Source organism: Panthera tigris, chromosome B3 (genome assembly GCF_018350195.1).
Source record: "Panthera tigris isolate Pti1 chromosome B3, P.tigris_Pti1_mat1.1, whole genome shotgun sequence".
NCBI classification, from domain to species: domain Eukaryota; kingdom Metazoa; phylum Chordata; class Mammalia; order Carnivora; family Felidae; genus Panthera; species Panthera tigris.
Window position 1 is genome coordinate 37,016,558 of NC_056665.1, and position 121,896 is coordinate 37,138,453.

General features: G+C 52.4%; 1 protein-coding gene across 1 annotated transcript; it reads left to right on the plus strand.

The window, feature by feature from the left end:
- The first annotated feature begins 30,913 nt into the window (after positions 1-30,913).
- ITGA11 (integrin subunit alpha 11) lies at positions 30,914-120,449 on the plus strand. Its single transcript, XM_042988522.1, is given in 30 exon segments — positions 30,914-31,461; positions 59,619-59,719; positions 63,837-63,928; positions 66,815-66,929; positions 69,623-69,750; positions 70,771-70,919; positions 75,369-75,513; positions 75,986-76,151; positions 77,549-77,619; positions 86,250-86,394; positions 89,083-89,231; positions 93,125-93,265; positions 93,508-93,711; positions 94,448-94,578; positions 98,037-98,203; positions 99,425-99,567; positions 100,950-101,060; positions 104,551-104,636; positions 106,455-106,662; positions 108,813-108,911; positions 109,745-109,821; positions 110,739-110,828; positions 111,731-111,821; positions 113,259-113,372; positions 113,582-113,668; positions 115,066-115,176; positions 115,517-115,612; positions 119,446-119,509; positions 119,512-119,558; positions 120,298-120,449. Coding segments are annotated over 30 exon segments (3,816 nt in total). The 5' UTR covers positions 30,914-31,045; the 3' UTR covers positions 120,370-120,449.
- The last annotated feature ends 1,447 nt before the right edge of the window (positions 120,450-121,896 follow it).

Here is a 121,896-nt window from a genome sequence, read left to right on the forward strand (position 1 = left end):
GGTTGGGGGGGGTCAGTAGCTCCATCCCCCTGGCTCCAGAGCAAGATTGATGTCAGTCTCCCAGTGGTGCATCACATGGGTTCAATGTGAGGATTACCAGGAAGCTTGCCGGATGGTGACGGCACAGCTTGGCTGTGCCGGGAACCTGTCACAGGCCAAGTTGGGAGTGAATGCACGTGGGAGCCATTATGAGTTTGGAGCTTCTATCTTGCCAGAGCTTCTGCTGTAAGTTGGGCAGGGTGATGGGTGGGCAAAACTAGAAAGGAAGAAAAAAGGAATAGAGAGAGAGAAGGAGGGAAAGAGGAAGGAAGGAAGGGAGGAAGGAAATAAAAGAAGGAGGGAAGAAGGGAAGAGGAAGGGAGGATGGAGGGAAGGAAGGATGGAAGGAAGGAATAGGAAATAGACAAACCCAAAGACTTTTGTAGCTGACATCCAGGTAAAACAGATCCATTGATCAGAAGTTTCTATCATAACACATCTGTAATAAGGGTTCATGAGTAATGATTCTTTAAAACTCAATCTTTACTGAGCACCTATTGTCTGCGGCGCTCCATAAAGGCACACAGGGAGATCAGACACAGCGTGGGGGTGAAAGCCTGGAGGTCTCACTCCCTGGACTGGGTCTGGCCTCTGCCAGTTAGGACTCTGTGCTCTTTGCAAATTACCAAATGGTTCTGTGCCTCAGCTTTCTCATCTGCAAAATGGGGATGATAATAAGAGAATTTACAGAATTATCCAAAGATTAAATGAGTAAGTGTAAATACAGTGCTTGGAAAGTTCCAGCACATATTAAGCATTCAGGGAGGTTGTCTTTCTTCTCCAGCAGCAGCAGCTTAGGACTGAAGGTACCGACCGTACAGTAAGGGATGGAAGGATGCACCGAGTTGTAGCTGTCAAACTCAAGTCCATAGGAGAGGTCTAAAGGAAGTGCTACGTGCGAGGGTGCAGGAGAAGACATACATGTCAAGGCCCCAAATAGACCCAAACTTTCCCAGCCCCTCTCCTAAAGACCTGGCCCGAAGTCTTGATCATGATGGGAATTGAGGGATTTGATTTATTTATTTATTTATTTATTTATTTATTTATTTATTTATCTATTTATTTATTTATTTATTTATTTCGGTTGAGGCTGTCATGAAGTCAATGCGATCTTAGTGTGAGTGTCTTGTGGTATTTTGTGGCGTGGAGAAGAACCATACCATGCGGCATGGCCCTTGTGTGTCCCTGTGGGAGCCGGGGGTGGGGGGCGGTTCTTATTCAGCAGAAAATCCTGGTCTGGAAAAAAAAAAACAACAACACAGTACTAGGCACCATGGGTGTGCAAAGACTAAAAAGATCCAAGCCCGGCTCTCCAGCCGTGGGGCTTGTCAGCCAAGCCTCTCAGCTGAGGAGCTTCTGGACCCTTCCACACGTGGGTCTCGGGGCCCCTGAAAAGAGCAGTGGAGTATCACCTTCTTTCTCGTTATTCACTGTGGCCAGTGTCTATCCCACCGTGGCCCCCCAGAGATGGGATGTCTATCTCCTTGCTGTTCTCCTTGTCCCCGCCCACCCACACAGGGCTGTGGGCCCCTACAGAACTCAGACAGCGACTCACCTTGATTTTGACCTCCCCGAAGCTCTTTCTCTCCCCTCCTGTAGGGGAAGCTTCCTTCAGCAGCAGGCAACTTCCCTTCCATCCTTGCTCCTCCTTGCTTAGGACAAAACTGTGGTCTGAGCTGGCTTGCCTCTTTAGTTCTTTGTGTTTTTTTTAATAGTAGGTTTTTGTTTTTTTTTTTTAAATAGAAGTACAACCGATATCCAGTATTGTATTCATTTCAGGTTACAACACAGTGATTCAACATTTATACGTCTTATGAAATGCACACCGTGATGAGTGGTTGCAACCTGCCACCACAGAAAGCGATTACAGTATTACTGACTAGATTCCCCAGGCTGTGCTTTTCATCTCCAGGACTTTTTTATTTAATAACTGGAAGTTTGTGCCTCTTAATCCCTTTCACCTCTGGCAGCCCAGTTTATTCCCTGTATTGATGAGTCTATTTGTCTTGTTCTGTTTGTTCATTTGCTTTGTTTTTTAGATTCCGCGTGTAAATGAAATCACATGGTATATGTCTCTTTCTGACTTATTTCACTTAGTGCCGTACCCTCTGGGTGTTACCCATGTTGTTGTGATTGGCAAGATTTCGTTATCTTTTGTGATTGAGTAATGTCCCATTGTGTACACAAAGTACATCTTCTTTATCCATTCGTCTATCAATGGACACTTAGGTTGCTCCCATATCTTAGCTATTGTAAATAGTGCTGCAATGAACAACAGAGGGCATATATCTTTTTGAATTAGTGTTTTCATTTTGGGGGAGTAAATACCCAATAGTGGAATTACTGGGTTGTTCAGAACTATTAAAATAGTTCTATTTTTAATTTTTTGAGGAATTGCCATACTGTTTTCCACAGTGGCTGCACCAATTTACATTCCCACCAATAGCACATGGGTTCTCTTTTCTCCACATCCTCACCAACATTTGTTTTTTCTTGTCTTTGTGATGATAGCCATTCTGACAGGTGCGAGATGATACTTCGTTGTGGTATTGATTTGCATTTCACTAATAATGAGTGATATTGAGCATATTTTCATGTGCCCATCGGCCATCTGTATGTCTTCTTTGGAAAAGGTGTCTATTCAGTTTCTCTACCCGTTTTAAAATCAGATTGCTTTTTTTGGGGAGCACCTGGGTGGCTCAGTCAGTTAAGCATCCGACTTCGGCTCAGGTCACGATCTCGCGGTCTGTGAGTTCGAGCCCCGCGTCGGGCTCTGGGCTGACAGCTCGGAGCCTGGAGCCTGTTTCCGATTCTGTGTCTCCCTCTCTCTGACCCTCCCCCGTTCATGCTCTGTCTCTCTCTGTCTCAAAAATAAATAAACATTAAAAAAAATTAAAAAATAAAATAAAATCAGATTGCTTTTTTTTAAATGACTTCTTATATTTTGGGGGGTATTAACTACTTATCAGATACATCATTTGCAAATATTTTCTCCCATTTAGTAGATGTGGATTTTTTCATTTTGGTGATGGTTTACTTTGCTGTGCAAAAGCTTTTAGTCTGATGTAGTCCCAATTGTTTATTTTTGCTTTTGTTGTCCTTGCCTCGGGAGACAGACCCTCCCAAATATTGCTAAGACCCATGTCTAGGAGTTTACTGCCTATGTTTTCTTTTAGGGGTTTTATGACTTCAGGTATCACATTTAGGGCTTTAATCCATTTTGAGTTTATTTTTTTATATGGTGTAAGAAAGGGGTGCACTTCCTTCCTTCCTTCCTTCCTCCCTTCTTTCTTCCTTCCTCCCCTCCCCTCTCCTGTTCCTTCCTTCCTTCTTTCCTTCTCTTTTCCTCCCTTCCTCCCTCCCTCCCTTTCTTTCCTTCCTTCCTTCCTCCGTCCCTTCCTTCCTCCCTTCCTCCCTCCCTTCTATTCTTCTTTCCTCCCTCCCTTCCTCCCTCCCTTCTATTCTTCCTTCCTCCCCTCCCCTTCCCATTCCTTCCTTCCTTCTTTCCTTCTCTTTTCCTCCCTTCCTTTCTCCCTCCCTTTCCTTCTTTCCTTCCTTCCTTCCTTCCTTCCTTCCTCCCCTCCTTCCTCCCTTCCTCCCTCCCTCCCTTCCTTCCTCCCTTCCTCCCTCCGTTCTTTCTTCCTTCTTCCTCTCTCCTTCCCATTCCTTCCTTCCTTCTTTCCTTCCTTTTTTCCTCCCTTCCTCCTCCCCTTTCCTTCCTTCCTTCCTTCCTTCCTTCCTTCCTTCCTTCCTTCCCTCCCTCCCTACCATGTAGCTGTCTAGTTTTCCCAACACCACTTATTGAAGAAACGGTCTTTTCCCATTGTATGTTCTTCTGTCCTTTGTTATAGATTAATTGACCATATACATGTGGGTTTATTTCTGGGCTCTCTGCTTGGTCCCGCTGACCTATGTGTCTATCTTTGTGCCAGTGCCATACTGTTTTGATTACTACAGCTTGTAGTATAGTTTGAAATCCAGGATTGTGATACCTCCAGCTTCGTTCTTCTCTCTCAAGATTGCTTTGGCTATTCGGATCTTTTGTGGCTCCATACAAATTTGGGGATTATTCTAGTTTTGTGAAAAATGCTGTTGGTATTTTGATGGAGATTACATTGAATCTCTACGTTGCTTTGGGTAGTGTGGACATTTTAATACTTAATTCTTCCAGTCCATGAATATGCTGTATCCTTCCACTTATTGGTTCATCGTCAATCTCTTTCATCAATACCTTACAGTTTTCAGAGTACAGGTCTTTTACCTCCTTGGTTTAATTTATTCCCAGGTATTTTCTTCTTTTTGATACAATTGCAAATAGGATTTTCTTGATTTCTCTTTCTGCTAGCTCATTATTAGTGTATAAAAATGCAACAGATTTCTGTCTAATAATTTTATATCCTGCAATTTTAATGAATTCATTTATTAATTCTAATAGCTTTTTGGTGGAGCCTTCCTTTAGGATTTTCTATATATATCATGTTATTTGCAAATAGTGGCAGTGTTCCTTCTTTATCAGTTGAGATGTCTTTTATTTCTTTTCTTGTCTGGTGACTGTAACTAGGATTTTGGATACTATGCAGCAAGGTTGGGCAGCCTTGTGTTGTTCCTAATTTCAGAGGAAAAGCTTTTCACTATTGAGTGTGATGTTGGCTGTGGATTTGTCATATGTGGCCTTTATTATGTTGAGGTATACGATGGCCTCCAGCTGACTCCGAACCCACATGCCCTCAGTGTGGAGTGCTTGCTAGAGGGAGCTGTGGTCCAGGTGGGGGTCCAACCCCCATCATGTAAATCCCAGCTGGACAAATTCTTAGCTGAAAGCCCAGAAGTTTGTTACCAGTGTGGGGAGAAGGGGAGGCAAGAGGCTGGAGTTGGTCATCTTGTAAACCCCAATTAAATAAGCTTTCCAAAACATTCCATTCCATGGAATGGCTTTCATACCCTTCATGTTTTTATGACCTGAGTCCCAACGTAAATAAAATCCCACCTGGAGGGAAAAGCCAGGGTGGTCACATTGCCTCCCTGCCTCTGTCCCTCATTTCGTTGTTCACCCACGTGCTTCCTGAACAGCAGCAGTGATCACCATGTGCGTGGCCTGGGAGCCCAACTGCCTGGGTTCAAATCTTTTCTTCTCGGCTGACCCTGGAGAAGCCCCTCTGGGCCTCATTTTTCCTCGTCTGTGTAATGGGGAGAAAAACAACATCACAGGCTGGTGCGTGCTAAACGTCTGATGATCTGTACGTGACTCACTCATATCAAGTGCTTCGAGCAGCATCTGGCACCCAGTCAGCCGTCGGTTAACAGCAGCAGGTATCCCCTTCCCACCGTGCGTCATTTGATTGATGCCGTCCGCTATGTTGAGCACGTTCTCACATCTCACTTAGGCCCTGCTGCTGCCTCACGAAGTCACGACTGCAGTCACCAGAATACACGCGAGGAGCGTGTTGGTTCATCCAAGGTCATGCTGATAGAGTAAGAGATCGCATCAGGATTGTTTGACGCCCAAGCCATGGCTCCTCCTTAATCCATTCATGATATTTCTTTGGGAACTGGGCCCGGAGAGCATAGATAGATGAGTAAGGTGCTCCTGCTGAAGGAGCTGTCTTCAGGGAAAATAAGATCAGCGCTCAAATGGCCATCCGCACAAGGGCACCAGCCCAGGAGTGGCCACTCCCTTCTTCAGACTCAGCCAGACACCGGCTTCTCAGTCAAGGTGCCGGCCTGATGAGAAGCGACGCTCACATGGTGCCTCAGAATGTAAGCACGGCTCTCCCTCCCTTGCCTCACAGCTCAGGGCCGAGAGAGGCTCTCTACCCGCTGCCCCCAAGTTCCCAGTGCTCTGGACCATGCCACCTGCCCCCAAACTCCCTCTCTAGTCCCTTCTCGGGGTCCGGGCTGAGCAGTTCTCTTCTCCTATTCCCCTAATCAAAACCTGCTCTGAGCCCCAGACCTAATGATTTAATTCAGGCTGAAGGGCACTAATGAGTGATGACAATTTCATGTGTCCTACCTGAAGGGGTTTGCATTTCAACCGGACTGTACCTTGAGCTCAAGGGACAAGGGGCTGATGGTAAAATGTCAGGTGCAGAGGCCAAACAGCAGACTAAATATTTGAGGCTGGGGACCTGCCTTCACGTGGTCCAGCCACTTGGCCCACTCTTCCGGCCCTTGTGGATGACGGAGGCCCCATCCTGTAAGTTAGAAGAATCCCGTCTGTGGCTTGGGTGATGCACTAGAGCAGACAGAGGCTTTTCCACGTGGCATGTGGGGTGAGTTAGGCAAGTTGCTATAGCAACATACTCCAGGATTCCAAACAGGATGACACAGAGAAGGGGTTCCTGCCTCTGCAGCTGGGGTTGATAGTTTTCTTCCTCCAGAGCATCACCCAGCTGGGCCGGGCTATCAGAAATCCTGACCCTGCAGATTTCCTAGGCCTATGTCTTTGCAGATTGGGAGGGCTGTGCCTCAGGAAGGCCATGGGGAAAAAAAGCCAAAATGAGCGAGTGGGTGCAGATCGGATGAGCATTCCCATATGTTCATTCTATCAATGAGGAGGGGCCAAGTGAGGCTTAGAGGCCCTGCCATGGCTAGTATGTCCATTAGGTAGATGGAGAAACTGAGGCTCTTAATGGTTTTCCCAAGATCACATGGGAACTCAGAGGCAGGTTCTCTGGCCAAAGATGAGGTTAGGAATCTAATTTGCTACACCTAATTTAAGGAGCAAGCAATGCTTCGGTCAAAGGAATGAAGTTCTAATGGTAGAAATTCTACATCTGTGGCAGGCAGGTGGGATAAGATCACTGAAATCGTTCTCTATAGACCTCCGGTATTCCCCGGCCCCCACAGTTCTCTCTCTCAGCCTGGCCATCCCCAGACCACTGCCCCAGACCACTGCCCCCTCCTCCTACCCAGAAAGGTCACAAAGCAGCACCCATTTCTTCTTCCTCTACCAGAACTTGTCTTTCCCTGGAGTTAATAGCCTCTCAGATCCAGTAACTGGTGGCAATCATAAAGTTCCACAAATAATTTGTAGGCAGGGCTCTTCTCTGGGTTTATTCACACTGTTTTCCACACGTGCAAGGCCAGCCACATCATCTGCAAAACCCAGTACAAAATGAAAACACAGGGCTCCTCGTTTAAAAAGATTAAGAATTCCAGGATGGCCACCACAGAGCATTAAATCAAGTGTGGGCCCTTCTGAGTGTAGAGCCCTGAGCAGCTGCTCAGGTCGCACACCCATGAAGCCAGCCTGCTCACGTGGTTCTCCCCACAGGCCTGTACTTCGGCAGGGAGGCACCATGATCCCACTTTACACATGAAGAAACTGAGTGGCTTGTCCGTTTGACGCACGTGTACTGAGCACCCACTACACCTCCAGATTCTGGGGATTTCAAATTAGATAAGGCACAGCCTCTTCTCGAGGGACATGGTGGGAGCAGGAAGGCGCAGATCACATACAGACTGTAGGGTGCCGGTGCCCACGATGCTGGGGTATCCCATGGAGCAGTTCTAAAGGCGGAGTGAGGCCTGCGGGATGCATTTGAAGCCGTGGAAATCAAAAGATGCTTCCCTCTCCAGCTACTACTGGCCCAAGACCACTTTGAGAACCTTTGGCGGGGGGGGGGGGGGGGGGGGGGGGGGAACCTTCCAAGCACTTGGCGCTAGGCTCTGGAGTAGCCACCTTGCTGAATGCATGAGGCCAAAACTTGAATCTTCTGGCCTTTCTGCAGCTGCAGGTACTTGTACTGCTGTGGTCCTGCGGGCCGATACTTTACGAGGGGACACTCCTCGGGCTTTTTGCCCACTCTGCCCCACCCATCTTGGTCTGTCATGGAATATTGCAGACGATCAGCAAATCCAGCGTCCTTCATCCTGGATGAGCAAGGGGATGGCGGCCTGCATAAAACAGAACCTTTGCCCAGGCCCCACCCCAGAACACATCATCACTCTCTGTTAGAGCCCAGCATCACGTTTTTTAAAACTCCCCCGTCATTCCAACAGACAGCCATGGCTGAGCATCACTGATGAACTCTAAGCCCGGTCCCCAGTGAAGCAGAAGAGAAAGCACCGTCCGGGAAGGGAATGACTTACCCAGGGTCACACAACAGCCAGTGGTGAAGCCAAGATTTCACCAGTTCTCCTGAGCCCCAGTTCCTCCGGTCCACACCCACGCCCACCCCCACCCCAGCCTGAGCTGGCGCAGGATTCATAGCCAGGCCGGGCTGGAAACCCAGCTTGGAGTCAAAGTTTGAGAGGCTGAGCACAAGGTGGAATTTGGGGGTGGGAGTTGGCACGTGGGGAGTTGATCGTTGGAGACCCTCTCTGTGTCTCCTACAAAGCCATGAGCTATTGGGCACTGGGCCCCAAGCAGGAAACCCAGAAAAGCCAAAGAGGGGCTTTGGAGGACACTGATCTGCTGAGGATCCTGGTCAGAACTGCCAACAGACAGATGGAGAGGCACAGGGGTTGGGGGCGGGATGGGAGGTGTCCAGCAGGGGTTAGACGAAGCCCCCTAGCATCATTCCAACCCTCTGATTCTGGGGCCTGCTGAAACTGTTGTCAGTGTTCGAGTGAAGGAAGCGCCCAACTCAGGATGGGGCACAGGCCAAGCAAAGCCTTGTGGGGTGGGAAAGGGATGCTCCGTCAGGAAGAGAGATCTGGGGACAGAGCAGGAGGGCTCTGGGACCTCCCTGAGGCCCCAGCCCAACTCAGGTGTCATTGTCTCCCTGACCCCCATTCCATCAGACCGTTTTCAATAGCAGCCAAGGTAAAGCTAAAATACAAAGTAGTGTCGCCACTCCCCTGCTTAAAACCTTCAGTGGCTCCCTATTGCCATCAGGTTGGCAGAGCTAACCAGACCCTGAATAGCTGGCCCTGGCCTGTGCTCAGGACCCACCCAGAGCAGCACCACGTGCACCAGCACCCACACCCTCCCAGAGGGCCCCCACCAGACCGAGCTTAGTTTTCCAGGCACACCAGCTCACTCTGGCCTTCACTCATGTTGTTCCTTAGATCCCATTCTGCCTCCTCCTTTTTCCTGGCTGCCTCCTACTTATTCTTCAGGTCTCCACTTGGGCTCCAGTTCCTCCTGGAAGCCTCACCTTAGCCCCTCAACGAGACCTTGGAGACCTGTATGATCTCAAGACACCCTGCACTTTACCGACCACACAGTATTGTAATTGGTTGCACATCTTCCTCCACCGAACTAAGAGCAGAGACCACATCTCCTACCACTCCCGGTGTCCCTAGCTCTCACCAAGCGCCACAGTAGATGCTTGATTAATATGTATTAAATATGTAAGAACTGTCCGAGTAAACAGAAAAAAAATTTTTTTTAACGTTTATTTATTACTGAGAGACAGAGAGAGACAGAGCATGAGCAGGGGAGGGGCGGAGAGAGGGGGAGACACAGAATCTGAATCGGGCTCCACACTCTGAGCTGTCAACACAGAGCCCGATGCGGGGCTCCAACTCACAGACCGTGAGATCCTGACCGGAGCCGAAGTCGGATGCTAACCAACTGAGCCACCCAGGTGCCCCTAAATAGAAAGGCATTTAAGAGCAAGATAATGTCTTCCATTTCTCTGCACGTGTACCCCCAAGGGGGCCCTAACACAGGGACCTGTGTGAGCCGGGCCCTGTGCTCGGTGCTCTAGTGGGTAAAAGATAAGAGATACATCCTGTCCTCCGATGAGTTTATGGTTTAGTGGGAGAGACAGGACCTTTGTATAAATAACTGTAATATAAGGGAGGAAGTCACACAGAGAAAAGACTCTGGGATTTGAGAGTTGGGAAAGAGATCGCAAATGCAGGAGGGATAGAGAGTGTATCTGGGCAAAGGGCGTGATGTTGGTCAGCGGGATATTGGAGGGTGTGCCACGGGGAACTGAGAGAAGGGAACACCTTCAGGGCCGAGGCACTGAGAGGGGATCTGAATGCCAGCTAAGACATTGGATTTAGCAGATGGGGAGCCATTGGAGGTTTCTGAGGGAGGGTGGCGGCGTGTTTGAATCTGTGTTTTGAGAAGTTCTGGGGGACGGAGGAGGGTGAATGCGACAGGACAACTGAGACCAGGTGGAATGAGGTAAGACAGACGTGGAGTGACCCAGGGGCCACCAGAGCCTGGTGGAGAGGTGGCAAGATGAAAGGAGAAGAACGAGGCTGGAGGGACAGAATGGAGCGGGGCCTGGTCATCTGGGGAGGAGAGGTGTCAGGGAGGCCAAGCGGCAACACCACTGGCTTGTGCGGAGGAGGAGGTCGGAGGAGGGGAGGTCGAGTCCGTTCTAGACATGCCGACTTTGCGGGGCTCCCGGGGCTGGTGGAGGGGGCCCTCAGGCAATTGGAAATGTTGGCCGGGAGCTTGGAGGCGAGTCCGACTCCGAGTGCTTTGACTGGGAGCCTGTCACACAAACGCGCTTAGTGACACAACGCACGCAGGCCTAAGTGAGAGGAAGCACCCGCGGATGGGGCCTCCCGGCCTCCAGCCCCTGCCCAGGCCCAGAAGCAGTGATTCATGCCCCAAACTTAAAGAGAACCCAGATTTTTATTTTAAAAGCCTTTCAGAGCAGAAGAAGCCAAGGAGAGGGCCAGGCCAGACCACAAGCCAAACATCAGCTGTGGAATGTGCTTGCTGCTGACGGTGAGGCCAGCCAGGGGCAGAGACACTGGCAGCCTCAGTGAGAGGCCCTGCCGATTGTCCCGAATGTGTCCGAAGTGTCGCCAAGATGGTCCCTGCTCTTTTCTCTCTCTTCCGTGTGGCTCTGCCTGCCTTCTGCTCATCTTAAAACTAGCTCTCCCCACCACACCCCAGCCTGCCCACTGGGCCCACGTCATCGGTGCTCTGAAAGCCCCCGTGCCCTCGGCCTTCCCATCTCCACTCACTCAGCCTGGAGGACCAGGGCCAGGAGGCAGGCAGTTGTCTGGGGGCCACTTTGGGGGGGACCCAGAAAGGCTCCCGTGGCTGGCGGTAAGAGCCACCTAACTGGTCCCCCTGCCTCTGCCCTGGCCCCTTGAGGCTCAACCCCCCTCGTAGCCAGAGGGATGCTGCTGGAATGTAGGTCAGATCATGTCATGTCCCTCCCGTTTGATCTAGCTTCCCCTGCCTTTCTGACCTCATCCTGACTCCTCCCCGACTTGCTCCTTCTGCTCCACCCTCGCAGTTTCTGGAAGGTTCTTCCCCACAACGAGCATCTCGGGCTTCGAACTTGCGGTTCCTTCTGCCTGGGGGGCTCCTCACCAAAGAGTTTCTCTCACTTACTTCAGGCCTTTCCTCCAACATCACCCTCTCACGGAGGCATTTGATGGCTCCCCCGACGAAAATGTCAACCTCCCCCTGCGTACACGCACGGACATAAACACCCTCCCCTGCTTCCGTCTCTCTGAGGCATCTCTCGTTATTTAGCATCGTTGCTTGTTTATTTTTTCACCTTGTCTATTGTCTCCTCCAACAGAATGTGATCAGGAGAGCAAGGATTCGTGTATGTTGTGTTTACTTCTGTCTCCCAGGGTCCAGAGCAGTGCCTGGCGGGGGGAGACAAGCAGTAAATGGTTGTGGAATGAATGAATCGATCAATGAAAACTCACTCAAGCCTGCAACCTCCTGAAATCCCATTAACTAATCCCCACTGAGGTTAGTATCGCCCTGGTTCCAGTCACCTTTCTCAACAGGTCAGGCCCCTGGGTGGGCATGTGCTCAGCCCTGACACTCCCAAGGCCATTTGTTTTTAGATTAAAGGCTTTCTTTCCAGACGAGGAGAGGCAACAGGCAGCTGCAGGTGGGCAGGACAAGGAGGGCTGCTGAGGCGGAAGAGGGGCTCTTGAGGGGAGGAGGGCCTTGAAAGGGGCACATCAGTTCACAGCAGACAGCCCAGGCCGGCCCAGCTGGCCCCGTGCTGTTCGGTGTTATGACTATGACTCAGAACGTGAGGAGACGTGAGAAAGGCCTTGTTTTTACACAGTGCCAACTGATGTATATAATGGGACTTCCCAGGAAACAAGGCGGGGAGAGCACAAGTTTAAAATGCTCGGTTTCCCACAAAAGGGTGGTGATTCGGACATCACCCATGTACCGCAGGATGTGACCATGTCATTTAGTACGGAGGAAGGAGCTGGCGGTGCCCGGAGAAGATGGCAGGGACCAAACGGTAGATCCCAGGTTACGGTCCAATCCCTGGGTGCCACTGGACCAGAACCGGCCCTGGGGACTTGGGAGATGACGTGAAACCCGTCATACAGGTGGAGAGGCTGAGTCTGAGCCCAGCGAGGTTCATATGAGCGGCATGTTGCTGTGACTTGAGCTTTGAATACCGGCGCTGACACTTACTAAGTGTGTGATTTTGGACAAGTCACTTCCTCTCTCTCTAGGATATATAATGGAAATGATGATGCCCACCATGTGGGATTAGTAGGAAAAATTAGAGATGATGCTGATCACTGCAAAATGTCCGGTGGGGACAGGGAGCCGAATAAATGTTAATTTATTACATTTAGCAATAGTATAGTAATGCTTGATAACATTCATAGAGGGCTTCCAGGAATCGGGCTTTGTTCTAATTGCTTGTCTTCTCAATAATCCTGTAAGAGGGGTGCTAGTCCCCCATTTTAGAGACGAGACACTGAGGCATGTAGATGTGGAGGAACTTACCCAAGATCACCCAGGTGATAAAGTCAACCTGGGATTTGAACCCAGGCAGTCTGACTCCAGTGACTGTAGTCCCTAGAGACTATGGGACTTGCCCAAGGTCACACAACCGCCACCGAACAAGAGAACCAGAGTCCAAATCCAGGTTTGATCACCTGAAAACCCACTTCCTCCCTGCTTTTTTTAAAAAAAAATTTTGAAGTGTTTATGTATTTTTGAGAGAGAGACAGAGACAGAGTGCAAGCAGAGGAGGAACAGAGAGAGAGGGAGACCCGGAATCTGAAGCAGGCTCCAGGCTGTGAGCTGTCAGCACAGAGCCAAATGTGGGGCTTAAACACACAAACCGCGGGTTTGACCTGAGCTAAAGTCGAACGCTCAACTGACTGAGCCACCCAGGCGCCCCGTCCTTGCTTTTTATGTACTGCTCATAGGACTTTGGCCATAGCTGTGTAATACACTATTTTCACTTAATAATTTTCCTTAAATTGACTTTAAATCAATTTAATTTTTTAAATTTACCCTAATCCTAAGCCATAATTGCTATGAAACTTAAGTTTTTATTTGCTTGTAATTTTTTAATACCCATTAAATAAACACATGAGTAGTCAAGTTTTAATGTTCCCTCCTGACCCACCTAAACTTTTTTCGCCCACAATGCCATGGGGGACCCTGGATTATACTATGCAGCTCTCAGGAAGGACAGTTACCCCCGTCCCTACTCATCCAGAACTGAAGTGGGTCAGGTATGAGACTGACCCAGACTCCATTCATCTGGGATGTGATTTGCCCTGGCTCTCTCTCCTTGGAGGTTTGGTCAAGGCCTCTTCAAGGGCCAGCACCCCGTGGCAGTCTCGAGGAGGAGTCTAGAAAAGCTGGCAGGTGTCCAGGCACAGGAGTGGCCGTTTTCTCTTGTGCTCAGCCCAGCCCAGGGTTCCTGCAGGGCTGCTTGACTTGGCAGTGGCCCCGCTGGACTGGCCCCCACTGCTGATGGGGGTGGGCCAAGGAAGAGGGGTCTGCCCAGGGTGCCCTGCTTAGGCAGGTGAACAGAGTTTTATGGGGAACCGGAGCCCGGATCAAAGCTTTGCTGAGCATGGGGCTGGTCTGGAGTTGGTGGGGGCAGGGGAGGGACATGGTGGGGGAGCAAGGAACCACAGGGAGGACAGCCCAAATAAACCTTTGGCTCCCCATGAAAGGAGAAGAAACCCCAATCCTTTCCATAATCAGTGTCCTTAATGGATGTAGGTGAAAATGGAGAGGAACTTGCTTCCCCAGGCTCTAGCAGCCCCAGAAAGACCTCCTCTTCCAGGAAGCCCTCCTGGACCACTGCTGAAGTGATGGTGATATTTCTGTGGGCTTCTCTGTCTTATCAGCAGCACTTCTACTCTCCACAAGGCTGCCTGGCCCCTTGGACAGTGGGCACTAGGCACTGTCTGTTTGCTTCTCTCTTACTCTTCCCTCCTCCACGGAGCACCACACCATCCTGCCCAGTGCCAACATACACCTTGCTTAAGGTTTCAACACTGCCCCAGGCAGTTCACACCAGCCAGCACCCCCTCTTCTTCCAACCCTGGCTCTGCTCAGCCTGCTGGGCAGTAAATCAACTGCAACCTAATTCACACAGAGGAGTTCACGGCTGATAGACTATTAGACCTACGCCACTCCTTATTGATTTTTTAGGAGCGGCTGCTTGAAACCAGCCATGACTTGGCCCAAATGGACCAACCTGAACCGACCCTGAGTGTTCTAGATGTGGAAACCAAAGCCTGGGGTTGGATTACATCTCTCACTACTCCTCTGAGTCTGCGGTAATGAAAAAGCCTGGGCTGCAGATGATGACCTCTGGGTCAAGTTCAGGCTTCAATACTGAACTTGAGTGACCCTTGTATCCTCTTAAGACTTCCATTCAGTCACTTCTAAAGTAAGTGTTTGGCCTCCGTGATCCTAAAAGCTCTTTGAGGGCGATGCTCCCATGCATCTGTGAATAGGTCCGGAATTAGAAGCCAACTTTGACTATAAAGGCCACACGTACCATGAGAAAGTTGACAACAGAGACTCTACTTTAGAACAACTTCATCTAGAGGATGGTTGGCCCTTCCTCATCCACAGGTCCGTGAGCAGTTCTAAGCCTCAGGGGCCTCTTAAAAGGCCTTAGTGCCAGACATCTGCCTGATAGGAAACGTGAAGCCCGAATATCCCAGATGAGTGGCTATCCTCGGCTTGCATCCCTCCAGTGACAGAGAGCTCACCACCTCACAAGGCAGGCCTTTGTTTTCCAGCAAAGGCAGGCGGAGTCATGAGCCCTTGACTCTTCTAAAGACCTAAACGTGACAATAGACATTTGTGATAGTTTTGAAACCATGAGGAAGTGATATATACGAAAACCCAAAGGGCTTCTGCATAACCTTCAGGGAACCAACTCACTTCCACTCCCTAATGTCCTCCACCCCTATCAAGCCCAGCCAATAGCATCCAGCTTCGCTTGGGTTCTATTGGGTCTATGTTAAGCTCTATGCAGCCAGAGAACTTTTCAGATGGGTTGCGGGTGTATCCACTGTAGGGCGGGCCCTGCAGGCTTGGAAGGGAAGGGCCCCCCACAATTCCTTTTTTTAGTTTGTATTCAAAGACCAGGGGCAGACAGGCACAGCAATTCTCCGGGTCCTCACTGCGCTGCTTCCTGTCCTCCGAGGGAAAGCTCTGCCACAAATTGCATATCCTAAGCCTTGTCTTGCTCTTACTTTACCCAAACACTCCCCGGACTGGGGCTTAGCCTGGATGCACAGGGCTCTTGCTCCACACGCCCATGACAGGCGGGAAATAATCTTAGGAACTCGAAAACCAAAACCAAACTGTCTGAGCTCTTTGAGCTGGTTAGTATGTCAGGAAAGGGAGGAACTCACTGTCCAATTCAGCTTCCTTTGAAAGGGACCGTGGCCGGGATCTGGGTGGGCAGGGCTGCCACGTACAGCTGTAAAGACTGTGGACTGCATAAGTCAAACGACTACGGTGTAAACAGCACTCTTTGCAGTTGTGCAGTGTAGTGCAGTGACTGGGGGGCTCGAGGGAGTAAGATGGGAACAGTGCACGTCGATGGGCTTCATGAAATCCTACACAGGGACTCAGAACATCCAGTCCAGCGTGTGCCTTTTACCGATAAGAAAACAGAGTCAGGAAGAGCAAGAAACCCATCCAAGTTGTAAAACATGTTAAAAAGCTATGCTGGGGTTAGAACCAGGGCTTCTGAAGCCAAATTCAGGACTCTGAAGTTCTCTCCCCCTCTGAGGCTCCGAGTGTAACTTTCCCCTTCTACTCTTTGTCGGCAGGTTAGTGTATGAGACTCTTGGGGGCCTGGTGCTTGTTATTCTTTTTTTTTCTCCAATCTCTTTTAACAAATGCGTATTGAGTACTTATTGTGTGCGAGGCATTGTTCCAGATGCTAAGGATAAGGTAGGGAGACAGACAGATACAGTCCCTTCCAGTGGAGTGCTGGTAAATGTTTAACAACCCGTTCTGGCTCTTGGGATGAGGTGGGTAGAGTCGCTGTTTGTAGCATTTGCCAAATACCGTGGTGTAAATCCTCCCACTGTGGTCAATTAAAAGCAAGCCACCACCATGACATCACAGAAAGGGAAGATTGTACACATTCCGGTCTGGTCCCCTTCCTTGTGGAACTTAAACTCCAGGGGGGAGAGGAGACAGTGTCCAAGTGAGCAAATAGCTCTTATAACCAACTGTAATTATCTTTATTTGTCAAAGACATAAGGAAGATGCTTTGAGGGAGGATAATGGTTCTCCGGAGCGTGCTCAGGGAAGAGTTCTCTGAGGCCAGGACATTAAAACTGGAGGTTAAGAAGGAGCCGGCTGAGCAAAGATCTTGGAGAATAATGTTCTAGACAAAAGGAACAGCTAGTCCAAAGGCCCTGAGGTGGGAAGAACTCTGTGGGTTTGAAGATCAGGGAGGGAGTCAGAGTGGTTGAAAGTAGAAAGTGGTAAAGATTGTGACACAGGAACAGAGAGATCCTGCAAGGTCTGGTGAGCCCTGGGGAAGGGTCTAGAATCTACCCTAAATGCGATGGCAGGACCCCAGAAGTTTTCAGCAGGAAGGTACCAGGATCATAGGATCTGGCTGCTATGAAGAGCATAGTTTGGAGTTGAGCAAAAGTAGGATTAAGGGACCAATGAGAAGCCTCTTGCAAAGGGGTGCCTGCGTGGCTAATTCGGTTAAGCATCCGACTTCAGCTCAGGTCATGATTTCATGGCTTGTGATTGCAAGCCCCACGTTGGGCTCTGTGCTGACAGCTCAGAGCCTGGAGACTGTTTCAGATTCTGTGTCTCCCTCGCTCTCTGCTCCTCCACCATTCATGCTCTGTCTCTCTCTCTCCTTCAAAAATAAATAAAAATTAAAAATTGTTGTAATCTTAAAAAAAAACAACAAAGAAGCGTCTTGCAGAGGTCCAGGTATAAAAGGATGAAAATGACTTGGCCTGGGTGGTGTCAGAGGAAATAGAGAAGAGGGGACACATTCGAGAGGAATCGAGGGGGTGGAGCTGGCAGGATTTGCCGATGGGAAGTGAAGGAAAATCCTGAGGACTGATGTGCAAGCTTGTGACTCAAGCCATCGGATGGTAGGTGACTCCAGGTCCTGAAATGGGGAATTCTGGGAGAAAGCCTGTTGGGAAGGGAAAACCTAAGGCATCTTTTTGGTCGCATGAAGTGAGATGCCATGAGACATTCAAGTGAAAATGTCTGTGGGCATCTGGGCATTGACCATGGGGCTCAGAGGGCAGGGCTGGGCTGGGCTGAGTGTGATCTGGGGCTCGCAGGAGCCTGGGCCAGTTTGGGGTGAGTGGAGAAAGGCCTCAGCCCAAGTCCCACATGCTCAGCCAGGTCCTACAGGTGCATATTTGGGGTCACATCTCTGCCTCCAGTCTTCTAGGCAGCTTGAGGTCAGGGAGAAGGTTAGTTGCTCCAAACTTTGTTGTACTTTAAATGAACTTGCGACACAGAGATTCACAATATTGACACTGGTGTGTTTTTATATCCTTCACGGCAGCCTTTGAGAACTTAAGGAAAGAGGTCCATTTTGATCACTTTCCCTAGCTAGAAAAAGGAAAAAATGATGTCAGGCAGGAAAATACACTGGCTCTCATAAAAACGCGAATCTTATTCCTGAAGGAGGTGATCCCTGTGTTCCCTGAAGGCATGAGATGGCTGTCCAAGGCTGGGAGCAAAAAAAAGCAATGTTAATTACAGCAAATTTCAGTTTGCTGTTTGCTCTTTTCAGTTTTTAGGCCTGTTTTCCATGAGCCTGACATCTGCCTAACCAGCACATTGGCAAACTCCCGGTTTCTCAAAAAAATAAATAAAAAGGATAGCCCTCGCTCTTGCCAGCACTGGCTCCTTCTTTCCATCTCTCCTCTCTGGATGCTTATGCAAGTGTCTCTATTTCACCCCGCAGCTCACCCGCCCCAGTAAGTGTTTGATCTTCCCTGTAGCCTCCCCACAGCGGGGCCCTCACTACCCGATATGGCTGCCCGGCCCATGTCTGATTGCTTCTGATGTAGAGATTTCTTTGTGATAAGTCATAGGTCAGCAAGCTTTAGGACACTGTGGGAACAGGACAGAGAACAACTGAGCTTTTGGATGAGACAAGGAAGCTGAAGCAGGGGAGAGAGGTAGGCAGGCCGGCGCAGGAGGGCTCCCTGGCCTTTCGCACCCTGCGTGTAGCATGGGGGCAGGGGGGAGCCCGGCTGGGGAGAGCAGAGGGTGAACTGACAGAGGGCAGTGGGCAGAAGTGAGACTGCCCTGAGCCCCGTCAGCATAGGTCCTTCTTAGATGATTATCGAGTTAACTTGATAAGCTCATCCATGCTCGTTCATTCATGAGTTTGTTCAGTCAACTTTGTTGAGAGGCTGTTGTGTTCTGGATACTGAGCAGGGCCCAGGGCCGAAGAGGGACAGAAGCCCCCTCGCCTTGGTTATGGTGGCCTCTCTTTTTGGCACCAAATATCGGGTTGGCCTAGGGTCTGCAATGCTCCAACGCAAGTGAAAGCTTCAAAGACAGAGCTATCTCTGGTCCGGGAAGGGGAAGGGCATCCTCTTTGGACACGAGTAGAGGGTCTTATCCAACCCCACCATGGAGAGCTCTCAGCTGCCCTGCCTGCTCTCTCGCAGACACAGCTGACCTGGAGGGGCACTCTAGAGGGGTAAAGGGTGTGTCACCTGGGAAGCAGGCAAGATGAGGCCTCAGCGTGAGCACCTAGGCCATGGGCAAGTCAGTCTCGGAGCCTCCATTTCTTCGCCTGTCTAGTGGGGATCAAATCCCTAATCACGTGTTAGGATTCAATGAAATACTAGGGTACCTGGCCTGTTCCTGGCACTTGATAGGTGTTCCAAGAATTACAGTTGAATCCCGTTGGGAGATTCAGGGAAGGAATGGACCAAGAGCACTGCCTTTGGATTCCTGCTCTAACTAAACATGCCCCACCAGCTAGAAGACCTTGGTCACAGCAGGCAACTTCCCGAGCCTCTGTTTCCCCATTGGTGAGACAGGCCCAAGCCCAGCCTTTTGTGTGCATGTGTCTACTTCATGTTTGTTGAGTGCCTGCTGTCTGAAATAGTAGGCACCAAGGACATGCAGGTGCAGGACATGGCCCGCTCCCTGTCCCCTGGCCTCTCCACCCCAGGTGTGGAAGGGAGGGTCAGGAGGCGGGACAGCTGGGAAGGGACATTGGACGAGGTGGGGACCACAGGAGCAAAATGACAGGGCGAGTGGGGCACACACTGGGCCCTGCTCATGGGTGGGTGCAGAAGAGAGGGCAGATGGGAAGAGAAGACACACAGGTGGAGGAGACAGAGAGCAAAGGCAGGTAGGCAGGCGCAGCAGTGTTCCTTCTGTGTAGACAGACGGTGTGTTAGAAGCTGCCTGGGCCTGATGGGATCATGAATATGAAAGCCTCTGTCCAGTTAAGACCTCTGTACACATACGAAGGCTTTCCAAGATGCGGGGCTCAAGTGGAACCCAGCACTCAGCCAGTGACAGTGTCTAGGCCCCCTCACTGTACGCACGAGGAAGCTGTCTGATTCTGACGTGCGCTTTTTCACACATGGAACATCCAGGAGGACATAAAAGAACTTATGGACCTGGGGCTCCTCCTCCCGGGGAAGGTGGACTTGTGGCCACAGCCACCCAGGAGACAGCCACTGGCTCGCCCAGAGTGGCTCACTGCCAGAAGCAGCAGTGAATGTGGGCTGGGGACGCGCTGGTTCCCAGATGAGATCATTTCCCTGAGAGATTCCTCCAAGAAACGAGGGGTGTGCTCGTTCCGTGGGCAGGGATGAAGCCTTTCCATGGAAGCCTCCCCACTATGGCCTTGCCCTCCCCTTCTCTACCAGTCTGAGGATAGGGATGGTCCTTCGGATGGATGGGATCCTCTCCTCTTCCTGGACTCCATCAGGAGAAATCACTCCTGCCTGCCATTACCACTCCCTAGCCCGTCCTCTCTTGCTAATCCCTTAGCTACTCGTGCACATGTGTGTGCCAGGCTCCCTCAGCGGGCCTGTCCTGACCTGCACCAGACCAGGGGAGCCAAGGATTGGAGACTCCATCCAGAGCCAGGGTTCCCTCTCGCTTCTTCAACAGAAGGTAGAACAAGGAAGGACGGCTGTTGGTTGGTGATAATAATGTTGGACGAATATGAAGCAGGATGGACTCCATAGCACTTCTTTCCAAGAAAAAGGCAGGGGGATGAGGACCAGTTAGCAGAGAGACATGAAGTCCATCCAGAAGGGCAGTCATTTGGCAAAGAAGCAAGACACCGAGGAGATAATAAAGTGGAGAACAGGGTGGTCTTTCACAAGAGTAAAGACCTGAGTTTGGGGCACCTGGTGGCCCAGTCAGTTAAGCGTCCATCTCTTGATTTTGGCTCAGGTCACGATCTCACGATTCGTGGGATCGAGCCCTGCCTCGGACTCGGTGCTGACAGTGTAGAACCTGCTTCTCTCTCTCTCTGTCTCTCTCTGCCCCTCCCCAACTCGCTCTTTTTCTCTCTCAAAGTAAATAAATAAACATATAAAGAAAAGAGAGAGAGAGAGACCAAGTTTGGGCAGGTTTGCTCTAAAGCACCAGAGACCTGGTGGTAAGAAGTGGCTTGGAATCCCCAGACCCGTGCCCACCTGATCATGGCCCCCAGTGCTAGGAGCGGGCCGGTACAGCTGAGCGCTAAGTCATGGAGGGCAGGCAGGAGGGTGTTCAGTTCACTTTCAGAAGTGGCTTGATGCTGAGCGGCATTTGTGTTGGATCCAAGTGCTGGAGGGGAAGGGGGGATGGCCTCAGTCCTGGAAGCCAGTCTGGCAGGGACTTACAGGGGCAGTGGCCAGCTGCATGCCCTCTTGGGGTGTCCAGTGCTCATCTGCCTGCTTTCCCCTCCTAAAGGAGGTAGATTTAGAAATGAATCCAGAGGTGAAGGGTCACACAGACTCAGAATGTCCCAACTGTAAAGGTTTTTAGACCACCTGGTCCAGCTTCCTCATTATCTATAAGGGGAAACTGAGGCCCAGAGAAAAGTACCTTGTTCAAGGTTCAGCCAGTCGGTGGCAGAAGCCAGGGGAGGACGCAGGTCTCCTGACACCCACGCAATCCCAGCTCTCAGGAGGTGGGCATTACAGTCCCACATTCCCTTTTCTGAGTTCTGGTTCTTGGGAGTCCATCCTCTAGCCTTTGACCTTGTCAATGGTCCTCCAGCCATTTCTCCCCACTGAAGGGGTCATTGCTCCCACTGCGAGAAGATCCTAGGGACAGAGAAGCCTCTGTCCTTCCAAGGCCACGTAGCCGTGTACTCAAGGTGTTAGGGCACAAAGCCTGGCAGCCACGATTTTGAAGAGAGCTATGAAGGCAGCCATGGGGTCCCCTGCCCGCTTGCTCCAGATCTCCTTGCTGAGGTTTTAGTAGCACAGTCCAGCAACGGGACAGGACTGGGATTTCTTGGAGAGGTGACCACATTGCTTGGACCCCCACCAAGGCCACCCGTCTGACAGCTGGGCGTGCCCGGCAGCCACAGCCAGGGAAGCAAGGCCCCGGGGCCTGGTCTCCGGGGTTCAGGCAAGGGGAGGGAACAAGGCCTGCCTACTGCCGAGCACTAAATGACAGTTTCCCTAGTCCTTCCCTTTGGCTCGGGAATGCAAACGATGATCATTTTTGCCTGGAGAGTTCCCTTTCTAAATGTGTTTGGCCCCAGCCAACATTAAGATGAGTTTGCATTCCTCCACACTGCCTGGCCTCCAAGTCCAAATTGTTTGCAAAGACTCAAGACAGATGCTCGCGTGCTGACAGCTGGAAGCCGGCTGTGTGTTTGCCCGGCGAACCTCACTGATGTGTGAGGGGACTGGGCCTTAGATGGCAGAGTGCAGAACACTGTCACTTTACAGATGGGGAAACTGAGGCCCAGAGAGGCGTGGCGACTCTCCACGAACACACAGCCAAGTTAGTGACGGAGCTGAGATTAGAACCCACATCACACCGCCCTGGTCCAACTTCCTCTCAGCTTTGCTTCGGGCTCTGCTAACTTGCTTACGTGTCTGTTGGCCCACCCACATGGTTGCAGACTCTGACCACCACAAGTCTTAGCTTATCGCCTTGGTGTCCCCGCTACCCAGCATGGGACCCAAAGCATCACAGACCCAAGTAGATTTTTACTGAATCAAAGGACTCAAGAGAAAGGTCATGCAGAAGGACCAGCGGTGCAGCGCCCGGTGGGCTCAGCCAGTAGAGCGTGCGACTCTTGATGTCAGGGTGGTGAGTTCGAGCACCATCTCGGGTGTAGAGGTGACTTAAAAACAAAATCTTTAAAAATAGAAGGGAAGGAAGGAAGGAAGGAAGGAAGAAAAAAAGAGAGAGAGAGAGGAAGAAAGAAAGAAAGAAAGAAAGAGAAAGAAAGAAAGAAAGAACTGGTGGTGAATAAAGATGGGTGTGAAGAAAAGTTGGTGACCTTGCGTGAATCCCCACCCCTCTCCTAGCCTTAGTTCGCTCTCTTGTGACAATAAGCATCTTAAACCTGAGCCAGTGCTTCTCAAACTATGTTCCAGGACATGCTAGGGTTCAAAAGAATTGTCTTAGGACTCTCACTGGGGGTGAGGAGGTACTCCTTATCCCTGCCCCTAACCTAACCTCAACGTCTTGTGTCTGCATTTCCTGTGTAGATTGTGTTAAAAAAAAAAAAAAAAAAAAAAAGTTGGGATTCTCTCCAGAAAAATAAAGTTTGGAGACTGATAGACTACTTGATCTCTAAGGTCCTTCATAAAAATAAAACCCAAAGAAGTTACCTTTCCCTGATAACAAAATTGCTACTCCTTTGACCCAAGTGTTCAATTGTCTGGGAGGGAGAGGGTAGTAGTCATAAGCCCGGGCAATTAGGAGGAAAGAAAATGAGGTACAGGAGGGCCCTTGTGCTGTGGAGGCTTTGTGGCCGCACAGATCCTATGTGGAGCCCAGAATTGATGCTCAGGGTCTGTCTGTAGGTCTGCTGCCCCTGTCTGCCATTCTGTGTCCTGACGAGGCATGACAGCACAGCTCTAAGGCTTGATGCATGGCTCAGGTCATGACCTGCTGGCTGGGCCGCCCTGTTCCCTGACAGGTAAGGCACAGGTCTCGCCCTGCGTCACCCTGGGGCTTCCTCGTGAGCCCTTGAGAAGGCAGCGATCAGGTTCCTACCCCAGAAACCACGAGTCCCCACTGATCCCCAGCCTCTCTCTCCTTGTGTCTTTGTCTAATCACCCTGTGAAACTGTTCCTAATCCTCCCTGACTGTCCGTCCTTTAAGAGCTAGACCAAGTCGGTGATAAATTGCTATAATAATGCCGTGTAACAAATACCCCCTCCCCAAATCTGAGTGACACCCAATAATTATGTAGCTCCCGTGTCTGGCATCAGCTGACCTAAACTAAGCCCGACCGAGTGGCTCTGCTGGTCTCCCTGGGCTTGCTCCTGCATCCCGGGGATCGCTGATCTCAGCTGGGTTTGGCTAGGCCAGCTTCGCGCCAAATGCCCTGCACCCTTTTCCTGGAATCGCTGGGCTAGCCTGAGTGAGATACTTCTCACAGGGATGGCAGAGGTGCAAATGAACAAGCAGGAATGAACCGAGTAGCCTAAGACCTCGGCTGGGAACTGACTCACTTTAATTTCTGCCTCCCGTGGCCCAGCCCAAAGTCAAGTGGGAATGCTTGACAGTGTTTGTTATTTGTTGTTGTTAGGCAGAGCTAAGCTTTCTTTCTTTCTTTGTTTCTTTGTTTCTTTGTTTCTTTGTTTCTTTCTTTCTTTCTTTCTTTCTTTCTTTCTGTGATATTTATTTATTTATTTATTTATTTATTTATTTATATCCAAGTTAGTTAACATACAGTGTTGTATTGGTTTCAGGAACAGAACCCAGTGATTCACCACTTACACATGACACATATAACACTCATCCCAGCAAGTCCCCTGCTTTTATTATTATTATTATTATTATTATTATTATTATTATTTTCATATAATTTATTATCAAGCTGGCTAACACACCGTGTATACAGTGTGCTCTTGGTTTCGGGGACAGGTTCCCATGATTCATCGCTTACATACGACACCCAGTGCTCATCCCAACAAGGGCCCTCCTCAATGCCCATCACCCATTTAGCCCGTCCCCCCCCCACCTCCCCTCCAGCAACCCTCAGTTTGTTCCCTGTATTTAAGAGTCCCCTGTGGTTTGTCTCAGAGCTAAATTTTCTGCTGTAGTTCAGCATATTTTACTGAGCACCTACTGTGTGCCAAAGGGACAGCAACGCAGACGGTGCAAAACAGCCAGGCACTGACATCTCATTTCTGTCTCACTTTGGAATGTGTCATTCTGTCCTCCACAGTGGCAAGAGATCTACTTTACCGTTTCTTTTTGCTTAAGCTAGTTTCAGGGTCTTTTCCTCCCACCCTCTCTATCTGCGATTTGCTTTTAGATGGGAAGATTCTTGGGGCCCAAGGAGAACTGGGAAGAGGGAGATGATAGGAGAGAGTCTGGGTACCATTTCTGCCTCCCTCGCCCCCATCCCAGCATACATTGTCCAAGGAAAATGAAGGCGTTTGCTTACACAAGTGCATCTGTAACGCAGCGTGGGGCCCAGGGAGTGACCTGAGGCCTGGGTCCCTGCAGACAGAGGGCTGCTGAGCAGAGCTATGTGCAGACCTTCAAGGACTCTGGCTGCTTCCTTCTGGCCCACCTGGTCCCTGTGGTCAGGGATTCACCAATCGGTTCTCTAGCGAGCAGGGCCTAAGGGTGTGGGACCTGGGACTCGTGAGTTTTTAAGGAGCAGGGAGTGGGAGGAGGTCAAACCTGGGTGAGGAATTCAGGTGATGGAAGGGGATGGGGCTGACAGAGAGAGAAGGCTGGATGGAGGCAGGAGGCATGGGGCAGGACTGATGAGGCCTTGGGGTGCATCCCTGCTGTTCCTGGCTGTGTCTCAGTTTCTTCACCTGTAAAATGAGAATGATAATATGCTCACTTCAAAAGGTTATTGTGTGGGGTGCCTGGGTGGCTCAGTTGGTTAAGCATTGGACTTTGGCTGAGGTCACAATCTCGTGGTTCATGAGAACCTGCACTGGGCTCTGTGCTGACAACTCAGAGCCTGGAGCCTGCTTCAGATTCTGTGTCTCCCTCTCTTTATGCCCCTCCCCTGCTTATGCTGTCTGTCTCTCTAAAAATAAATAAACTTAGAAAAATTAAAAATTAAAAAAAAAGGGTTATTGTGATGATTAAATAAATCTGGAACAGTGTTTGGTATGTAGTGAATGCTATGCTTGTGCCCTGAATATTGTATACACAGGGAAGAGGGCAAGGTAGATGTGGAAACTACTATCATCCAAGAGGAAGGGCCACAATGTAGCAGAGGAGTCATCAGAGCTGGGCCTTGATGTTTGAGAAAGAAAGAAAGAAAGAAAGAAAGAAAGAAAGAAAAGAAAGAAAGAAAGAAAGGAGGGAAGGAGGGAAGGAGGGAGGGAGGGAGGGAAGGAAGAAAAGGAGAGAGAGGAAGGAAGGAAGGAAGGAAGGAAGGAAGGAAGGAAGGAAGGAAGGAATAAAGAAAGAAAGGAAAGAAGAAGGAAATGCCTCTTAGGACAGATGAACAGCGTGGGCAGAGGCACCGAGGCAGCCCAGAGAACAGGGAATCTTGACTCAATTTAATTCAACCAAGATGTATTGAGTGCTTTCCACCTACCAGGCACTGCCACAGTTTGGGTACTGCATTCAGTCTCGTCACCCACCCTTCGAGGTGGGCATTATTAGTCCCATTTTATAGATGAGTAAACTAACAGCCAGAAAGAAGAAGGAACTGACCCCGGGTCGCCCATTAGTGAATGAATGCTGGAGCCAGGCTTCTAACCAGCCCTCCCTCATCTCAAAAGCCATGCTGTCTCCTTGCCTGGACTCACCCTCAAGGAGTCTGGCAGGAGGGCAGGAGGAGCTAGACAGTCCTGACACCTGTGCCAGGCAGGCTCTTCTCTTCTTCCCTTCACACCAGAAATTCCTGCCTACCGCCTTTGGGCTGCCTCACCAATTTGTATGCATCAACCTTCCAGGCTGAGATCACAGCCCCAGAAGCTTCCTGACTGCCCTAGCCCACCATGGTCCCTGCCTTCTCTAAGCATCATGGCAGACTGGTCACAGCCTTGCACTTACTCTCCACGCAGCTCTCCCTAGCTGGTAGGCTCCCCACTCTCTTCCTGTCTTGCTCACCCCTCAGTGCTGTTCGGGGCTAGCCCCGGGCTGGGTGCTGAAGCCAGCAGTGAGTAAACAGACCCTATCTGGCGTTCGTGGAGCCGCCATCAACCAAATGATCACACCAGTTCCAATTACTAACTGTGATAATAAAGAAGTCACTTGTACTGGTGAGTACAAGAGGTGATGAGATCATCAGGCAAGACCTGGTATAATCGGGGGTCAGGGAGGCTTCTGGGGATGTGAGGGGATGTGACATTTGTGCTGAGATTTGATGAGGATGAGACGTTCATCAGAGAGGCAGCAAGTGCAAAGGCCCCAGGGCGGGAGGAAGGGGCATCTTAGGGAGCAGAAGGGGGCCCTTGGTAACTGCACACAGGCAGCCAGAGGAAAACTAGCACAAGTGAGTCTGCAGACATGTGGAGGATTTGGGACCGGGCTGGGCAGTGGGGGGTGAGCCATGAAAAGGGACCAGTGCAGCATGGAAGCCCAGTGGCCGACCTTGAGCTAGAGTGAGGGCTCCCGGTGGAGCTGTTGGCTGACAGGAGCTCTGGATGCGTGCTGGCCAGCGTGCCTCAGCACTTGGGACTGGGACTGCCCCACCTGGTAACGGGGCCATGGTGTTCACCTTAGCCTGCAGTGGTACTCGAGCTCAGGGCTGTGATTTCCATCCCTTCTTGGGACTGACTGGTGCTTTTTAAAAATACAGATAAGCTTCTGAAAAAGCTGATGTAACTTTGGCCACAGTCCACAGGAGAGCAGCCCAAGAATTGTGGGTTTCCACCCTCTGTCATCAATAGCAAGGGCAGAAAAGCAGCCAGTCTCCCAGCATCTCTGCGACTGGCCTGCCGATTCCTGTCAAAAACAACTTTGTTTTGTTTTATTGGTATTTGGAGATCATAAATCTCTGAGAAGAGTACATTCCCCACGCGTGAAAGCTATCTGCCATCAGAGGAGCGGGCCAGAGATCTCGTTGGGAGCTGAGGTCAGAGCATCCGACTTGCCATCACTTTTAGGAAACCCATTCTCTGGCTTGGTTTGATCAGAAGCAAATGCCCACGCCAGTGAGGACACCACCACTTTGTAACTTAATACCCTGGCCCTGAGGGCTTTTGTCCTCTAGCCTGTAGCTGGCTTCACTAATCCTATCCCCAGGAGGTTGGGAGTGGGGGTGCAGAGGAGACTAGACTGGTCCTAGACAGACCCCCAGGTGAGGGAAGGAGAACAGGGATCTGCCTTCTCTCCATTTCCTTCTCCCAGCAGAATTCCAAAGCAGAGGAGGTGGCCCCGGAGAGCAGAGGGCAGGGAAGACCCCCTTCTCTGAAAAAAATATTCCCTCCTCCCTATTGGGTCCTTGTTATAAAAGGCTGGTCTCCCAGGGGTAATGCATCACCCCAGTGCCCTGAGCTATTTGATCATGGACTTGCTCTGATCTCCTCCCAGCTGAGTGATTTAGGGCAAATTATTTAACCTCCTAGAGGTAGGATAATACCTATCTCACAGGGCTGGTGTGAGATCTAACTAATTAATGTAAAATCGATGGTTAGATACCTAGAATCATGCCCGGAACATCTCAGTGCTCAGGAAATATCCTTTTCTTTCCCCTTTTCCTCATGGAGGGGAGAGGGCATCCCAGCCCAACGTGGCGCCTGGTTCCCAGCCATCCAGTCAGTCGATACCTACGACCAGGCACCAAGGGCTAAGGAGAAGCTGAGGGTACAGCAGTGTTTCGTGCCACTTAGAGAACATAGGAATATTATGGTCTATCAGCCGCATGACGAGAAACAGATAAATATGTAATATGTTTGTGATAAGTGCTGTCAGGAAAAATGGAGAAGGAGGAGGGGGACGGAAAGTGACGGGGTGGCCCGGTGGTGGGTAAGATGGCACTGAGACAGACACCTGGATGACTTGAGGGGTGAGCTGTGCAGCTGACCGGGGAGGAGTGTTCCAGGCAGAGGGAACAGCCAGGGCAAAGGCGCTGAGCAGAGGGCGGTCTGAGGCATCATTAGGACCGACCAGTGGGGAAAGCGTGGCTGGAGCAGATGGATGGAGGAGGGAGGACAGGAAAAGAGCAGAAAGAACAGCATGAGGGGCGGCTGGGTGGTTCAGTCGGTTGGGCATCTGACTTCCGCTCAGGTCATGTTCTCGCCATTCGTGAGTTCAAGCCCCCAATCAGGCTCTGTGCTGACAGCCCGGAGCCTGGAGCTGCTTCAGATTCTGTGTCTCCCTCTCTCTCTGCCCCTCCCCTCTTCATGCTCTGTCTCTGTCTCAAAAATAAGTAAACATTAAAAAAAAATTATAAAAAGAAAGAACAGCACGGGGGCGGGGAGGGCGTGGTCACACAGGGCCTTGCAGGTAAGGAGTCTGGCTGTGACTGAGTGGGGTGGGAACCCAGTGGAGGGTATGGGGCTGAGGAGTAACAGGATCTGACAGATCTTGGAGGGACCCCTGGCCATGTTCACACAAGAAGCACTGGTAGTGGGAGGACCTCAAAGACACAATTTATGGCCTCATCTTCCCCGGCCCTCACCCTCCTGTAGGCCTGGAAATGGTGGGAGGGTCCTGACGGCCAGAATGTGCCTTCCCCTTCTTCAGGGTCACCTCCTCCTGCTGAGGTCAGATACAGCAAGAGGACCAGGGACACCATGGGGTGTCTCCAGGGGGCGCCAGGGAGCCAGACAAAGTGTTGCACACCATTAGGGATGTGGCCTGTGCCTGTAAATGTGCGTGTGTGTGCACACAGGCCTGTGTGTGTGTGCACACAAGCATGTGTGTGCGCGTGTATTGCGTGTGCACATGTGTATGTGTGTGCATGTGTGTGTGCGTGTGTGTATGTGTGTTCACTCCTGGAACGGATTTGGAGAGAGAGCGAGTTCCTTGTCTGCAAACCCCGCTTCTTCGACCCCTCGCTGCCCACCTCCCAGCCCTGCATAGGTGACACTATCGTCCCTTTCTCTTCCAGGACATGCCCTTACTGGCCAAGAACCAGGGTCCTTGGTTCCTCCCCCTGGGCTCACCTGACCAGGGTCCCCTTTCCTGAGGCTGCCTGCTGCTAGCCAGGCTGATAAGTCTGTTCAGAGTCTGGGCCTGGTAAATAAGGCGCTAATGAGTTAAGTACGTCTCCCAGCCCCACTCTGGGCCATGACACTAAATTCCTGTGGCAGAGTAGGAATATGAGGACAGCTACATAGCAGCTTGCTGCCACTGTCCTCTCCTGTTTCCATGGCAGGATCCATCCCGCTCATTGATCACACTAGTCTTGCCCACCGAGCACAGACTTGACCTCAGAATCTCTCTTAACACAGTGCTCCAGGCAGCACTAATAACCAATTGACATAGACAAGGGAGATAACATATATCTAATATCCCGACTCCAAGGAGTTCCAGTTTTCCCTCCGGGACTCTAATTCAATGACTCTAATGATGAAACTTTCGGCCACTGCATCCATTCGCACAGCAAAAAAGAAAGTGTGGAAGAAACCACTTGTCCTTTTACAACAGGTCTTGTTCAAGTAGGTGCCCCTGGGCATCCCCCTCAAATACTCAGCCCAGGGATTCAGTGTCCATGGGCAGGACAGTGGGACACTCAAGGTACTAGCCTCACATTCAGAGGCCCTGTCCCGCAGGCTACCCTTTGCTACCCACGTCACAGGGCTGTCATAGAGGTCAAATGGGTAACATATATGTAAAAGTTCTTTGAAATACATAAACGTGTGTTTCACGCCCTACACATACGTGAAAGGGGGGGGAAGTGATATTCTATTCTAATCTATTCTATTCTACTCTACTCTATTCTACTGATTGTATTTCACTAATCTGAAAATTTGGGCTGATGGTAGGATCCCACCCCTCAAGGCCCATGGGTCCCAAGTTTGGAGTTCCTACTACTAATGATGGGTAAGGAGGCCAGACCTGCCCTGAAAATGCCTCGTGGAGGGAAGGAGTCAAAGAGCAGGCATCTCAGGTCCTAGTTCTTGCTGCTACCACTGACCCCCTGTGCACCCTTGGACAAGCCTCGTAACCACTTTGGCACTGGATCCCCCTTTGCCAAATGTGGATGATGCTTCTTCATTCTCCCAAGGTCCTGTGAGGGAAAATGGCGGCAGATGTGAAGAGACTCAGGAACCAAGCTGCCATGCAGATGTGAGTTGTTGTTTCTTGTGATTTGGCACAAGAATGCCAAAGGCTCAACACCAAGGCTGTCTGGCAGGTGGAATTGGTTCATTGACACGTGACCTCACGAAACAAGGAAAACCTTGGAGGCCAGGGTGAAAGGGTTACGAGACTGTTTCTCTGCTTTGCGTCAACTGCCCCGGCCGAGCAGTGACCCCCAACTGAAGTCAGGCAGAGCTTTGCAAATCAGTTCAGAAGGTGGTGGTGAGCCAGTAGAGCTGGAGTCATGGCCACTAGGAACCAAGGCTTGGCGGGGGGACAGGTGGGAAGGCAGTTCCTTGACTCTTTAGCAGGCAGAGATGAGAGGGAGGAAGAGAGGGAGGAGCAGGAGGGACAGGAGGAGGAGAAAGGAGAGAAAAGAGAGAACGAAATGGAAGAGGAAACCAGCAGAAGCTAGAAGGAGTGGAGTTGGAGGTAGGGATAGTGGAGGAGGAAAGGAGCTATCTTCTCCCCACCCCTACCATGAGACTGGCATTCTCAGAAGGAGGGACCAGGTCTTCCCAGTCAGACCTGGTGTACTTGAGAGTAGGTTTTATGCCTCCCCTATCAGATTATGGCTCTTGTAGGGCAGGGGGTGCGCCTCTCCTACCTCTCCTATCAGACTGTGGGCTCCCCAAAGCAGGGACTACATTAACCACCTCATATGGCGGCTCCCCAAGGACAGGGGACCATACTCCTCCCACACCCAAGACCTGCCAGTGGGGACCATCAACCAACTGGGGCCCAGACCTCTTCTTGCCTGACTATCCTCTTCTCCCCACCCCAGGGTTCACGGACACCTTCAACATGGACACCAGGAAGCCTCGAATCATCGCTGGCTCCAGGGCCGCCTTCTTCGGTTACACAGTGCAGCAGCATGACATCAGTGGCAATAAGTGGTGAGTGAGGGGCGCCTGGGTGGCTCAGTTGGTTAAGCGTCCAACTCTTGATTTTTGCTCAGGTCATGATCTCACACTTCGTGAGACTGAGCCCCGCATCAGGCTCTGCATTCAGCGGAGATGCTCTCCCTCCCTCTGTCTCTGCCCCTCCTCCATTTGTGCATGCTCTCTCTTTCTTTCTGTCAAAAAGAAAAGAAAAGAAGTGGTGAGTGAGAGCTGTCACCCCACCCAGCCCTGGACCCCCCCACACCCAGCCCCTCCATTGGCTGCCCACAGTGGCCCTCATGTGTAGACACCTTCACGTCCAGTGACTTGACTTCTTGTCCTGGCTTCATATCATCTGCCCTTGACTATGAAACCTCGAGCATTCCACATCAGGCCCTCCATCTTCTCATCTGAGAAATGGGAAAGAAAATAGTAGGTGGCACGTTATATGACAGCATAGGTAGCAGGCATCCAGAACCAATAGTTACCCCTTCCCGTCTGCTCTCAGGGCCTCAGTGTCTCATCAGTGGGGTAGTGCCTCTGATCCTGGCTGCTTGGAGAGGTGTTGGGGAGTGTCTCTGAGGATGGGTGTGTGTGCTCACAAGCTAAACCACAGGCGAAGGTGGGGCAGAGGAAAGCGAGAGCGAGGCAGGGTCGGGGGAGAGGGCCAGGAACCTCCCAAGGACGCCTCTGGGGGCAGGGACAATCAAGAGGGGGGAAGGGTCTGCCTCTGACTTTTAAAAATAACTTTATTGGCTTATATTTTACGTATCATAAAGCACTCTTTTCAAGTGTACAGGTCAATTTTTTTTTCCCAAGTCAATGATTTTTTTTTAAAACAAATTTACTAAGTTATGCAGCCATCGCTATAAATCAGTCTTGGAACGTTTTCAGCACCCCAGTAAGATCTGCCCCGCACATGTACTATTAATCGCCATTCTTCTCCCTCTGCTTGGGTTTTAGCTGCCAGAAGGCAAGGCCCTCCTTCCCGAAATAGAAGAGGCTGGGCCTCTCTCGGCCCTCTTAGATACCCTTGACGAGTCAAGGGACCACACAAACAGTGGCGATAAACGTTCTACCCTGCTCTCTTCCCAGTGTTGCCTCTGCCTACCCTCCCCAACCTCTTCTCCTTCCACTTTCTCCCCTCCTTTCTTGTAGTCAACACTCTAGCCAAACTGAATTTTTTCTGTTTTTCCAGTTCTCCCTCTAGACCTTCTTTTGCACATGCTATGCCCTCCCTCAGTGATGTCGTCTCCTACCTCCCCCCCTCACCTTACCCCACCATGCTGATCTGGCTAATCCTCTCATATTTTTTTAAAGGAGTATCTTATTGTCTTTCTTTTGAGGTATAACTAGACACAATAAAATGTAGGCATCTCCACTGTACAGCTCAGTGAAATTTTACATATGTATAGGCCCATGTCATCACCTTCCAGAACATGATCCAGAACATTTCCAGCCCCTCAGAAAGTTCCCGTGTGACCCCTGTCACACGGGAGGGGCAGTCAGTGCCCCTCCAAGTAATCCCTATTTTGACCACTGTCACCAGATTTGTTTTGCCTGGTTTTGCACTTCATATAGATGGTATCATACTGTAAGTACTCATTTATACCTGACCTGTTTTACTCAACATTATGTCTTTGGGGTTTAATATATCGCGGAATGTATTATACTTCGTGCTCCTTCACTGGTGTAATATTCCACTGCAGAATGTATTTATTCACTTAATTATTGATGGATATTTGGGTTGTTTCCATTTTTTGGCTAATTTGAGTGGAGATGCTATTAACATTCTCATATATGTCTTTTGGTGGATGTCTGCTCTCATTTTTATTGGGTGTATACTCAGGAGGAGAATCGCTGAGTTAAAGGGTAGGTAATGTAGCTTTAGTATGATCTGCCAAGCACTTTTTTCCAAAATGATTTGCCAATTTCAACTTTTCTTTAGTAATGTAATGGAGTTTCCATCGCTCCATATTTTCACTAACACTTGGTATTATCAGTCTTTTTGATTTTAGCTATTCCGGTGGTATCTTCTTGTGAGTTAAACTTGGGTTACTATAGCGACTAATGACGTTGAGTAATTTTGTGTAAATGTACTGGCCTTTTGGTATCCCGTTTTGTGAAGTGTCTGATTTGTGACTTTCGCCCATTTGAAAAATTGTGTTGTGTTTCTTTTCCTTACCGTCTTATAGAATTTTAAAAAACATATTCCGCATACAAATCCTTTGTCAGAGAAAAGCATTGCAAAGAACTCCTAGTCTGTGATATGCTTTTTCATTCTCTTAACGGTATCTTTCAAGGAACAGAAGTTCTTAACTTTAATAAAGTTTAACTTGTAAAACTTTCTTATGGTTAGTGTTTCTTGTACATCCTGTTTAAGAAAACTAATAATGCTTCTCTCAATAGTGCTTTCAAGTTTTCAGTGTAAAATTCTTGTGTCTTTTACGACATTAACTCCTAGGTATTTGCTATTTTATGCTAATTAAAGTGGAATGTTATTTCATTTTCTAATCTTTTTTTTTGGTAGTATAGGAAAAGACAGTCAGGGTGCCTGGATGGCTCAGTTGGTTGGGTGTCTGACTCTTGATTTTGGCTCATGTTGTGGTCCTGGGATTGTGGGATTGAGCCCCACATCAGCCTCTGCATTGAGTGTGGAGCCTGCTTGGGATTTTCTCTCTCTCTCTCTCTCTCTCTCTCTCTCTCTCTCTCTCTCTCTCTCTCTCCCTCTGCCCCTTTCCCCTGCTCGCACACACTCTCTCTCTAAAACAAAATGTAAAAAAATAAAAATATGGTTGGTTTTGTATCCTTACATTATATCCAGCAATATTACGAAATTAACTTATTATTTCTAATAGTTTGATACTATTCTTCTGAATTTCCTGGGTATACAATCAGATCATTTGAAATAATTACAGTTTTATTTCTTGTTTTCCAGTCTTTGTAGCTTTTATTTATTTAAATTGCCTAATTGCAACGGTCAGGACATTCAGTACAAAGTTGAATAGAAATTGTGACATTGAACACACTTTTCTTATTTCCTTTATAAGAGGGAAAACTTAAAAGTATTTCACAATTAAATAAGATTTTGACTATAGCTTATTCATTTGTTATAGATACCTTCAGATTAAGGAAGTTTTTTTTCCTATTCCTAGTTTTCTGGGGTTGTGTGTGTATATGTGTGTGTGTGAGTAAGTGTTGAATTTTATCAGGTGCTTTTTCTGCAAAGACTGCAGTGTTATATGGTTCTTCTCCTTTATTTTGTTAATATGGTTAACTATACTCATTGATTTTTCTAAAAAATTTTTTCCATTGATATATTCTCAGGAATTCTGTTTCTATGTACATGAGGTATACTGTGTAGCTAAATGCATCTGATATATTCTTAATTACAGATATTTTATTTTGCAGCTCCTGAATTTCAATTTGATTCTTTTTTATAGATTCTAATTCTATTAAAATAATCTTTCTCCCATTTGTTGATTTTTTTAGTCTTTTTTTTTTTTTTAACATACTAATCATAGTTATTTTGAAGTCCTTGGCTAACTCCAATATCTGTATCATCTCTGGGTCTGCTTCTAATGACGATTTATCTTATGATTATCAGTTGATTATCCTGATTCTTTGCCTGTTTAGTAATTTTTTATTTTAGTCTTTTGGACGTTGTGAATGTTACACAGTAGAGGCTATAGATCATGTTACCTTCTTTAAAAGAATTATACATTTTCAGGGCACCTAGGTGGCTCAGTTTGTTAAGCATCCAACTCTTGGTTTTGGCTCAGGTCATGATCTCACAGTTCATGGGTTCAAGCTCTGTATCAGGCTCTGCATTGGCAGCATGGAGCCTGCTTGGGATTCTCTCTCCCTCTCTCTCTGCCCCTTCCATGCTTGTTCTCTCTCTCTCTTTCTTTCTTTCTCTCTCAAAATAAATAAATAAACATTGTAAAATAAAATAGGATAAAATAAATTAAATAAAGAATTTTATATTTTGTTTGAGAGGCAATTAAAATACTGATGAAATCACCTAGATCTTACCATTGGCTTTGTTTGGGCCTTGGTTAGGGCAGCTATCATCTAGTTTTGTCCTTCCTCTTAGGGTGTGGCCTTAATTCCTAAGGCATGGATTTTCTGGGATCTCCCCTGAAAGCCCACAATAGTCATCAGAGTTTCTCCATTCAGATCAGGCATGAACCCCAACATCTGCCAGGCATCGGACAGCCTCTACAAACTCTTCCCCACCAGCAGATTTTCTAGAGTCTCACAAGATGCATACACAGCTTAGGAGTCAGCCAAGGATCCTGAGGGAAAACGTTAGCAGAGTTTTGGAGGCTCTTTTTCTGTGGCTGTCTCCCTTCTGCCTGCCCCTACCAAATCCTAGTTTCAGCCCCAGCCTCAGTCACTGTTTCCTCCACTCAGCACGGCTGCTGCTCTCTGGATTTTATTCCCCTGTGCCCAAATAAAGAAAGTTCTCTCATGTAGAGAGCCGGGGTGAATGTGGATTTAGCTCCTCTGCTTGCCTTTTCTGAGTACCGAGCTCTGCATTGATTGCTGCCCAGTGCCTGAAAATAGTTGTTCCGTGTGTTTTATCTAGCTTTCATAATTTGTTTATGGCTAGAATTGAAAGTCCACATTCTTTTATCAAATGAGATTTCACTTCCTCTGAGAAACCTTCTCTGACCATCCCTTCCCATCACCAGAGTAGTTGCCCCATAGAATTCTGTATTTTGTTTTTCATAACTTTCATCAAACTGGATACTGATTGCCTGTTTCATTGTCTTTCTTTCTGAAATGAGGGGTATAATCCCTGGCAATTAGTAGATGCTCAAAAGAACATATTTTGAAAGACCAAAATAATGATTTAAAACATTTTTTAATGTTTATTCATTTTTGAGAGACAGAGAGAGACAGAGCATGAGCAGAGGAGGGGTAGAGAGAAAGGGAGACACAGAATCTGAAGCAGGCTCCAGGCTCTGAGCTGTCAGCACAGAACCCGACGCGGGGCTCGAACCCACAGACCGCGAGATGGTGACCTGAGCCGAAGTCAGACACTTAACCAACTGAGCCACCCAGGTGCCCCAAAAGACTAAATTAATGATTTAAATCTCTCTCAACCAGCCCCCAAATAAGGTACATATTTCGTATGTGCTATGAAGGGTTAAAGATTGAATGGAACTGGGGGTGCCTGGGTGACTCAATTGGTTAAGCACCTGAGTCTTGATTTCAGCTCAGGTCATGATCTCATGGTTTGTGAGTTTGAGCCCCGTGTGGGGCTCTGCGCTGACAGTGTAGATCCTGCTTGGGATTCTCTCTCTCCTCTCTCTCCGCCCCTACCCCTGCTGGTGTTCTCTCTCTCTCTCCCTCTCTCTCTCAAAACAAATAACCATTTAAAAAAAAAAAAAAGATTAAATGGAACTGGCTTTGGCAAGATTGAATTTGTTTTGACTACTATTTGTTTAGTAAGCTTCTGTTAATAAACGTTACTAGTTTCTGCAAAATATTAGTGCGAGTAAGGCATGGTTTCACTCACAAATAACTCACAGACCATTTGAGGAGGCGGCACTAATATCCTTGAAATAATTAAAAAACAATACAAGACAAAATATGAGCTGCTGTTAATTATGTTCATCTTTGTAAGGCCACTTTCTCCATGTGGCTTTCTGGATCCTTCTCCTGGCCTAAAATGGCCTTACCTTTCCTAAACCCTCTCTCCGATGGCATATATCACTTCCTACCTTGTGTTGGAGTCACTTAGGCCCACGGTGCATCCCCCCCTACTGGACACCGTCTTCGTTTCCCTGTGTCTGAAAGCAGCCCACACAGCATCTTCCTCATAGAAGAAACTCAGCCCGAGTTTGAAAGGAGAAATCCCTGTGCCTGGGGTCTCTGGGAGGCCTTCATAGAAGAGGGGCGTCTGAGTGGAGTCTTGGAGGTTGAGCCTAGAGGAGAAGAAAGGTCTGATAGAATCAACTCCTGGTCACTTTTGCTGATCTGAGCACATCGTGAGAGAGGGCTGGTACTACACTGTAGCCATGTGTCCTGGGTTTGTTTTCTGTCACAGCTGGGTTGGGAGAGACAGAGAGGCCCTGGAACCCCAGGGAGCTGCACCTCATGCAGAACGGACAGGAGCACACAGGGCCTTTCAGGAACCTGTCCCCACTGCAGGGACACCCGTTTATCCAACTTGGATGCTTGCCTTTCGCCCCCCCCCCCCCGGCCCCCATTTTTCCTGCCCTGTAGGGCAGCATCCCAAGAGCTGTGCTCAGACACAAGACCCTGTGGATGTTGATCATAGGAAAAGAGGTTGATGCCAGTGTCATTTGGGGGACACTGGCTGGAAATTATGCACGGGGACGGCTCCAGTGGTGCGTGTTGATTCAACTCCATGCCAGCAGGCGGCTCAGAGGGAGGGCAGATGCAACGGCTTGCTGTCCAAAGACCGTCTCTCGGAGGAAGACCTTGGGAGAAGCTCTCTCGGCCTCCCTGCGCCTCTGTTTGCTTGTGTCTAGAATGGATATGAACTTACCGATCTCAGGGTGTTAGGCAAGATCAGAAAATACCCCAAACGTGAATGTGTACAGCAGGCAGTGGGGACTGAGCGACTTGCAGTGAGCAAGCAGCCAACCCTGAAATGGGGCCTCTGGACGCTTGGTCGAGAGTCTTCCTCTGACAGTCTGCCTCCTGGGTATGGACCTAGCTCCCAGCCCTTAAGGCAGGGCTGGCACACCTGGGTCGGCATCTCCTGGGCCTGCAGTGAGGCCAGGGAGTGTGTGTTTTAAAGAGCTCCCCAGGAGACTCTCGCAGGGGGACCCGTGAGGATCACCATCTCCCCTGAGGGTGGGGAGATGCGAGTAGGGGACCACATCACTCCCCAGTGACTGCCCAGAAATCCAGGTCCCAGCACCGCTGCAGAGAAGGACCCACCAGCTATCTTCCACCACAGGCGCCAAGGAGGCCTGGCCCCCATTTACCAGGCTGTGGGCCTCCTCGAACGTCAAGGGCACCAGGGCCTGGTGTAATCAGCTGCAGGATGAAGGGGGACAGACCTGGTGGGGATGTCACTTGATTTCCTTAACCCTTCCCCTTCTGCCCATTGCGCCCCAACTCCAGACTCACAGACACACAAAAAGGAAAAGAGCAAACAAATTCCTCTTGTGCTAAGTATTCTCTGCCCCTGCTTTTAAAGCCCTTGTGTATTTTCAGAGAAATTTAATCCATGTGACTCTAATGCGTGTACATTGAAATCATTAAGTCAGTTAATTTTTTTCAGACCATTTGATGTCCCAGAAGCTCCGGTGTAGGGTTTGCAGAGGGCCTCTCCGTGCCTTTGGTCCCCCCGGAGCAGGAAGCCTCCTGGTGCTAGGAAAAAAAGCAGAGCTGGGCCCCACAAGTTTCCAATTTGTCATTGAAGCTGTCACCCCTGGAGAGAGAAGCGCCAGCTCTCAGCAAGGCAGAGCATGTTGCTCTCTCCCCTTGAGGGCACTGGGGAGCAGGAGCCAGACAGCCCTGGTGGGCTCCACAAAGAGAGCCCTTTGGAACTCAGTGGGATTCAAGAACAAGAGGGCATGGTGAGGTCCCTGGGGTGCAGGTTCAGGGATGTGAGCCACATGTAAGAGAAGTAGGCTTTGTCCTCATTTTCCAGGGGAGGCAACTGAGACTGAAGAGAGAGGACATGGTAAATGCCCGAGCCAGGTCTGGGGCCCAGGTCTCATTAGCCCCAGAGGAGCCCAGAACAGAAGCAGCCCCACTAGCTGGAAACCCACAGTCTCCGTCGGCGCTGTCTCTCCCCACTGGCCATGCTGCTGGCCCCATGGGAACTGAGGCAGTGGTGTCCCCCAGGACCCAACTCTAGCAGAGTCACATAAATGTGCTGTGCCCAGCCAGGAAGAGAGGGTGTATGCTCATAGAACCCCAACCAATACCCAATGATCAATAAATACCAAGAGAGGGCACACAGAAAAGATCAGGGGAATTCATGTGAGGGAGAAATTTCTAATTCAGGAGGCGGAAGGAGTCGGGGGAGGCTATGGAGGAGGGGGCTTCCAGATGGGTAGGATTTCCATGGGCAGAATGGATGTGGGTGAGAAAAATATAACAGATGGATGGAACAGCATGGGTGATTGTGCAGAGGAGAAAAAAAAAGAGGCCATGTTTAGAGAAAGGATGCCATCCCATGTGGCTGGAGGAGAAGGTGCAGAAAGCAGAGAGTGAGGCCAAAGACTGGGAGGGCGAGGACCATACCCTAGAGACTCCTAGACACCAGAGCAAGGCGACTGTATCTGCGAGGCAATGGGGAGCCATTGGAGGTTTCAGAGCAGGAGAGCGGTTCACCCGAGGTATAATTTTCAGGGTGCTCAGTTTGGCTACTATGTGAGGATGGAACCAAGGGAGGAGAGCCTAGAGGTGAGGAGGCTGGTGGGAAGGCTATGGAAGTCTAGGTTAAGGGGAAGGTCTAAGGGCCGGGGCTTGAGGAAGGGGCGGACCTTATGAGTGTCAGTAGTTCATTCATTCATCCTTGAGAACCTGGTGCTAGATCCTGGGAATTCAATGGTGAACAAAACTACAGAGTCCCAACCCTGATGGAGCCCTTCTTCTAGCGGGGGAAGACACATTGTCAGTTTCCCCATCATCTGTCAGATGGTGATCCGTGCAATGGAGAAGCATTAGGCAGGGTAAGGGGGCTTACGAGTTGGGGGAAGTGCTGCCGCCTTATGCTGGCCACCAAGAAAGGCCTCAATGCTAGGGTGACAGCAGTCAGAGACCGGAAGGAAAGGGAGAATCTGAGACAATCATGGATACTTGAAAAAAAAAAAAAAAAAAAAAAGAGTGTTCCAGGCAGAGAGGATGGCAAGTGTAAAGGCCCTGAGGTAGGAAGATGCTCAGCATGTTCAAGGAACCATGAGTGTGGCTGGAGTAGAGCGAGCTAAGGCAAGAAGAGAAGGAGGCAGATGAAACAGGTTGAAGGATGGCTGGGGGCATATCTGGCTGACTGGCAAGACAATGAAAAAACAGAAAAGCAAAACCCAGCAATAGGAGACAGACTTTGGGGGAACGTGTGAGCTAAGCTTTGGCCCCATCGGTCTGAGGTATCCAAGGGTCATCGGGGACAGGTGGCCGGCTGGCAGCAGGGGACAGAGACCTTCACCTTGGCGGGGAGATCAGGGCCCAGACTCAGATGTGCATTGGGAGAACTAGGTTCACAGAGGAGCATTCAGAGAGAAGGAGGGGGCTGAGGAAAGAACCCTAGGATGCCCGTGGGTGGGAGTGGGGAGGAGGGAGAACCATCAGAGGCAAGGGGGATAAGGGGGCTCAGTGTCGCAGAGGAGGGGAGAATTGCAAGACAGAGGGGGTGGTGCTCACACTCTGTAGCTTGTCCCCGAGAGCCTCTCCGAGAAGCCGCCGGGGGCCCAGCCGGGGAGTTTGCAGCGCTGGGCAAACCTCTACGGGGCCGGAGCCCTTGCGATGGACGGACAGAAACACTCAGGATGCACACTTACGCACACAGAGTACATCTAGAGGCTCTCAAGAGGACTCACTGCAACTTGTGTGAACCTCTAGAGCAAGTGGTCCTCACACGTCAGCGGGGGCACCAGAGTCCCCCGAGGGCCCCACATCCAGAGTTTCTGGGTCCGCAGGTCTGGGGTGGGACCTGAGAACTCACTTGTCTGGCAAGCTCCCAGGGGCTGCTAGGGCTGCTGGTCTGGGGACCACACTCTGAGAACCACAGACCTAGAGATCTCTGTCCCCGGAATCTTAAGTTCATGGCAACAGGCAGAAGCAAAATGACCTGAACCGTGTGCGGGGAACCTGTGGGGAAACGGGGACTTTGAGAGCCCAGAGCCAGCTGGGGATGGGGCTGCAGGGGGAGCGGGGGCGGTTTGCGAAAACCTGCTCGCACTTCACTATTGTCATCCCCCTAAGACTCCTCCTGTCTCCCTTAGCCCTTCTTCTGCCTTCTCCTACCTTTCCATTTTCTTTTTTCTTCTCTTTGCCCATTTCCTCTGCCTGGTTTCTGGATTTCCCATCCTGCTCCTTACTTTTCAGTGTTTCTTCCCCTCCGCCCCTTCAGCCCCTCCTCCACCGCATCCCTTGTCTCCCCACGCCCCACTTCCTCCTTGGCCCCTGCACTGGAGTCTCAGGTGGGGCCAAAGCCAGGGGAGACTGTCCTGTACCCCCCCTTCCCAGCCCTCGCTCCTGTGCACAGCCACCAGTGTATTAATCTCATCAGCCTGACTGTACCCTTAAGGGGAGGGACCCCGGCCCAACTCCCCGGCATCTGCCCACCTGGCCGGCTCCGATGCCTTCCAGTGCTACCTGGCCAGTGGTGCACACCCATGGCTGGGGACGGAGGGGAGCTTCTGTGCAGACAGAGGAGCGAGGGGGAAGGGCCCTGGAGGCAGAGAGGAAACAGAGAGGGAATCCAGTAGATTAGGGGGACCCCCACAGAACCATGCTGGCGCCTCAGTCTCCAGGCAATTCTGGGGTGTCCTGGTGGGAAACAGCAACTTCCGTTTGGGGAAAAGAAGCATCTTGAGTATAACTGTCATCACCCTCAGCAACAGAAGGACAGATTTGGCGGCTTGGTTCATCCAAAGTCCTAGACAGCCTCCCATCTCTTTGAGGGGGTCCCTGTGAATTCTTCTGCGATGACTGAACTCAGGGACTGTGTGGTCAGATGCTGAAAGGGCTGTGCCATTGTCCTGCATGTGGACACTGAGGTATTGGGGAGCGAGATGGAGGGCTGCGTGCACACCTGCGAGGACCACCACTTCCCCCCAAAAGCTTGGCATCACGTGGGAGTCAGACACCCTCAGCCCCTAAGACAAAGTTGGAACGGACCTGCCCCGTATAGGATAGTAGATACCCCATCTCTCCCCAGAGACCTCTCCTCTGGCAGAGACCCCAGGCAGGGGGCATCTCTCCCCCCCTCCCGCCTGGGAAGGGTCTTAGAAATTCTTCACCCCAATCCCCTTATTTTATAGACAAGGAAACTGAGTGCCAGAGACAGAGACTACACCAAGGTCACACAGCAAGTGAGTGGGAGAGGCAGGATTGAAACCAGGTCTCCCAACTCCTCTTCCTGCGACAGGAGCCAGCCTCCTCCTCCTGTGATATCCCCACCTGGCGCCCAGGTGAAAACTGCCCAAGGCTTAGTCTACCCACCATCCTGGGTCTCTTGTCTCAAGATCACTAGGTGGTAGCTACTTACACTAAGTTGGAATGTGGGTAAGGTGTTCATTCTTTCCAATGCCTTTCTGTATAGACCTTCTCAGGTAACAGGAGGCCCGCTGGTGATAGAATTTGGGGTTGACTGGAAAGCTAATCCATGAGGAATAAGTCCACAAAAACTGGGTGTCAAGCCTAAGCCCCGGGGTGCCCTCAGGCCCTGCCCTTCTCTCCCCTCCCAACCCCGGCGGTTTCCAGCCTCTCATTCGTGGCCCCCTCCCTCAGGGTTATGGCAGGTCTCAAGATTGGTGCAGATCTTCTGCCTGGGCAGATACACAAAGGCACGAGGGGGTGGCTTTTTACTGCAGGAAACATCTAGGCGTCCAGATCCACACAAACCTGCATTCCCTTCTCTGCTCAGCCACTTTCCAAGCCGCCGGAACTGAAGCATGTCACAGCCACTTACTGGACCAGGGTTTCTTCATCTGCGAAATGGGCATAGTGATGCGAGCCCAAGTGTGTTTTCATGAGGGAGCAATAGGAGATGGTGAGTGGGCAGATTTTGCTGGATAAGTTAGTGCCTTATGCTGGCCTGTCCCCCACAAAAGGATATGGTGTCTGGGGAGAGGTGTCAAGAAAAAGGGCCCTAAGGACTGTTGTTTGGGGCAGAATGACGGGTCTTATCCAAGCCCATCCCTCCTCCTTGGTGCCCATGCCGGTTGTCAGGCCTGGGGCGGCCTCAGCCTTTGTTGCTGGAGAAATCTCACCCAGGAACGTCCTAAGCCCTTTTCCTGGCTCAGGCCCTGGAGCAGGCTCCCAATACCGCAGCGCATAAATACCCTCTGCTATTTTCTCTTGGAACAAATAAAATCCGGTGCCATGACTCATTCTGGTTAAAGGATAAATCACTACAGCACAGGATAGGATGAAACCACCCAATGCACCAGAGAGAGGAAGAGAGAGAGAAAAACTGCTCGCGGAAGGGAGGTGGGGGGATGTTGGCTCAGGGCCCCAGGCCAAGATACCCAGCAGACCCTGGCAGGCAGCACATGCACAAGAAGAGAGTGCTCCCCGCCCCTCCCCCAGAGGGCCGGAGCAGTGGATATCCAGACAGTGGTCCTCCTGGGGAAGGAGCTGGGGGCCCTTCAGGGTCCTTCAGGGCCTGGAAGACGTACCAGAGGCCCACAGCTTAAGACGCAGCCAGCAAACGTTTTCCAGGCTCCTCCAAGCTCCAGATACTTTGATCTCTTCTTGCCTTGTTGTCTCTTCCTCTCCTCCTTTCTTTCTTGTCCTCTCCCTCTCCTCCTCCTCCTCCTTCTTCTTCTTCTTCTTCTTTTTTCTTCTTCTTCTTCCTCCTCCCCCTCCCCCTCTCTTCTTCCCTCTTCTCCTCCTCCCCCTCTTCCTCCCTCTTCTCTTCCTTCCCTTCCCCTGCCCCCCCCCCTCCTCCTCCTCCTCCTTTCTTTAATGCCAGAACCACACAGGGAAACCCAGGACTTGAAGAGTATGTAGGCGACGGCCCAGGGAACCTGAGCCACAGAGACGACTGACCAACCTGACGGGGAGCTTGAGCGGGTCCTCTGGGTGGCGAACGACTTTAGTGCTGAGCTCGGAGAGGCAAGGGGCCAACCACTGCATGCTTTGGGGGTAAGACGCACAATCTTGGTAGTGGAAACGCTGAAAGGAAAGTCTCCTGGTTACTAACCTCCATGAAAGAAAATAAATTTAATTTGGGCAGTTCAGGGAAGCCAGAGGGATTTGCCAACTCAGCATTGTCTCCACCCACCACCACCTCGCTCCCCTCGCCCCCCTCGCCCCCGGGGCCTATGGACTCTAACGCCTGGCTCCCCCATCTCTGCCAGCAGGGCTCTTTTTGGGACCCCAACGTCCTTTCTAGGTCCAGTGCCGGACAGGGAAGGAGGGTTCCTTACGTGGAGAACAAAGTAATACTGAAACTCACTCCATGTTGAGAATGTCTTAACTATAATTGCATAAGTTTGAATTTTCAAGACTGGTTATTAATTGCTCATTGGCACTTTATCTGCAGTTCTCATAACTGACACCAGGGGGAGCGAGGCAGCCGGGTAACAGCTCCTCACGCCAATCCTCTAGGCGCCCTGTAGATGTTACCGTTCAGGGTAGCCCGTGCTTCCGCTGGGTCAGGCTATAAAATGTGAAACACAGAACTCTTTGTTGAAAACCACAATCGGGGCGCCTGGGTGGTTCAGTTGGTTGAGCGTCCGACTCTTGATTTTGGCTCAGGTCGTGATCCCAGGATCGTAGCATCGAGCACCGCCTCTAGCTCCCCGCCGAGCTCCAAGCGTGGAGCCTGTTAAGATTCTCTCTCTCTCCCTCTTCCCCTCTCTCCTGCTCTCTGTAAAAGAAAAAAATAAAAATAAAAAAAGAAAGAAAACCACAATAATCATGTTTTAAGGTTGTATTCAATTATGAAAACAAATCCATGTGCTTGCTATATCCATGCTTTTTCTCACTAATCTTACCAGTGATGGGCCACTGCTTAACCTGAAACTCGTTTCCTCCAGGCTTGGATAGAATAGCTCCTTCTAGCTTTCCCTGACTTCTTCCTGAAGAAGGCTTCCTCAGGATCCCAGACTCGTTCAAATGGCTCTTCTTCTCTTCCACACGGCTCCAACCCTCAGGCACACACGGCCGATGGCAAAGGCTTGTCATTGACCAGAGACCATCTTGACAAGGTTGCTGTTGCTTTCTGTGGAATCCCTAAATCCTTCCACTGTCCCTCTTGAATCATTTCTTCCTGGTGTAGCTGTGATGAGTCACCCTGAGCCAATAAGACAGACGTGGAAAGTTGTAGAAAAAACCAATGAAGAGAAATAGCAAAGGAGGGGCGCCTGGGGGGCTCGGTCGGTTAAGCGTCCAACTTCAGCTCAGGTCATGATCTCGCAGTTCATGGGTTCGAGCCCCATGTTGGGCTGTGCTGACAGCTCAGAGCCTGGAGCCTGCTTCCTATTCTGTGTCTCCCCCTCTCTCTCCTCCCCTGCTCATGTGCTGTCTCTCTCTCACTCAAACATGAATAAATGTTTAAAAAGAATTTTTTTTAAAGAGAAATAGTAAAGGAGAGGGGGACATGAAATAAATAGAGAGGGAAAATGAGTAATGAGGGAAAGGGAGCCGTGGGCCCCCAAGGATAGGGCTCGCCTTTGATTCATCATTGCTTGGCACAGACCCACAGAAGGAGAAAGGGAAGAATGGTTCTAGAAGTCAGGCTGTGATCCAGGCTAAATCTCAGGGCAGCCCTAAGCTGGATATTCTGGTGGTAAAGGGCCTGGGGACAGTGGCCCCCCATGGGAGAGGCCGATGAAAGGCTGAGGTATGGGAGAGGTGCCCCCTGCAGGGGAGGCAGCAGGTGGACGGTGGATGGCGGTCTGGCCCAACGCCAAATGCCTCACTTGGCAACGCCTCTTCTCTGCACTGTCCTCTCTGCTTCTCCCCAACCACTGAGCCAAGGATGTTGTAACCCAGGGGGGAGGATGGTTCCAAAAATGTAATGTCAGACTCTACCCTCCAGTGGTTCAAGTGAGTCTACAGACTCTTTGCTTCTTTCCGGCCTCTCAAATAATAGTGTTGTTAGAAGAGTCATTACTCACGATCCAGAGGGGAGAGGAGGGAAATAAATCTGAGCTTCGAACCAGAAAGAAAGTACTTCGAAGGATTCTGCCTAGCCAATAATTCGCTGATGCAACTCAGGGCTCCCTGCCCTCTTCTGCCCAGAGACGGGGAGAATGAGGCCAAGGAGTTGCCCCTCAGCCAGCTGAGTGACTTGGATGAGTCACCTGGCTTCTGTGTATCAGTTTCCTCAGCTTTAAAACGGGACTGCTGTCTCTCTCACAGGGCTGCTGTGAGGACTGACGTCAGAGGATTAATGTTAACGTCAGAGGAAGTGCCTGGCACGTAATAAAGTGCCCCCCCAAACATTCATTTATGCGTTCGTTAGTTTGCTTGCTTGTTCATACGAAGTGCTCTGAAAGTCGATGTTTGTTAAGTAGTGCTTGTTAACTGTTTCTTTCTTGGGCTCGAACTCACGAACCATGAGATCGTGACCTGAGCCGAAGTCGGCCACCTCCTGGACTGAGCCACCCAGGTGCCCTGTTTGTTAACTGTTTCTTGACTGGGCATCCTGCCCCCAATTCCTATGTGGCCGCTTTCCGTTATTGCAAAACCTGGTGATCACCTGATAATACAATCTAGAGGTTCCTAAAGCTGGCAGGATGGAATTGCCTGTGAAAGATGTAAAAAGTATACAGATTCCTTAGCCCAGTCCAAGACTTGCAAAATCAGAATCTCTGGGGGTACTTCTAAACATCCCCAGATAAGCCTGATTCCCAGCCAGGTTCTGGAGCCACTGATTTAAGGGCTTTGTGAGTTCTCATGGATTCGTAGGTTAGTTCCTTTCCAGGCTTACTTTTAGAGTGACCTTCAGTGCCTAAACCCAAGGGGGTGGCCAGTGGCAGGAATTTAGAGACCCTGGAAAGTGGGGCAGGGGTGCAGGGGAGTTAATCTGATTGGGGGGGGGGATATGCGATGGCCGTCAAGCATGTAGACATCTAACCATCTGTCTACACTTCGGGCTACTTTAGGTAGAGTTCTCCGCACAAGCCGAGGGGACAAGGTGGGGATTTGGAGTGTTGGGGAGACGTAAGTGGGGAGGAAGAAGGGGGATGAATGGAGTGAGCCCAGGTGAGGATGACCCCCACCCCCAGCTCTGTGAAGGGAGAGACTTGTCTGTCTCTCTGGGTCCATCCCTGGCCCATGGAAGCCTTTGCCACGGCACGTGCGTTAGAATCACGCATGTAAGCCTGGCACCTTCAGGACCATCGTTCCTCCCTGTGGGCCCCAGTCCCTCTTCACCTGGGTGACACCTATCCACCATGCAGGTCTCCATCTAGGAGTTGCCTGCTTCAGGAAGGCTTCCCAGCTGGCTGAGCAGGTGCCCTCTGTGCCTCCCCCACACACCTGGGGCCCCGCTCGTAGCACTGTCCTCCACACTGAAACCAAATGAACGGTGTGGACTCCACACAGGGTGTGGACTGTGCTTCCTTCGTTCAGTTTTCAGTCCTCAGTGTCCCACTCATAGTAAGTCTGACTCTCTGAACTGAATTTGCCCAAGCTCTCATTTCACACGGGTGCAGAGAGGGCAGGGGGCACGCCGCAGGTCGCTCAGCCCATCTGGGAGTAGATGGGAATGAGCCATAAACATGTCAACAGGCCCCAAACTGATAAGCAGCCTCTGTTGTTCTGCCTCTGCCCCCGTCTTCTCCCTTACCTGGGTGCACAGGGCTGCTGGAGCGAGCGGCGCACACAGTAGGAACAACGAACATTCCAGCTGCGCCTCAAACTCCGCCCAGAGAGTCTGACGTTCTCTGGGCCTTGCTGTCTCCTTCAGCCAAATGGGGATAACCGCTCTTGTCCGCTTGCCTCCCGGGGCCCTGGGAACAGCGCAGTGAGCTGCTGGGTGCGTGTGCTAGTCACATTTTGAACATCACCATCCTGACCGTGAACCTGAGGGGCCGGGCCAGCCCAGGGGAGAGAGCAGGCATTTCCTTCCAAGGCCGCTTTCGTTGCTACCAAGTAATCACCGAGGAACTGTCAGACTAGCACCTGCCAGGACATTGAAACTATACATTCCCCTGAGGGACATCTGCCCAGACCATTGGTGTGTTTGTGTTTCATTTTCAGAGGAAAGAGCTGTTAGAAACCTGGGGACAGGGAGGAACTCCGAGCATGACTTGGAAAAACAAGCAAGTTCGTGGGACATTTTGAAAAGAGAAGGGCGGGGAGGGGGGGCGGTTCTTTACACTGTGCTCTGAGACCAGACCACACCTTCCCGGGGAGCGCCAAGCCAAGGGTATTCCAAAGTTGGTGGCCCATCTGCAGACGGGGCGCCGAAGAACTCAGCTCCTAGCTACACCCTGAGAAGCAGAGTGAAGATGTCTTTGCAAAATGAGCAGGGGCCTCCAGCTGCCCATTGCATATTCACTCAACAAACAGTCATTAAGCCTAGACCATATTCAAGGTACTTTGACCAGCACTGAAGGGGGAGATTTAAAGATGATCAGGAGTCTCTCTCTCTCTCTCTCTCTCTCTCTCTCTCTCTCTCTCTCTCTCTCTGCTATCTAGAGACAAATTATCTAAAGGAGAGAAAAAAAAGTCCAACAAGATGGGTACAAACAAAACTTCATGGGAATTCAGAGAGAGCTTTCAGCTGAGAGATCAAGGAGGGCATCCTGGAAGAAGAGGCACCGAAGAGTGGATGGAATGGGGAAGGCTCAAGAGTTTGGACTTAGGGGACTGCACACAGAGAGGCAGGAAGGAAACTTCCAGGTCTGGTGAAAAATAGGGCAAGTGACCCCATGAGACCGGGATCCGGGTGTATGAAGGGGAGGGGCACTGAGCTGACTGGCACACGCCAGCCACCCTGCCCTTCACCGTCAGTGGGTCAGGTTCTCATTTTCCCTTCCGGTGGGTTGAGATTGTCCTTTGCGGTGACCTTCCCTCAGTCTTCCCTCTTCTGCAACGTAGGAAAAAAATGCTGATTGGATGTAAGCTGAGGTGGACCCAGAAGTTTCCAGGAACAAAGCAGAAAGCCAAGCTTGTGGAGTCAACGTCTGTGACGATGCTTGTCAGCAGGCTCTGTGCCCAAGGCGACGAGGGCCAGCTCCAGGGCCTGCCTGCCTCGTAACAGGCACGGGCTTTGTACCTACTGCTTGTATTGCTACGTGTGACTACTTGTGCACAGAGGCCTATTCATTAGTATTGATGAAAAGCTGTTCAGGGGGAACATTTTGTTAAAGCACCTGAACATCTTTTTTTTTAATGTTTATTTATTTTTGAGAGAGAGAGCGTGAGCGGGGGAGAGGCAGAGAGAGGCGGGGACAGAGGATCCGAAGTGGGTTCTGCACTGGCAGCAGAGAGCCCGATGCGGGGTTCGAACTCATGAACTGTGAGATCCTGACCTGAGCCAAGGTCGGATGCTCAACCAACGGAGCCACCTCGGTGCCCCTAAAGCACCTGAACGTCTATCACTAGGAAGAGGGATCTGTCAGTACAAGAAATGACTGAAAAGAAGAGTGGAACACTGTATAAAGATGTAGACCGTGGAACCAGTATAAAGATGAGGCAGAGCTTTATTGTCCAGACCCACCCTTAACATCTGAGGAACCTGGGTCCAGAAAGCACATGGAGGCTCTGGTCCATGGCCCACCATCTTTTCTTCCCGCCTCCAGCTCTCTCTTGGTAATTGAGAGACCTGGCACATGTGAACACCCCCGGCTACACATCCAAGCTCTCTGCACACCCCCAGTGAGCGGCCACTCCTTGGCTAGCCCCACTGGTGGTGGGGTCCACCATCAGAAAGACAGATCCAGGCACGACTGGATGGCTCCGTCCGTTAAGTATCAGACCCTCGATCTCCGCTCGGGTCATGATCTCACGGTTCATGAATTCGAGCCCCGAGTGGGATTCTGTCTCTCCCCCTCTCTGCCCTTCCCCATCCTGCGCTCTCTCTCACCCTCTCTATCAAAAAATATTAAATAAATAAACTTTAAAAAGGAAAGAAAGAAAGATCCATAGAAGAGGTCTGTCCTGAGCTGTTTGGGCAAGAGATTTCAGAGTCCCAGTACCCAGACTGGGTAGGACGTGGTCTGTCCCTTTGACCCCTGGGACTCCTCACCCCATAGGAGGGGTTGTAGTCAGAGAAGGGTCACAGCGGGAGCCAGGGCAGGGGCCGAGGGACCAGGTCTAAGTGTGGCAGTGAACATACTGACGTGGAAATTTGTTCGAGTCTAAAACAATTAAGTGAAAAAAACCCCACTACAGAATCATGTATGTAGAATGTTCCATTTTTCAAATTCACTACATAAATGCCTGGAAGGTTTTCTGCACCCCTGTTGCTACTGATAGTTATCTGCAGGGGGCTGGGTGAGGAAGAAGGGGGAGGCCTTGCCTGTTCGACTTTGCACAGTTCTGTACTGTGAACATTAGACAACAAGCATGAATTACTGGTGTGTTGAAGTAGGTATCTCTTACGCGTTTTCTTGCAACCAAAAGAAAGAAAGCAAATTAAAAACAAACAAACAAACAAACAAACAAACAAACAAACAAAAAACCATTCTTGGACCATTCCCGGACAGCCAGGAAGATTGCTGTGGTCATGATCCCAAGACGTAATAAAAATTCCTGGGACATGTGTGCTTTTTCACATATCCATGGGGCCTCCTCTCTGGCTTCCTTGACAGATCTTTTACACAAGTGCTCCCAATCCTTCCTGCATATCTGGGGGCTTCTAAAAATAGATTCCCGGGCCCTGTCCCCAACTGGTTGAGTTAGAACCTTCTGGAGGTGAGGCCCGGGAACCTGCACCAGCAACCCACCAATTACTCTGATGACCAGCAAGGTCTGGGACCCACCACCCTTGAAACACTAGTAGCCCAGGTATGGTCCATCCCATTTGGTAGATGAGAACACTGAGGCCCAGCACAGTTAATAGCCTTGTCTCAGGTGTTGGCTCTCCTAATAGAGCTTGTTCCAGTCTCCCTGCTGGATTAACAGGTGTCCAAAGAGGGCCTGTAGTCAGTGGCCCCAAATGGCAGGCTACGGGATTACAGTCATCCCACTGAGCCATCTGACTGGCTGATTCATCTGACAACTGTATTTGGGGGCGTTACTCCATGCCAGGCACTCTTGTGGATGCTGGTGTATTAAGAGATGCAAGCCTGACCAATGAGGTCCTCAACCCCTTTCAGCTCATGTGCTACTGGGAGGTAAGGCTGATGACCAGGAAAAAAAGAAGGCACCTTCAGGGAGGAGGAAGTGCTATGAGAAGCTAAGGCAGGGTGGTGACACAGGAGTGGCCAGGAAAGGCCCGTTGAGGGCGATGACATTGGAGAGGAGCCCTAAGTGACAGACCTGGCCGTGCAGCTTTCAGAGCCACCCTGGTAAAAGTGGGGACAGGCAGGTGAGGGGCAGTGAACTAATACAGAGCATCGGCAGGAACAGTGAAGTGGGTGGATTTTACTGGAATGGATTTGGGGTGTGAGCCCAGTTAGGGCTGCAGATCACCCTATGCATTATGATGCTTCTCAAACTTAAGCATGCATCAGTAGCCCCTGGAAGGCTTGTTAATACACGGATGCTGGGCCCCCTTTAGTGTCTGATTCTGTAGGTCTGGGGTGAGGCCCAAGATGTTGCGTTTCTAACCCGCTCCAGCGGAGGCTGATGCTGTGGTCTGGGAACCACTTTGAAACTACTACTGTGTTGTAATGGCCTGTTAGCCTGCCTGTCTCATCCGGCAGGCTCCTCTGGAGACCTCCTGAAGGCAGGATGACATCACGTTCATCATGGTGGCCCTAGTGCTTGGCCATTAGCAGGAACTCAAGAAATGCTTATGACTCAGTGAATGAATGAGGGCATGGATCATTATTTTACACAAATAATATGTGTAAAACCCTTAGAACATACCAAGCACTATGTAAATGTATTAGGAGAAATCCATTTCTCCGGAGAAACAGAACCAATAGGATGTGTATGCATATGCGTGTGTGTATATATATATATATATATATATATATATACACACATACATGTACACAGAGACACACATATACACACATACACACATGCACACACATATACGCACATGCATATATACATATATGTATACATGCATATATCATATACATGTACACATATACACATATACACGCACATATACACATATACATATATGCACACATGCGTATATGCATACACATACATATACATGCATACATGTACATATATACACACACGCATATATACACACATGCATATACATATACACACATGCATATGCATGCACATACATATACATATATATATGTATATATAAAGAGATTTATTATAAGGAGTTGGTTCACATGATTATGGAGCCTGGCAAGTCCTGTGATCTGCACATCAGATTGGTACATCAGCAAACTGGAGACTCAGAGGTGCTGATATTGTAGCTCCAGTACGAAGGCCCGCTGGCTAAAGACCTAGGAGAGCTGCTGTTTTAATTAGAGTCCAAAAGTAAGAAAAAGCCAGTGTCCCAGTTCTAAGGCAGTCAGGAAGGAGTCTCTGTTATTCGGGCTAGGGTCTGCCCTTCTGTTGTATTCAGGCCTTCAACTGCTTTAACGAGGCCCGCCTGCATTAGGGAGGACAGTCTACTCAGTCTTCAGATTTAAGTGTTCATCTCCTCTCCAAACACCCTCACAGATATACCTGGAATAACATCCGACCGAATATCGGGACACCCCATAGCTCAGTCAAGTTGACACATAAAATCGATCGTCACAGTACAAGTGTTTGTTTTTAATACACGCCTCTGACGAGGCTTGTACAGAGGCAGGGAGAGTAAGGGATGTGCTGGCCAATAGAGGGGGCTTCATTTTCCTGGCCCCCGGGAGTCCAGGCCTTGCCAGGCGTCCGAGCCACAGGGAACCACGAGCCCCTCCAAACAAACCAGGAAGCCCTGTGGTGCCAACACCTCCCCTCCAGCAGGTCCCAGATGGGCTCCTCCTCCACACCCTGCCCCCCGCCAGTGCAGCCCCAGGGCCCCCACCCCCAGCACTCGGCCCTTCCCCAGCCCCATCTTGAACACATTAGCCACCATATTCACGCTGGCTGGAGAAGATTACATTTTCCATGCAGAGCGAGGGAGAGGAAAAACCTCACTAAAGGAATAGTCTCTCCTTTGTTCCCTCGAGCTCTCTGCTGCTCAAGTGGACCCCCCTCTCTGATGCCCCTATCTGATTTCAGGAAAGGAAAATGTAGCCAGGAAAGAAACGGAACAAAGGGCCTGGGTGGGTTTGAGCGGAGGAGGGGGGCCAGGAGAGAGGAACAGGTGAGGGAGGGACTAGGACGGGTGGGAGAGGAGGAGAGGAGGCCCCTGGGGGACAGGCCCAGCTGGCTCCAGGAGGGCAGCCCCTCTCCGTGCTGGGCCATCTGAACTGGCCCCTCTCTCACAATGGTGGAAAGAGCACTGGACTTGGAGTCCCAACGTCTCTCCACAGGCTTCTCACATCACCTTCTGAGCCTCAGATAGTAACTGCCCTTCCAGACTCAAAGCTGTCCCGGTGATCAAAATCAAGTGCAACTTAATTGCATCAAAAGCCACCCATTAGGGGCTCCTGGGTGGCTCAGTCGGTTGAGCGTCCGACTTCGGCTCAGGTCACGATCTCACATATGCGAGTTCGAGCCCCACATCGGACTCTGTGCTGACAGCTCAGAGCCTGGAGCCTGCTTCAGATTCTGTGTCTCCTTCTCTCTCTGCCCCTCCCCCCCTCATGCTCTGTCTCTCTCTCTCTCTCTCTCTCTCTCTCAAAAATATGAATAAACATTTAAACAAATTTTTTTAAAAAGGAACTCATTAAAATGAAAAAAACCATCAGTCATGATAGGATTTCTTAGGACTCGAGGGCCAGATCTTGCAGAGAGGGGCAGAAGGCTTCCCAGGAAGGGGTTGAAACCCACTTCTTGCCTTTCCTCAGCAGTCTGTGCTGGCCTCTGGGCTCAGGACCGCCTCCAAGGGCAGGCCCATCCATAGGAAGTTTCCTCTTTTCTTCCCCAAGCATCTGGCCCGTTTGTGCCCATGGCCTTTGCTTACCCTATCTGCCGCTGGAGGGCTAAGCTGTTCACATCTGCCTTCCCAGACCCCCTAGAGCCCTGCCCCCCACCCCATGCTTTGGGGGACCATTGCCCTGAGAATCAGGATGCCGTGCACCAGTCCGGTGCTGTCACTGTCTGCTCTGAGGCCTCAGACATAGCATTGCCCTGCTCTGGCTTCCGGTGACTCACTGGTCCATCATGAGACTGACCCAAGCCCGGTTTCCTCCCAGCTCTGACGGCCTGCGAGGCCTGTTACCAGGCAACCAGAAACACCTGGAGTGCAGAGCTCCCTGTCCAAGTAGCTGTTGTAAGTGCGATGCACATAGAACAAAAGGATTTCTGTTCCCACAAGGCTGGGCCAGGGGACGGTTTTATGCATTTGGTTAAACAACGAGAGAGAATAATATACATGGTGTCTGAGGGTCCACCTGCCATGCACGACAAAGTAAATATATGCCCCAGATGGAGCATGAGCTCAGGGATATGAATCTGCTCCTGTCTTCTTGGTCTTGGATGTCAGGTTCCTCTTATAGCGTGGTAATATATGGAATTTCTAAGGGTAATTTTAACTATGTGGGTGTTTTTTGGCCTTACTCACTCTAGTTACATGTCTGTGGTTACAAATACCTGAAACCTCACCCCAAAGAGGCTTATACAGTAAAAAGTAGGTACTGCTTATATATCTGAAAAGCCCAGCAGCAGTTCTGGCTTCAGGTAGAGTTTGATCCAGGGTTTCACAGTATCATCAGGACTTGGGCTCTTTCTCTTTTTCCTTCTGTCAGGCCTCCCCCTCTCCATGCATCAGCTCACACCTCTCATTGCCACTCGGTGACTGCCAGGAATTCCAGGGCTTGTCCTTACATACTATGGCATCCAGAGAAAAGGAACCCTTTGGTCCAAAAGGAAGTCCTGAAACTCACTCTGACTGGGGTGACCCTGACTCAATCACTGCAGCCAGAGGCTAAAACTGGCCCAGCCTGAGGTATGTGCTCAGTCCCTAGAACCTCACAAGAGTGAGGACTGTGGGAAGAGAGACATGGGAACCAGGGAAGCAAGCAACGTTGAGTCAACCTGGAAGCTGGGTCACTCCTTTGAACTTCTGTGCGCAGACACTACTCTATTTCTCAGTAACCCTTTTTCCAGGCACTGAATTTGGGACTCCTCTTAGGTATGAGGCAAAGCCGAAAGCCCCCAGAGCTGCTCCTGCTGCCATGGACTGTCAACCAGAAGGTCAGGTCAGGTGATAGGTACCTCTTTACCGAGGGCCTTCCAGACCACCCAATGCTAGTGTAGCAAGGCAGATGAGGACGTCTCAGGCCTCAAGGAGTTATGACACTAAAACACCAACCACGGCAGGCAGCAGGGATTACATGCTAGGTCATGTGGGAAAGCCTGGGGGTGGGGGGTAATCAGGGAGGGCTTCTTGGAGTAGGTGGGAATTTTGCTGTATCTTAAAGGGATGGTCTCCAGGGTGGGATGTGTAGGACAGTATACTTGGGCACAGAAACAAAATGATTCAAGTTCTGTTTAAGTTTATATTTTATCTGAAAAAACAAAAAGGTTACTGGTATTTCACATACAGACTGACAGTTTCACTCTGGTATAATTTACATATAAATTTATACACATTGGAGGTATGTGTTACCTTTCTTCTGATAGGAGCATGCGTTTTACTTATTTATTTTTTAAAGTGTATTTATTTATTTTGAAAGAGAGAGAGAGCAGGGGAGGAGCAGAGAGAGAGAGGGAGAGAGAGAATCACAATCCCCACGCTGTTGGCACAGAGCCCCATGCAGGGCTCAATCTCACGAACTGCGAAGCCGAAATCAAGAGTCGGACTCTTAACCGACTGAGCCACCCAGGCGCCCCAGAAGCGTACGTTTTAAAAGGTTCAGAGACTTGGGGCACCTGGGTGGCTCAGTCGGTTGAGCGTCCGACTTCGGCTCAGGTCATGAACTCGCGGATCGTGAGTTCTAGCCCCGCATCGGGCTCTGTGCTGACAGCTCAGAGCCTGGAGCCTGTTTCAGATTCTGTGTCTCCCTCTCTCTCTGCTCCTCCCCCGCTCATGCTCGCTCGCTCTCTCTCTCTCTCTCTCTCTCTCTCAAAAATAAATAAAGATTAAAAGAAATAAAAGGTTCAGAGACTAAAATTGCCCTGAAGGATGAAACCAAGGATAACAGAGGTCAGGATGAGTTCCCATGGGACCCTGTTGGTGAGCCAAGGTCCCTTCTCTTAGCCTGTGACCTGCTGGGAGCCAAGGAGCCCCGCACTCAGTGGGGCCACACCTTTCTTCCTTAGGTGGCCATCTCCCGGGTGGGCCTCCTCCCTTGGCAAGGCCCTGCTTCTATAGAGGGCAGCCTCCAGGGAGGGGTCCCACAGGGCTATGGCTGAAGCCTGCTGCCAGTTCCCCCATCCACAGCAGCCCTGCTCCCAGAAGAATGCCGGGTGCCCACAGCCAGTGAGTCACAGCACATGGCCCATGGAAGGGGCCCGATGCTCGCCATGACCTTTGGGGTTTGCTTTGCCGTCTGGTGCCCACACCGGAGAGATTGGTGTCCTGTGTCCTGCCCCCGGAGGCACGACAGGCCCTGAGGCCGCATATGGCTATATAAGGCTGAGGCCACAGGGGATGGTCAGGGCTGCCAGACCCCAGGAGCAATTTGTCTGGTCTCGGCGGTGACGCAAACATTTTCCCCGGGCTTGGGCAGTTACCCCCTCGCAGTGAGATTGAATCATATCCTCAAAACCTCAAGCCCGACAGGCCTACGTAATGCCAAGACTCAAGAGTGGTGAAGAGGGCTGACCGAGGCCCTCACTTCACGGCGAGGAAATATTTGGGGCAGCACAGAGAAAGCTGTCCCAGGAGGACTGGTCCCAGGTCTGCCACATTCAAACTGGGGGGGCTGGGTCTGGTCCCTCCTGGGGCTTCAGCTCCTGCATCTGTACTATGGGGACAGTACAGGGGTGGTTAACCCCACGTCACGGCCAAGGAAACCAAGATCTGGACAGTTCAATGACTTCTCAAGGCCACACAGCAAGCTCGGGGCCAAACCAGGAGGAAGACCTGGCTCCTAAAATCTCAGTCCGAAGGGTTTTCCTGTGTTTGGGGGCCCCACCAAGCAGGCCAATGAGGCCTCAAAGTTCTACTGCACAAAATGGGCAGAGTTGCGAGAAGTCTGCTTGTCAGGCTGCTGGGGTGTTTTCTGGAAGACACTTGGAGATGGCTTTTCTAGCAGATGGCCATGGTTTGTCTGATCTAGAACCTGCTGTGCATGGTTCTCCCAGAGGCACCCTACAAGGTGTTCCTCAAAGGCACTCTTTCCAGAAAGCATTCACCACCAGGCAGTGGTCAGGGCTTTCCTCTGGGAAGACTTGGTCACAACATTCCTCTGGATGACTTGGTCACATATTTGTCCTTGAAAACTCGAGCAGCCAGAAAACCAAGCCTGGAGCCCAAGCTCCACGTACTGATAGCTCCCTCCCTCCCTCCATCCCTCTCTGTCTGCCCCTCCCTCCCCCACTCTCTCTTTGTCTCTCTCTCTCTCTCTCTCTCTCTCTCTCTCTCTCCACTCCCCTGCCTTGCTGGAAAGAATGGAGCAGCCTTGACCACACAATCGCTCACAGAATTAAGTAGCCAAAAATCACGTCGTCTAGACAAACAGATTTTATGGGTCCAATTAATTCCTGCTGGTCAAAAATAGGCATGCTTAATAAGCAGATATATTTAGAATCTGTCATTATCTGGTTCCCAGGGGAGAAACTTCAGCTCTTATTTCATAAACTCTAATTTCAAACAGAGCTCAGTTAACCCCCACTTCAGACCTCGTTCTCTTCCCCGATCGTGGGGAGAAGTGGGCAGGAGCCGGGCAGGGGGGAGGTAATCTGATCCCCTGAAGCCTCTGGAGTCCTGGGGAGCCTGAACCTCTAGGCCTGTCCCCTCTCAGCCAGCGTAAGTCAGAAGACACGATTGCTTCTTTGGGCAGCGTTGCCAGGAGTGGGGAGCTGCTGGGACAGCAGGGGTCCAGAGCCATCTCCTTGTGCCAGTGTCTCATCTACCCCTGGGCCCCGAGCTCCACAGATGTCTATTGCCTGTGCCTCGGGGTCTGGGAGACCTCTAGGGCTGTGTGAGCTGTGGCACATCAGCTGTCCCTGTGAGGGCTTCGTTCTTGAGTCACTATTAGCGCTCAGGCCCGAGCAGAGGAGGCGGCTGCTGGCCGAGAACAGGACTGGGGGCCTAGAGGGTTCCAGATGCACCAGAGGTGGGCAGGCGGCACTGACAGGGTGAACAGGTGAAGGGAAACCACGCCTGCTTTCAGGGCTGTGTCTTATGTCGGCAGTGGGGGTCCGGCTGCCTCCCAGGGCCACTCTGGGCCGCCCCCCATGCTGCTGCTCTCTGGTGAGTTAGAGATGAGGCACAGAGGGGGTGGGGGGGGGCTGTAAGGATAGGGCCTTAGGGCTGTCCAGGGGGACTGCCCCTGGCCTTCAGGGTTGGTGGTGGCAGCTGTGCTGACAGCTCGGAGCCTGGAGCCTGCTTTGGATTCCGTGTCTCCCTCTCTCTCTGCCCCTCCCTTGCTCGCTCTCTCTCTCTCTCTCTCTCTCTCTCAAAAATAAATAAACATTAAAAAAAAAAAGAAGATAAAACTTAAAAAAAAAAAAAAAACCTGCCAAGACCTCTAAGGTCACAAAGGCATAGGCTCAAGGCAGAGGCCCCAGCTGGGTGGCTGCCCCTGGCCACCCTTTGGCCCCACTGGCTGCCTCACCCACCCTGAGCAAAACGTTAGTGGCTCACGGGGCAGCCATGAATGACCAATATACACCATGCCCCAGCCCCTGGGTCACCAGCTGAAAGACTGTCAGATAAAGTGAGGAATGGGTCGCATTACCTGTGGAAGGTAGCCTTGACAAATGGTCAAGACTCCTTGGCTCCAAAATCGTCATTCCTCTGCCTAATGCCCACCGTTACCACCCTCCCACTATTTGGCAAACTCATAGTCATCTGTTAAGACCCAGCCCCAGCACATCTCCTCCGCGATGTCTGCCCTGACCTCTTCTCCCGAGGATTACCTCCATCTCATTTGTAACGGGGCCCGTGTGGTCTTCGTCTCTGTATCTCTAGATCCTGGCAAGGACCCGGATTAGGTCACAGATCCCATGACGTCATGCTGAATACACAGTGTCCCTCTCCGTGGGAGGCAAAGGTCTACGTTGGGGTGTCTGTACGTGGCTGTTCCTCCAGGATTTCCTCTAACCTTCCCCAGCCCATCTCAGCACCGCCCTCCGGGTTCCATCCTTTGCCAGGAAGGAGCACCTTCTCCAGGGTCGGTCTTTACTTGTCTTCTCTTCCTTCCCAGGCTGGTCGTGGGCGCTCCATTGGAAACCAACGGCCACCAGAAGACGGGAGACGTGTACAAGTGTCCGGTGACCCACGGGAACTGCACCAAGCTCAACCTGGGTAACGTGAGCCACTGGTCTCCCCACAGTGAGGCCAACCATCGTCTAGGGCGGGACAATCTTTAAAGCACATCCATGCCCATAGTCACACAGTCACAGCCACCCTGGTACCGCTGCCCCCATTTTACAGACGAGCAAGCTGAGGCCAGAGAGAGGAAGAAACATTCCCAGAGCCATACAGCTTGTCAGGGGCCGGCTAGGATTCAAAGCAGGGCCCCCGGTGTTGCAGGCCATTCCTCTTTCTGACTCATCCACGGCCCCTCAACACAAGGTTTGCACTCTTAGCAGGGGAAAAACATTTCCTGTCTTCTTTCCGATTTTGCAATAAGAATAGCCAGCATTCATATATCTTATATAATCTTCACCATGTGGCAGCCACTGCTTTAAGCACTTTTAGGAATTTTGACTCATCTGATCCCCTCGACAACCATACGAGATGGGGGGACCTGCCCAGGGTCACCTAGCTAATAAGCGGCAAGGCCAAGTTTCCACCCCAGGCAGTCCTCAGTAAGCAGCACTGCCTTTCTGAAATGAAGGCTTTGTCCTCGCCGAAGAGCCTTTGTACGATTCGTGTGTGTATCCATACATGTGCATCCGTTAAAACACACACACTGATCCTGTAAAGCACGTCCACCTTGTCCTAAATGTTGGACAGTGGCCGGGCCATCACGTTGCTTTCAGAAGGGAGCAAAAATTCCATTTGGGCTGAGAAGCTGTATTTCCAACCCTCCCATAAAGGACTGGCCTTTCCCAGGGCCAGGCCCCTTGGTCTTCCTGACTTCTAGAGAGGCGGCCTCTGCCCTACACGGCAGGGTGGGGCTCGCTGGGGAGGTGAAGGGAGGCAGTGTGGGCCTGGTGGGGGAGACGGCAGAGCTCCAAGAGATAAGCAGATGGATGAGAAGGTCTGCATCAAAGAGAAAGCCCCAGAACCCAGATCCCCAGGGTGGCCAGCTGGTCCCATCACACGGTGCTGGAAGCTCCCGCTGTCCACATCTGCCTCAGCGCCGTGGGTGGGAAGTTCAAACCCCAGCACAGCCGGGGCCCAGACTTCAGTGAGGAAATAAGCTGGGGGAAGCAAGAGCCTGGCTGGCGGCTCGCAGAACCCAGTCATCACCACCCTGAAGGCACAGGCTTCCCAAACAAGCCAAGTTGGGTTCCTTCTTCCACTTGGACAGTTTCGTCGCATCGTGTCCACAGGGAGCACACGTGCTCTCTCTGAGCCTCTGTTTGCTCATGTGTAAGGTGAGGTCCCCCTTTTCTGAGCACATTTTATGTCCCAAGCACCTTGCTAGTTTCTGGGGATACAGCAGGGAACAAGAAGCCAAGAGCTCTGCTGGGAGGGAACAATAAGCAAGCAGACAAACAGGAAAGCAGTAGCAATAGATAGGGATATGCTATAGGTAGTGATGAATGCTGTGTGATAACCCAGGGTGCTGTGATAAGAGAGGCTGGGTGGGGAGGGGGTTCTACTTTATAGCAAGGCGGTCAGGGGAGACCTCTTTAAGCAGTAACATTTGAGCAAAGGTCTGATGATGAGGAGTCAGGTGGAGCCAGAGCATCCCAGGCAGCAAGAGAACCAGTGCAAAGGCCCTGGGGTGGGAATGAGCTTACTCCGTTGGAAGACAGAAAGAGGGGCCAAGTATCTGGGGCAGAGGGAGGGAGGATGGGAGTGGGAGGGATGAGCACTGGGCTCAGGGCTGGGACCACCGAGAGGGGCTCCTGGTCCAGGTGGAGACACAGACACGTGAACCCATCAACCCATTGCTTAGTTTTCTCCACTGCTCTGGCTTCCACTGTGGATCCTATTTCCCTCCAAGGGAGGAGGAACCCCTCTGGCAGTGGGAGACATGAAGCCATCAGACCCTGGAAAACATTCCTGAACTTGGGCCTAAGCTGGGAGGTGGTGGGCAGCAAAGTGAGTCAGGGCGGAGGAAAAGTACTGATCAGGAAGCCCTGCGTTTGAGGAGTTTCCTTTTCCTTTCACTGAAGAGAAAGTGCACAGCGGGAAGACCATCTGTCAGCTTATCCCCCCAGTGGAAAACGCTAGGCTGGGAAACCTGAGTCCTGGGTTTTCCTACGGCCTTTCCAGGCTATGAGCCTCACCAAGCCAGGAATGTTCTTTCTTCTCTCTCCAGGGAAGGCTAAGCGGGTGGCAGACATTCACAACTCGGTATGAAAAAGCCGATCACTGGCACTTTCTTCCCGACGGCTGGATGAAGTCGGGGTTTTAATGAAGGGCAGAGGCTCAGGCAGAGGAGGTGATTCTGGAAGGCAGATTCTGTGTGAGGCGGGGCTTGTGCCCCAGGGTCCTCAGACAACCCCACTGAGAAAGACGTTAACCTCTCCGGTTTGCAGAGGGGCAGACCAAACCCCAAGAGAGGGTAGTGGCTGCCCCAAGTCCTTGAGGCCCATACGCAGCAAAAGCAGGACTTAAGCCCAAGTCTTCCTTAACTCCAACACAAGGGTCTTCCTTACTAATCTCACCTGCTTCCGGGCGGGCAGTCTCACCTCCATCTCTGGGACCAGGAGGAAGGAGACGGCATGGGGAGGTGAGCTGAGGGCGTGCCTCTGACACAAGTGCAGTGCAGAACTCCCCAAGCCACTGAGGGGTGGAGGTCGCCCAGCCAGGGCTTGGAGCTTCCTCTCCGGATTTCTCACGACCCCCCCACTGCCGCCACAGCCCTGCCATGAGACGGGGAGCTCAGGATATAACGGTGCACAGCCTGGGTTTGAGTCCCCACTCTTCTCATTGAGCAGCAAGTGACCTTCTAGAAGTCACTGACCCCTCTCCGCATCTCAATCTCCTCTTCTGTTGAATGGAAATGTTGACTTCGGGGCGTCCCAGGACCGAGAGGCAGTCCTGGGAGGGCACGTGTGGATGGTACTTTGTAAATGAGAGGCATTATAAAAACACAGTGTTATGACTACTCTTTTTCTCGCTGGCCTCTACGGACAGACAAAACAAAACAATCCCAGTCACTCGTAACACAGCCAAGAGGGGCTGGATTTCAAAAGGAGCCTCACTACAAACTGAGGGAACCCAAAGAGAAAACAACAACAAACACAACGGCCCCCAGCCCCCAGCCCCAAGCGCAGTCAGGCCTGGCCTCTCCTAATGCCCGGCCCCAGGCCCTGCTAGCTTGCGCCCCCTTCATACTTCCAGTCACCAATGAAGCTAATTTAGCAAACCGTTCTGGGCGGAGGCCATCCATGTCCTTGGAGGTCAGCAGGGACGATATCTCGCCGCTCCTCACACTACATGAAGATTGACCTGCTCTGGGTTTAATGCAATGCCCAGCTCGCTTTCCCCTGACCTCTACCCCCCCACACCCCATGCCCCTACACATGCGTAAACACACACACACACACACACACGTCCCAGCACACATGTGGGGAATTCAAGCTTGCTTCCTTCCCCTCAGTGGCCTGCAAACTTATTTAGTACAACCTTAACAGAATTTTGTTGAGCAGTTCTGTTCTGCCACAACCCTCTCCCGACACTCAGTTGGCCGATGACCCTGCCTACTGAGCTCTCTTGGTGGCCAACCACGGAATGACATTCCCGCTACCCGCGAGAGAATCGGCTGTCCTGTGTCAGTTTATCTGGTGAGCAGAGAAGCAGAGTCACAAGTAGGACACGGACTGCCAAGTTTTGATGGCAGGCTGGCTTGCGGGCAGATGTGGAGGGGACACTGCAGAGAGGAAGCCAGCCTCAGTCGGGTGCTCTGGGAAGTGCAGGACGGAGGACATGGGGAATGCTAGCGACCACTCAGATGTCTGGAGGAGGAAAAAGGCTGGATGGGGCAACGGAAAGTTCTGCCGTGTGCAGACTGTGTGACCTTGGGCAGGTTGCTTGGCCTCTCTGAGACTCAGTTTGCTCATCTCTCAGGGAATTGTGAAGAAGTAATCAGACCAGGTCTAGGCAAGGCCTTCGTAAACCGTGAAGGGCTGCATGGACGTGCAGGCGAGCGAGGGCTCTAGAGGGTCAGGGGGAATTGGGGAGGACTCTGCCCGGGCCTGACCCTGCCACAAACACGTCGGGTGGCTGATGGCAGTGGCAGGCTCTGGGGCCAGGGTGGGGGTGGGGCTGCAGGCTAAGCTCCTCCCTCCCACCCCAGGAAGGGTCACTCTCTCCAACGTGTCTGAGCGGAAGGACAACATGCGTCTTGGCCTGAGCCTGGCCACCAACCCCAAGGACAACAGCTTCCTGGTAAGAGCCACCCACTCCACCCTCTCTCCAAGCCCCAGCCCCTCCTGCCCCCCCACCAGACCCTTTGGTTGGGGCCAGGAGAGCCAGGGGGTGAGGGGGCTCCTCTGAGGCGGAGCCCAAATCTGTGCTCCAGGTTCAATCAGAGAAACACCACACACCCTAAGAAGACTCTGGAGGGAAGCCATAAGTAGAAAACACAGATTTAGTACAACTGAGGGAAGAAACACAGAGTGACGGCCACCCGGAGTTAAATGGGAAGGCTTTCTGGAGGAGGTTTTCAATTTGCTTTTAAAGACCAGGCAATGGGGGCACCACGGTGGCTCAGTCGGTTGAATGTCTGACTTTGGCTCAGGTCATGATCTCACAGTTCGTGAGTTCAAGCGCCGCGTCGGGCTCTGTGCTGACAGCTCGGAGCCTGGAGCCTGCTTCAGATTCTGTGTCTCCCTCTCTCTCTGCCCCTCCCCTGCTCGCACTCTGTCTCTCTGTCTCTTGCTCGCTCTCTCTCTCTCTCAAAATAAATAAACATTTAAAAAATAGATAAAGAAGAGACAATGGGTCTTAGCAAGAAAGAAAGCAGAGGGGGTGCATGCACTGAAGTGCTGGGGACATTTCTTCATTTAAATTATAATTTTTTGAGCACTTACGATGTGCTGAGCACATGCCGGGCACTGGGGAGTCAGCAGTCAACAGAGCTCGTGCCCTGCTGGGGCCTAATGCTGGTCGGGGAGAGCTGATAAGCCAGTGAGTAGTGTAAACGTGATGCTGGGGCAGAAACAGCTGCTCTCAGGTCTCTGCACCCTGCCCACGCGAGTGCATGCGCACTTTACACGCAGTCAGCAAGTGTGGGTGTAGGTATCATGGTGGGCACTGCCTACTTCCTGCCACCACGAGCTGGATGATGCTGGGGATTCAAAACAGGATCCTGCTGGGACTGATAGTTCTAGAAATGGCTGCAAGAGAGGATTTCAGAGAAAAATTACCCAGAAAGACCAATAAAATGATCCACTCATTTTAAGATAGGAGGGCTTGTGTCACTCTTCGTTCTTGTCCAAGGCTGTCCTTGGACAGACGGACAGATGGAACGTCCAGGGTGTGGATCACCAAACACCAGGACAACGAGATGACTGGGATGCCCAGGGGCTTAAGGAGAGCACAGTAGCCCTGCCAGGGAAAGCCCCGAGATGTCTCGGTGTATGGCTGGCCCCACAGCCTTTCACCATCCCAGCCAAGGGCAAATAAGACCCTGGGTCCTGTCCACACACAGACCTGTCAGGGGCTTTGTTGCTACTCCCTTTTCTTTCTGAGGCTCCTTGTCATGCTCCTACCAAGTTGATTTCACCTACTTCACAAGGTGGGATGAAAGCAAGCCCAAGAAGGATGGTGTGATACACCCTCTGGGGCTTCTGTGCATTGGTTAAGTCCCTGTGCATTGGTTAAGAAACCTTTTATAAAATGTTTATTTATTTATTTTGAGAGATAAAGAGAGTGTGGGCAGGGGGAGGGGCAGAGAGAAAAGGAGAGAGAGAATCTCAAGCAGATTCCACACTGTCTGTGCAGAGCCCGATGCGGGGCTCAGTCTCACGAACCATAAGATCATGACCTGAGCCAAAATCAAGAGTTGGATGCTTAACCAACTGAGCCACCCAGGCACCCATAAATAGCAACTTTTGTTCACTCATTCACTCATTTATTCATCCACTCACACTTCACTCATCAGTCCATCCCCCAACCAATTGTTTGTCTCTCTATTCATCTATTTATCCACCCATTCATTCATCCTTCCATCCATCCCTTCCTACACCCATCCATCATCTATCCACCCATTCATCCATCCATCATTTATCTACCTATCCATCCATCCATCATCCATCTATCTGATATCCATCATCCATCCACCCAGCCATCCTTCCATCCTTCCATCCATCCATCTATCCATCCATCCGTCCGTCCTTCATCCACTCACCCATCCATCCATTACCTACCCATTTGTCCATGATGCATCTACCCACCATCCATAATCTATCCACTATTCCTCCATCCATCATCCATTCATCCATCCATCATCTATCCACCCATCCATCTATCCCTCTAGCCATAATCTATCACCCACCCTCCTATTCTTTATTCTCCCCATACTTCCAGAAATAATTTACTGCAGCTTCAACAGAGGACACAGATAAAACTAAACCTTTAAAATCTGAGTACGAAAAGAAAGTTAATCAAAGAAAGAGGTTAGAAATGGAATAATTATTTTTCCAAACCAAAGGAAATTACAGCACAAACTTTAGTCCTGCGTTTCCTGGCACAGTACAAAAATGGAGACATGGAGCTGGGCTTTCATTTTTAATGACCCTGACTCTGAGGACTTATCAGTCTTTAAATCAGGAGCTGACATCAATATTTTGGGTAGCAAATTTCAGGGAAAAAAGCAGAAACATTCTTTTTTCTTTCCCCGCGAAGAGGCATGAGCATGTTATTGGGACCTGGAAGTCTTTTCAGTAAGGACGTTCAGGTGACCTCTTCAGAGAGGCTCTTCTAGTGACCTTGAAGGGTCCACTCCCATGGATGATCCTGTGTGGTGGGTGGGGTGGGCAGGTAGGGTAGAGTCATAACTCTAGATGATGGAGTCGAGAATGGGACCCTTGAAAATACAACAAAGGAGGACTCCAAAATTAGTTTTTCTCTATTCCACCCGAAACCAAGGGAACTAGAACACATTATGGCAAGAAAGAATTCAGTTAGACTCCAAGAAGACTCTCTAAATCCTGGGAGTACCAATAGTCAGAGGATGCTTTGGGTCATGGAGGTTGGGCTGGGCCAAAGGCTATTGGGCCTGGACCCTCCCAGAGACCCCTACTGACTGGGGGTCTGGACTGTGTTTCACAGGCCTGCAGCCCCCTCTGGTCTCACGAGTGTGGGAGTTCCTACTACACCACAGGGATGTGTTCGCGAGTCAACTCCAACTTCAGGTTCGCCAAGACGGTGGCCCCCGCTCTCCAAAGTAAGTAGCTTCAAATCTGTAGATCCATGCAGGGTGGCTGACAGTCACGGGAGGCTCTGAGTTCTGATCACCACCACAAAGCCGCACCGGGACTCTAGCCCCGCCCTGATCCAGAACCTGCTTAGCTCCACCCTTCTCCAGAACCTGTGGCTAGCCCTGCCCTGATGCAGAACCTGCGGGTTACCCAGAGTGATGGCAGGCGGCAAGTGAGCCGAGGTTATGAAGACAATCCTGGCAACTAGAGAGGCTCACTGCAAACCCACTGTGAGTGGGGGAGGGGATGCTGGGCCAGCTATGTATAGCAGGCAAGCTGTGCACAGCACAACTCTGGGGACGTTGTTCACTTAGACTACAATGTGAATGGTGCCCTCTGATGTTGTGCAATGCAGTTGCCTGTAGGTGGAAGGCCAAGGAAAACAGAATTATCCCTGGTAACAGTCCCCTCTAACTGGTGTTCCTGGATATCAGGAGGCTCCACCCCGCTTGCCCAGAGCCTCATGGAACACAAAACCTCCCACTCACTCCCCACCCGCCGAGAAAATCCGGGGAAAAATATTCAGACCTTGTCTCCGGCAAGCCCAAACTACTTGGCTCCGAGCCTCACTGTTTCCTCTGAGCTGAATACCATCACCCAAGCAGCTGCTAACCGTTTTATTGAGGGTTGAGGGGATTAGCACCTCTGGCTAACAGCAGCCTCCCTGCAAACAACATGGCCCAATCAGAGATGGAAGGATGATGCATGGGGTGGGTGGGGGTGGGTGGGGGTGGGTGGGGAGGGAGCATCAGCCAGCAGGGGCTGGAAAGTGGTTCTTTTAAGGGAAAGGAGGAGGTGTTGATTCTATGCTCCCAGAATGGCCAAGGGAAAGGAGGTGCTGTGGCTGGGGAGGAGGCCCAAGGTCAGTCACATGAGCTGTGAACAGGGAACCTCACCCCAGGCCAACATATGACCATCCAGGCCTCCGGAAGCTCCTCTGATGGAGGCCTGCTCATCTGGCTGGGAGTTTATCAAGCACAGGTCCCAGGGCACCCCTTTTGGAAGCTGTAACTCAGTATATCTGGGACAAGCCCCAGGGTGTGTGTATGTGTGAGTGTGAGTGTGAGTGTGTGTGTGTGTGTGTGTGTGTGTGTGTGTGTGTGTGTGTGTTCACCGGAGTGTTCAGCCCTGTTTAGGAGCCATAGATGTAAAGCAAAGTTCTTCTCAAGATGATTCAAAAGAAAAATGTGAAATTGCAAGAAAGAAATCAGCAGTAATAAATGCATTCTAATAATGAAGATGCCTTAAAAAACAAGAGAAACCTGGCTCCTACCGCTAGATTAGGAACTCCCCCTAATTAAGGAATTGCTATCGTGGTCGCCGCTGTGGCCACTGGCACCGCACAGCTGCTTGGTCCACAGGCGTGGAGCTAAACCAGCCTGGAAAAGGACAAAGCTATCTGGTGCTGTCCGCCCAGAAGTATTGGGCCATCACACGTTGCACACGGCGTGCAGGTGGGGACAAGAACGTCTACACGACTCTAAAGCAGAGGTGATTGTGAGCCTCCCAGTCACCCAAACGCTTCTAAAATGCCCTCCCAGACACAAAGCCTGCACCTTCTTGTCTCTGGTGGGCACTGACTTCATCAGAGCGCACCTTCACGATACAGGAGTTACTGGAATCGTTAACACACAAAAGGCTTCTGCCATATTGCTATAAAGTAGATTTTACAACAGTGTGAAAATTCTCCAGTAAAAGTCAACAGATACCCAGTATTTCCACATGATATCATGTCGTGTAGTGTATATCACATCACATCGGGACAACTAATTGCAAAGTAACCCCAACTGTTGACAAAGAGGACGAAGTTATTCAGATTTTAAAAGAAGGTTTTTGCATTTGTTACGGTACCAACGTTTCTTTGTCGGTTTTTATTGTTCGTTGTAACGCGATGTTAATATTACGAGAATATAGAGAAACCTTTATGCTCAGAGCAGAGATAAATGCACAAACGCTTGACCCGATGATGTCATTGTCACATTCACAGAGTAGTTTGCTTTAAAATGTAGGGGAAAAAAAATGAAAAGAGGGTCAGTTAAGATTCCTTGAGCACTGACTTTGCGCTCAGTTCTGTAGAAGCCTCGTCTCCTTGATTCCTCAGGACGACCCTCTCCTATCGTCACACCTGTTTTACAGCAGAGAACTGACCCTGAGAGGTTAGGTTACTTGCCCAAGGTCACACAGCTAGTGCTCAGCCAAGCCAGGAGTCACACAGTCTGATGCGGGATCCCACAGTCTTAGCCGGCACACCATAAAAAGTGAAACTCATTCATTTGGACTAAATGTGGTAAGTGCAGCCTGCCATTGCAGTAAAACAAATGACAGGGAGCTACTGATCCTGGCAGGATGGCTGCCTCAGAAACATTAACCCAGCCGGTGGCAGGTTAGTCCCTGATGAAGAGCGGAGGCAATCAGGCTGAATTTAAGCTTGGTCCGAACAGCCAGCACAGAGTGGTTGAGCTGAGCCAGGAGTTCCTGGGCTTATCATTCATGTCGCCCAAATCAGCCACTAGCCCAAGGACAGCTCCCCAGGTAAGGGAATTATATATACATGACAGGGGCCTTCTTCTGTTGTCCTTTGGGCACTCGCCTGGAGGATCAGAGACTGAAAGCAGACGCTGACTCACTGGGCAGCCATGACCGTGTCCCCACTTCCCAGGGTGCCAGACCTACATGGACATCGTCATTGTCCTGGATGGTTCCAACAGCATCTACCCCTGGGTGGAGGTTCAGCACTTCCTCATCAACATCCTGAAGAAGTTTTACATCGGCCCTGGGCAGATCCAGGTGAGCATCTCTGGGACTCTCTCCTCCTCTGAATAGGGCTCCCCAAACCTATGGAAGACACCACCCTGGGTGAGGGAGGAGCGCATCCTTGCATGTGCTGGCAAGATGTAGGTGCAAGGGTCAGTGCCAGGCCCTGAGCCCAGGACACCCAACTCTGCTGGGCACATCCGGGGACAGTTTGGGGGAGGCCCCACTTCACTGGTCAAACCTATCTTCCGGGATAGATGCCACCTATTAAGAAAGACTTTAGCCAGGTAACCAGGTAGAGTGAAGGTAGGAAAGGTCACGTAGAACCCTGCCGAGTGAGGCACAGGGGAGGATTAGACACACTGATCTTGAGAGAAGACTCAGGGGGAGGTCATAGCCAAGTGAGGGTTGACATATAGGAGGGACAAGGTGGCAGATTTCAAGTCAATCTAAGAAATTATTCCGTAGCAACTACAGCTGTTAAAAAGGGAGTGAGTTTCCTCATGACTGGAAGATCATCTTTAGGATATGGTGGGTGCATGTCCAGCATTAGAAAGGCACCAGATAAACTCGGGCCCCATCCAACAGGAAGGCTTTCTCATTCTAATCCCCCTGTAAGTCTTTTAAGGTTTTTTGTTTACTTCGAGACTATGAATACTGTCTATATCTTATCAGCCTTGGGGATAAAAGACTCTCTTCTCTTCTAAGTTTTGAGGAAACTTAGTTCCAGCGTTCGGTGAAGAATGCCACAACGCTCCAGCCACGTGGCTGCTAGTATTTTAGGCTTCAATTCTGCGCTCCAGCAAGAAACAGAATCTGTTGGGCCTTTCTTTAAATCACAGCCTCCCCTCTCGAGAGGCACCTTCCACCTGTGTCACCAAGCCATCCATTCATTCCCAGAGCTTTCCCGAACTGCTGCTCTTCCCAGGTACTCTCCAGCCTTCCTCATTTTCGAACAGTCACAGACAGAGAGACGACTCTGGGGAGCCTCACCTCCAAAGGTCCAGCTCTCAGGGACCAAGATGTTCTGTCGTCCTCTCCCCTGCCTTGCAGGTTGGGGTTGTCCAGTACGGAGAAGACGTGGTGCATGAATTTCACCTCAATGACTACAGGTCTGTAAGAGATGTGGTAGAAGCCGCCAGCCACATTGAGCAGAGAGGAGGAACAGAGACCCGGACAGCATTTGGCATCGAATTTGCTCGGTAAAAAAAAGATCCTAGTCAAATAGAAATAATAATAATCTACTTAAATCTCAGATAACTGTGCTAGTTACATACTGCTGTATAACAATCCTGTACAAAATTCCCTACCTTGAGACAATAATTTATTAACCCCTCAAATCTCTGGGGGTTGGCTGGGCTCAGCTGGTCAATTCTCTCTTGGCATCTCTCCTGTGGTGGTAGTCTGGTATGTCAGCTGGAGCTGTTGTCATCTGAGGAGCTGACTGGACTGGACTTCCAAAATGGCGCACCCATGTGGCTGGCAGTTGCTCTGGGCTGTTGGCTGGGAGCTCGGTGTGGGTGTGGGCTGGCAACCTGAGCACCCACACGTGGCCATGTGGCTCCGAGAGGGAGTGTCCCAAGAGAGCTTTCCAGCGGGCCCACACAGGAACTCTGAGATTGCCTATGACCTAGCCCCCAAAGTCCCGGCTATAACTTCTGTCGTATTCTACTGATAGAGTGAGCCATTAAGGCCAGCCCAGATTCTAGGGGAAGAGCATTTGACTCTGCCCCTTGATGGAGGAATGGAGAGGTTACATCACAGAAGAACGTTTGGGATTGGAGGTATTGTTGCAAACGACTATGGAAAATGGGCTGTGCCGCAGAGACCCTCTAAAAAGTTTGTAGGTTCCATGAGGGCAGAATCTTCCTGTGGAGTATCTGTCATCAATGGAGTGTGAGGAACACGGGTAAGTCTAACTTCTGAGGTTGTGGAGTAACGAGGCTGCCTCCTTAAAAATCACACCCGAACTCACTCACAATGATAATGAAGGTTACCTCTAGAAGATGCCCTCACAGATGGCTTTGTGCTGGCTCCAGTGAGACTGCCATTACGCAAAACGTTGTGCTCACCCCCACTGAAATCGGTGAGTGATTTTAGAAGCAATTCCCCAAGATCTTTCAAGCTGAGGCCTAAACTCCTAAGGCATATAGATTATAAATGTATACATTTTACACCTATGGACATGAATTCCACTATGGCCATTGAGACCACAGGCTCATTCTCTGGTAGTCCCACCTCACATAGGATTAGCTGATGTGTTTAACAGAATTCCACAGTGTGAGAGCTACTTAGGAGTTAGGAGCTACTTAGGAGATTTCAGGTGGTCAAACAATTACATTTTTTTCCAACCTTACGATTCTTTATAATTAAGTTACGGCTCCACTAATCAACTTCTGTTTGCTGATAAAACTCGCTCAAACTTTTTCCTAAAGGAACTTCCTCTGTGTAAAGATGGCTTTTACCCATCCTCACAAGGAATGGGCCATTTTGCTGTTTTGCTGTCACTGGGATGAGTCCCTGGGGCCCCCATCAGGCCCTTGTGAAATTGCTGGGGCAACAGAGGAAGCCCATGCCCACTGAGCTATTGCTTCCTCAGCGTGAACTAAGTGACTTATACAGGGGTGTAGCCGACCACCCCCAGAACGATTACGAGTACGCAATCCGGCAAGTCATTTGAATCCAGTCGTGACTCATGAGCACCACTGGGCTATGCAGTCTGCACCTCAAATGAGGTTTGAAATATGATCTTCTCAGCCTGCCAAGTCCCAAGTTACAGGGGGTGTGTTTTAAGGGAAAATGCTCTCCTTGCTTATTCACGATGCATTTTTTCTGGGCACCTGAAAAAGTAAAAAGATCCAGGCCATGGACTTGAGGGGTTATCAAAGCTGGTAATCTGTGGCTCCTGGACCAATAGGGAAACTCTGAAAAGCATCAGTCTAACTCAGTAAGGATGAGAGGGTAGGATCCAAGGAAGGATTGCCAAGAGGGGCTGGCATTTGGCTTGTCCCAGGAAGACCCCAGGATTCAATCAGGAGAGGTAAAAAGGAGACATTCCTCCTGACTAAGGGTAGAAGAGGGGGAAACTCAAGGAATCCTTATGTTTAGAGCCTTTTGAGCATGGTGTGAGGTTCGTGTTGGGGCAGGGGGTATTGAAGCCAGATTGTGAGGATGATAATGTCGTAGCTAGAACAACCATGACTGGCCACGGAAGGGTCTTAGGCTTGAGAGTGTTTTCATCAGATATGCACATAAAGGTGAATCTAATAGTCATGTATGGCTTGGGGGCCATGGGGATAATGATGTCATTCCAACTGAGCTCACTCAACACTTTTTATTGAGGGGAGCAAGCAGGAAGAAGGGCTTGGAAGGACAGAAGGACAAAAGGGCCAGATTACGATGGGCTGGTGGGCCATTCTCAGGACCCCAGAGACATGGGAGCCAGTGAAGATTTTGAGCAGAAAGGAGACATGATATGGCCTACTTTTCCATAGATCATTCTGGCTTCCAGGTTCACGGAAACTGTTGTAAATATAAGTCTCTCACTGTTCTTAAGGAACTTATAATCTGATTTACAAAGGAATAAATCCGAGGATTTTTACTCGGTAGAAAATCACAATTTTAAATCTGATGAATCATGTCAATATTTACCCCATTACAAATGCATACAGATATTCACACAATTCTACTATATGAAAATATGAACTTAAAATTTTTCTTGACTCCATATATAATAAAACCTGTTTTTCCCCTGCCATACTTTTTTATATGGAGTATCATGCCTCAGCCTGATCCTTCAATGAGTTTATGGAAACATCTAGAATATCCTTTGATGAACTAGCAGAGTTCTTGCTCCACTGGGTGAGGCTTAAGCTCAAAAGTCGCCGTAGTCATGTCAATTGGGCCTCTGGCCTCCTTCAGTTCATGGCTCATATTAAAATACGAGGTGTTTTTTTTTCTTTAAATGTTTACTTATTTTTGAGAGAGGGGGGTGGGATGGGCAGAGAGAGAGGAGGACAGAGGATCTGAAGTGGGCTCTGAGCTGACAGCAGGGAGCCCGAGGTGGGGCTCGAACTCACGAACCGTGAGATCGTGACCTGAGCCAAAGTCGGATGCTTAACCGACTGAGCCACCCAGGTGCCCCCAAGGGTTTTTTGTTTTGTTTTTTTTTTAAGCCAGTATATCCACAACATCATAGAGCTGAGAGAATGGCAGATGGTCTGTTTCTCTTCACTGGGAGCTTTGAAGATGCTCTGAACTAACTTATTCCAGGTTTTGTGAATTCGTCAACATCTAAACCATGCATGTCAAGCTCATCAGCTTCCGTGTAACAAGAGATTTGTGTGGTACGGAGCTTGAACCTAGCATTGCAGAGCTTAACTCCACGGGTCAGACCCCAGGGGGGTCAACATAGAATCTAAGGGAAACATCTGGTTTTAGATCCTTATTGGAAAATTCTACCTGCTGGGCCAGATTTTTGGTTCAGACCATGTCTGTCCTACTCAGAACCTCATGATCTAAAGGAGGGTTGTCCACAGAGGCGCCAAGAGCCAGAATGGTTCCACAGCCAGTTTTCATGCTTCTGAAAAGAGTTGCCAGCTGTAAGAGCCTCTCTGCAGCATCATGGGTCAGCGTGCCAGGCCCCTTGCCCTTGGCTGGATTGCCCGAGAGGCAGGCCAAGCACCTGCTCCAGGCACAAAACAAAGTAAAAAGCAAGAGAGAGGAATATTTGTCATGGAATTTGATATTTAATCGTTCCCAAAATGGAATCAAAGTAGTCCTCGTGGGGAAAAGCAGAACTTTGTCGGATGTCATTATGTGTATTTTATGGATTACTGTTGTTTGGGTGTTGAATTACTCTGGCCTGTCACCTTTTCAGTATGTAGGGAAGTGGTTCTCAACCCCGGTATTCATTCTTTTGAAAAATACTGATGGGGCACCGGGGCGGCTCAGTTGGTTAAGCATCTGACTTCAGCTTAGGTCATGATCTTGTGCTTTGAGGGTTCAAGTCCTGCGTCAGGCTCTTTGCTGACAGCTCAGAGCCTGGAGCCTGCTTCGGATTCTGTGTCTCCCTCTCTTTCTGTCCCTCCTGTGTTCAATCTCTCTCTCTCTCTCTCTCTCTCTCTCTCTCTCACTCTCAAAAAATGAATAAAAACATTTTTAAAAATGTTTAATGAAAAAATGGCCTGATTTCCAGGCAATGCCCCAGAGATGCTGATTACATGCCCAGGTGGGGCCTAGCCATTGGCATTTTTTTTAACTCCCCCCGGTGATTCTAACATACAGCAGGGTTTTTGAGCCACTAACTTAGGGTATCTAAAGGTCTCCATCTGACCTTGAACTTTCCTCCCAAACCCACCCGCTCCCTCTGCTTGCCCAAAACAGCATGGTCAGGACCCTAAAGAGGCTCTTTAAAGTTACTTTTTAAAGACAAGCAGATACATGACCTATCTGAGTAGCTGGCAAATGAGTAGTGTGGGCACCTCAACCCAGCTTCTTCTTTGGTTTGAGATCCCAACCCTATTGGGTTGCTCCCCCGGGGAGGTGAGGGGGCTCGTCTCCACATCTGCGGCAGCCCCTCTGGAGGATCGCTGGGAGCTCCCGCATCCCTACATCTCTCTTGTGACCCTCCCCCTGTGCTCTGTTTTCAGCTCAGAGGCTTTCCAGAAAGGCGGAAGGAAAGGGGCCAAGAAGGTGATGATTGTCATCACAGATGGGGAGTCCCATGACAGCCCAGACCTGGAGAAGGTGATCCAGCAAAGCGAGAGAGACAACGTGACCAGATACGCTGTGGCCGTGAGTCCTGCCCCACCTGTCCCACCCTCCGCCCCTAGAGGCTTTACCGTCAGACCCCTGAGGACTCCCAGGGGCATTTTCTGGGTAGTGAGCAAGCTGCCCAGGCCCCCGGACGGGCCTTTTCTTGTTTCATCCTCTCCTAAAGAGCACCTTGGGAATTTTCTTTCAGCACTGTCGAGGGCTATCTGCAACGGTTGGGGACAGGCTGGGGGTTGGGGGAGAGTTCCTCCATTGCCAAAACCTTCAAAACATAAGAAAACACCCCCAAGCCACCCAGCCCCCAGAACCCTATCTTAGAACAGGGGCCTTATCTGCCCCCTACAAAACAGCCTGTTTCAAAATGCAGGTGGGCCCCTGAGTTCTGCCCATGGCAACCAAAAAGGGCTCCAGCCACGCGGGGTCAGGGGCCGCGGGGCTGTGGGGAGGTCTGTGCCAAGTCCTGGTTTGTCGCCCTGCCCCCGTTCCCTGGCAGGTCCTGGGCTACTACAACCGCAGGGGGATCAATCCAGAAGCTTTTCTAAATGAGATCAAATACATCGCCAGTGACCCCGATGACAAGCACTTCTTCAACGTTACTGACGAGGCGGCCCTGAAGGACATTGTTGATGCCCTGGGGGACAGGATCTTCAGCTTGGAAGGTGAGGGGTACATACCAAGAGGGGTCTACGCTCCTGGGCTCACACCAGGTGAACCCCATAGAGCAAGATCCAGGCCCACAACACAGAAAGCTTTAGCAGGAGTTATCCCTTCATGATAGGGCCCTGGTATTCTGTGCTGGACCTCACAGACAGCCCTGGACGGCGGCTTTGCTGACATTCTCCTTTTACCACCGAGGAACTGGAAGCTCATAAGACCTAAGTGACTTGCCAAAGCTTCCACAGCTTTGGGAAGAGATGGGCTTTGAACTAGAGTTGCCATATTTAGCAAATATAAAATACGATGTTTGTGGCAGACCTATACTAGGAAATTATCTGCTGATTGTCTGAAATTCAAGTTTATTTATTCATTCTTTAACTTTTTAATATTTATTGATTTTTGAGAGGGAGAGAGAGAGAGACAGTGTGAGGAGGGGAGGGGCAGAGAGCGAGGGACAAAGGATCTGAAGCGGGCTCTGCGCCGAGCTTGATGTGGGGCTCAAACTCATGAACCGTGAGATCACGACCTGAGCCGAAGTTGGACGCTCAACCGGCTGGGCCACCCAGACACCCCTCTCCTTACTGTTTAAACTTCGGTTTCAATGGCACGGATCTCCTCTGAGCCATGTGTTGCTATAGCCTTTCCTCCCAACACGGGGCTGGGCCACATGGGGGGGATGGTAAACAGAGATAAAAAGCAGTGTGGACAAGCCCAAGCAGTCTGCAGCACTTTGGAAAAGATGAGCTACAGACACACGAGGAGACGAAAGCAGCCCTCATCCACAAGGATAAAGGAATAGAAACTTTGAACCTGAGTTTCAACACTCCCACCAGAACTTAAAGTACTCAGCTGAGTGTATTTCTCCCAGAAATGGTTGCCTTTGGGTGTTGAGAAGATCGGTGCTGGTGACATGTTCCGGGAGGCCCTCTATGGGGAGGGGCTTTCAGCACACATGGGTTACTTGTGCAAATCTGGGGTGGTGACAGGTCCCCCTCCCGAGGGTTCGATTCAATGTTTGGGAATCATCCAGAGGCATCTGGAACCAAATCTGGTGAATAATAGGAATGAGAGAAGTGAGGAAAGAAATGGAATTTCCATTTCTTGCCAACGATGGAGATTGTTTCTTTCCATGTGCTTTACTTGCTCTTTCCCCTATATTGACATTATGGCATACATGCTCTGTCATATAACTCGTCCCAAACCCTTTGCAGCAGTGACTGGGCTACTGATAGTGAAGCCACGGCCACCTGGAAGGTGCCCTCCCTGTGTGGGCTGCCTCAGGGCCCCCTCCTCCCTCCCCGGAGGTGCCCCAGGACACAGGTGCCATGGATGGGGCTGCAGGTGGGTGGCGCTAAGCAATTGGGCGTGCAGCTGAGGTCTTTCTGTCCCTCTGTTTTAGGCACCAACAAGAACGAGACGTCCTTCGGGCTGGAGATGTCCCAGACCGGCTTTTCTTCTCACGTGGTGGAGGTAGGTCGGGGTTGGAGCCACCCTCCCACATACTTTCCGGCTCTCTAGGTGGCCACGCCGCCTTTCCTGGGCTGTCCCTCACCCACCCCCCACTTTGTTTCTCCGGGTCTCTCTGCCTCTGTCTTCTGTGGCTGCAAGGGGGAAGTCGAGGCCTTCAACTTACAAGCCCTTTTCAGCAGGGAGCGAGCTACAAATAACGAACCACCTGCACAGGGAGCCGATGGGGGCATTTCCTCCAGGTCCGAAGGTCCCCTGCAGCCCACAGAGCCTTGTGCAAAAATTGGGTCAACGCGACAGAGGCTGTTGGCCTGCGCCAATAACGCCCTTGCCCAAGGCAGCCTGTGCGTGCAGGGGCATGGCCCTGAGCTGGTGTGGGGAGGGGGTCCAGATGGACCAGCTGTGCTCCCGGTGCAGACTCGGCCTCAGATGGCAGAGGATCCAGATGGCCACATGGCATCACAAGCAGCATGTCGCGTCAGAAGCTCTACGTTGGCGGCCCAGAGCACCGGACCGTCACTCGCCCTCGACATGCCTCGCCTGGTTCCGATTGACAAGATGGGGCGGAAACCTCACGGGATTGCCAGGGTGGGGCAGAGAGCCGGTATCTGCGAAAATGTGTGGTAAACAGTGGAGCCCTGCCTGGGAGCACTGCGTGCTGGGAGGACCACCTGGCAGGAGTCCATGTCAGTGGGCATGCTTGGAGCAGAGAGGTTCCTAGGTGTTCTGCCCCAGGCTGGCACCGTGGGAGTGTATGTATGCCTCCAAACCTGCCAGAAACGACCTGCCTACTTCCGCATCACTTCCGTTATCTCACTGAACACCCCCCCACCAACAACACTGTGAGGTGAATAGGGCAGGATTCCTTGTTCCCAGTCTCCAGACAAATAAACTGAGTCACACAAAGTCTAAGTGACCTGCTCCAGTGACCTAAGTAGGAAAATACGAATCTCACGCTCTTCCTCCCCACGCCAAGCAGCTGCTCCCCGAGAGCGAGTGGAATCTCAGGGGGTCTGAGTCAGAAACCCCAAATCGGAGGCGGAGGGGGACATGTGAACAGGCAGCAGGACGGAAACCTGACTCACACGCCACTGTTCCTGAACTGCATCTGGACAGACTCGTGCCCACCCGGGCACAGCAAGCTACAAATGGAGCCGCCTATGATTATAACAGTGCGTTGTATATGCACGGCACTTTAAACTTCTCCAGGAAATTCCTATGCCCCATTTCAGGCTCAGCACAGCCCTGCCGGGTCGACAGGCAGGAATAGTTGTCCTGTTTTTGTTTTTTTTAATGTTTACTTATTTTTGAGAAAGAGAGACAGAGTACAAGCGGGAGAGGGGCAGAGAGAGAGGGAGACACAGAATCTGAAGAAGAATCCAGGCTCTGAGCTGTCAGCACAGAGCCTGATGCGGGGCTTGAGCCCACGAACCGTGAAATCATGCCCTGAGTCGAAGTCGGACGCCCATCCAACTGAGCCGCCCAGGCGCCCCATAGATGGTCAGGTCTGCAAATCTTTTCCGTGCCTTCTCTGTGCTGGGCCCTGCGCTGGGTCCTGGAAGGTGCAGGCTCCTCTTCTAACGCTGTGGTCCGTGCGTGCCTAGGAATCGGGGAACTCGAAGAGAAGGGGAGGTTACACTGAGGTTCAGGTGTTCAGGAATACTTGAGATGAACCCTAAAAAGGACCCAAGCATCTCAGTATGTCGAGCAGGAGGAGTCCTTGAAGGATCCATGGATAGACACCCCCCCCCCAAGCCCCCCACCCCCCGCCACCCGCTGCACAGAGGAGACCAAGAGCTCAGAGCCCTGGCCTGTTGTTTAGGTCAAGGTCATGCACTGCCCTGTGTAGATTCTTCCACGTGTCCAACTCATTTTCATTCCTCTGGTTGGAGAGACCGGAGTGCCTCTCCCCATCCTTATCACCGCCCCAGCTCTTCTAATGCCCCCGAGTCTGGTTTTCAAGTGACAGGCATCTGGAAGTTTCTATCTGATACGACTCTTAAAGAGAAGACGATTAAGTCTGAATCTGAGACTCTTTGATACCTAAAAAGAAAAAACCAATCCTTCCAAATCCAAAAGAATGGAACAACGATGGCGGGCTATCTGGTGGTGTGACCGGCCACTGGGTTTGCTATTTTAGGGCACATAGGGTTCTCAGTGCTGATGCTGACCACTGAGGCCACCATAATTGGCCACAGCCGTCCTGTCCCTGGGAGTCCAGCTCCACAGCTCTCGGGGCTGGTCAGCCCTCTCCGGAGATGGGAAGCAGTGGTCCAGCCTTTCAGCTTTGCCCAGAGCAGGTCTCAAGCCCGAGTGAGTCCAAGTCCTGGGCGAGCTCTCAGCCTCCATCCCCTCCAAAAGTGTTCCACAGACAGCCTCAGACAGCCACTTCCTGCAAATGTGAGAAGAAGCCTTCAGCTTCCCTGGGCCTGTTTAGTTATGTCAGAAGGAAAGGTCTCTAGTCCTGGAGGAAGTACCTCATAGAATGTTCTCAAATAGCAAAGGGGCCGGTGGCTCATCACCTGGGCTGCTGTTGCCTGTCTAGCAAGGAAACCAGCCTTCAAAAGGGTAAGAACAGCAGTCTTTAAAAAGAGTAAGAACAGCAAGAGGAAGGCGAGACTAGTGCCAGGGTAGAGAGGAGACCCCAAAACATCACCTGGTCACCCAAAGAGCCCAAGGCCCCAGACCACAGGAATGGCATCCCAGGCTGAAGGTCAGAGCCATGGGGAAACCCAGGGACCTAAGTCAATCCAGGAAACTCTAGTCTTGATTTGCCAAAAAGGGGAAAGAGGACATTCTGGAAATGACCACCAGGAAGGCCAGCTATGGATCTCCAGTCAAATTCCAAAACAGATTTTGAAGCCAGTGGTTCCATTAGTATTTGGAAATGAATGCAAAGATCACTAACAGCTGGAGTGGCTTCTATTAGTCCTGGCTGCGTGCTGAGGTGGTGAACTCCCTGTTGAGCTGGGTAATCAAGAAGAAGCTGCAGGAGTCTGCCAGAAAGCTTCCAAAAGGTATCCGTACCTCCCAAGGGGGCATAGTCTCTGAGTCTGTAATCTGCACAAGCCAAGATGGAAAGTGTGCAGGAAAGGAAGGGGACAATAAGTTATGGATGCCCCCTAGTGGTGGATGGAGCTAGGGTGCTGCTCCCACCCAGGGGCTCTGCAGAGGAATTTCACATGGAACTCTTACCTCTCCCCAACCCCAAAAGTTTACAGAAGGAAGCAGTTTTATTAGGGTGGATCTTGTCTACACAAATACTTTGGTGACTCAACTGAGATGGGAAGAGACTGTTTCCCTTGAACCTACACGTGATGATCCAGCAAGACCAGCCCTCAGTTATGTCTGACACAGGTCAAGGGTGGGGAGACTCCTACCTCCCAGGCCAGCAGCCCCAGCCACCCCAGCCACCCTCCAGCCTCTTCAGCCTGTGCCCTTCCCGCAGCCTCTGCTAGAGCTGTGGGCTGGATAGCCAAGGTCATTGGTTGTTACCTAAGCTGCTTAGCTGTGAAAGCCTTCAGGCTGTAATCTTTCCTAAGAGGTTTACATTTGATTTTTTAAGTTTATGTATTTATCTTGAGAGGGACAGAGAGCTCAACCCAGGGAGGGGCAGAGAGAGAAGGAGAGAGAAAATCCCAAGCAGGCTCCACAGCGTTGAGCCTGAAGCAGGGCTCTAACTCACGAAGCCAAAATCAGGAGTTGGCCGCTTAACTGACCGAGCCACTACAAAAACATTTGAACTAGTTTTGCACATTTGATTCAATCAAAAATGAAAGAAACCGGGGTGCCTTGTGCAGTTCAGTCGGTTAAGCATCTGACTTTTGATCTCGGCTCAGGTCATGATCTCATGGTTCATGAGTTCAAGCCCCCCCACCCCTCAGACTCCACACTGACAGTGCTGAGCCTGCTTAGGATTCTCTCTCTCCTTCCCGCTATGCCCCTCCCCTATTTGCTCTCATTCTCTCTCTCTCTCTCTCTCTCTCTTTCTCTGTCTCTCTCTCTCTCAAAATAAATAAATAAACTTAAAAAAAAATGAAAGAAACTGATCCATATGGTGACGTGAGGGGTTGGTACCTAGAGGCTGTGAACCTCTCCTACACCCCCATAACCTTAAACTGTGGACCCCTCCATGTGCTAGCTAGGGCAGGCAGTCAGGGCTGTCCGCGGGCTCCACCCCATGAGGCCTGGACATGGTAGCCAGGGTCTGCCGGCATGCTGTTCCAGATCGTTCCCAAGTGACTCCTGGTGGCGGGAATCATTTCCAGGTCATTGGGGTCTCCTCCTAAGCCCAGCTCCGTGTCTCAGGCTGCACCCTGGTGCCAGGCACCCCACTCCTGAGCCTTGTTCCCGGGACCTCTGAGCAGAGACAACCAACCCGCCGATCGGGAACAAGCCGTCAAGTACAGGGTGGCCCTTGCTCCCCACACCACCTCCTTGCCACCCTGCCTATCAGCTTCCGGCACAGTGAAGGGCTTCTCTCCACAGAAAGACTGAAGGCCCGTTTCTGGGTGTTTCCTGCCCAACCCCATCTAAACCTCCTGGCACTCACTGTTCCTCAGGCTCCACTTTAGGCTTGTTAAAAATGCATCGCCTATGACAGAATCTGAGCAATTAGTGAAAAGTATAACCCGTCCTCTTCACGACGTATTTGCCTTAGGAGGGGCTCTTGGCCCTTCTAGAGTCACTCTGATGGTGGACATGCAGGCACGAGGGAGCTATGGAGGAGCCTGGGGAGGAGGACGGGACTCAGTGCACAGGACCACCTATCCAAAGCCAAGAATTGTTGGCATCTGGCATTCTCATTCCATTACTGCTGGGCAAGAAGAAAGCACTGCCTGGATGTGTGGCCTCAGACAAACCATTTAACCTCTCTGAACCTCAGTCTTTGAGCAGATGTCTGAAAAACCCTGGCGGAATCGAGTCTTGAGGCTTGGAACTAGAAGTGTACATTTTGAGACTTACGATCAAGTAAGGGTTTCTTAAAGTCCTGTCCTAACTCCACCCACCTCTCAGTCACCCCCCCCCCCACCGCCGCTTCCTGCGGGGGCCCCCCAAATAGGCTTCCCTTGCCTCCACTAGGCTGCCTCCCCTCAGGCTGCTGTAATGATTCCTCTGCAGCACCAACTTGACCATGAGATGTGATTCTTTGACTCCCGCATCCCCGATGCTTTATGGATGAATAAAAGAACGAAAGGAGCTACTATATACCAAGTCCTTTGCTGACTGCCAAGCTCCGTGCTAAGAATTAAAAATGTTAATTCTCCCAACAAAACAATTTACAGCTGAGGCTGAGACAGAGCAACAGAGAGAGAGAGAGAGAGAGAGGGAGGGAGAAAAAAAGGAAGAGAGAGAGAAGCTTGCCCAAGGTCACACAGCTACAAGCTTTGGAGCTAGAACTGGAACTCAGCAATGTCTGACTCCAGACTTCATGCTCTAACCACTGGGCCAGGGATTCTCAGCCTCAGCCCAACTGCCAACTTGGGCTGGATAATTCTTCGCTGCAGGGCCGTCCTGTGTATTGTAGGCAGCGGCCCTGACCCTACCCACCAGCTGCCGCACCAACCCCAACACCACCCCCAGCTATGACAACCCAAACTGTCTCTGGGCATTGCCAAATATTTCCTGGGGGCTAAACTGCCCCCCGTTTGGGAGCCACTGCCCTAAACGATGCTGTTTCTAGTGTTAGGGATGTGACTCAACCCTGGGGACACGGACCGGCTGGGGACACAGTTTGGAGGGACATGGTCACACGTACCAGGAACATTCAGCTCAGCTAGGGAGGCAAGACTGCTGCAGGGGCCAGGTCAGAAGGCAGCTAATTGATGAGCTAGCAGAATCAGACGGCAGGTGCTATGCTAGAGTGAATACGGGTACAGGTTGTCTATAGGAAGGGCAGACTTGGCCTTGGACCTCCTGAGGGCCACCATGCCTGCATCCTCACATCTGCACAGGGCACTAGAAAAGTCAGCTTGTGCCAAGGGTCCATGTGCAAGGCCACCCAGGCACACCCTGGCAGTATCTGGTGGGAGCTCACGTGGCCCCACGGGAAAGGAGGCCATAAATCAGGGAGCCGGTGCCAGGCCTGGAGCGTGGGATGAGGCTCTTCCCTGGAATGCCCTGGTATTTGTTTTCCAGCTGGGCCTACATGCTTGGCTTCCTCTGTCAAGGCTTTGGCCCTTTTTGGGACCCTGCCCTTCCAGATTTTTTCCAAATTCGAAATGCCTAGGCTCCCCGAGCTGGGGAAAGACCGTGCCATACTGAGGTTTGCTCCTCCTGCCCTCCCAGCCTGCCCTCTCCCCGCCTTCCTCAGCGAGGCTCTCCCTGGTAACAGAGCCCTCTCAAGAAAGGACCGCCCCCTGGGAGCACAGGCCTACGGGCACTGCCAGGGTGAAACAGCATAAGGCGAGAGCCTGTGAGCACTCAGCCGGCCCAGTGCTGCCAAATCCGGAAGTCCAGTGGAATCCCCAAGCCCCACATACATACGAGGGTCCTCCCCAGAGGAATCCCAGTCCTCCTCAGTACATCATGGAGACTTCCAGTCACCTGCAAGGCCAAAAATTCATCTTCAGAGCCCTCTCCCTGAAGGAAGAAGCCTGGTCCTGCAGAAGCAAACTTGGATTCAAGCCGGAAGAGAGAGGAAGGAGAGAGACGAGGCCCAAACATCACTGTCCTCTTAGAGGGTGCTGCAATGGAAAACTGGGAGCAGAGTCCGGGGGCTGCCCGTGGCTCTTTTCTCCCCTGCCCAACCCACCACCCTGCTCCAAGTCCCAGCCCCGCCCCGACTTGCTGTGCAGCCTTGGACAAGTCCCTTTCCCTCTCTGAACCTTGGATGCCATTTGTCAAGTGCAGATAATGAACATCTGACATGCTGGTCTCTCACAAATGGGTGGCTGGATGAGAAAGTACTTTGCAAAGAAGGGAGCACACCCCAAGTGCAAGGAGCACTGGCCGTGAGTGTGGACCGTGAGTCTTTGTGGTGCCAGCCCTGATTCCGGCCCAGGAGATCATCAGGCGCTCCCAGGCTGAGGCTCACACAGACCGGGAGGAAAAAGCTAATTAGAAAGTGCGACATTAAACAACCAAGTACATCAGACTCTCCAGAGACCAGCTTGCTTGCGGTCAGAAAAACATTGTCTGAACAGTCAGTTCTACTTCCAGAGAATTTGGACTTTTTAAACCTTATCTGAGATCAACTTCACTCTTTAAAGTGACCCCTGGGAAATGAGAAATGGAAGGTCTGAGTAAGGTTCACAGTCTTGCCCCCCTCCGCGGCCACCAGCGAGACTGTTGCATGGTGACACTGCCCACCTGCTCATTCACGGCCCTGATTGTCCCAAGGCCAGAATCACATTGTTCTGTCGGCACCATGGTATTGGAGGGGAGGGGAGATGGGGTGCCCCGGGCCCCACATGGCGGGGGAACCTCAAATCCTGCCAATCAGCCAGGATTAGGGAGGCTCGGGGGAGGAGAGAGGTGACTTCATCTGCTAGTGCTTTCACAGCCCAAAGCCGGGGCACAACCTGCCGGGCCAGGAGTCACCAAGGTCACCCAGGAAGGTGGCCCTCCCTGCTTCCAAGGGCTTGCTATCTGTCTTCCTGTATCCACTAGCTTTGTTCAAGGAGGTTGTTTAAGGAGGCGGGGTAGTGGTGGATAGGGTGTAGGGGCAGCCCAGAGAGTGAGGAGTGACCTTGGAGTCAGTAACAGGGAGACTGCCTGCCCCTCGGGGAGCCAGAGTTCCCATCTTCCTGCCTGAGCATTGCAGCACCCACTTACACTGCAATTAAAGACAAGCCCCCTTCCTCAGGGTGCAGGCTGTCACAGATGTGGCCCTGGCTTCTCTGTCCAGCCTCATCAGAGTCGCTCTGGCCTCTGTCACTCTGCACTCCAGCCCACCAAACGGCTTCCAGTTCCTTAAAACCAACGCCTCTAAACTCTCTCCAGCCTCAGGGCCTTTGCACACTCGTCCCCTCCCCCTCCAGGTGTCCGGGTAAGCATCACTTACTCAAAAATGCTTTTCCTGACCCCCATTTCAATCTATACTAAACCTCACTGTGGTATTTACCACATCCCCTATAGCAGTTATCACGCTTTGCAACTATTATGTTAACTTGCACATTTGCGTGGTACTTTGAGCTCTGCAAGGGCAGGGACTATATCCCAGCTCCGAGCAAGTGGCCAGCCCAGAGTAGACACTCTGTGAATTGTTACTGAAGAAATGAAGACGTAAGATTTGCACACAGGGAAGCAAGTCAGACGCCACAGAGGAATGTGGAGGGAGGCCACGGGCAGGGGCCACAGCTTCCAGAAGCGTCAGAAGGAAGGGACAGTGACAGGAGATTTCCTGTGGGGCTTATGAAGCCCAAAGAGCAATGGAGGCTTGGTTCTAGAGGTGGAGTCTGTTTCTAGAACATTCCTCTGTTTGATCCATTTTGTGCTAAGGATGGGGTGGACGGTCCTGGCCTCATTCAAAAGTCAAGAACCCTGCCTGGAAGTCAGTTAAATAGTGAACACAGGAGAAGGTGCCCAAAGAGGCTGTGGTGGATGCTTCATTGTGCAGAACATGGAGGTGGCTTCCCAGCAAGGGGCCCCCCGGGGACACGAGCTGATGTGTGTCCCCTCCCTGACGTCAGGACGGCATTCTGCTGGGAGCCGTTGGCGCCTATGACTGGAACGGAGCCGTGCTGAAGGAGACCAGTGGCGGGAAGGTCATTCCCCTCCGCGAGTCCTACCTGAAGGAATTTCCCGAGGAGCTCAAGAATCATGGCGCCTATCTAGGTAAGAGCCCGAGCTAAGTGTGGCGAATGGGCGCAGGCGAGGAGGGGTCCAGGGGAACGTGCCCCCACGTGAAACAAGGACCTGTGTGTGAATATCCTGCAAATGTCCAGGCACAGGTCAGGGACCGCTGCCTCTTCAGCCTGGTATCCACACCTGGCACCATGCCCGGCATGCAACGGGCTCTCCATAAACAGGTAGAATAAATGGTAAGCAAAGCACCTGTACCTGAAATGTGCCTCAGTCGATGCTTCTAGACACCAGGCCCACTGTTGGTGTGCCTTTAAAACCTTCTGCCTTGGCTAGGGTTTGGGCACACTGAGCTGCCTCCCAAGGCAACATGCACGTGGAGGAGAAGTCCATGTTCGTCTTTATTGTTAACGGTCACCATCAAGGCAGAAGTCACTTCCCGTTAAGCACTTCGGAAGCAGACATTAAAGAGCAGCACGGGGCGCCTGGGTGGCTCAGTCAGTTAAGCATCCGACTCCTGATCTCAGCTCACGTCGCGATCTTGAGGTTCGCGGGATCGAGCCCTGCCTGGTCTCTGCACTGATAGTGCAGAGCCTGCTTGGGGTTCATTCTCTCCCTTTCTCTCTGCCCCTCCCCACTCGTTCTCTCTCTCTCTGTCTCTCTCTCTCTCTCTCTCTCTCTCTCTCGATAACATTGGTGCCCAGGGCCCAAGTGAGCAGGACCAGCACTGTGGGTGGTCGTGGACCAGTGGCCAGCACACTCCGGCCCCCACTGTGCACGTTCTGGGGCTGACACCGGGTCTCTGAGGCAGAAAAAGACTGAATAGACCAAGAAGGTTCAAGCAAAGGGGGGAGGTGTGGAAAGTGCTAGGCGGGGTCAGGACACAGGAAGTAGACCAGGCTGGAACAGAGGGGTGGAGCAGGAGGGGGAAGGGGAAGGCAGGTTGGCACAGTTTGTAGCAGGAAGCCTCGAACGCCAGGTTAAGGAGTTGGAGCCTTTTCGTGTTGGTAGTAGGGAGATAGTGAAGGTATCTGAGTGAGGGGCAGCGGGATGAATCCACCTCTTCCTGGCCCAGCATAACTGTCTTCCTCCTCCCAGGGGGCCCTAGTGGGGTAGAACCAGACCAAAAAACCCTCATGAGGCCCAACTATCTTGCCTTACCCACTGTCACAGCCCTTCTTCCTTCCTCCTCCCTCTGGGGCTCATCCATGAGGGCAGGGTCTGGGGTCTCTGGAAGATTCCTTCCTACATGCCCCAAGGGAGAGGGGAGGTTTGGAGGAAGGAGACTGGGAGACCAGTCTCTCCGCCTCCCCGCAAGGAAACTGTATGGATTTCTGTCATCTTGTCAGGCCTTCTGGGAGGCCGGTCCAGCTTTCAGGATGGCCCTGCCTGCTGGCCAAAGAACCACATGGAAATGTAAGCTACAGCCAGCAGACTGTGGGAAGCAGGAAGTTCTCAATGCTGCTTGTTGCTTTGAGAGGCCCACGCCTGCCCCTAGGACATTCGGCCCCCAAGCCCTTCCCATGACTGCTGTGTCTCCTTCTGAGGAAGCCCAAAGCCCAGGGCTAATTGGGAACATTTTCAGCTGCACCACTGAGGGCTCAGAAGACACCTCGGCCCCACTCTGCAAGGCTGATCCCACCCTACCCTCATATATTTATGGTTGTGTTAATACACAGCCAACACAGCCTATGCAACACTCTGGCTTCGCTGACCTTTCGAGCCCCATTTCCCAGAATACACCTTTAAGAGTCAAAAATACCGTGTCTGGAACCAGAGTAGCTCGCCCTACTGCACCTGTTCTCCCAGCCACTGAATCAACCCGTCTGCACATCCTGCAGCCGCTACACAAGCAACCAGCGGAACCATAGTGGTTGTGTTACCCACATATGCCCACGCACGGGCACACATGGCAGAAAGAGACATCCGTTTACCAGGAAGTAGCCCAGAACTGCTGACGAGGCATCTAAAAACCGGGATCCACTCTCAACCATCTGGCAGAAAGTGGGGCTCTAGGCTTTGCGTGCGTCCCCCGTGCTGGGTAGTGATAGGGCAAAGCCATCCTGAGGACACGGATTGGTGGCCTTTCCCAAAGAGCCCCTGGTTTCCATTTCTGCCTCTTTTACGTGGCGTATGTGTGGGACCGAGAGGAGGGGGCTCCATCCTTTGAGGCTGCAAAGCTCTGGGGCCACAAGAGTCCCTGGGACCCCACGTCGATGCCCAGTGGAGCGGCTTCTCCCACCTGGACAGCCAGTGCTGTAGTTCTCCAGACCACCCAGCAGCAGGTTGCAGTAGCGAGGACACTGGCGGGTCCCTGAGAGAGACAGTTGGCGGAGATTGCAAATCAAAGCCTGCCCCATTCGAGATGAAGCGCGGCCAGGGCTCATCACCTCCCTCCTCCCTGCTCTCTCTCACACGTCTCGGGGACACGGGTGAAGGGGCCGGGGGCACATGCACATTCCAGGTCAGCAGTGCCTTTTCGTAGCCCCAACCTGGCTTCCTTGGCTTCCTCCAGCAGGGGGATGGGGCGCATGAGTTCTCCCCACCCTCCCTACCCCCCTCCTGAGCCCTGCCTCTTCCAGGCCTCCCCAGTTGTTCCTAGGAAATACCACCCCGCTGCTTCACATCTGCTCAGCCTGCCCTGAATGCACTCCCTCGGCTGGCCCTTCAGGCGCAGCCGAGGAGCTGGGGCAGAGACCAGCCTGTTTCCTCCCGTGGCAGGGTACACAGTCACGTCGGTCGTGTCCTCCAGGCAGGGGCGGGTGTACGTGGCAGGAGCACCCCGGTTCAACCACACGGGCAAAGCCATCCTGTTCACCATGCACAACAACCGGACTCTCACCATCCACCAGGCCCTGCGGGGTGAACAGGTAATGGAGGGGGAGGCTGGGGGCAGGGGCCGGGCGGGAGGGCATGTGGGCAAGGCTGGGCTGGCGGGGGCTCTGCTCTTCCTTCGCAGACATCCTTCCCGGTTGGGGGGTCACACACCTCCTTCACACCAGCCTTGGAGCTGGACTGTCTCATCCCCAGAAAGCCAGGCCGTGGTCCCTGCGACAGCAAGAACCCGGGAGAATCTGTTTGCCTCTTGTCTCTGGTGCCAGACCTCTGCCCCTGGCTGCCAGCTTCTCTCTGTTCACATCCAGAGTTCAGGGTTAGAGGCAGCACCTAGGCCCCCGGCTCGGGCTGCCAGGGCCCCTAGGCATCCCAGGGGGGATGGTCACGTTCCTCACGCCCGCCTTCATGCTGCCAGAAGCGGGAGCAGCTGCAAACGCACCCACAGCGAGGCCCCGTGGGTCCACCAGGACGCCAGCTCTTTCCTCTTCCTGGAATGGGAACAGTGCAGAGTGGTACAGCCCCTGCCCTGCCTGGGCCGCGTGGGAACCAGACTGTGTCGCTAAGCGTCTCGTGTTGGGTGGTCACGAATGCCAACTGAAAAGCTCCAAGAGTCACTGGTAGTGAAAGATCGGGAAACAGGGTTCTTCTGATCCAAGCCATGCCAACAGCCGAGGGGACCTGTGGTCCTGAGACGCCACATCCCTTTTCCAAGTTACATGGTGGATTCGAGGCTGGGTTGGGTTGAGAATCCAGGACTTTCTGCATGAAACTGCCTCCTGACCCCTGACAACCCCAAACCAGCCCCCCCACCCCCACCTGGCCACACTCAGCATCCACGGCACCCTGGGCCTGGGCTGGGCCTTAGCCAGGCCCTTCCCATCATTCCCAGCTCACCTTCGGCTCTGCGGAGCCCAGGAACAGCCCTGCCCCCTGCCCTTGGCCTGTCACCATGAGGACAGGCTCCTCCCTGGGTCTAACCAAAGTCCCTCCAGGTGCAGGAAGCCATCATTCTCTTTCCCCTTCCCGTCTCAAGGGCACTGGCAGACCTGGGGCACTGCTCTGTCCCCCAGCCTCCAGCGTGCCTGCCCACACTCTGCCCAGGGCTGGCTCTTCGGGAATCCAAGGCTAGACCTTGAGAGCTGGAGGGAGTTTGCTGATGAATTTATGACATTTTTACTGCCTGGTTCCGCCTCCAACATCCAAACGAGAAACCGCAGTGCTGAAGGCAGCTAAATTAAGTGGATTCCAAATCACCGTGACCCACATAGCTGAGGCCACATATTTAGACAAATGCCTCCCCCCACTCCTCCCTTATTTGCTGTCTGCCTCTTAATTATTTTAGGTAGGGATAGCTCTTCCCTCCCCCACCCTGTGTTTAGAATTTCCCTTTTCCCCTCTTCCGTATTTTCTGTCTTTCTCCTCAGTTAAAAGCTTTTAATGCCGGACGATGGATTTCTCCTGAAAGCACCCTACGCCAGGAGGCGGCTGGGGGAGGGAGTATCACAGGCTCGGGTGTCAGACCGGAGTTTCAACCCAGTTTGGCTGTAGCCAGCCATCTGACCTTGGGCAAGTGACTCAAATTCACTGAGCTTCAGTTTGTTCCCTGTGAAATGAGGACAGTGATCTCTCCTAAGGTAGCATGAGGCTCATACGAGCTAACAGGCTGTAAAGCGTGTCACACAGGCCTGTCCCTGGGAGGGACTCCTTCGTCCTTCCTAAGTGACCCGCTGGTCCAATAAACATTTATTATATTTGTTATGTTATTGTCTATGCCCAGGGCTGGAGGAGACACAGCAGGGACAGGGTGCCCACTCTTGGGTGGGGGAAGGGGTGGAGAACAGGTGCTAGTATGGGGCTGGGGGTGATTGCAGAGGGGCACCCCTTGCAGGCAGTGGAAAGGGAAATGGTAGGGCAGGCCAGGGCCAGCTTCTAACAGGAAGTGACCTGAGGGTGGTGACATTGTCCGGAAGGGAGAAGGGAGAACGGGGCAGACAAGAGAAAAGTATGTGCAGAGGGAAGCCTGGAACCCAGCCAGGGCCCGGGGCTTTGGGAGAAATCACTGGGAATGTCAGGAGCGAGTGTGGGAACTTGGAGGTGCAGGGCGGGGAGGGGGTGTAGGCAGAGGCCAGGGAGGGAGGGAGGCAGGTCCAAGAGGGTCACACTGAAGAACTTGGACTTCCCCCTGCACCCCTCCGAAAGCAAAGGAGTGGTGTGGTCAGCTGCTAGAAGCCACTCTGGCTGCCCGCAGGGGTGAACTGGAGGGTGAGGCAGGGGGTCCTTCGGCAGAGGTGCCTCTCCCGGGGAAGAAACCGCAGAGGAGGGAAGGAGACGGACTCAGGACGTGTTTGGCGCACTCCAGGCAGGGCTTGCTGGGAACCTGCGGGTGGGAGAGGTGGCGGTGGAGCCGGGGAGGACCCTCAGCTTTCTGACTTGAATAGGTGAGTGGCCCCCTCGCTGAAGGGGGGGCACGGCCCCCAAGGTGGGAGAGGAACACAGAGTGCTCAAATGCTAAAAAGAAAACATAATCTCCCGTCCAAGGTGCTATTCCCAAGATATTTGTAACATTAAAAATCGAAACGAGCCTCGGGGCGCCTGGGTGGCTCAGTGGGTTCAGTGCCCACCTCTTGGTTTCGGCTCAGGTCGTGATCTCCATGGTTCCTGGGATCCAAAGCGTCCAGCTTTGCGCTCATAGCACAGAGCCTGCTTGGGATTCTCTCCCTCTCTCTCTCTCTCTCTCTCTCTCTCTCTCTCTCTCTCTCTCTTTTCCCCTCCCCTGCTCTCTCTCTCTCTCTCTCTCAAAATATAAACTAAAAAAAAAAAAAATTGAAATGAGCCACGTGTCCAACAAGAGGATTGATTATACACGTGGCACATGCATAATTTGGAATATTATAAAACCACCAATGATCATGTTGTAGGAAAAAATATAACACGTCATGGAGAAAGTGCTCATGACCCATTGCTTTATTCAAAAATCATATATAAGCTCTATATATAGTATGATCCCAGACTGTGAAAATAGTCATACACACACACAAACAAGCCACACACTCTAGACAAAACAGACTCGGTGAAAATACACTAAAACCTTATAACATGGGACGTATAGTTGGATGTTTGGACAACGGGTCACTTTTATTTTCTTCTTCATACCTTTTTTCTAATTTTGCTCATTTTTTGCCATGATATGTGCTGCTTACAAACAGAATAAATGGCAATCCGTAAAATTAACCAATGGGAAGAAAGAAGAGGTGGAAGGGGTAGGATGACGGAGGGAGACAAGAGGTTGGGGCGCCTAGGTGGCTAAGTTAGTTATGTGTCAGGCTCTTGATTTTGGCTCAGGTCATGATCTCAGTTCGCGGGATGGAGTCCTGAGTCCGGCTCTGTGCTGATACTGTGGAGCCTGCTTGGGATTCTCTCTCTCTGTCTCTCTCTCTCTGTCTCTCTCTCTCTCTGCCCCTCCTCACTCTCTCTCTCTCTCTCAAAATAAATAAACTTTAAAAAAAAAAAAAAAGGAGGAGAGGCGCCTGGGTGGCTCAGACAGTTAAGCATCTGACTCTTGATTTCGACTCAGGTCATGATCTCTCCGTTCATGAAATTGAGCCCCAAGTGGGGCTCAGTGCCAACAGCTTGAAGCCTGCTTGGGATTCTCTCTCTCCCTCTCTCTCTCTGCCCCTCCCCTGCTCATTCTCTCTCTCTCTCTCTCTTTATCTCTCAAAATAAATAAATAAACATTTAAAAAAAAAAGGGGAGGAAAGAGGGAAAGATGGGACCAAGTGAAAATAGGTGAGTCCACTCCACGGGAGGGGAGAGGGGGGGTGAGAAGGGGAGGACCCTTTGTCTTTGTTCACCCAAGTTCCGAGTGGAAGGGCGTCCTCGGCTCCCTGTGCAGCCCAGCGCACTGCCCTCTCCCACCCCTGTGCTGCAGATAGGCTCCTACTACGGGAGCGAGATCACCTCTGTGGACATCGACGGCGACGGGGTGACTGATGTCCTGCTGGTGGGCGCCCCCATGTACTTCAGCGAGGGCCGAGAGCGGGGCCGGGTGTACGTCTACACCCTGAGACAGGTACTACTGCGGCGGGGGGGGGGGGGGGGGGCGGAGCCCTCTGAGGCACCTGGCCCCGCCCTGCCTTCACTGGGTGCACCCCGAGAGGCCAGTGCCCACCCGCTGAGCCAGGCCGGGGAGAGCAGGAATTCTGGGGAACATGGGCTAGAGACAAGGTGCTGCAGGCCAGAGGGGACCATGACCCTGAGGGTCCTTGCCACATCCCCCTGAGCCCGAGCCTTTTTCCACCCCTGGTTTCGCAGAACCGGTTTGTTTATAACGGAACACTGAAGGATTCCCACGGCTACCAGAATGCCCGATTCGGGTCCTCCATCGCCTCGGTTCGGGACCTCAATCAGGATTCCTACAACGACGTGGTGGTGGGAGCCCCTCTGGAGGACAACCACGGAGGAGCCGTCTACATCTTCCACGGCTTCCGAGCCAGCCTCCTAAAGACGCCAAAGCAGGTGCCACTCCCCGTCCACAGCTGGAGCTGGACCAGGAGTCCTGGCCGCTCCTGCTGGAGCATCCGGTTCCGGAGCCTCTTCTGTGCCCTCCTGCAGGAAAGGACCCCAGTCTGGCCTATAGCTCTAGTTGCCTCAAGTCGGGATTTTGAAACGGGTGCATTTGTCTTCTGGACCTTCCTATCACCCCTGTGGGCACCCTCTCCCTGCGTAGCTTTATCTCCCCCTGCAACAACAAAACCCCAGGGACCCTAACCTCACTCCCCATCCCCCCCACCACACACACACGCAGGCAGTTGACAGAGAGTGGAGAATTCCCACGTGGGCTTGCTCTTCTCTGGAAATGCCACATGCTGGAAACCTTGCCCGCCTCAAGAGGGACCCATCTCGGGTCCCATGCCCTCAGGGTCCTCACTTTTGCCTACGTATTTTCTTAGTAAGGTAGTCTAACACACCATGGTCAAGGAGGCCGCTGGGTTACCTGCCAGGGAACATGTATTTACAGTTAATGGGGAACCCTTTTAAGACGCGAGATCTTAATCCAAAAGAATGACTTGACGTTAGGTGCCGTGACAGACAGACCAGGAGCGGGGTCTGTTTGGGCTTTGGGCCGGAAGCTTCCTGATGGTTCCAAAGGGGCTCTCTCCAATGCTCCCGATTGTAGTTTCCCCGAAGGTTGTCCTGTCCTGCCCTGTGTGAACAGTGCCCATGCCTGGCTTTCTCTTCCTACTTCCTGCAGAGAATTGCCGCCTCCGACTTGGTTCCCGGCCTCCAGTATTTTGGCTGCAGCATCCACGGACAACTGGACCTCAACGAGGATGGGCTGGTGGACCTGGCGGTGGGCGCCCTTGGCAATGCTGTGATTTTGTGGTGGGTTCGCTGAGGGTCAGGATGAACACTGGGGTTTGGCGGGGGGTGAGGGGGAAGGGGCCTGTTGTTTTTATTTATTTCAGAGAGAGAGAGAGCAGGGAAGAAGGGCAGAGAGAGAGAGAGAGAGAGAGAGAGAGAGAGAGAGAGAGAGAGAATCTGAAGCGGGATCCACACTCAGTGCAGAGCCATCTTCCCACGACCCTGAGATCAGGGCCCCACCAAGAGTCAGATGCTGAACCGGCTGAGCCACCCAGGCGCCCAGACAGCGGGTTTTAAAAATATTCTTCAGGACCTTTGTCCCTTTGTCTTCAATCATCGTCAGCCAAACTCACCCTCTTAATCCTCATGTTCTTAATCCTCTCGTGATTACAAATTTCCTTTCTGTGGAATCACTGTAAGCTGTCTTGAAGTCCAAATCCCTCTTCCCACAGAGTTCTAAGATTATAGTGTCCAAAAGCCCCTCTTAGAATTTGTCCGAAAAGTTCTGGCTGTTTGGGCACTTCTTCCACTTCAGCTTTTCAAGCTACTTAAAGGACAGGCTGAGGATATTCTTATCAGCTGGAAGGATCTCCCTTCTCCCCTAGTGTGAAAGAACCTTTACGTAATACAGATTTCTTTCCTCCAAACCCCTTGGGACTTCTTCTTTCCTTTTTGAGGGTCTCATTTCTGCACCAGTGCATCAGATATTTGCCACCCATCTGCACTCAGGACCTTTCTTTCTTTCTTTCTTTCTTTCTTTCTTTCTTTCTTTCTTTCTTTCTTTCTTTCTTTCTTTTTTCAGGGCCTCTCTTTAGCAATGGTCTACAGCTTTTAAAAAAAAAAAAAAGGAGCTTTCTAAAACTCCATATATTTTGCCATGTGATGTGTTGGCAATTTTTGAGCCAGAAAAGGCTTAATTTTTCATGTATGTTGATGAGCTATTTTTCATTATAAATCCAATAACTTAAAGAAAAATTATAAAGAAAGAACTCACTCAGGGCTTCATCCACTTCACATTACCGCTGTTAGCATTTTGGCATATTTCCAACGCATCTTTTTCCACCTGCGTGTAATTTTATACGAACACAGACCCATTTTTCATACAACTTAAAAAAGGCATGAAACAGAGGTATCCTAATGACTCCCCGGGGAGAATAAAGGAGTGGACACACTCTCAGTCGCCAAGAATATTATGGCCCGGTTGGGAGATGTCTTAGCCTGGGTTCCCTAGAAAACAGAGCCCCAGACTAGAGGTCATGCTAATGCTTTGGGAAGGGCCTCGTCCCAGAGGCAGAGGTGACGGTCAAGGATGCTGAAGCAGAAAAGGGGAGCAGGTGCGAGTGGGGCCTCACTTGCTCACTGGATCTCCAGCGAGGTGGGACACATCTCTGCTTCTTGCAACAGACCATTGTAGGGGAGGAGGGAGAGCAGTGTATCTGGGGAATCCTCGTATCCCCCCATCCTCCATGGCCAGAGCATTCACTGCCCCACACCTCTAGGCCATCTAAAGGCAGTGCTGGGGGTGCCGTGCACTGGGGCCACGGCCTCTCTCTGCAGGTCCCCTTCGCATATTGGGGCTCGTGGATCTCTGGGGGTGACAGCAAGAGCGGCTTGGGCAGTAAAGGTTCAGTGTATTGGTTCCGGGTGAGCAAGACCCAGGGTAGGCAGTAGACATGGCCTAGCAGGTCAGTAAACCAAGTCCTTTGCAGGAAACAAGACACATGCACACACACCCCAAGAGAATCAGTCTACAGAAAGGACCCATGCAAGCTCCAACTTTTGAGGTCTAAACCTAAGTGCTACCTCAGCAGTGGTACAATTGTGGGTCCGGGCCTTCTGGGAAGACTCTGGGATCCAACCCCGTGGATCTCAAACTGCCCCGTTAGGATCGACTGGGAGCTTCTCTCTCTCTCTCTCTCTCTCTCTCTCTCTCTCTCTCTCTCTCTTTAATTCGCATATAGGCGACACACACATTATATTAGTTTCGGGTGTGCGACTTAGTGACTCGACAAGTTTATACATTATGCTGTGCTCACCACAAGTACAGCCTGTCACCGTACCTATTGTAATATCATTGACTGTATTCTTTATGTGGCGCCTTTCACCCCCATGACGTATACATTCCGCAACCAGTAGCCTGTACCGCCCTCTCCCCTTCCCCCCTTCTGCCCAACTCCCCCTCCCCCTCCCCTCTGACAACCTTCAGTTTGTTCTCTGTATTTATAGGTCTAGTGCTGCTCTTTGTTGGTCTATTCGTTTGTTTCGCTTTTTAGATTCCACACATAAGTGAAGGCACACGGTGTTTGTCTTCGCCTGACTTATTTCCCTTCACATCATGCCCTCTAGACCCAACTGTGTTGTCACAAACCGGGAGTTTTTCAAACTCTCACAGGCCGGGCTCTACCCAGACCACGTAAAGCAGAACGTCTAGGGAAGGGGCCCAGGCAAGCGGTAAACTTTCAAGATTCCCCAGGTATCTGTTTCCAACGGGCAGCCAAGTTTGGGAACCGCTAACGTAAGCTATTGTGTTTACACAGCACTCTACACTTTACACAAAGGGCCCCTCTCACTTACCTCCTTTGGCTCTCACATCCCCCTCAGAGAGATCATGTGACCTGCCCGAGGTCCATGAGGAACCGTGGAGCCAAGACCCAAACCCCCCCTCTCCACGGCACAGCGCAGGAGAGGCACGATTCCTTAGGCTAAGAGCGGGGCATTAGCACAGAATATCACGCTACACTTCCTCCTTGTTATAGAAACGCGTGCTTTGGAGAGGCGGTGTACTTCTTCTCTGATTATGTTTTCCGTAGACCAATACGAGAATACATTTGCATTTCCATGCCTGCTTGGATAGGGTCGTGTCGGGTGGATCGATGGGGAATCTCTCCAACAGCGAATGGTTCTCCACTCTGGCCACACATTGCCACCACCTGGAAGCGTTAACACCTTGCTCTTCAGAGCTTGGGCCTGGGCCAACAGCAACAGCTTCAGCCGAGGGCTTACTGGAAATACAGAATTGGTCCCCACTTATTGGGTGAGGATCTGCATTTTAAAGATCCCCCAGAGATGTGCGAGCATATTAAAATTCGAGAGGCACTGCTTTCAGACAGGTCGATGCCAATCCTGATTTGATTTGATCTGGAGGACAAACTGGGCATCAGGGTTTTTTACAACTCTCCAGATTATTCCAATGGCTGTCCAGGGATGGGATGAGGAGGCAGGAGGCAGTCAGTGTGGTCTGCAGCAAATACAGCCCCTGGGAAATGTTGAAGGGCTGCCTCCAGGGGCTATGGGGCTGCCCTCCACCCACCTGTCCCTGTTTTGCCCAAAACCTTAACTTCCGGGGCCCCTCTCCGTCCTCCTCCAAGATTTTCCAGATCCCATTTCCATCCGCTTCCCACCGCCTCCGTCCCCCGCTCTGCTGGGCCCCCGCAGCAGCCACACGCCCCACCCTCCAGCTACTCCTTCTTCTGCTCCAGGTCCCGTCCTGTGGTTCAGATCAACGCCAGCCTCCACTTTGAGCCGTCCAAGATCAACATCTTCCACAGGGATTGCAAACGCAGCGGCAGGGACGCCACCTGCCTGGCCGCCTTCCTCTGCTTCACGCCCGTGTTCCTGGCACCCCATTTCAAAACGGACACAGTCGGTAAACCAGGCCTCTCCCCGTTCCCCCCAGCCCCTATCTCCACCACCAACCCCCCCCCACCCCCCACCTTTCATAGACTTTGGGACTGCTCTGTTTCAAAACCAGGGCTTTCACTGCAATAGGTTTTAAGGGCCAGGTCACAACTCGAGCCACCTTGATGACTGCATTTGATGATCTAATTCCAAGAAGCAAGGGGATGGCAGTGAGCAGCAGTGACCAGCAAGGGAGGGGCCAGAGGAAGAAGGAAAGAGTTGGGATGCAAAGTTGGGACGAGAACAGGGAACTGGGACAGCCAGGATGCAGAGGAAGAGTCAGACCCAGGAGGGGAAGCAGGAAATGAGAGGGTCAGACAGATGAAACCCCCCAGTGGGAGTGGTCACTGCTCAGAGTGGGTGTTGGTCTAGGGCAGGGCAGTTTCCCTCTGAGCCAGGCGCCTACTCACGGCAGCCCTGGCCCAGGCGGCCCCAGGAAGTGACAGCTGCAGGTTCTGGGACCAGACTGCAGGAAACCGGGATTTCTGAAAGCTTCTCAGCCAGGGAGCAGGGCTCACCAGAAGGATGGGGGGTGGGGGGGGGTGGGGGAGAGGTAAAGGCGAGCCTGGGTGGCTGTGCGCTTCTTTCAACTTCTATTTATAAAAAGAGGAAGGTGCAAGAATCGGTGCACCCAGAGGGCTGGCTGGGGTACAGGGGACGAGATGAGGCTTTTCCTGGATTTGGCAAAAGATCAGCCCAGTTACAGGGAAGGAGGCTGCAGGCCTTCAACCCCAGAGCAGTGTCTTAGGTTGGAGCAGCTAGTGGGAAGGGCTCGCGGGGTGGGAACTGCGGCCTGTGGAGGCTCTGACCCACGCCTGACGGGACCTGGGAAGGTGAAGGGAGAGGCGGGGACGTCCGGCCTCCAGGAGGGGCTCAGACGAGGGCATCGCCCTGGCCGCTTGTTCTGTCTCCTCTTCCACCACGTTGATTTCTCCTACATCTCTGTCTCTTTCTCTTTCCCTTCATTGCCAGCCCCATCTGCCCCTCCTTTTTCTCCTTTCTCACTCTCTGCACCGGAGTTTCCCACCCACACTAGGGCCTGGTGAGAAGAGAAGAGCAGCTCTTCCCCGGCCAGCCTGGAGGGCTTCCTGGAGGAGGCTGGCTTTCAGGAGGCTCTCTTAAAAGACAGGCAGAGCCTTGAGTGGAAATGTGGCTCCGCCTTCACGGTCTTGCCCTCTCCCTCCTCCAGGCATCAGATACAACGCCACCATGGATGAGAGGCGGTACACGCCGCGGGCCCACCTGGATGAGGGCGGGGACCGATACACCAACCGAGCTGTCCTGCTCTCCTCCAGCCAGCAGCACTGTGAGCGGATCAACTTCCATGTCCTGGTGAGCCTGACGCCCAGTAGCCCCACCAGCAGAGACCAAGGTCAAACAGGGAGGGGACACAGCTGGACGAGGTGCTGCCATGGGAGAGGCAGAGAGCTCAGCTGGGGCCTCAGGAGGCCCAGCTGGGGTACACTGTCCCAGACCTTGCCCGCCCCCCATATTCATGCCCTACTGGGACACACTTTCTACCACTTCTGGTACCCATCTCCAAAATCCCTTCTTCCCCAGCCCTGTGATGTCTGCCGTTTCCTTAGCAGAGGGTGAAATCTGGGCTCGGTGAGGGCTCACAGAGGGTGCGGGGGCCATGGCCGGAGGGAATGGAAGCAGGCATTGGCTAAAGATGAGGACCAGGTAGGACAGGCTCATAGCGGGGACGAGCAGGGAGGAGGAGGCGAGAGCAGCCAGCCTGGCAGAGAGGGGGAACCAGCAGTGGCCTGGTGCCTGATTTCACGGATGAGGAGGAGGATAGGAAGTCTGCCTCATCCAGAAACTCCAAACGCCCAGGCCACTGCTCCAGCCTTAAGATGCAAGCAGGGGGCACTAAGAGCCCACCCGACCCCCGTGGTTCAAAGGCCAGAAGTCGGAAAAGTGAGCGGATATGGGAGGTCCTTGCGTCCGTTAATCTGTGGCCCCGCTCTGAGGTGTTTGTTGTCCTGGTTCTCAAAGCATGGGCCCCCGGACCAGCCGCATCCCCATCACATGGGAACCTGTTAGCAATGCATGTTTCCAAGCCCCACGCCAGACCCGCCAGCATCAGAAACTAGGGGTTGGGCTCAGCACTCAGGGTTTTGCTGCCCCCTCCCTCCCCACCCCCGGGGAGGCAAAACCTCCAGTTTGAGAGTCACTGCCCTGATACAAAGAAGCCACTCGTGTCAGGATCTGGGTTCCACGCGGGAGATTTTGTAGGCATCTCTAAGCATCCCCTTCTTTACCAACCATACCCGGACCCCCGCTGGAAGAGCCCCTGTTTTGTCCACACATTTGTTCGTTCATCGATTCAACGCATTCGTGAAGCCCTGTGCCAAGTGCTTCTGAAGGAGGGAGATCAGCACACAGAGGCAGTTCGAATGCCATATAAGGAGCCAGCCGGAGTAAGGGCTCTGGACAGAGTGTGCACATGGGGTGGTGGGCCCAGCCTGGCTCCCTGGAGGCCGAGGCACTGGGTGGGGGTGGGGGGGGGGAGGTGCCCAGCCTTGAAGGCCGAGCGGGAGCTTTTGCTGAACCTCCATCCATCCAGCACACCCCCTCATCCCGGACTCACCCTGAGGCCAACAGGGAAGCAGCCCTCCTGTGTTAGGAAAGTGGACATTTTCTCTCAGCGTCCTGGCCCAGAAATGGGCACCCCATGCCTCCTCACGTCTCCCTCATCTCCTCCCACACAGGACACTGCTGACTATGTGAAGCCGGTGGCCTTCTCGGTCGAGTACTCCCTGGAGGACCCGGACCATGGCCCCATGCTGGACGACGGCTGGCCCACCACCCTCCGTGTCTCGGTACATCCTGGCACGTGGGGCACACAGCCCTGGCCGTCAGCAACCCCCCCCCCCCCAACACCCGACCTCCTCCCCAAAGCCCAGATCCTGAGTGCGCTGGTACAAAGGTGTTCTTCCCCTCTTGCACCCTCCTGTCTCCTGCCCTGCAAACCCGCAACAGGACTCCATCCCTCCTCCCTTGTGACCCGGGCTGAACGTGTTGTAGGGGAGGGCCAGGCCTCTCCTGGTGGAGGGTCCCCTGTATCCGCAGCACAGGGTGAGCTCTGAACAGGTCCCAGAGAATCACAGAACCAGAAGGGACCTTAGGTCTCAATCGCCCACCTCCCTGGAGGTGGGCACTGAGGCCAGAATAGGTGATTCAACCACCTAGAAGGTTCTAGCAGCTGTGCTCCAGCCCCCTCAATCACACTCCCTAACCCCTGGCTCCAGAGGCATCAGAACGTTCTGGTATTGAACACTCACATGCCCCCCACACCTCCAACTCCCACCGAAATCCCCCTCAAAGAAAAGGTCACAGTTTAATTCTGTCTGAGCTGTGCTGGGAGAGCAGGCAAAATCTGTAACACGTAACATCTAATTCCTGAGCCTTAAGGATTCGGGAAACAACTTTCACATTCGCCACAACTCTCTGAAGACCATGGCCTCTGAAGGCCAGTCTCTGAGCAGTGTCTCTGAGAATTTCATAGTTTTATAGACTCCCGCCGGCAAACAACAACTTCAGAATCACTCACATTCTTACTTGTATTTCTCCAACATAAAAGGATCGGGTGGCCGACAGCAATGCTTCTGAAAGCCCCTCTCTGCTCCCATTCACCCCTTCCTTGCGTTCAGCTCCTCCCCTTTGCCTTCCCAGACCTCCCAGACTCCACCACCCAGGCCTCAACCCTCACACCTTCCCTCCTTTCTCCTGATTCTGCATCACAGACGTATAAGAGAGGTTATGTTACGCAGTTCGAGAAGGGGGGAATGGCCTGGCAAGGCTAGAGTCCTCATCAGTGAGCCAGGAGAGGAGCAGAGGTGACACGCTGAGTCATTTAAGGTTTTTCCTCGTCGCAGTAATTACAGAGCCGCTACGGCAAACGAATGAGAACCTGCCACTCGTTCTCCAAGCATGTGGAAGCCCACAATGCAGACTGACGGGCGGGCACACTCTCTGCCCGGCTCATGATATCCATGCAAGGTGGCAGTAAGGGTTGTAGGCCGGGGGTGAGCTCAGAGGCAGTGCGATGGAGTAATCACGTGACAGGGCAGGGAGACTTCCTGGAGGGGGTGACTGTCGGCTGGACCTTAAAGAATAGACCAGATTCAGCTATGCAGAAATGCGAAGAGTGGGCTTTTGTTCCAAGAGAGCTGACAGTATATCCAAGACATGGAAGTGGGAAAAAGCAGGCTGGGGGCGCCTGGGTGGCTCGGTCGGTTACGCGTCCGCCTTCGCCTCAGGTCAGGATCTCGCGGTTTGTGAGTTCGAGCCCCGCGTCGGGCTCTGTGCTGTGCTGTGCTGTGCGTCGGGCTCGAGCCTGGAGCCTGCTTCCGATTGCGTCTCCACCTCTGCCCCTCCCGCACTCACTCACTGTCTCTCTCTCTCTCTCTCTCTCAAATACAGATAAACATTTTAAAAATGTCAAGGAGAAATAGGTCTGAAAAAGACAATCTGGGTCAAATTATCGAGGGCTTTGAGTAGCGGCTAAATTGCTAAAAATCTTGTTAATCTGGATTTCTAGTGCCCAGTCTCTAGCGAAGGAGACCTACTCCGCCCGTCGCTCTTCTACAGGTTCTTACTTAGCGTCTGTTCCACGCCGCGGCAGCTCGCCTCCTGGGGCAATGAGCTGTTCCACGTAATTGAGTGTAGCGTTTGCTTATCGCATTAATTATTCCTTTTAATCAACCAGATGGAAATGCTTCTGAAGGTTATAATATAGTTTTCACACTTTTTACGCAGCCTGCCAGGCGGGGTGGGGGCGTCTCGTCGGAGACTTGACGTCACCGAGGGGCACGTGGGTGCCAGCTTACAGCGAAGCCCCCGGGGGCCGCTGTAAGAGTCCTCAGACTCCGTGTTTTACGCTCTGTCCCTTCACTGCGTGGCCTCACCCTGCCCCCTGTCACATGGCTGTGCTGCCTTTTCTGCTGGCTGCTGCGTGCCTGCTTCTCGTTGTAAGTGTGTGCCATTTGACGGCCGACCCGAGGGCTGTGCTTGACAGAAACGCGTCCACGGACGCGCGTGTGGATCTGAGTGAGGCGGCTAAGGAGCTCACCTGTGAGAAAAGCTCATGGGTTTCGGATACCGTGTGGCCTTTGTGACACCTGTTTCCCCTCCCCTTTTTTGGGCCGTGTCCTTGGTAGGGACAGTCGCACTCCTCAGCTGGAAGGACCACGGGCGTGTCAAACTCAACGTGCCCCAGAACTGAACTCAGCCTACCCCGCCACGTATAAATGAGCGGTGCGGCCATCCTCCCACACACGGACAAAGGGACTCCGCCAACGTCCTGGGCCCTTCGCCTCCTTAGCTCTGATGAACTCCAGGTCCTAGGGACCCCACCTCTGGCGGCCCTCACCCGTTGTCTCCTCTCCATATCCAGATGTTGAATGCCTCCAACATCATCATCTTCTCTTGCATGAACGCTTAGCACCCTCCTCAGCGGTCTCCCTGACTCTAGCCTCCATCCAGTGCATCCACCCCCAGCCGCCAGAGGGAGCCTTCAATACGCAGGCCCGACAGTCCTGTCCCTCCCCCTCCCCTGCCCCTGCCCAGCAGTCGTGACTCCTGTCCATTGCAAGGCATGACGCCGAGGCCCTGTAAGAACTGGCCCCACCCATCTCTCCCTCCTCTCCCCACCCCCCCACCCCACAGGACAGCAACACTAAACCACCCGTCATTTCCCAAACACACCACACTGCTTCATGCCTCAGGACCTTTACACAGGCTCATCCTTCCTCCCGACTTCCCTGTCCCTCTGGCCATCCAGCTAACTTGGTCATCCTTCAGAACTCTGACCTACTGCCTCTTCCCTGAAGGCTTCTCTGACCAGGTACAGACCAAAATAACTGTTTCCTCCCCTCTGCCTCTCCTATCCCTCCCACAGATCTTTTTTTTTTCTTTGCACATTTCACACTATAATTATTCATTCACACAGTTCTTCCCCATGAGCTGACAGCAGAAGCTGTCTTCCTCATCCTGTATCCCCAGCACCTAAGGCCTTGCCCCCCACAGTAAACGTGGACTGGAACTACCCTGTGGGGCGGGTGGGTGTTCTGTGCTACCGGCTCAGTTGAGAGACCCAGGAGGAGCTGAGTTTTGAGCCATGTATTTATTAGAGGAGGCTACTTGGGCAAAAGCACGAGGAACAGCAGGGTGGTGTCTGTGGAAAGGGCAGAGAAGACAAAGCCTGTATCTAGTGTGGTAGAGAGAGGAGCTGGTGTGCTGTGGGGGTGAGAGATGGCCCCCAGCAAAAAGGGCCGCCCACCCACCCCTCCCTGGCTTTCCCTGGCCCAGGTGCCCTTCTGGAATGGCTGCAGCGAGGACGAGCACTGCGTCCCTGACCTCCTGCTGGATGCCCGCAGTGACCTGCCCACAGCCATGTGAGTTGGCCCCTCCCAGCCCCCACCCTGACTCCTTTCCCTCCCTGCTGGTGGATCCGGGGCTCCCGGGGAGCTGGATTATTTCCTGCACATCCTTCTTGCAGGCAGCATGGATCAAACACTGAACTTGGAGCCTGGGTCTAGCCCAGGCTCTGACTCTCACTCCTGTGTGGCTTCAGGCAAGTCTCTTTCCTCTCTGGGCCTCAGTCAGTTCCTCTGTAAAATGAGAACTACTAGCTATCCTACCTCCTCAAACTTTGTTTTGAAAAAGGAATCCTTTCTTTGGAGCCTCTACTACCAGACAGATAAAAGGTGGAGACGAGGACCTGTGGTTCTGTAGCAAAGAAGGGAAAAAAATAGAAAATGTCCTATTTTAAATTTATGTAATATATTTTTTAAATTTTTTAACGTTTATTTATTTTTGAGACCGAGAGAGACAGAGCATGAACGGGGGAGGGTCAGAGAGAGGGAGACACAGAATCTGAAACAGGCTCCAGGCTCTGAGCTGTCAGCACAGAGCCCGATGCGGGACTCGAACTCACGGACCCCGAGATCCTGACCTGAGCTGAGGTCGGCCGCTTAACCGACTGAGCCACCCAGGTGCCCTATATTTTCAAATAATTCATGCTCAACTTTTACCCAACTCTGTGATATTTAGGTAGAAGACATATATACCCTGACATACACAATAAATAGAAATAGCAGAAACAAACTTCAGGGAAGGATGAAGAAGCAAATATTCTAACCATCTAGGCTATTAATCAAGATCGTCTTGACATTTGTCTCTGAGCTTCCTGGTCGCCAAAGCCAAAAGGGAAACATGCTGAGTAGAGAAGGGGTATATACTGTTATGCCCAGAATTCGTGATCCCCAAAGACCACCAGGGAGCCGAGTCCGATGCAAAAGCAAAGAGCCTTTATTCGGGCTAGCTCGAGCTCAATCTTCTACCTGCACCGAGATACCCACCTGCAGCAGTGAGATACCAGAGAGAGAGAGCGAGTTTCAAAAGCACAAAGGTTTCATAGGGATCGTGGCCTTAGCCGATTGGCTGGGGAAGGGTCGTGGCCTCAGCCGATTGGCTGGGGAAGGGTCGTGGCCTCAGCCGATTGGCTGGGGAAGGGTCGTGGCCTCAGCCGATTGGCTGCCAACGTGTGGTCCCAGATCAGCAATTATCAACGTCACCTGGAACTTGTTAAAAATGCACATGTTGGGCCTGGTGGTCACAGACCTACTGAATCAGAAACTCCGGGGGTGGGGCTCAGCAATCTGTGTTTGAACAAGTCTTGCAAGAGATTCTGATGCACTGAAGTTTAAGAACCACCGTGTCTGAGGATCTCTAACATGTTTGGCCTCAGTGTATACAGAACGTTTCTCACTGGTCGCCTATTAACCATTGGCTGTCAGCCTTGCTGTGCTATATAAATACCTAGCACCAAACACCATCCCCAGAGACTCTGATTAATTGGTTTGGGGAGGGGTAAAATGCTCCCGGGTCATTCTAAGCCCGGACAGGGTTGAGGGCTCCTGCCTCTGGCCCCTACCTGAGAGAAGCCCTCCCTCTTCTACTCACACTTTCCACGCCTCTCACACTCCCCTTCCTCCCACCTCAGACTTCGGAAGAAAGCATCAATCGGTAAGTTACTTAAGGGGAGGAGGCGTGTTCTGAGGTTTGAGCAGGAACTTCTTTCTGCGGCCACGTCGGGGACGTAGTCACCAGTCAGCCGGCCTAGGTCTGCTCTTTCATATACGTGAGTAGGGAGGCCTAGCCCCGCATTCCCCATTCCATCTGCCTGATCCCCGGTGGTCTCTTTCCCACAGGGAGTACTGCCAGAGGGTGCTGCGGAAGCCTGTGCAGGACTGCTCCACGTACACGCTCACCTTTGACACGGCGGTTTTCATCATAGAGAGCACGCGCCGGCGGGTGGCAGTGGAGGCCATGCTGGAGAACAGGGGCGAGAATGCCTATAGCACAGTCCTAAATATTTCGCAGTCAGCAAACCTGCAATTTGCCAGCTTGATCCAGAAGGTGAGACCTTGGCGACCTGCCTGGCCTTCCTGAGGCTAAGGGCAGAGGCAGGACAGGACGGATCCAGCCAAGGGGCCTGGCTGGCTGCCCGTGAAAACCACCTGGAAGCTTGCGAGCACCTGTGGTCAGACTTCTCCCGGAGAGTCAGACTGATCTGGTCTGAGGTGGGGCCTGCAGCAGTGTGTGCTTTGAAAGCAGCCAGGGGGGTGTGAGTGTGTAGCCAGGGTCGAGAACCACCGGCAGATGAGGGTCTGACCCATTCAGGAATGTGGGGAGGAACGTCCTTGGGCCTGTGTCCTTGGCCCTCATTAGGGCGCGTGCACACACACACACACACACACACACACACACACACACCATACATATGCACACCAGCTCATACACACCCTCTGCCTACAGTCCATCCTTCAGGCTTTCTCAAAAGGGCCCTTCTAACAAGAATCGGAACAGGTTACTCCCCACTTTAAAATTGCCCATCACGCCCAGCTGCTTTCACAACAAATTCCAGGCTCTGTTGTGGCATTCAAGGCCCATGCGCTTCCCCATCCATCACCTGCCACCTCTGCGCTCACCCCCACACCCTTAGTCCGACCACCACTGCTGCTTCCCAGCACACCTGCCTTCACACTGAGGCCCTACCCATGTGGTCCCCTGCCTGGACTCCCTCCCTCCCTCTGCCTGACAGGCTCCTGTTTCTTCTTGGTTACCATTTTACAGAGAAGGAGACTGAGGCACAGAGAGGTGTTAAGGGGCCCGATCAGGAGCACAGAGCTGCTAAGTGGCAGGGTGGGGTTCCTCACGGCAGAGCACAGTCATGTCGTGCGTTCTCGAGTGCCTTCCCAAAGCGGCAGAAGGCCACGCAAGTCCCTTCAGCCCCACAGAAGTCCCAGGCAGAGCCCTGTGTATGCCCCAGGGACATCCAGAGTGCCTGAGTGCTAGCCTGCTATAACCCGAATGCCTGCAGGGCATGAGAGAAGTCCCGGAGACGTGGTTATTGAGTAAACCCAGGACACCGCTGTCTTGTGTGGGTGCTGGGGGACCCAGGTCCCGTCAGACACAGCCTCTACCCTCGGGGGTCCCAGAGTGTCAATGTAGAGCCCAGAGTGTGGGGTGGGGCAGGCACAGGGGCCCTTCTGTCCTCACCTCCACTGCAGAACCACCACCAGTCGGTCTATCAAGCCCAGGGCTGGGCCCCACCGCCAAGCCCCCCCATAGCCCTGAGTGAAGGTGAGGAGGCCATGTGATGGCCTTTCAAAGTCCTGTCCTGCCCAGAGATTTTTGTTTCTGTCTCCATTGGAATATTTAGGGGAAACTGAGCCTGAAACCTACATCCACCTTTCACTGCTTCCCTGGCCCGGACTTTACAGTCTCATAACCCCAGGGGCCAGGAGTCATGGGATTTTGTTTCTGTGGCAAAGGAGGGCTTTGAGAACAGAGGAGAGGCTCCTGGCTCCTTCACAGGATGCCTCCCATCCATCCCCAGCCCGGGAGATGCCCCTGACCCCCCATCATCCAGCCAAGGATAACTCTAGTGGAGGAAACACCCCCTTAGCCAGAAACAAATGTGTTAGTCTGATCGCATACATTTTGTACACACATAGGCAAAAGCATACCAACCTACACCTACATCCAAGGAAACACACACGTTCCTTAGACATATAGCTTAGGGCCCAAGGGTGCAGGGCCCGCAGCAGGTACAAATCATCATCCTAGCAAGCGATTACACCGTTCTGGGAATTGAACTAGGCACTGCATTTATATGCATTGTATCATTGAATGCCCATAGCGACTAAATGAGGTAGGTACTGTCATCCCCATTTCACAGGTAAGCAAAATGAGACCCAAGCAAATGAGCACACAGCCACCCAGCAGCATCGGTCTAGAGCGCTGTGAGTCCCCTCCCTCAGGACCTGTGTTGAGGAGACAGACGCCTGTGCTAGCCCAGTGGGGCCCCAGCTCAGATAGGCTGGGGGGCCCGGTGGTGTTTCCCCCTCAAACCCACCGCCACTCCTTTCTCCAGGGCCCCTGTGGTCCCAGCTTCCTTCCAACTGCAGCTTCAGTACAGGCGGTGGGGGCGGCACGGGTGGCCCCCAGACCTGGGTCTCTGGCCCACCTAACTGCTGCCCACGGTGCCCTCCACCCACCTCCAGGACGACTCAGACGGCAGCATCGAGTGCGTGAACGAGGAGAGGAGACTCCACAAGAAAGTCTGCAACGTCAGCTACCCCTTCTTCCGGGCCAAGGCCAAGGTTGAGGCTGGGGGAAGTGTGGGGGCGGGACCAGGCGGGAACTGGGAGGCACTGGGAATGCAAGAGAAATGGAAGTGAACTGAGGGGAGAACAGAGGAGGGAGCAGGATGCCTGAGCATGCTTTTTAGTTTTTTCTCCCAGGAAATGACTCTTAAATGACCTAACTAGCCAGCCCCCCGCAAAAGAACATCCAGGCCCCTTTCACCTAAGGGGGACCCCTACCACTCCCACCCACCACTCTCCCCCCACCTTTTGGCCACTTAACCCCGCTGTCCTGTATCCTAACACAGCTTTTCAGAGTCCAGCCTCTGTCATCCTCCTGTGAGCATGGCAAGAGATTGGGAGAAAAGTTAACATTTCGTGAGCACTTACCATGTGCCTAAAAGTGCATGTGGAAAGTGGCTAGGGTGTGTGAGGGGAGAAGCAAGTTCGCCAGGAAGAATCTCCAAGTTCCAGACTCCAGATCGTGTGGCTTTTACCCATCTCCACTGGGCAGTGGGCAGCCACTGAAGGTTCTGGAGCAGGAGAAGATCTGAGACCAGGCTGCCTGTAAAGCAGGAATCAGAGCTTGAGGCAAGAGCTTGCTGCCTGTAAAGCAGGAATCAGAGCTTGAGGCAAGAGCTTGCCAGGGAATGGCAGCATGTTTCCAGGGCCCAGGTCTGCAGTGGAAGGAAAGGAGATGGGGCGAGAGGCGGGGGGGGGGGGGGGGGGGGGGGGGGGGGGGGGGGGGGGGCCATGAGGGCTCCTTGCCAAAGAACCCTCCAACTGGGACACAAGTCACCAGACGCAGTTCCCAGCCACCCCAGCTCCAGCAACTGACCTCTTCCTCGCAGGTGGCTTTCCGCCTAGACTTTGAGTTCAGCAAATCCGTCTTCCTGCACCACCTGGAGATCCGGCTCACCGCTGGCAGGTCAGGGCCTCACCTGCTCCTTCTTCCTCCCACTCCTCCCCGCTGCTCCTGGCCCCCATTTGGCCCCTAGCAATAGTCCCTCCCTGCGCCCAATGGGATCCCTTCCAGGCCATACCCCCCTGCCCTGCCCTGGGAACACCCCCCCCACACCCCCTGCCAATCCCCTAGCTTAGGCCAAACTGCTGCTTGCCATGTTGCTGCCATTCTCCAGCCTGGGGCAGCTGGGACACAATAATACCTTCACCTTTATATGGCAATTTCGATAGCAGTTACTTTTAAAGCCCACGGTTACAAAACACCGAACACGTAATGGTCCTCACAGCAGCCCCCGAAGATAAGCAAAGCAGGGGATATCCTCACGGAGTAAAGGGAATAAGGTCTTTTCGGATGGAAAAATGTCAGGGCACCTGGGTGGCTCAGTTGGTGAAGCTTTAGACTTCAGCTCAGGTCATGATCTCACAGTTAGTGAGTTCAAGCCCCGTGTTGGGCTCTCTGCTACCAGCACAGAGCCTGCTTTAGATCCTCTTGTCCCCATCTCTCTCTGCCCCGCCCCAGCTTGTTCGTTCGTTCGTTCTCTCTCTCTCTCTCTCTCTCTCTCTCTCTCTCTCTCTCTCTCTAAATAAACTTGAAAAATGTCCCAGGGGAAATCCCAGACAGAAAGAACACTGGATAAGGAGTGGAACAGCCAGTGTTCCGCTCCCAGTTGCACTATGTAAACGCTGTGTGTCGTTAGGAAGTTCTTTCAACCTTTCTGAGCCCTCTTTTCTTACCAGTAACTTGGGGGGTGGGGTGGGAATGACTCCTGCTCTGCCCGTTTTGAGGGGCTGCAGCCAGCCAGTCCGCTGTGCTGGCTGGGCTGGCAGAAGCGGGTTACTTCCTGACGGCTCGGTGCGGGGGGGGGGGGGCTCTCCTTGCAGTGACAGTGATGAGGAGGAGAGCACCAAGGAAGACAACACCGCCCTCCTGCGCTCCCACCTCAAATACGAGGCTGATGTCCTTTTCACCAGGTGGGCGGGGCCCCGGGGGCGGGGAGGCCTGAGAGAAGTGAGGCCTAAGATGGGGTACCCCTGGGGGGGCCCTGATGAGGCCAGAGGTCTCAGGGGCCGGGCTCCAGTGCCCCGGGACTGTGAGCCAGAGCCAGGGGTGTCCCTGAGGGGTGGGAGGGTGCAGCCCCCTCATCCGTGGTGGGCGGGTGCTATCAAAATAGCGGAAGGAGGAGACACAGATCTGGCCTCCAGGGAGCTCCCGGCAGGGGCAGGGGAGGAGGGCGAGGGCCGGGGCAGCCAGAGGTGTCCACCCCAAGTTCAGGCAGTGAGTGGGAGCATGATCTGTAGAGAATTTTAAAATAGTAATAAAACCTACTGAAAGCCCATCTGCTTTCCCTGACCATCTTGCACCCGCAACTCTAAACAGCCAAATTGAGAAAACGCTCCCCTTCCTGCTCCCCGCAGGGCAAACTGCTCCCACCGTCCTGTCCGGTCGTCCACTCCCCTCTGGGTGCCACTGGCCCCCAGCCTGTCCTCTGGGGAGCTCCCAGGCGGATGAAGCTGTAATAGCGACCACACAGAAAGCAAGCTCAGGCCCTCCCTCGGCCACTGCTAGAGGCTGGAACGGGGCGTAGTGGGCGAGTTCGTGCTCCAAAGAGGCCAGGCCCCGGGGCAGGGATGTCAAATAACGGCCCTTCTGGTTCATGCCCGTCCCACACAGGAGGACGTTGCTAACTGATCTCAGCGTGCATTCCTCTGAGCCTCAGAATCCTTGCTGACACGGCTCTCCCGATGGACGCAAGAGGAAACCTATTTTTTGTGGTCAAGGAGAGCCAGGCACATGCCCACACCCTCTTTCGTTCAGTTATCCATCTAGCCAACGTTGACTGAGCTCACGGCGGCCCTGTCCTCTGTCCCTGCAGGAGCAGCAGCCTGAGCCACTACGAGGTCAAGCCCAATAGCTCACTGGAGAGGTATGATGGCATCGGGCCTCCCTTCAGCTGCGTTTTCAAGGTAAGAGCCGAGGAGCCCCCGTTTGGGAGCGGAGGAGTCTGGAATCATTGCTAGTGCCTGGGGTTCGGCCCAACCCTGTCACCCACTCACTGTGTGATTTTAGGCAAGTTCCTTCCCCTCCCTGGGCCTCGTCCAGAAAATAATGGGGCTGGACTGTGAGCATGTATCAGTGAAGGTTAAGTGCGGCTGCATAGGATTTAAAAAATGTGAAAAAACAGCGGTCTAAATGGGCCAGGGTTTAGTCTCCCCATAAAAGAAGTCTGGAGTTGTCAGCTTCACGAAGTCATTCAGGATCGGGTCTCCCGTCTGGTCCACCATCCTCAACATGCGATTATCAGGCTCTCAAGTTCATCTCAGAGTCCAAGAGAGCTGCAGCTCCAGCCATCACGTTCTCATTCCAGGAAGAAGGAAGGGGAGAAGAGCAGGCCCCTCCCTACTGAAGAAGGTCCTTAGCGATTCTTCACACTTGTAGTTACCTAAGGAGGCGGGGAAACGTGGCGTCTGTCTCCGTGCCCGTCACTGAGGAAGGGGCGAGAAGGAGAATTAGGAGGCAGTTGAGCAGTCTGCAGTGTGGGCCTCCCGGAGCCTCTGAACGCTGCATGAGAGCCGGGGGGCAGGCTGACAGCTGGGAACTGCACTTCAGACACACTGGTACCTGGCTGGCTGGTCCAGGAGGGGGTTAGCGGCTGCCCGAAGCCACACAGCTCCTACGTGGTCGTGGCCCCGGCCGTGGGCTGCGACACCCAGTCCTTCTGATTCCAAAGCCCCGCTTGTAATCACTGCTGCTCAGACACCAGAGGTGTCGCGGCTAGAACGTGCGCCGTTAATTAAAGAGTCTCTGTCGTAATAAATTCACAAGTGCTCCCACCGTGCCACCAGCACCAGGCTGCAAAGTCCCCACAGCGGGGGAGGCTGAAGATGGAAGTGACCGGGGCACCTGGGTGGCTCAGTCAGTTAAGCGTCCGACTCTTGATTTCGGCTCAGGTCGTGATCTCACAGTTCGTGAGTTCGAGCCCCCGGGTCGGGCTCTTTGCTGAACGTGTGGAGCCTGCTTGGGATTCTCTCTCTGCCCCTCTGCACACTCTACGCTCTCTCTCAAAAAAAAAAAAAAAAAAGAAAAGAAAGAAAGAAAAAGAGAAGAAAGAGAAGAAAAGAAAAACAACGGAAGTGACCTTGCCCTCCAGCCTCATGGCCCCACTGACCTGTCCTCAGCCTCCGGGACCCCGGCCCCTTCAGCGCCCTCACGCCCTCACACAACTTCACCCATGCAGCCCCCACCGTGATTGGGCAGAGCTCCAGAACCTCTACAGTGAAAATGCCAGGGGGCGTGAAGGGGGCCGCTTCCCAGGCCTGGCCGCGGGCCTCGCCCCTACGCAGCTCCTCCTCCGCCCCTCCAGCTGCTGGGGGCTGTGCTGACCCCTCCCCCTCTGGCCACAGATCCAGAACCTGGGCTTCTTCCCCATCCATGGAGTGATGATGAAGATCACCGTCCCCATCGCCACCAGGGGCGGCAACCGCCTGCTGATGCTGAGGGACTTCCTTACCGACCAGGTACGGGCGCCCGGGAACCGGCTTAAAGGAAGGGACCAGTTAGGAGACAGACTTGCCCCCGGTGTGTCCCCGGGTCCTCCGACCTCAGCTGCTCCTCCCGGGACCAGGGCGGGCAGGGCCTTCTCGGGGAAGAGGAGGAGAGAGGGGCGTCTCGGGGTTGCTGAGCCTGCCGGTGCTCGTTGTGAGGCGGGTGTGTGTCCCTCGTGCAGGTGGACACGTCCTGTAACGTCTGGGGAAACGGCACCGAGTACCGGCACGCCCCGACGGAGGAAGACCTGAGTCGTGCCCCACAGCTGGTGAGTGTCCTGGGCGGCTGCTCCTGTCCTTGTCCGGCGGTCGGTCACTAAGAGCGTGTTGAGCGCAATGTGTCCCGCCTCAAGCGGAGAGGAAACGGGATGGAGCGAAGACACTTCTTGCTCTTAACGAGCTCACCATCTCACGGGGGCCATGAGAGTGAATGCCAAAGAAGCCAGGGGACCAGGCTGTGACAGGTGTCAAGAGAGGGGCAGTGGAGGAAAGGAACAGGGGGAGTCGACTGGCATCTATGCCTTAAAGGGCCAGCAGGACACAGATGAGCAGAGGGAAGGGGAAGGAGCCAGACAGGACAACTCCACGGAGGCCAGGACCTACATGGCTGGTAGTGGAGACATTGACCCCACCAGCTGGGCCTCCCTGTCCCCAGAGACGGCAGGCAGCTCGTGTCACCTCCCAAGGCCCTCCCCCAAACACCTGCTAGTTTCCAGGCTTATGCTCCCAGGCTTGCCACTGTTCCCAGAAACCACTTTCTGAGTGCGCTCTCATTATTCTTCCCCAAAGATCTTAGCTGTTTTAGTTTTATTTCCCCCAAACGAGCGCCTCACAAAGCATTTTTTGGGTGTAGTGTACTTTCCTGAAGACCGGGCCTTGGGGGGGGGGGTTGAGGTGGCTGCAAGAAGGAGCCTCAAACAAGTTTAACCCAATGAATTCTGATTATTTGAAGATTTCTTTGGTTTTTCTGTTACTACGGTATCATTTGCAAATAATAACAGTGTTAAGCTTTCCCATTCAATCCTTATAAATGGCTTTTCTCAGTTTATGGCTCTGGCTAGGACCTCCGGGGCAATGGGAAATAGAAATGACAACAGTCTTGTCTTGATCTTGACTTTTTTTTTTTTTTTTTTATTAATTTTTCATTATTAAACACGACGCTTATAGTAGGGTTTTTATAAACACCCTTTATTCAGATTCAGGAAGTTTCTTGGGAGATTTTTTTTTTATATATATACATATCATAAAAGAAGTTGGATTTCCCCAAATGCTTTCTCTGCATCTGTTAACAGCAGTCATACAATTGTTTGCTTTGATCCGTTTGTGTGGTGATGACATTTATAGGTTCCCTAACGTTGAACCAAAGTTCTGCTCCCAGAAGACACCCAGTGCTGCACAACTTCAAGTACAGCATGTGTCATCCTTATCTTGTCGCCCAGCCATCCCCTGGCAGCCGCAGCCCATGTGTCCCCCACCCCCACCTCTCCTTGTCCCCTGTCCTCTGCGCCTCCTCCCCCAGGAACAAACCTCGGGTGAGGGGTGGAGCTCAGCCATCTCTCTGGTGGCCCAAGCCCCTGCTCACATTCTCAGGTCATGGCTGGGCTAGCTGCCTCCCCCGCTCCCCCGGAGCCCGGCCGCTCACCCGGAGACCTACCTCCCTTTGCAGAATCATAGCAACTCTGACGTGGTCTCCATCAGCTGCAATGTGAGGCTGGCCCCTAACCAGGAAATCCATTTCCATCTGCTGGGGAATCTGTGGCTGAGGTCCCTAAAAGCAGTAAGTAGAGGGACGCCTGGGTGGCTCGGTCACTTGAGCATCTGACTCTTGATTTCAGCTCAGGCCATGATCCCGGGGTTGTGGGATAAAGCCCCGTGTCGGGCTCTGTGCTCAGCATGGAGCCTACTTGAGATTCTCTCTCTCTCTCTCTCTCTCTCTCTCTCTCTCTCTCTGCCCCTCTCCCCTGCCCGCTCTCTCTCTATATATATATAAAAATAAATTAAAAGCAGAAAGTAGAGCACCTGGGCTAGACTCCAAGGAATAAAGGGAAGGGGGTGGGTGCTGGGGAGTCTCCCACCCAGGGAGGGGCCAGCTTCTGACAAGGCCTTTGATTATACAGCTCAAGTACAAGTTGATGAAGATCACGGTCAATGCAGCCTTGCACAGACAGTTCCACAGTCCCTTCATCTTCCGCGAGGAGGATCCCAGCCGTCAGGTGAGCCCCCTGGAGACCCTGCAGACCTGAGCTTGAGCGGGGCCAGCTGAGGAGGGGGTCGTCCCTTCCCCTAGAGTTTCCTATACCCTCCACTCGTGTGTGCCTGCAGGAGAGAGAAGGACCCATCTGCCGGCAGTTAGCATAGCATCAGAATAGAGGGGAAAAGCAAGATCAGTAGGAGTTAGGGGCGAAAGTAGGGAGGGAGCCGGAAGCAAGCATTCGCCCAGTGCCTGGGGGCGGCAGGCTCTAGACCACAGTAGTCCCACGAAAGCAGAGAAAGAAGGGGACCTGTACGTTCTGCACTAGAGGAAAGAACTGGAGCCCAGGCCCGCCTGCCCTGGCGAGGCTCATTGATTGACTCCACCGGCTGTGACGCTGGGTCTCCGGCCGGCTGGCAGCCTAGAATGAACATCCCACCCCTCTCCTCCCCATCCATTAGCACCTCAAATCTAAGGAACGCACATGACATGCTTCAGAAGTCTGGTGCGAACTGAATTGGTAAGACCGAGGAATGCAAGATGTCTCTGTATTAGGACTCTTTTTGAATTAGATAAAACCAGATTGTCACAGACCAGACTGCCTCGAATCAGGGCCTCAGGAAGGGGGGTGAGGCTTCCTGCAATGCTCTCCTGAGAAAACGAGAAGTTGGGCCTTGAAGAAAAACCCAATCCTATGGAGAGACGGGCATCCTGGGCGTGGGACACTGCTGCCCTCCACTGGCCACGTCCCCGAACCGTGGCCTGGGTTCCTGCACCAGATGCAGAGTTAACCCCAGCCCCACCCCCGGGAGATGCTGGAGAGCAAAAGAGGCACGGTCAGGAGGACAGACGTTCATAAACAAGGTAGGGAGCTGCCAGGCAGAGGGGTAGCAGGTGCCGAAACCTAGAAGCAGCATTCAGGGGACCCACCTAAGGAGTTTTATCTGTTCATTCATCCGGCATTTGTTGGGTGTTCCTCCTATGACTCAAGCCCCCCGGGATACAGAGATGAATTAAGCAGACCTGGGGACCAAGATAACAAAGCCATGGCTACAATGTGGGGGTGAGCACAGGGGCTGGGCTTGGGGGGCAGTCAGAGCAAGGGATGTCCGGGGAAAGCTTTCTGGAGCCAGGTCCACTTGAACTGAAGCTTAAGAGAGATGTTGGAATTCTGCAGTCAGCCAAGGGAAGAGGCATTGTACAGGCACCCCCACCCCCCCCCCCCACACACACACACACACAACCCCTGTCTCTACACCAGTTCATCTTTTAAATGAATTCTCGTTCTCCTTCAACTCCCACTGCCCCCCTCCCCCACAAATCCCTCTTGTATTTATTTTTATTTTTTAGAGAGGGATGGGAGACGTACAGGGAGAGAGAGAGAATCTTAAGCAGGCTCCACGCTCGGCACAGGCCCAACACAGGGCTCGATCCCATGACCCTGGGATGGTGACCTGAGCCGAAATCAAGAGTCGGATGCTCCACAGACTGAGCCACCCAAGTGTTCCCCCCCACCAAAAAAAATCTTTCTTATACTCTGTGGATGCCTCGCTTCTCTTTTAGAAACCCAGCAACCCAGAATGTAAGCCCCTGTTGGCCTGGCTGTGTGCCAGGTGCCGGGGGTGGGAAGGCAGAGAAGGTCCCAGCCTTTGCAGAAGGACAGAGAACATAGAAGGGACCTGCCGTTTGGTGAGCCCTAAATGCTGCGCCAGGCACTGTCACAGACACTTTGCACGTTTCCTTGCTCACTCAGAGCACTGTGAGGTACTCCCCACCTCCATTTTTCAGACATGGAACCTCAGGCTGGGTGAGATAAGGCAGAGAGTTGAACAGGGAGTCAGTGGCCGAGCCAGGACTCCCCCCTGCTGCAGGGGTTCGTTCATGCAGCCATTCGGCATGTGGACCGAGCTCCTGCTCTGTCCCAGGCACTGAAAATAGAACAGCGAACAAAACAGATACCGCCCTGCTCCCCAGGGGCTGACGTTCTAGATGGGAAGAAGGGCAAGACACGTGAATATATCAGTGTCAAATGGTGATACGTTCTGCCCCGAAAAATGCAGGCACCTAAAGGTGGAGACTTGGGGTGGGGCGGGGTGGAGGGGGCTTCTATTTTATACAAGGAGATTGGGAAAAGCCTCCTCGATAAACTAACATCAGAAACTATGAAGAAGAGGGGTGTTGCGTGGCTACTCGGCGGGGGGGGAAGCACTGCCGGAAAGGGAGGGACAGCAATACAAAGGCGTCCGGTAGACGTGTGCTGGCATGCTGGAGGGCCAGGTAGCTGCAGGCTTGGAGCAGAGAGAGCAACGGGGCGGGGGGGGCAGGAGGTGAGGCCAGCGAGATGAGCAGCACCAGAGAGGGTGAGGCCTGGCAGGCGCACGCGAGGACTCTTCTTTTCCACCCTGCGTGGGGGGCTGGAGCAGAGCAGAGAATAAATATGCCTTCGTCAGGCTGCCATGCTGAGGACAGACTGCAGAGGGCGAGGCCTCCAGGGGGAGGCAGTTAGCTGGCTCCTGCAGTCTCCAGGGGGACACAGGGGGCTCAGTCCAAGCAGGTAGCCCTGGAGGCGGGACTCCCACATTCTGGGCGCTTCAAAGGTAGGCCAGACAGACTTTGCTGGAGTCCATGTGGATGCAAAGGTAGGAGTCAGTGACGAGTACAAGGCTTCTGGCCTGAGCGACAGCGAGGAAGGACCATGCTGGCATTTGCTTTCATGGGAAAGGCGGGGATGGAACAGGGTTGAGGGTACGGAGTGGGATCAAGAGTTTGGACACCTGTTAAAGATGCCGAGCAGGCCAGGAAGACAGGAGGATAGGAGTGTGGAGAGTCCCGGTAGAAGGGAGAAACGTGACGGCAGTCCACGTATAGGTTTTTAACGTTTATTTATTTTTTGAGACAGAGAGACAGAGCATGAACGGGGGAGAGTCAGAGAGAGGGAGACACAGAATCCGAAGCAGGCTCCAGGCTCCGAGCTGTCAGCACAGAGCCCGACGCGGGGCTCGAACTCAGGGACTGTGAGATCATGACCTGAGCCGAAGTCGGCCGCTTAACCGACTGAGCCACCCAGGCGCCCCCAGCGTACAGGTTTTAAAGCCTCACAATGGAGCGAGTTTGCCCAGGGCTGTGTTATGCTTTCCATGGCCCTGAGCACTTTTACCTTCGGAGACCCTTCCTCCTTAGAAATAATTTAAATTAGGAGCGCCTGGGTGGCTCAGTCGGTTAAGCATCTGACTCTTGGTTTGGGCTTAGGTCACGATCTCACAGTTTGTGAGTTCGAGCCCCACATCAGGCTCTGTGCTGATGGCATGGAGCCTGCTCGGGATTCTCTGTCTCCCTCTCTCTCCGCCCCTCCCTTGCTTGCTCTCTACCTCTCTCCCTCTCTCAAGAATAAACATTCAAAAATAATAATTTAAATTATTATTTTATGACAAATATATATAAAGACATATAAGCCAGGCAAGAGATTATATTTGTTTTTCCCTCGAATTTTAAAAGAAATTAGAACATTTTCATGGGCCCCTAAAAGCACTAAGGGCCCTGAGCTCCCTGTGCCTACTGGGTAAGACGGTGCTGAGCTCACCAGGAAATGACTGTAGATAAGGAAGAGGTCCCAGGACAGAGCCATGGAACATGGCACAGAACCCAAGGCCAAAGGCGGAAAGTTTCAACGAGGAGGCAAGATCACCTGGGTCATTTAACTCAGGTGTCCTTTGTGCAAGGGCTGGGTCCTCTGAGGCCTCCGCAGGCTGGGTGCCACCCATGCCTCCAGCAGATCCCACTGGGCACTAGCCATCGCCTGCCCCCTGGGCCCCAGGACGATAATGCTGTTGACCTGGCACACTCCTCCCCTTACAGATCACGTTTGAGATCTCCAAGCAAGAAGACTCGCAGATCCCCATCTGGATCATCGTTGGCAGCACGCTGGGGGCCTCCTGCTCCTGGCCCTGCTTGTCCTGGCACTCTGGAAGGTGAGGCCCCAGCAGGGTGGTGGTGGAGAGCAGCATCCTGGCTGGTCGGCCCAGGCCGGCTTGGATTGGCGGCGGGGGGGGGGGGGGGGCCTGCGGGCTCTGTGGGCAGCCCTCGCGTTCTCCTCCCCGTGGGAGCTGGCACACACCCGGCCTCCTCCCCAGAACGTGCCTCCTGCTACCTAAGCACCCACATCTCACCACAGCAGGCAGATTGGCTAAGGCCTCCAGAGGGCCCTCAGTCTGTGGCTCTGACCCTTTGGTGGGTTCCTTTGAGAACCTGACGGGAGCTCGGTCTTCTCTTCGCGGAAGCAGCAGCAAGTACACAACCACAAAATTTCTCCAACAGTCAGGCGGTTAACAAGCCCCCAAACTCCTCTCTGTCACTGAGCCTCAGGTGAAGAACCCCTGGTCTCAACCTTCTGTTACAGATGAGCCGAGGGAGGCCCAGAGAGGGGTGTTGACCAGGGCAGGGTCACACAGCATGACTTCTTGCCTCCCGACCCCGGCTCCATCCACTCCACTGCAATCCCCCCTCACCAATTAAGTGGCCCATTGCGTCGCCCACCAAGGGAGTTCTGCTGGGCTGGGGTGGGGGCTGGTACTCAGTGTTAGTTGGGGTATTCGGGGAAGCCTTCAACAGGAAGAAGTCTTAGGAGCGTTAGTGGGGGGAAAGCAGGTGGGAGAGACAGGCCTTGTCCTCCCTGCCTACCCCTGAGACTTCTCCCTTTGCCCCCCACAGCTCGGCTTCTTTAAAAGTGCCAAGCGCAGGAGGGAACCTGGCCTGGACCCCACCCCCAAAGTGCTGGAGTGAGGCTCAGAGGAGGCTGCGAGTTGATGGGGGCCAGGACGCCAGTCCAGGCAGTGTACAGGCCCAGGCCCGTGGCCCGCTGAGCTGGGTGGAGAAGACGCCAGCTCGCTTTGCATTGACCTCATCTCCTGAAAGACCAAGCCTGCACCCTCTGAAAGGAACTCAAGCCAGTTTTAAGAGGGACTGCTCTACTGGGAGGCCGAGACACCTCCAACACAGATCCCTGGTGATTTAAAGGGACCCCTCCCAAGGCACACCAAAGCCTCCCCTGGGCTCTGTGGGGGCATTTGCTGCCCCCGCCACTAGGTGCTAGGAATTCATAACTGTCCCATCCTCAGAAGAAACCGGCAGAGGAAGAAGGCGATGCAAACCCATTCTTCACACTCCAGGCCTCGAGTCCCAGCAGGACCCAGTGGGGCAGCAGATCTGAATCCTGTGCTATCCTCCCACCCCCCACACCCCGCCCCGGCGCTGCCCAAGGCTCTCAAGTCCAACTCACCCCGTCCCCAGGCAGGAGAGCTGCCCCTGAATGAACCCCCGCGGCCAAGGGCTTGGTGGTGACAGCTGCTGGACAGGGATGAAGAAAGACCCTGGGGCATGGAGACTGTGACGGACAGGCAGCTGGGACACAGAATATGGGGTGCCCACCCCGAGATGGGGAGGCAGGCGGGCCCTCCACCCCCCGCACACACCCCTCGGTGGCTTTTGTTCCTCGTACCCCACGGGAGCCTGCAGTTGGCACACTCCCTGGGTCCCCTGTACCTACTTGGTCTTCCCGCCTGCCTGCCCTGAGCGTGGCACAACTCCAGGCCCGGAAGTGGGGTGGCATGAGGGTGAGTGCCCCCCCCCCACAAACACACAGCCTCCCATCCCCCCTTTCCGCCCACTGCCCCCCCCCCCCCCCCCCCCCCCCCCCCCCGTGCACAAGAGAAGGGCTCAGCCAGCGCTGCTAGAATGCACTCTGGTGCTCTCTGGAATGCACTGGTTAAAGCCAGTGCAGGGACACCCAAGTCTGTGGAACCTCGGTGGCAAATATCTGATCCTGATCCGCTGGCCCATGGGACAAGTGGTACCACCAATGATGGCGCCTTGAGGACAATAGGCACGCCCGGTGCCCAGCGAGTAATTTATGCCTTAATCTTGTTTTGAGATAGAAATGAAAGGGGGATGCATCAAAGGCATCTGTCCCCCTGTCCCATAGTACGACCTTTACTGTCGTAAATATTTTTTAAAACTATAAAAAAAAATACAGTGATTGAAAACAACCAAGGTGCTTGCTGTCTCCCATTCTGTGGGCAGGGCTTATCCCGGGGAGCCAGCGTCTTTTCTCTGAAGGAAAGGAGGTGGCTGGGGGGGGGGGGGCCTGCTTTCTTCCCATTGTCTCTAAATGTTTGGAAGGGGCTTGTCCACCATTTGGTCCCTACGACATCCCCTCCAAATGGCTGCCTGATCTGGGATGGACATCTCCAGGGATGGAACACTTCCTCCCGCCCAAGACCACCAGCTCCCCCTTCACCCATTTGGATGGTT